Here is a 144,179-nt window from a genome sequence, read left to right as displayed (position 1 = left end):
GTTTAGTCTGCTGTTTTTGCCACTAAATGTGTATACATCAATGGAGCTGAATTCTGCTTTCTGCCCCAGATTTCAATGCAAAGAATGTTGTCTGAGCTGTCTGGTTTCTGAAATCACTTTAAACTGATTGTTTCCCCCCGAGTCATCTTACTTTGTATGCCACTGTCACACATGACTCTACTTCTCCCTAGGGCTCCAGATGAGATTTGTTTAAATAGAAATGACAAGAGGTCAAATAATTATCACAACTCTCTGACATTGAGATTGTACCTTTGAACAGAAATTAAAATGACGCCATTGTCTGCATTAAATATGAGTCAACCAAAGACAGGTAAACTGTCTGTGAAATAAAAAAGATTGATTAATCTAGACAGGCACTACACATATAATATCAATGTGAATGTTCATATTTAAAACATTCTCTGACCCATTAAACGGGAAGAGGGGAGAAGTTGAGTCAGTGTGGGCAGCTTTATTACAGTGGGTCCTGGGTTTGTGTCCTTCGTATCATGACCATGCTTTACCCTTGTGCTGTGCACCAAGCTTTTCTCTGCACTATTGTAAATATGTACAAATGTTTTGCAAATTTAACTTTGATTAATTAAAGGCACCCAGTGCAACTTTCGAGGCTTAAAAATAAACACTAAATTTCTAGTCTTTTTTACACGTAGTAAGTTTCAATAACTCCATACCATTACATATCGACATTCAAGGAGCAAAGATGCGACGTCGTTGTGTGGTGAGAATTGATAGAAAATCGTAAACAACAACAATCGCCGCCATTTCCCCCCCAAATCTAGGATTCCAGTCAATGGAAAAATGGCCTCTCCCCACCCGCGATTGTTGTTGTGTACGATTTTCTATCAGTTCTCACCACACAACGACGTCTCATCTTTGCTCCTTGAATGTCGATATGTAATGGTATGGAGTTATTGAAACTGACTACGTGTAAAAAAGACTAGAAATTGAATGTTTATTTCTCGATTTTTCGAGTCTCAAGCCTATAAAGTTGCACTGGGTGCCTTTAAATGTTGCTGGATTACTAAAGTATCTGATTAATAATGTAAAATGTAAAAGCATCCAAAGATGTGTTTTAAAAAACGAACTTGAAATATTGTTTCATGTGTTTGAATTTCTCGGACAAGTTTAGAGGTTTTATTTTTTGGAGTGCTCAAAATTGTTTTCCACTTGAAATGGTCAAAACAGGTGCTTCACTTTGTTAGGAATTAAAACAGGGAAGTCTATCCACCATCCTTACATGATGCTGTTCTTAAATATAAACTGGTTAACATAAATGTTGTACTTCACGGTTGTCCAAAATGATAATGAGAAAATATTTTCAAGCTATTTATGCATATTAAAATAGGCCTTGGCTATATTTTGCAAAAATGTTTGTAAATACACTAACATGTCACAAAGTATGAGGCGGGTGGTTATGGTGATTCACTGGGTGGCTGTTTAATCGGTCAATGTGTGTCTGTGTGTGTGCATGTGTGTGTGTGTGTGTGTGTGTGTGTGTGTGTGTGTGTGTGTGTGTGTGTGTGTGTGCCTGCCTAGGCTTTTGTTGCAAATACCTCTGAACTGGAACATCGGCAAAACATTGTTTCTATAAAACCAACCAATCACACACACACACACACACACACACACACACACACACACACACACACACACACACAATGGATACACAAATATGGTACGGCAATTAAAACAGAATATTTTCAATTTGTCAGGAACCAGCTATTGAATACAACCATGATTTACAATAAAGTGATGGTTAAAGTGTGACACTAATGGTGTAAACATGGTCTAATTTATCAAATTAACTGAATTAAGTTTTTCTCTTGACACAAATGCCTGAAAGGCCTGAATGGTTATGCCATTTATGAATGACCCTGATGACAGAAACAGCATGTACATGTATTTGCACTATTTGCACTATTTGTGTATTAAATTGATCAGATACATTTTCCAAATACTGAAGCAATTTTATGCATTTTACTTAAAATTCCAATTTTGCTCTCCAAAAAATGTTCTCCCTGATCATTAAGTATGTGCTTGCACTCTGTAACTCTAACTGGAAAAATGCAATTGTTACGATCAATTGCCCCCTGAAAAAAAAATTTTCAGAAGAGGGATGGCCTTCAAATCAAATAAAGAAAACTTTTCAGTTATGCCTTTTTGCCTATTTTTAACATGTATTGTTGAGAATGAGAGCTTACATTGTGCCAAAGGCTGTACTCCAAGGCAACTTCATTCAGGTAAAGTAGATTTATATGCGAGTCACAGTAGGTTAAAGAGAAGCCGGTGGGAGTAAGGGCACAAGAAAGAACTGATGACCAAAGAGTTTTTCAATAGGGCTGAGTGAAATTCAGAATAGTGACAAACTAGACTGGTTTATCTGAACCTCTTGCCTTGCATATGTGCTTACTGCCCTCTACTGGGGAAAAGTAAGTACTTTAAGTGCCACTTAAAGAACAGGTGAAGGTACGAACGGGAAGTTGGTGGGTTTGGTGCATGATAGGGTGGTCTAAACAGAGTAGAGGAGGTTGATAAGCAGGTAGAATATAACCGGGTTAGATGTGTTATTATTGACTGATAACTTTAACCGACCTCCAGCTGCAAAGAGAGACTACAATGATGTAAGCGCTAGAGCATCCGCTTCATAATTATTCACCACTTTGTGTAATTCCATAATATAATGTACCGACTTCAACATACTACCAAAACAAAGCTTAATTAATAGTGTAAGTCATGCCTCCATGTGATTTTATAGCTGTTGTCCCAACACTGTATGTCCTCAAGACATGCCACAAAGTGGACTGAATGCTATAAAACATCCATGAAATATATACAAAAGACTTGAAAAACCGGTAGATAACCAAATAAGCCAAACTAGAGGGTATATCCTTCAGATTAAATTGTACGTGGTGTGACTTAATAATAACACTTCTTTTGGGTAAGAGGGGTGCAACAACATTGTATAACCACATAGAGGCACTCTTGTATTCTTTTATCAAGACCACCACATTCAATCAAACCTTTCAATTCGCCATCATAGTTTTAACCCTCATATCTGCCAGAATCTTCATAAGCCGACAAAAGAAACACAGAATTCCCAAAACTGCTAGCCATTTGTTGCATCACAGTTAGCTGGAGCTCTTACGGGCCTTTATAAAAGCCTGCAATCCAACAAGGGTTCATCTACATGCTGATGCAGATAAGTACATCTGAAGCAATTCATTTGTGATGAACCTCCATAAACCTATGTACACATTTCTTTTTAAAGAAGCAGTAAAGAATCCTGGTCTAAAACTAGTGAGCTAACGAGTAGAAACCTTGCAAACACCAGCTATAGCATAACTGGCACTGATAAAATCTTGCTTGCATGGTAACTGTCTTTTGGTGATACAGTTGGTGATGTCGTTATGTGAACGCTTTTCTTCCATTTTAGCTTGAACACAGTACTACATTGTGCACAAACGTACACGCACACACACACACACACACACACACACACACACATAAATATATATATATATATATATATATATATATATATATATATACAGTATGTCTATAAAACATATCTCAAAAAGAAGAGACTTCTCACATTCACGTGAAAGTACCTCTTAATGATTCATGTATGATTCAGGCTTATATGTGGGGACATCTTAAAACAGTTTAGGATCAACCACTGTTGTGTGGGAACATAAATGCAATATAATTACATATGGTACTATGAGAACCTCAGCTCTTTGCCCAGGAAGTAAAACAGATGCAGTCAGCACGCTAGAACATCTGCAAGAGTAGCTCTTTTTGACGTCTTGACCCCAAAGCTCCTAGCCACACACTCTAATTTCAGTCAGACTGTCAGTTGTCTTAGGATAAACTGAACAAGGCAAAATCGAAAGTGAAGGGAAGACTACATTTTAAATTGAAACTGATTTCTATTATGGCTTTTAAGTTTCTTTTCCTCAGGTTCTCTTCTTCTGCTTTGGTTATGATTTCCTACTTCTTTTCCTCAGGTTCTCTTCTTCTGCTTTGGTTATGATTTCCTACTTCTTTTCCTCAGGTTCTCTTCTTCTGCTTTGGTTATGATTTCCTACTTCTTTTCCTCAGGTTCTTTTCTTCTGCTTTGGTTATGATGTCCTACCTCTTTTCCATGGACTTCCCCCCGGCGCTTTCAGAGGTCTGACATACAAACCTTTATTTAACGCTCAACATCATCCCAGCTGGCCTGAGCTGCCAAGAGGTTCCTCCCCTTCATGGACTCACTAGTCGTGCCAGACTAGCCACCCTATTTCAGTGGAACAGAGGGAGTAGACATGTGGTGAGAGTGAGGCATGCTAACTTTACTCCCATTGAAGAGTAAAAGCAGTTCATAGCAAACTAGCTCCACGTATACCATCTCTGGTCACAGTAACAGAATGTATAAAAATAATCAGTTCATAGCAAACTAGCTCCACGTATACCATCTCTGTTCACAGTAACAGAATGTATAAAAAGTAATTTGCACACATATGCATGTTCACTGCTTCCTTGCGTTCTTGTAAGGATTAACACATACCTTTTCATTGAAAATCCTCAGAGGTCTAATGTTCAATTCTAAATATATCAGAGGGACGTTTGACCAAATTCCCCAAACTCAGGTCAGGTCATAATGATTGTGGCTAGCTTAACATAACTTCCAACAAGAAGCCACAAAGCGCCTTGTTGCGATGGAAACTTTATGTTATTCATATCCATCAACCAAAGATTGGTGAAGATATAAGCTCACTTCCCGTTTGGCAACTTCCCATTTTAAAAAGCTTTAACTGATGCATGGTATTGAGAATTAGAAAGTCTGTCTGATAACCTTTGTTTGAAGATGATCTGTGCTAAATTTTGTCAAGATTTGACAAGGTTTGTGGCCACTGAAAACGTTTTAGGGTATTTCATTAAATCCAAAGTGTGGTGGTCCACATACATTTGGTTGACATGCTAGGGTTTCATGCCTCGTCCTTGGGAGCTCCCAAGACAACACATAACAACCACTTATCAAAAGACAAGAGAAAAGAGTTGAAGTTGAAGTAACACAAAACATCAAAGGTCATTAGTAAAAACTTCTTTCATATTGCACCTATTGCTTCCTTATTGCACTTCCTTATTATTCCTTTTTTATATACTCTTCGGAAGCGGCCCCAAACACTAAGTTTGGTGTCAAGTTTGGTGTCGCTGAATTTCATTGACGATGACGGATTCTAAAATCTTTCTGATTACTGATGACAAATCGGTGGACAAATTTGATGACAAATTTTGTGGCCTGTGAAATATTTTTTTCCTTTTTAATAAAATACAATATGCAATATGATGGTTTTGACCCATCAAAGTATTGCTATGACCCTTTGGCTGCACTGCCAGTTTAGATTGACTGTGATGGACGCTTTTGAAATTCAAAAATCCATCAAACCATCCAATTTTGGTGATGACTGGAAAAAAATGTGTGGCCTATGATTTTTTTTGTAAACTCAAATCTTGAAACCCAAAACTCAGCTTGATCCATGGAATCCAAGGGTACTTTATTTTTGAAAATTGCAAACTTCCAACTTCTCACACACTTCCAAGCTTGCCCCATTGGTAGCGCTAGTGCATTCAAGGCACAGCCATTAAACTGATAAAATGAGCAATGGTAAGAATGGGACAACATTTCATATTTTTTCTAAACGGTTCTAGGGGCCCAATACAGAGGAAAACTGAGGGACTGAGAGGAAGAATAAGACTAGAGATGCATTTCCGCAAGAAAATGCTATTTCGATTGCGCCACAGCAGCAGTCGACCATTGCATTCTGTTACTTATGCAATTATGTGGATGTTAATACTTCACTCTACAAAAGAAAGGTTTTACTCTCCTACTACCTGTTGGGTGAGCAATAAATATTATCTAGGTGGAGGCTAGCAATTGTCTAACACCAAAGACCAACTGATGGAACCAACAATAATGGACTCGAGAGCTTCAGTTAAGACCTACAATACTCTGCAACATTCGTGTTGCACATACACAACTAACCGAGTCAATGTACGCACAAAAAAGTCGTGTAGATAGCTTAATTCACATAAAATATTTCCCACTAAAAGGCTCCCGAGACGCCGCCATCTTGGAACGTTTTCGAATCTACCGGTTGATCATCTGTCCATAAAGCCCGCCCCGACAATTTGATTTCGGTCGGGAATAATTTCTCCCCAAAGGAGCAGTGCCAGACCGAACTTCCAGACCAAATAATGTTGAGGGCGGGGTTTGGTCTGGTATCCAGGCTAATCAACTGACCTACTCACTCTGCTATTCAAATATTGTTCAATGTTCAAAATGAGTCAATGTTCTCCCTTCATTGTGTGCAATGCACCTTATCCACATCTAGGAAGGATTTGGCAATATTTTGTTCCTCAGAAGAATGTCTTCGTCTTTGCCTTCTCTCTACAGCAAGACATACAGTAGTGGTACCTCAGTGGTGAAATTACCTACCTAGTACTATTCAATCAGGTGACAGCCACGATACATTAAAACTCATCTTCCATTATTTGTTCCCTGCCCTACAATTTTTATATCGTCATGGTTACAGCTATTGTTAATTTGACTATGATCTGATTTGCAATACTGTTATAGGCATTTTGTTGTATTGTGCATGTCTTTTTTCACCAATTTAAAATTAAGACATTTTTCCGTCTTAGTTCTTTGCTGCTAAATACAGTAAAAAAAAATCAACTAACCTTACGTAACTAAAACGTTTATTCTAAATTATACCCATTAGTATCACAGCTTAAAATCATGTTAATATTGTTCAGACATCCCTGTTTTGTATGATAAGCCAGCTGATCAGTAAACACCTATGCCTCTCTAACAAAACATACCACAAATTGGCCATCAACACATTTCAATTTGTTACAACATGCATTTGATTATAAAGTAAACCACTTACAATTTCTGCTGGTGGTAGTTTTAAATGCTCCAATATGTATGAAGATCTCTGAGTTATGAATGGTTTTCAACAGGTCAATATATCAGCTAACCTAAGCCTAAAATCACAGCTGATTCAGTATTGATGTACTTAGCATTAGCTAAATCTAATCACTCAACTGGAAATATTTTCACTAACCTGCAGTTTAAAGGATTCAAGGATTCAAGGATTCAAGGAGTTTAATTAAGCAATAAGCCCCAAGAGGCCGTGCTTTGCGCTGATTTTAGAACAGGTAAGGGAGTTGTTAGGCACGACGCGAAGCGGAGTGCCGTTAAACCCCCTTACCTGTTCTAAAATCAGCGCAAAGCACGGACTCGCGGGGCTTATTGCTTTTCTAAACCTGTTACTACACATATTTGATATGGTTTCATAAATAAAGACAATTCAATTTAAGAAACAAAAGTTTAATGATAAACCGTCATTCTTCCGCCACTAAAAATTATAGTTCCTAAATAAATCGTTGCCACGCAACCCTTGAAGCAACGCAACAGCCAGATGGAACACTGGGTATGAAATGCGCTATATGAATGCCTTGCCATTCGCTGCGCAGTAATATGGAATGTAATCAGGTCAAATTGTAAGGTAATGCTGGATTTTACAACGGCTTTTAGCCAATCACAATCAAGGATTTGAACAATCAGGTTTAGAATTGTCATTGTAGTACACAATGAAAAACAGTTTGGCGCTCTCCAGCTGCAGTTTGTTTAGATATATAAAATTTACATCAACACACAAAGACACAATAAGAGCATGACAAATATGACAATTCAAGGACAAAGACGAAATTACAGAAATTATTAAAATATATATATATATATATATATATATATATATATATAAATACTTAAAAATGGAAGGCAGTTGTGAAGTGCAAATATATCATTACACACACACATGCACAGAAACACATTCACTCACTCGCTCACTCACACGCCCACACACATCACCATGCACATTGGCCATTCCAAGGGTATAAATACCATGAGGTACTTCATCATTTAACAGTTAGCCATTTGTCGAGGGTGTGTTTACAGAAAATTGTCTACCCTTACATACTCGCAGATATGACATTTTGTGAAGCACCCGACGAGGCAAAATCCCGGACGATTTGGGAATCCCTGCCGGACGCATTTTTTAGTTCTCAAAAAGATTAGTTTAGTTAGGACATGTCCGAAAAAGAGCATGTCTGGTCACCCTACCATATGAACAGAAAAACAGTATTTCATGAAGCAGAAAACAAGGAATTACGAAGGTTTTGACAAGACCCCAGTCAAATCAATGGGGAACCTGCCTCTAAAAATATCCTTCGTGAAGTCAAACGGTGTAAAATAAACGTGTTATTATTGCATTTCTAGTGAGAAATCAATGTCAAAATTGAACAATAAACCAGAAAAACAGAGTTTCATGAAGCAGAAAATACGTAATCACAAACATTTTGGTACCATTGATTTAATAGGAAGCGCTCAATCCAATATGGCGGACAAAGACGGATTGAGCGCTTCAGAGTTCAGAGTTTTGTATATATATTCAGACTTCGTTTTGTATATATATTCAGACTTTGTTTTGTATATATATATTCAGACTTCGTTTTGTATATATATTCAGACTTTTGTATATATATTCAGAGTTTTGTATATATATTCAGACTTTTGTATATATATTCAGACTTTTGTATATATATATTCAGAGTTTTGTATATATATTCAGACTTTTGTATATATATTCAGACTTCTGTATATATATTCAGAGTTTTGTATATATATTCAGACTTTTGTATATATATATCCAGACTTTTGTATATATATTCAGAGTTTTGTATATATATTCAGACTTTTGTATATATATTCAGAGTTTTGTGTATATATTCAGACCTTTGTATATATATTCAGACTTTTGTATATATATATTCAAATGTTAATTTCCTGAATGGCATGCCATAATATATACAGTGGTGGCCAAAATTGTTAGAACACTAGACATATTTAAGAGTTTTCAGTTGTTTTCATTGAATTGGCCATTTAAATACCCTAAAAACTAATGAAATATCTACAAAGTCATCATTATGTTCTATAAACAATAGAATAGAGCCATCATAATGAGATTTAGGTCATTTTCCGTACAAAAACAAGCTAGGCCTATTTCACTGTCAATGTCACACAATCATGTTCCTGCACAGAAGAAGCCAAATGACTTGTGTCATCATTGTCAGGTGTTTTTGTGGTTAAATTGATGGTGATGCAAGAGTCTCAGGACACAGCTCGGTGATATTTTTGAATGTACAAGGCCTAAACTGCTCATTAAGTGATTGGTAACATCAGGGTTTTGTCACTGAGGCCACACCACCAAATGCTATAGATTCAAAGCCTCTAGAAGCAGTCTCGAAGCACATGTTGCTCTTTGAACATGGCTAAGGTGAAGAAGGAGCTAACGAGTGAGCAACGGGTTCGAATAAAGTTTTTTTTGATGCTTGCTGGAGTTACTGCCGCATAGCCAAGGACTTGAGATGCAGTCCCAGCACTGTAAAGTACACTTTAGACCGCCATGGCACCAGAACCGAAAGGGGAGAGGTTTCTTTTTTCATCTCTCAGACACACAAGTGAAGCATTTCAAAATTCTCAGTCTTCAGGACCGAAGAAAGAGTTACAAGAACTGTGTGACGAGATCAACATCACAATGACTAATGGTGCAACAGTGTCTTCAAGAACTGTTTGTCGGAAACTGGGAGAAGAAGGACTTTTTTTGGCAGAATAGCAGCAAAGAAACATTACTGAAAGAGAACAATTGAGTGTAAGGCCTGAAATTTGCAAAAGAACACAAGAAATGGACAAAGAAATATTGTTTTAAGTGTTGTGTACTGATGAATCCAGGTTTGAACAGTTTGGCAACAAGCAAAGCGTGTATGTTCCACGAAGTGAGGGGGAGAGATATAAAAATGTGTGTCTCTTGCCAACAGTTAAACAAGGAGGGGGTAATATTATAGTGTGGGGTGCAATTTAAGCCTCAGGAACAGGTGACTTTGGCTAAATTGACGGCATCATGGATACAAAAGTATACCACAACATTCTGGTGAGGCACAAAGTTCCTTCTTGGAGACGTCTTATTGGGCCTGGATTTATTTTCCAAGAGGACAATGACCCTAAACATTATTTTAACTATTGCCGAAACTACCGGCGACAAGGAATCTGCTAAAACATTGAAAATGATGGACCGGCCCTCTCAAAGTCCCGTCTTCAAACCCATCAAGCAAATTCGGGGCAAGTTGGAAAATAAACTTGACAGATCTATTGTACATTCCAAGGAAAGCCTTTGGCTTGACCTGCAGAAGGCATGGGATAACATAACTGTTGAAGTTCTCAAGAAATACATTGACTCTATGCCAGAGAGATGTGCTGCTGTAATTGCTGCAAAAGGTGGACGTACAACATATTAAAGTTAAAAGTGGATAAAAACAGTAGGACTCACTTCATCTGATATATGTTGTGCTCAGAACAACCATCTGCATGTTTCATGAACATTATGAATTTAAATCATGTTTTGGAGGCAAAAAAAGGTCATTATTCTCAGATCTGTCAGGTGTTCTAATAATTTTGGCCACCACTGTATATATATATATATATATATAAATACTTAAAAATGGAAGGCAGTTGTGAAGTGCAAATATATCATTACACACACACATGCACAGAAACACATTCACTCACTCGCTCACTCACACACCCACACACATCACCATGCACAATATTATTGTGCCCATCAAGTCTTTAGTGCTTTGTTAGGGGGTCAGGTAGGGGCGGGGGTTGAGGGGGTGATGGAGGCTAGAGCTCTTGGGAAAAAACTGTTCCTCAGTCTTTTGGTGAGGGCCCGCAGTGTGCGGTACCTTTTCCCTGATGGTAGGGAAACAAACAAGGTGTGTCCAGGGTGTGTTTTGTCCGTACTTATTGACCTTGCCTTCCTCTTCAGGCGGTCATTACACACAGATTCCAGGTCTGGGAGCTCAGCTCCTATGATCTTTTTTGCTGACCTAATCACCCTGGCCAGGTCCCTCCTGCTCTCCACTGTGCAGCCTGAATACCACACACTGCAGCCCTGGCAGAGGATGCTCTCAATTGTGCTCCTATAAAAGTTTATGAGCAGGTGTGTGGATAAGCCAGCCCGTTTCAGCTTCCGTAGAAAGAAGAGCCTCTTCTGGGCCCTCTTTACCAGATTGGAGACGTTAGTTGCCCATGTTAGGTCCTTGGTGATGTACGTCCCTAGGAATTTAACAGAGTCCACCCTCTCCACTTCTTCCCCGTTGATGGTAAGTGGGGTCTGCGTGGTCCTCTTGGGCCTCCTAAAGTCCACAATGAGCTCCTTTGTTTTTGCTGTGTTTTGGACCAGATTGTTGTCCACACACCACTCTGCCATGTGTTCGATCTCCTGCCTATAATGGCACTCGTTGTTGTTACTAATGAGCCCCACCACAGTGGTGTCATCGGCAAACTTGATTATGGTGTTGGATGAGTGTATAGGCACGCAGTCATGGGTGAAGAGCGTGTAGAGGGCTGGGCTGAGTACACACCCCTGGGGCGCACCTGTGTTCAAGGTTACAGTTGAGGATGTCATATGCCCTATTCTGACATTCTGTTGTCTGTTTGAGAGAAAGTCCAGGATCCATGAGCACAGTGAGGTAGGGAGACCAAGATTAATGAGTTTGAGGACCAGTTTATGGGGGATTATTGTATTAAACGCAAAGCTGAAGTCCACAAAGAGCATTCTTACATATGTGTTCGGGTGTTCCAGGTGGGACAGGGCTGTGTGGAGTGCGATGGAGACAGCGTCCTCGGTGGATCTGTTTGCCTTATAGGCAAATTGGTGGCTGTCCAGGTCCACAGGGATGTGGTGTCTGATGTGCGCCAGTATTATCCGCTCAAAACACTTCATGATTACTGGGATGAGGGCGACTGGGCGGTAGTCATTGAGGCAGGTAATGGCAGATTTTTTGGGGATAGGGACGATGGTAGTGGTCTTGAGGCAGGTGGGGACTACGGCTTGTTGCAGGGAGAGGTTAAAAATGTCTGTAAAAACTCCTGCTAACTGGTCGGCACATGATCTAAGTATACGTCCCGACACCCCATCAAGGCCAGTGGCCTTGCTGGTGTCAACTCTACTCAAGGTGGACCTCACTTGGTGGTGTTGAAGAGTGAGAGTCTGCTCCTCCTCTGACCCTGGCATCTGATGCTCCACTTTTACCCCACTGTGTTGCTTGTCAAAGCGGGCAAAGCAGTTTAGGGTGTCTGGGAGGTCCCTGTCCTTGCTTACCAGTGTATTCTTGTGTTTGTAGTCAGTTAGGGTTTTGATGCCTCTCCACATGCTCCTGGCGTCCTTGCTTTCAAAGTGACCCTCAATGCGCTGCCTGTACTTGCCTTTGGCCTCCTTAATGCCCTTTTTTAGATCTCGTCGGGCGGTGCTATAGGCCAGTGTGTCACCTGACTTGAAGGCAGCATCTCTCGTCCTGAGCAGCAACCTGACATTACCGTCAAACCACGGTTTCTGGTTAGGGAACACCTTGATGGTTTTGGTGCTCAGTACTGTCTCGGCGCAAAACTGAATGTAATTCAGGACGTTAGAGGTGTACTCCTCCAGTTTGGCTCCCTGCGAAAATACCTCCCATACTGTGCTTTCAAAACAGTCCTGTAATGATGTAGCAGCCTCCTCACTCCATACCTGCACTGTCTTCACAACTGGTTTGGATCTACAGACAACTGGTTTATAGGATGGAATCAGTGTCAAGGAGATATGATCTGATGATCCGAGGTGTGGGGATGGTGCAGCTTTATATGCCCTCTGTATATTTGTATATACTTGGTCCAGTGTGTTTTTATCTCTGGTTGGAAAGCATACATTTTTGTGGAGTTTTGGTAACACTTTCTTGAGTTCTGCATGGTTAAAATCCCCTGCCACTATCAAGGCACCCTCTGGATGTTGGTTTAGTTGGCCGTTAATAAAGCTGTACAGTTCCTCCAGAGCTAGTGTAGTGTTCACTTGTGGTGGGATGTAAACAGCTAGGATGAGAGTTGCAGAAATCTCCCTTGGTAAGTAAAACGGCCTGCATTTCAAAGCTATATATTCCAAATCTGGGGAGCAGTGTCTCCCAATGACATCTGCAGCCGTGCACCAGTGATTGTTTACATAGATACAGACTCCTCCCCCTCTGGTCTTACCAGAATCTGCAGTCCTGTCAGCTCGATGCACAGTAGGCCTATAGCTCGCCAGTCCGATGGCTTCGTCCGGAACGGAGTTATCCAGCCAAGTCTCTGTGATTACAGTCACGAAGTTGCCCATGTTGTTCGATGCAATCCTCAGCCTAATTTCGTCGATCTTATTGACAAGTGACCGGCAGTTTGCAAGAAAGAGACTGGGAAGCGGTGGTCGGTGCGGGTTTGCTCTTAGTCTAGCTTGCAGTCCACCTCTTTTGCCCCACTTCTGCCTTCTCTCGCGACGTTGCCTCCGACGCCTCCTAAGCCTGTAGTAGTAGGCTTCATTCTCGAGCCCTTCAGGTCGCAGTATCTCCGGAGGAATGGAGAATGGAATGGAGTCCGATCCCTCGTTATAATAATCCAGACACTGTTCTCCGATAGCAAGGAGTTCAGTGCGCTCGTACTGCAGTCTAGAAAGTTGTTTACACATCGCCATGGTAACCAACTACATGATTGCACTAAAACTAAGTTAAAACTACAACTAAACGCTTCCTAACAGTAAAATCTTATCGTCGGGAGAATCCCGGGTCGCTATTACATTGAACTAAACAAAAACTAAACAAAAACTACAACTTAACTATTACTAAAAATCAGTGGCGGCTCGCCCATAGGGTGCGCTGGGGCTCCGCCCTCCCGCTGACCTGACTGCCTGTTTTTCTTTTCTTTTCTTTTTTAAATAATCTCTCATTTTGAAAAAATAACCTGTGTTAATGAGATGATATTGATGATTTTGCTTTAGAATGGGTTTAGAACTCTCCAAAATGATATTTACATTCACTTTCAAGTTCCACGTTTAAAACGTGAACGTTTATCATTTTTGGTGTAGTAGCCAATAGGCTGTCTTGCCGGGGCTCCTGTTCGATCAGCCCGGTTGTGCTGTATTTAAGCCAATGGCTCTCCTGTTGCTAGGCAAAAAAGAATACACATCCGCCAATCATCGTCGAGGAATTTTATGGGTTACGGGCGCTGAAGGATAGAGCCCCTACCAAGATGCACCACTGCTTGTTAACAGGTATTTTCATTCCAGCATAGAAGTGTGTAGCATGGCGACGTCGGATGTAGTTGTGGGAGCTCAGCTAGCCCCAAATTCAGTCAAATCCTTACATCTGCATCCCTTTGGAAGAAGAACTTTTGCGGAAAGGCTAATTGTTAAACAACTCGGACCAGACAAGCCAGAAGTGAAAATAACCCAACAGACGCGAGAAAAGGGGAAAACATACACCAGAACCTTTTCCCGAGATTGGTTCGATCGAAAGGCATGGCTAACTAGGCTAGCTGTGGGTATGTCAATGCCATCTTTTGTTTTCTTTGCCTGCTGTTTAAAACAAGTGCGTGTGATAGACAGTTCGTGGACACAGACAGGAATGACAGAACTGAAGCATTGGTCAGAACTCGTTTAAAAACATGTGCGGTCAAGAGTGCAATTTGTTGTTTCTAAGTTGTGAGCTGTTACTGTTTCATACCAGTTAAAATAATCTTTCTTCTTATACTCATACAGCTGCAGTATACATGTCTTTAAAAAACTAAATTGTTGTAGTAGTTGTAGTAACAAAAAACTGTTGTTCCCTAGTATAATTTATCGTTAGGCCTATGTGTTTGCACTTTCTATCTGGACATGACCATAATAAACATGTAACTTGTTCATTATCATTACCTGTGAAACTGTTGATTTCTAGATGGCAGATATATTAATATTGTCTTTAGACCATTGGTATTGACTGGTTTGAGTTATTTTATTGGTATAGGCAAGGGGCTGTTTTAAAACTGAGCAGCACTTCTCTGCATCAACAGCTCACGTCTCGTTTTTAATTTATTGGCCTACATGAAATAGCGAACAACAAATGAGTTGATGTGTGAAACACAAATTTATCATTGTGAATGATTTGGGATCTCCGGCTGGCCACCCTAAAATGCACCAGAATGCAGGAAATCACATCTACGAAATTCAAAATTTTCTGGGGGAGAACCCCCAGACCCCCCGCTCAAATAGCCCCACCCAAAAAATTATTCACCAGCCGCCACTGCTAAAAATTAAACTTAAATTATATAGCCTGGAGAACACCGAGCCGCTGCGTGTGTACGCGCCGCCAATGGTAATGGTTTAGGTTAAAGTATCAAACCTAATGGTTTGATACTTTAATGGCACTCCGCTTCGCGTTGTGCCTAACAACTCCCCTTACCTGTTCTAAAATCAGCGCAAACCACGGCCTCTTGGGGCTTATTGCAAAAGTCAGAAACAATGGAACAAAGGTCATCAGGAACATCCTCTGCTTTGCAGGTGGGTCATTATGACATCACGCGCAGACAGGGGGGCCCTGGAGGAAATGGTGCACACACACACAATAGTGTGACCGTGTGACCCTCTGACCTTTAGTCATTCATTGACAAAGTGGATTGAAGGAGAGGATGCTTTGAGTGTCTGTTGTACAATTATGTCACTGGGTGGAAGGGGCCATGACCATAAGATGTGGGTTTATTGAAAACCACCCAAAAAAATAAAGTTAGAACCAGTCAGGAGGCATTGGGCTAACAATGTTTTTGTACATTTATTGAACACAGACGACATATACTCACACACACACACACAGCAAAAACACAGCAATACTGCAACTCATCACTAGCAGTGCCAGATCCCCCGCAATCAGAAGAAAAAGCGATCCCCAGCTAGCGGTAAACAGCAAGTCCCTGCAACCTCCATCAGACCTATGAGTTGACCAAGCTATCCCTATCCCTATCCAATTGTTTAACCTTCTCTCTTCGCTAGTTGGTCATGACTTGTGATAGCATAGCATCCTAAACAGTGGCAGCTTAAAGCAATTTAAATGCAGAGGACATCGAGGGAAGCGAATAGCAGTTCGTCACGTGATCTTAGGGCTCAAATACACATACGCGTTTTTTCAAAAACGGGACGCGAGCAAATGCATTGATTCATATGGTACGGCGCGTTTAGCGTGTGCGCCCCTTCTCCACCACGCGTTGCGTCTTTGAAGCGTTTTTTAGGTGCGCTTAAAAGTTGAGCTATTCTCAACTTTCCAGCGCAAGGCAGGGAAGCGCACCGCTTCTGTTTTGGCCGCCGCACTTTGCCAAGGCGTTACTGAAGCGTTTCTGCCTGAAAAAAGACGCGTATGTGTATTTGATCCCTTAGTGAGACCTCTGTAAATCAGTACGGAGGTGGAGGGTCCCATCCTTCTTGTGACCCCTCCTAAGTGAGTTTTTTCATGATCAGGTAACGGAACACAGAAGGGCAAAAGTCTTCCAAAACTTGGCAAAAATACCAAACTCGAAACAGGTAGAGCTTGGACCAGAGAGTCACAAAGCAGGCAAAAGTACAAATCAATAGGCAAAATCCAAGAATCCAATATCCAGACAGTGGTCAACAAACAGAGAGTCAAAAGTAAGGCAGAATCCAAAACAGCAGGCAGAGAAAGTCCAAAAAACAGGCAGAGTATAAACCATTACTGACCAATAATTTCACCTAAGGGCTGGTTAGACGGAGAGACTGTGACAAACTGACAAACAAAGCTTGACAAGGTATGGCATACACAGAGGGACAGGTGTGACACTGGTGGGTGGAGCAATAAGGAACAGGTGACAACAATGAGGAAGTGAAAAAAACAAAAGCACATGGCCAAGGAAGTAAATGAAAACAAATGACAGCCAGATATGACCAGGACCATAGCAGCAAAACAAATGTTCATGAGCCCTGACGGTTAAAGCCAGACATTAAAGGTAGGGGGTTTACCTCCTATCTAGTCCTCTGGCATTTAAAGCTAATGCTGCTTAGGTTTCTCCCAACATGGCATTGCTTTTGAGAGTCATTGTCATTCTTGATCACCATTTTAGTCATGTGAGGTCATGGTTACTTCCTCTGTGCCATGGTAACCTTCCTTTGTGCCATAGCAATTACACTTCGTCCAGCTGTACTGGTAGCCTTAAATTAAATGAATTAAGTCACTGGTTCTTAAGTATAGCCACAATGTTACATGCACTCACTACTGTGGTTCTACTCGTTCAGTTTTAATTCTTCCATAGTTCTGTATTGCTTCCTGTGCCCATAAAAGCAGCCTCCATTTATCTGAGTGGTAGATGCTCTCAAGTGGTATTGGAGCCTCAACTGAACCCCCATGTCTGTTAGACAAAAGCAGGAAGCACAAAAAGCAAACTTGTCCATGTTCATGAAATATGCATGGCAGGACACTTACCATGGAGTCTGCAATGACCATTACTGTGTATAGCAAGAGTGCACGAACCATTACTTTCACAAAGAGACACTTTTTGAGTTAACCAATACATTACGCTGCTGGAAGCTGGAACTGCATGTACAGTATATGACAACTTTATGTAGCAGTTATGTACATGTATATGTAAGTGTATGTATATGTAAGTTTATATTTTACATTAAACTGATTCCCTGGCTCATGCTCATATGCAGTGGGCACTGGCACAGTGTCAGTGAGATATATAATTTATTCTCAATTCATTATTTACAAATCATATACATTGAATCAACTATGTTCCCCCTTTGGATACTGCAAAATATGACCTTTATTACAACTAGGTTAGAATTGTTGTAATGGACTACCCACTATGATAATAATAATAATAATTCATTTTATTTGTTGAGCACTCTTAATTCCAGCAGAATCTCAGAGTGCTAAAAACAGCTCTCAGCAAAAGCACAGTTTAATACAATTAAAACTTTAAATAAAAACGATTTTTTAAAAAGTAGGAAATGCCTTTCTAAATAAAAAGGTTTTTAGGCCAGTCTTAAAACAGCCCAGTGTCTGTGTTGCCCTTAAGTGGTCCGGGAGGCTGTTCCACAGTCGCGGGGCTGCAGCGGAGAAGGCCCGTTCGCCCATGGTGCGTAGCCTGGTGTTTGGGACCTGCAGGAACAAACTGTTATTGGATCTGAGGGGGCGATTTGATGTTTGGGGAGTGATGAGTTCTTGCAGGTAAGGGGGGGCACGACCGTTTATGCATTGGTGGGTGAGAAGAAGGACTTTGTAGTCAATGCGGGATGAGACAGGGTGCCAGTGTAGTGAGAATAAAATGGGGGTTATGTGATTGTATTTCCTGACTCTCATCAGGATCCTGGCAGCGCTGTTCTGAATGTACTGCAGCTTTTGGATGTTCCTGCCAGTGATCCCAGTGTGACAGACCACCATCTGCTCAAGGCTCCGTCAACTTAACACTGCTTAGTTTGGACACGCTGCAAGGGCAAACCCTTGACAATTATAGATCCCCCATCCCACCAATCCCCTAAAAGTTATGTTTGGGCACTTAAGCGGACTACTCCTCCACTGAGGTCCAGGCCTTGTGCTGTTTTTGTTGGACTCTACCCAGATTCTTACTTCTTTCGTCACACTGACCAAGGCCTTCATTTTCTTTTTCTTTCCTCTGTGTTCTGGGCAGGAAGGCTTTTGCCTTCTCTGAATATGGCCTGGGCAAGAAAGAGAGAGGCTAAAAGAATAATTGTAAGAAAAACAGGCAAAGCTCATGTCTATGTTTGTGGTGTGTGTGTTTGAGAGAGAGAGAGAGAGAGAGAGAGAGAGAGAGAGAGAGAGATGCGTCTGAGTTTAACTATTACTGCTGAGTGTACACAGGATGATCCACAATCTTGTACATTGTTTAACTATTACTGCTGAGAGTATACAGGGTGATCCACCATCTTGTACATTGTGTTACTATTACTGCTGAGTCTACACAGGGTGACCCACCATCTTGTACATTGATGAAATATTAGTTTTCTATGTTGCCCCTATAGACGGTTAATTCAGTTACAAAGGAGATTATGATCTTAGAATCTAGACCATCTTTTAAGGTTAAACATATTGCATAGCAGTACAATTCACAAGCGAAGCTTTTGAGGACTTTATGTTTTTACAGTAACACTGTTGGTTGTGTTTTAATGTGGAGTAATGAGACAGTTAGCTTCAATACAATATCGTGGCCAGTGTAGGTCTGTACGTATAGCAGAAGTCATCCAAGACGTTAAACAATCTAGTAATCAGAGGTCAATCAGGATGATATCAAAAGAAGTTGATTTCAGCAACACTAGAACAAATCAAATCATCACAGAGCACATCTGGGTCAATTCCAGAAGCAAAAAAACTCTGGCATTCTGATCGTATCATCCTCCTTAGCGAAAAAGAAGCTCTTTCAGTAAATCAAGTGTGTAACCATAGGGATGACAGATGCATTACCATGCAGAAATGTGTGCATTGTAGCTTCAGATAGCCAACAGTGCCCACCCATATCCATCTGTCATAATGTTTATTATACAGTATGTACAGACTGTACCACGCAGGCTGTTTCATGGATGGAAAGCCTTTCCAGTGAACCACCATGTATGGCAAGACAACACTGTAAGGAATCTTGGTGAATTCTGCACTTGTTTATGAAAGCCCGATTCGCATGTGATTTTAAAAGAATTGAAAACGTAACTAATTAATATGAGATTTTTATCTTATTTCAATATATTAAGTTGTAATTTCAAGATATATAAATAATGAAATAACAGGGTGCTACCTTGAAATGACGACGATTATCCTGTTATTTTGAAATAATAACTCTATTTGTATATTTTAAGATTATATTTCAAGGTAAGAAGTCATAATGTCAAGATATTATCTCATTTCCCAAGTTTGCTTGTAAGTTTTACTGACAAATATTCCATCTCAAATGAAAGGCAAAGTCAATGCAGAAAGCATTTTAGGCTTACACGGAATACGATTGATTTATACTTTCCCTCGGCTGAAAGCTTTCCATTTGGAGTCACTGCCAGCTCCTCCGTCTGCAGCCAGGTTCTGGGATGAGGCAATTAAAGCACAGAGACCACAAGTGCACGGGGGCCCAGGGGAGTCTGCAGAGAGCCACTTTATGCAGGAGTAATGAAATGCATTCTGGGAGAGAGCGCTGCCCTTATACAGCTTAACAAATGTGGTGGATGACCCTTAGCAGTATTTATTAAAAAGCCCCTCAGGTCACTGAAACTGTTCAGCAATATTTTGTAAATAAACTGTAAATAAATAAATACTGTTAGACAAAATACTTGTGTGACTTCAGAAATGTAAATTGCAGAGAAGTTTAAATTATAGAACAAATAACCACAAGAGTATCTCGGGCAATTTGACAAACATCTCGGTTATAGATATAACCTCGGTTACCTTTGTTAGGGACCAGATGTGATTGACGGGAAACTGTTCATTGACCAATCGAAGTACTTTCTATTCACGCCGGAAGGCCGAATTGCGGCAAATCAGCACCCTGAGCCCGCCCCCTCAGGTGTCTATATATTGAAGGTGAATCTGCCGCCCTGCCTCTGAAGACTCTGAGCCTTTGAGCCTCCAGAATAACACACGCACTGTGCACGCAACCATATCCCATCTGGTCCCTAACTCAGGGAACCGAGGTTATATCTATAACCGAGATGTTCCCTATCGCAGTGGGACTGCAATGTGATTGAAGGGACCGTGTCTAATCCCGCGTGAAACAGTGTCGGCCAATATATGTATACACACGCCAACCCAGTCGCCTCGCCCTCATAGAGGTTCATGTGGCGGCGGCAGTGTGCTTATAGCGGGGAAGGATTCAATATAAGAGGAAACGGGACCACTGATCCCATGCTTATGAATACACACACCCATCTGTGCCATCCGCCTTTAATTCATAAAGGGAGATGGCCATGCAGATAATAAAACATTGCATGTTGCATATGATCGAAAATCATTCGCCTGCAACACGCTCTGCAGGAACCCAGGCTCCGCCACATCCAACATGTAGTAATGAATAAAGGTGTGGCGAGAGCTCCAGCTTGCAGCTTTGCAAATGTCATCTACTGACATACCCTTAAACAGGGCCCAGGATGACGAAACCCCACGAGTAGAATGCGCACGAAGCTTCACCGGGGGTTCCAATGACAAACTTGTATATGACAAAGTGATAGCCTCCACCAGCCACCGGGAGAGGCTCGACTTTGCCAGGGGTTTGCCTTTGGCGCTCGCACCAAAGCATACGAATAACTGATCCGATTGCCTGAATAAACCAGTGCGCTCTACATAAATGCGTAGAGCGTGCACTGGGCAGAGTTTGTGCAAGCGCTCCTCCTCCGCTGATGCGAAAGGAGGGGGCGAGAATACGGCCAACTCAATGACCTGGTTACGAAACGGAGTTGTCACTACTTTGGGTGTGTATGCTCCGTTAGGCCGCAATACTACCCTGTCCCCGGCAATCGAAAACTGAATGCACGACGGGCTGACAGACAGAGCTTGCATGTCACCGACGCGCTTCGCTGACACCAGTGCCAAGCGCAGCGCAGTCTTCCAAGAAGCAAACTTCAAGTCCACCGTGTCTAGAGGCTCGAACGGAGGACCCGTGAGCGCTCATAACACCACTAGCAAATCCCAAGAAGGCAATAAGTGCCTGACAGGCACTCTAAGGGGCCTTATTCCAGCCATAAAGCGCGAAGCCAATGGATGATTATCCAGAGATTTGCCGTTAATGCCGATATGGCAGGCGGAAATAGCTGCTAAATACACTTTGATAGTAGAAGCAGCTTTTCCTTCATCAAACAATTGTTGCAAGAATTCTAAGATGATGCCCAAGGCGCAATCAATAGGGTCATGTTGACGCGCAGCGCACCATCGCTCGAACATGCGCCACTTGAGCGTATACAGAGATCGGGTAGACGACGCCCAAGCGCTCTGTATAGTATTCACCACAGAACCGGACAGGCCTGACGCTAAGAGCCTGTTCCTCTCAGGAGCCAGGCCCTGATTTGCCACAGCTCCGGCCTGGGGTGCCAAACCATCTCGTGAGCCTGTGAGAGGAGATCCCTGCGCAGAGGGAGCTCCCACGGAGGCTGCACTGACAGTCTGATTAGATCCGCCAACCATGGCCGATTGAGCCAATGTGGCGCCACTAATATCAACTCCAAGCCCTCCTCTTCCACTCTGCGGATTACTTGATGTAGCAGAGGAATCGGAGGGAATGCGTAAAGACGCATGTTGGGCCATTGCTGGCTCAGCGCGTCTACGCCTAACGGAGGGTTGTCGCCCCCCAGCGAAAACCACAGAGGGCAGCAGGCGTTTTCTCTGTTCGCGAACAGATCCACCTGTGCCCTGTAAAACCGAAGCCCAATCTGGTCGACCACCTGACGGTGAAGGCACCAGTCTGCCGCTTGAGGGTTGCCCCTCGACAGAAGGTCGGCTCCGTAATTGAGACGGCCTGGTATATGCATTGCCCTGAGAGAGCGAATGCGCTTCGCTGCCCACAGGAGTAGTCGGCTCGCCCAATGATAAAGCGCAGGGGAGCGCTCCCCTCCTTGGCGATTTATGTAGGCCATGGTGGACATGTTGTCTGTTCTGACGAGAACATGACGCCCGCCCAGAATGTGAATGAAGTGTCTAAGCGCTTGGAACACCGTTCGCAGTTCCAACACATTTATATGTGACGCGGCTTGCGTTGATGACCAGAGCCCGTTCACAGAATATCCTTCGCATATCGCACCCCAGCCTGTAGTGGAGGCGTCTGTGGTGACGATAACGTGGCTCACCACTGCACCAAGCGGAGCCGCTTCCGACAGGAAATGCGGGGATCGCCATACGGCCAAGGCCTGTCAGCATCTGCGATCCACCGTGATCAAGCAAAACTTGTCTCTGGCGGAGTCGAGTTTCAATGACAGATACCATGCCTGAAATGGACGCGCCTGAAGCATCCCGAGGGGGCGTGCCACTGCTGCGGCTGCCATCAAACCCAAGAGCTTCTGACAGCGAATGGATGAAAGTTTGTTGTTTGTTTGTTTGCCACAAGATGGCACTTCCGCACCACCTCCGCTTCTGAGCGAGAAGCGAGAAGCCAATCGTCCAGGTAGTTGAATAAGCAAATGCCTATTTTTCTCAATGGAGCGATGGCAGACTCTACGCACTTCGTGAATACTCTCGGAGCTAGGGAGAGACCGAATGGAAGTGCGTGGAACTGGTATGCTACTCCGCCGAATGCGAATCTTAGATACCTGCGGTGTCTGGGATGAATCGGAACATGGAAGTAAGCATCTTTGAGATCTAACGTGATCAGCCAATCGTTTGGCTTTATGAAAAGCCGGCGTGGAGTTAACATTTTGAACTTCAGCGGCATGAGAGACTTGTTCAGTATACGTAGAACTAATATAGGGTGATAATTCCCGTCATTTTTGGGGACGAGGAAATATTTGCTGTAATGCCCCGAGTTTGCATTCTCTGGTGACACTACGCTTATAGCCCTTTTCACGAGTAACGCATCTATCTCCTGTTGAAGGAAATGTGCGCGATCTCGTGGCACCCGTGATTGAATTACACTTGTGAATCTGGGCGGAGGCCTGGCGAACTGAAGAGTGTAACCCTTTGAAATCGTTTTCAGCACCCAGGGCGAGACTGCGCATGCGCGCCAGCTCCAAATGCAGTCTGCCAGCCTGGGGCTTATATTGAATTTGTCGGCTACTAAGCCGCTCATCACCAATCTGTCTAAACCTTGATCCGACCCCACTCCTAGAGAGGAGGGTGAGATCTGGGGTTTCCCCCTCTTGGTTTGAATAAAAAATTGGTTTTGCGAATGCAACGGGTGCATCGTGGGAGAAGGAAAAGCAAGCTTGTATGTGTGTCTTGTGTCTGCGCCTAACGGGACAGTGTCGAGAACATGGGAATGTAGTGCTTGTGGGAACATTTTCGTCGTGCTGGACATGGGGTTTACATGAGCGCATCTGGCGACTTTCCCAGGTGGTGTTGGGCACACCACCTCCCCACCCTTTCGCTTCAGGGGGCGGCGAACATCAGGGCACCTGCGGTCTGCCTCGTCCCCTCGTACCACGCCGTGTGGGTTTGTGCGTGGCCCCGGAGCTTGTCTGTGCCGCTGGCTGCTGCTGCTGTTGCTGCTGTGGCTTAGCAGGCTGGGCCGGTGGCTGGAACGGGTTCTTGTTCCAGCCGCGGCGCGCGGCCACCTTAGCTGGAGGAGCTGGGGATGAAGAGGACATCGGCTCTGAGCTGCTGGACCGAGGCATCCACGACTGAAAAGCCTCGCGGCTCTTCTGCTCAGCCTCGAACTTCTCGTTCATGGCCCCCACCGCTTCTCCGAACACGCCCTTGACGCTGACTGGAGCGTCAAGGAGCGGTGCTTTCTCCCTGTCAGAAAGCTTGGCCAGGGAGAGCCACAGGTATCTCTGTGTCGCCACAGAAGCCCCCATGACTCGCCCCAGCCCTTGCGACGAGCACCTGGTGAGGCGGAGAGACAAATCCGTTGCTCTCCGAAACTCCTCCACCGTCTCGTCTTCCCCCAGACGAGCTGCAAGCTCCGTGAGGAGCTTGGCTTGATAGCGTTGGAGCAGCGCCGCCGTGTTCGTGGAACAGGCGGACTGCCATGCAGCCAAGTAAGCCTTCTTGGCCAGAACCGCCACATGTCGAGCGCTCTTGGTGGGTAGCACAGGTTTCTGGCGGAGCCTCATCGTGGGGGACGCAGGGGAGAGATACCCTGCCACGGTGTCCTCCACCGGCGGAAAGGAGAGGTAGCCCTTCTCTTTCGCGCGGTCAACGCGGAGGTACTCCGCGAACCCCAGGACCGGAGCGCGCCCTGAGTACGGCGCAGCCCATGAGGTCTCCAACTCCTCGTGTACCTCTTCGAAGAAGGGGATATCTGAGGAAGCTGGCCGGGGTGAGTCACCATAGTACTCTCCGTCCAACAATGCAGAACGCACGCTGGGCGGAGGGGGGAGGGGGAGACCAAGCCGGCTCGCCGCCCTCACCGCTACCTCGTGTAGCTGGTGACCCAGGTTCCGGGACAGTGCCGTGGGCTTTGTAGCCCTCGGCGCGTCACCCATCACCATGTCTGTTTCCTCGTCCGAGTCGACCTCGAACGAATCATCTAACAGACTCTATCCACCGGCGTCGACGTCCAACTCGTCGAGCTGGACGTCGAGCTCAGACAGCGGCTCGGCGGCCTCCGCAGTCACCGCGACTGGGGCCACTGAGCGCGCTGGTGAAGAGCAGGAGAACCCAGCGGCTACCCGAAGGAAACCACCAGGTCCCCTGCTGCTTCCAGGGCACCACCCCGGACGGCGCAGGCTTCGCCCCCGGATGCAGGTCCTCTCTCTCCCATAGAGAGAGGCGCTTTGTGACTCGTGCCGTCGCCATGGCGGCACAGAGCGCACATGCCAGAGGGATATCTCCGGACAAATCTCCCTGCCGAGGCACAGCGTACAGCGGCGTTGCCGGTCACCCTTCTCCTTGGCATGACCACAGTCAGAATAGACCTTGGACATCTTGAATCTGCAAAAGAGACACAATTAGCAAGAGCTAGTTAACGTAGCACGTTTTAAGCAACAGTGAACTAGCAAGTCGAAGACGAGCGAGGACACCAGCTGGACCGCAACTTGCTTAAGCGTAAAATATCCTTGCAGCACTCAGAGCTAGTAAGGAATAATCCAACTCACCAACTCGAAAGAGTAATAATAAGCACACAAAGATAGAAGGATACGCAAGCGTGAGAGAGTTCTTTGTCGATAGATCCGTAACCTCAAAGGCGAAGGGTCGAAAAGAGGCAGGGCGGCAGATTCACCTTCAATATATAGACACCTGAGGGGGCGGGCTCAGGGTGGTGATTTGCCGCAATTCGGCCTTCCGGCGTGAATAGAAAGTACTTCGATTGGTCAATGAACAGGTAATTTCCCGTCAATCACATCGCAGTCCCACTGCGATAGGGAACCAACATTTTCCATAGAGCCAAGACAAGGTTCTGATTACTGAATAACTATTTCTAACTCACTGACTCTCTTCCTCCTTCTCTATCTGTGAAATGGTAAAAAGGATTGGCTGTCTCCCTCTTAAATATAGACAAATGGTCTGATACAAAACGATAAAGTTACATGTATTGCAAACTACTACAAAACACTTAAATTCATCACCATTTAAACACAATCTATCTTGAAACTTTACCACTGGGAATGGTGCTAAAGAACAAAATTAAAATGCTAATTTCTTCAGAAAGGTTGTAGTTACACGATTCTATACATGTATTCTGCCCTTATTCATAGATTTGTGTGATATGAAGCCATATTGAACGCAATTCTGACTCATTCAAAATTATATTTTTTGTCATTGCATTTGATGTATATCACTAAGCATATCTGTATACTTCAGTCTTCAGGCCAAACTCTGAGACTTTAACTGAAGGTGAAAATCATGTTAGGAGATACAGCAGGATGCAAGATGTGTCATCTGAGTCCTGCAGTCGTGTTGAGGTGGAGCCCCTGAAGGATTCATCCCACGAGTCTGGAAGTTGTATTTAATGCTGTACTCACTACCAGCTGTGTTATTCTGTTGAGATGAGATGGTTGAGACTGAAACACAGCTCATTTTTCTTTGTCTCGATCAAAATCCTTAAATGGCAAAGCGAGTCTTTGGTTCAGCCAGCTCCTACAAATGTGCAATTACAAGAAAGCTGTGCCTTTAATTCACTCTCCCCCCTATTTTTGAAGCCCACACCCTATGAATCTGGGCTGGGGCAAATTGTTCAGCCACACTCTCTGTTTTGTGGTGAGTGGACATCAGTAGACACTGTCCTGACTAGAATGTATGAACGAAGATAGTGTTTGATGACATTGACTAGTAGTTTTGTGGCTCTGTCGCAACAGGAAACATGAGACAGCCAGCCAGCATGTACCTACTTTAAGAAAAAATATTCAAGTGTGGTGTACATACTGTATAAGCTTTAAATTAATTTAAACATGAAGATAATATAAGCATAAGCATAAATAAAAGGATTATAACCAACCAGTATGATTTCATATTTGCAAATTATGGCACATACATGTACACAGACATTAAGCAATTGAATAGATCAGTTTCTCAGAACAAATAGGCTATGTATTGAAAAATCTATGAATGCCTGTATTTCAGCCTCCAGTTTCAATTTCAGCATAGCAATTTAATTGATGGCCATTGGAGCAGGTGCATCTGAAAAACAGAATAAGTTCAACCCAGTAGGGCACTCTTGGATAATTCTATAAAGTAACTGTACTATCAAGACTGAAGAAGTGGTTCTGACCAGAGCCATAGAAAACAGAGTTGCGACATGCTTTGATGTCGCCGCTAGGGCTGTCACGTGGTTCATGTAAGCCTCAATAGTTTCAAAGAAACCGCAAGCTGTCATTGACTTGTATGGTACAGTGAGCTATTGCATGGTAAATATCATATCGTAAGCACACGTATGCTGTATGTAACGTATTTTAGTGTGTTATGCTTTTGAGCTGTGGGGTTAAACATGGGAAGTACTGCATTTATTACTTTTGAATAATAATAACAATAATAATACACTTTTGGAGGGAAAAGTTTGTGTTAACTTGGTAAGGTTACTTACGTGAGTGGTGCTAACCTTACAAGGTTGTTCTGCATTTGCACTTAGATAAACAAGTTACCATCTAACTTGTACTGTTATTGAACTCTAAGCACTCTCAGCAGTTTTGTTAAATATCAGCTTTTCCAAAGTACTTTTTATCTTTATTACCAAGTTTAGTTATTTTGAAAGGACACGTAGGAGACTAAAGGACATTAAATTACATAACATTTTAGTTATTTTTTTAGGACATGCATCAGAACCATGGAGATTTTAATATGGAGCCATGTAGCCACTAATTATGACTGAAAATGTCAATACAGTCAAAAGTACCAAATCTCACTCTACAAGCAACTATTCACACTTGCAATTTATGTCAGAGCTGATGAACTGGAATAATAATATGGACTGGAATAGACCAATACACAAGCAAACAAGATCTTTTATTAAAGTTCCATTCACACCCTTCTCATGCTTTTCATCTGTATTGATATAAGCCTGGCTCAGAGCAGGGAACAGAGAAGGGAAGGCCACACGCAGAGTAGCTATGTATGTATTAGATTTATTGAATGAATCAAACTGAACAGAAGTCAGTAAAGTCAGAATTGGAGTTGGAAAATAAAAGTGTAAGCAATCAGTATAATGCGGTGCAGTGAATAAGCAAACAAAATCCAAAATCAGTGCGGGAGAGAGACAGAGCAGCGGCGGACCCCCTCCAGTCTCGTCTGAAGCACTTTTAAAGGCCCAGACCAGACAGCAATTAGCGCGACTCCAAGCACCTGCGCCCAGCTCACCTGTAGGAATCAGATGCAGCACACAGACAGGAAGAGGAGCCCGGCAAAGCCGTAAAAAAGTTAACAGGGTCAGGGAAAATGGTTAGATAAGACAGCAGTTAGCGCTTAATCTATATTTGATATAACACATTGCCAGCATCATATCAATGGGTGATATAGGTGAGCTAGACTGATAGATAAACAGATAGACAAATGCCCAGTTCAGTTAGGTCCATAAGTCCATTATCGTAAACACACCTATTAACCCCCTTTAACATCAACATCGACATTTCATGCAAACCAAATGTAAAAAATAACGATGTCTAAGAATATACTACTGATAGCTAATGCTTAAAAATGTGAAAACCGTTTAAAATGCTGTTATTTCATCAACTTACCAGTAATTGTTCTTGACCAGTCGTTGAAATAAACGGGGCTCTGTCTCTTGTATGGAACTATTGCAAGGGCGTCAGTTTGTTTTTAGAAGTGGTGGGGACAATAACCATAAGCTTGAGTGTGGTTTGAAAAGTGCTGGGTACCCTTATGTAAGCTATTCATCCATTCAACGTTGCATTACAATATGCTCTACAGTGTATTGTCAGGTGTTGAAAATCCCATTCGAACAATAAAAGATCGTGTTTTGGCTTGTTTTGCAAAACGGTGTTGGGAACACCAGGGTATTGGCTCGGGATATGTAGGCTAATACTATTAATTCACATAGGACAAAGAACAGAATTGGCAACTTAACACTTCTCTTGACAGCAACAAAGTTTACCAGACACTCAATGTCAGACTGTAAAGGGTGTATGAAATGAAACGAGGTACTGAGCATCAACCAGCGGCGTAAAGGTGCTCACATGCTTGTCCGATCGTGCTCTCCGATCTCACGAGGCACGCCCTTAAACGCCCTCCTTGAAGTGGGACCACACCTTTGAGCACCACGGATGGCCTCTAGAGCACCGCTTAAATTTTCTCACTATCCGATCCGAGCTGTCCGACACCCCTGGCTAAAATGACGTTTCCTGTTTCGTCCCCTATGACAGCACCTCCGTTTTTAAAAAATCTCTGAGAGATCGCTGGGAACCTGGGGCTGGAGGTCCAGGAGTGCATTAGGAGTTGGAGGAAGATCAGGGACAAGTTTGTAAAAATGAAAAAAACTATGAAGGGCACCAGCGGTGATGCAGGAGGAAAACCGACATCTCCCTTCTTCCTTGCTCTATCGTGGCTCTCGCCGCATATAAAGCATAGGGAGACGTCGTCTAATTACAGCAATAATAAAAACATTTCTTGGTTTTCGAACAGCCTCTTTGTGTTTGAGTTAGCAGAGCATGCAGTGTAAATGATTAAATTGTAAAATAACCTGAATTGTAGACGTAAAAAAGCAGAACTGTTTGTGTGGTATAATAATAGAAAATATTCGGCAATAACCGCGAGCTTGGTCATTGTCGTTAGTAATTCATTTCACAACAACAGCCTCTGATCATTAACTGAAAATACACGGATAAAAACAAACGATTTCTTATTTTATAGTTTGTTGTTGATGATGTAATGGCCTTGTAACATCATAATAAACCGTTGGTAATCTCCACAGCCCCTCGTAGAACCATGCAGGTAGAGGTGAGTCGTACAATCATCAGATTAGAAAGGGCGTGTCTCTAGTGAAGTCGTACGAGGTGAATTGGATAACCATGCAAATGCCTTAACAATGACTTGACTTCCCCCTTACCTTCGTAAAGTCAGAAGCAATGATAATGCAATTCTGCGAGACGCAGGCGAATGTACTTATGATGTACAATACACATTAAGGGTTGCTACAATATGTTGTCATGAAAACACCAATGAACACAGTATTTCATCGACCAAACGGATTTTGGAGAAACAGTGTAAAATGAGCAGTAGACAGACAACACATGGGGAAACATTAATACAACTTCTTCAGGTGGTTATCAAACAGTATTGTGAATTACGAACATTTACATGGATTTATTGGAACAGCCGCTCGACAGCGCCTGCTGCAACAAAACAAACTTCCTCCAACAATATCTTATTCTTTTAACGACATTGAAGCGAAAAAATACATTTTTCAGTAGCATTAGGCGTATTATAAAACGTAACATGCACGTTTAGAATGGCATTCTACGGTAAGAAACAATAGCAAAGCCATGCACACATCGCCAAAGGCTGATGTAACCAAGTGGTTATCCACAATCTGAGCTTTTGCTATTTGTTGCACTCATGACTGCTGAGAGATCGCTGCTTGAAAAGCAGGACGTGAACTATAGGAGTTGACAGTATATTAGACAGTAAACGCTATGTGATTAGCCTACCCTGGTGGGTTTTTTCGGTCGCAATTGGTTTGCACATTTTTAAGAGTGGTGGGGACAAAATTCAAATCATGAATAGTGGTGGGGACATGTCCCCCCCGTCACTGACGCCTATGAACTATTGGCGTCTCCATAAAACGGAAGTGTCGTCCGGCAATTTTTACAACGGGAGTCAATGGAAGTGTCGCGCAACTCAGGTTCACCCCTACCAGACCAGAGAGCGCGCTGTAAAGGATCAGTGAAAATTTGGAGTGAAAATGTAATAGTTGCTTCTATCAGTCTTACAATCTGATTATTAACATTTTCGGTATAGTATTTTAATCGAAATGTATGACCAGACAATAAGCTTGCTTGCAATAAAACGTATTTAGATAACTAGCTAGATGGCTAGCTAACGTAACTAGCTAACCATACATGCTGCTCAGTACAGTAGGCTATAGAATAGAATAACCTTGTATATTTGGCTTATCAATCGCCAGATTGTGGGAAATATGCAAGAAACCTATTAATGTTCTGGTTTATATCTGTATGTTGCAGTGACGTGCCGTGAGGTTCGCAGCTGGTGCGGCACAGAAACCGGAAGTGATTACGTCATTCCGATTGCTAGTTGTTTAAAATAAAAAGAAATTTATAAATCATACATGTATATATGCTTATGGTTTAAAAATTGTCATCTCACCAGAACTGAAAAAACTTTATGTTTTATTGTCTAATACTATTAGTTTTAAACGATCGGTTTTTTTTTTATTATAAGTAGTTATGCGGCTCAATAGTCAACTGACTTTTACAAGGCCTACAGCTAAACGTACAATCGGTGTGGTAATTTAACTTTTACGCCGTGTCAAATAAGATATTAATAGTTACAAGGTAGCGTATGTAGCCCTCCCACCAATTATATGGCTCATTTCATTTTGTCTAGGGAAAATATAACTACGTTGGTGGGATGCTAATTTAAATTACCTTTTACACAACTCGGACACTTGAATTCGCAGTTTAGAAAAAAAACAATTACATATTTATTTACACAACGTATTAACAAGCAAACAGTTAAACACCGCAGACATAGCACACAATACCAAAATGTTCTACTGACCGGTATTATTTAAAGTTGGTGCACTTTAGTTGGAGCTCTTAACCCTCAATTTGAGGTGAAACCAAAGTAATCCACTCACGGCTCTCCGTATAGTTCAGTAGAAATCCGTTGTCCTTTTCATGAATATGTCCCGTTGGGAAACTTGAAACACTCCAATGTATATGTCATTACCTTCTGTCCCGTCGTTTGAAGCAAACATTTTAACTCCGCCATTGGTCTCCCATTATTAATCATTTCACGTTTGGACTGCAAGTCCAGTTTTGAGAACTGCTTCAGCTTAGCAATACAACCTTAGCAATACAACACCATTTTCGCCGTCAAGCAGAAGAAGACCTACTTTTAGAACCAAAATATACTCGACAATTGCGCTCTCGCTCGCCTCCCTTCTTGAAGCAGTGGTACTGCCTGCCTCACTAACAATATTTTTCAATGCGTTTTGAGCTCAACTCAAAGGTTCTACGCTTGTGCACGCATGCGTTAAACCCAGTTTGGAGTGATTGCGCAATCCTAGGGGAGGCACTGGCTCAGCTGCCCATAGACACCAATGCATCTGCCTCCCTTGACGGCACGTCCATGTTCATTGGCTGATCACTGTCACTCGGAACCGGAAATGCGCAAATTCAGCGATTTTGATAATAAAAATGCTCGAAATGATCGGAATCATGGAGAAATGACACTCGTAACACAGATAACTGAAATATGAATATTTATTTTATAATACATAAATACAGTCGTATGCAAAAGTTTAGGCACCCCTGATAATCTTTATTACTTTCATTTATGAATTGTTGGGCGTTTGGATCAGGAACTTCTTTGTCACATATATAATACTACATGGACACAGTGATATTTTAGAAGTGAAATAAGGTTAATTAGATAAACAGAGAATATTCCAAATGTATAATAACAGAATTAGACAGGTGCATAAATTTGGGCACCCCAACAGAAAAATCACAATAATATTTACGAGAGCCTCCTTTTGCCAAAATAACAGCCTCTAGACGCTTCTTTTAGCCTCTGATGAGTGTCTGGATTCTGGATGAAGGTATTTTGGACCATTCTTTCTTACAATACAGCTCCAGCTCTGTAAGGTTTGATGGGTGCCTAGCGTGGACAGCCTGCTTCAAGACATCCCATGTATATTCAATTATATTCAAGTCTGTGGACTGGGATGGCCATTCTAGAACATTGTAGTTGTCCCTCTGCATAAATGGCTTAGTGGATTTGGAGCAATATTTCATGTTATTGTCCTGCTGGAACACCCAACTCCGCCGTAACTTCAGCTTTGTTACAGATTCTTGAACATTATTGTCAAGAATTTGCTAGTACTAAGTTGAATCCATGCGACCATCAACTTTAAATAGATTTCCAGTTCTTGTTCTAGCCACACAGTCCCACAGCATGATGGACCCCCCACCTAATTTTACTGTGGGCAGCAAGTGTTTTTCTAGGAATGCTGTATTAATTTGCGTAACGCCTCTTGTTGTGACCAAATATCTCTATCTTTGTTCCAAAATGAGCCTGGCTTGTTCAAATGTAGTTTGGCAAACCTCAAGCGAGCTTGTTTGTGGCGTGTGTGCGGAAAAGGCTTCTTCTGCATCACTCTCCCATACAGCTGTTTTCTGTGCAATGTGCGCTGAATGGTTGAGCAATGCACAGTGACACCATCTGCAGCAAGATGACCTTGCAGATCTTTGGAGGTGATCTGAGGGTTGTTCTTGACCATTCTGACCATTATTCGCCTTTGCCTCTTTGTTATTTTTCTTGGCCTGCCACTTCTAGCCTTAGCAAGAACTGTGCCTGTTGCCTTCCACTTCATAATAAAATTCATCACAGTGGAAACTGATAGCTGAAACCTCCAGGATAACTTTTTGTAGCCTTCCCCTAAACAAAACTGCTGAACAATCTTTGTTTTCAGATCATTTGATAGCTGTTTTGATGCCCCAATGTTGCCACTGTTCAGAGGAGAATCAAAGAGAAGCACAACTTGCAATTGGCTACCTTAAATACCTTTTTTAATGGTTGGATGCACCTTTCTATGGAATTGAAGGCTTGACGAGCTAACCAGACTAATTCTGTGTTGCATTTTATCAGCATTGAGTAGGTACAGGTATTCAAATCAACACAATTATCAGGGTGCCCAAACTTTTGCACAGCCTATTTTTCACATTTGATTTAATTTCACACCAATAAATACTGCTACTCTAAATATCTTTGTCTGGAAAACACCCTAGCACTCAGTGATAACTACAAAATAAATATTTGACCACTGTGATTTTTTTTGGTGAAGACAGAGTAAATTATCATGCAGCATTAGAGGGGTGCCTAAACTTTTGCATACGACTGTATATATTATTATTATAATATTTTGTTTTAATTTTTTTTAAATATTTTTTTACTTTTCAAAATGACAGGTGAGGCTCTGCCTCCCCTGCCTCCTATGACTGCACGTCCCTGGTATGTTGTAAACTAACAAGAGCTTCAGGATGGCTTTGTGTAAGCAGCTGGCTGAAGTTGGGAAGGAGCAGGCATCCACCTCCAGGGAGGCAGCTGTTTGGGGAGCTACTGCTTCTCTGCCACCAGAGCCTCCTGGGAGGCCTGCACCATGTTACCCAGCAGTCATCTATGAGCTCTCTGATGATCCCTTTCTGAAAGCCACCAAGAGGAGGAGAAAATGTGCACAGTGTAAGTCCAGGACTGTATTCAAGTGTGAGGGTTGTGATGTGCCCCTGTGCATAGATCCGGGGCGGATGTGCTTCACAGAGTGGCATAAAGCCACATTTACATATTTGTAAAAAGTTCTTGTTTTTGGAGTTCATTTTTCCTTTGACTCCAAAAATCCAGCCCCTTGTAAATTAAAATGACATAATACAACTCTTTAACAAATTGCCGTTTGTTGGCCCAAGTTTCTTCTTCAATTCAAGCCATGCATGGTTATTATGCAATGTGTAGAACCATAGATATTCAGGTTTTAAATGAAACAGTGACAAATAGGCAGAAATCGTCAAGTCTGTTCAGCAACTAGTCAAGTAAACTTTGTTGATATGATCCCTCTTATGGAGCTAAAACAGAGACTTGTACGTCTTAAAATAGAACATTGACATTGATACACTGAAATAATTTTTGGGCACTGTTATTTTTAACATTTAACAATAATTTTTGCTGTCTGTTCTGTGTGTGCCCTCGAAAAATTGGCTCTGTAGACTAGAAACAAACAACAAGGCCCAGACTGAGTCATACAGTATTACAGCCAATCAATAGGTTATTTCAGGAATACAGAAGGCAGGAGTGTCATTTGATTGGCTTTTGAGACTGCACCTGTAGCTTTAACTGCTTTCATAATGAGGAAAACACCTTCTCATTTTTCATGGTCAAACATATGGATGTAACCCTAGATAGAACGTTTATGTCAACAGTCTACGTGTGGTGTTATGTTTGCTATTAATGTCCTTCTAATACAGTATGAGGTCATTCTCTAAATGCCCTGACATACTCTTGCTATGCACTGCTTCTCCCCACCCTTCCTTCCTGCCGCCTCCATCACCATCAGGATCACTTGGGAGGAGCAGACCTAATTGGTGAGTGTGCTGGTGTGGTCCTCTCCTTCAGCCACCTGTCACACCAAACCCACACCCTCACCCAGTGCTCATGATCGCTGAACAAACACCACCAGTGTCTGCCAAACCACTGCCAGTGTGGGGGGGGGGGGCAATGTCATGTTCCTCTGACTTCAACACACGTTTTATTCTACAGTACCTTTCCCCTTTTTCTTAAATGGGGCTTGCTATTTTGGCATTGTAGGACAGCTGATTCTGCATGGATTCAACCAATTCTCAATAGATATACAGTATGAATGGATTTCAACACAATACAAACACATTCTCTCACATACACACACAACCCCAAGAAAAGGGCCTGGTGCAGACCAAGAGAGCTCATTTCAAGGTAAATCCTGCTGTTATAGCATTGGTTTTGGTCTTGGCTTTTTGGTCCCTTAAACTGATCAGACATACAACATGTTATGGCTTCAATTGTCTATAACCTCACATCTGCTGTTAAACAGGAGAGCTTGTTTGTGGTGACATTACCTACAGGAAGGCCCTGCATGGTACATTAAACTCATGACATGAGTCATATGTGTCATCAATGGCAGTGTCATGAATAATCACTGGACAGTACCTTCAGAACAGTATTTTCCTTCCTAATCTCTAGGCTGCCAGGGTCCCTCATGCATCATGCCTGCAACTTCTCCTTCCTCTTTTCGCTGCCATTTCTCTGATGCATGGCTATTGTAATGTTTTGAATCTGTTTACCAACTTGTCTCTCTTCTCTCTCCCTAAAGTGCTTGCAATGCTGATGGCTATGGCCATTGCTCTCTACCATCATAAAGCAAGCAAGCAAGCAACTTAATGATAGTAGGACCATTACGTAAGGCTATTATTTGTAATGCTGGTTGTACTTTAATGCTCTCTGTCTTTCTATCCCCTGCAACTTTCTATCCCCTGCAATCAGCTCTGCATTAAGCGTTGTGACTGACGTCATGATATTGCTCAACTAGGGCAACATCAAAAGGAGTGGACAAGCAGAATTGCTTTTCACATGTATTGCACACACAGTCAAGTCAAATGTATTTACATAGCACATAAGACCTTGTCGGAAAGTCTATTCTGAGCCTCACAGGAAAACCATGCAGAGCAGCTAAAATGGGTGTGATGTGCTAAAACTATTGAGTGGAGAGTGATGCCTGGTTAATACCTGAGTAGAGTGCAATTATTATAATAGAAGCAATTATTCCAAGTTGATCACATGAGGCACTTACCACAGAATGTATTTGTCTATCCCATTTTAAACTGTAGTCAAAAAACTTTACAGCAGGCTTTTTGTATTGTGTAAGTGGACCAAGAACACTGCTAGCGCCACCACTAGCAGTTGGGAAACCAAAGATAATCACCTCTGTCTTGTTTTCATTACATTTGAGGAAGCTTGTCCCAGTATTTTATATTCTCAAGGCCTTCAAAGGAGGGGATGTAGATCATCATGACCGGGCAGATACATCTGAGTGTCATCTGCATAACAGTGATAAAAGATCCCATGCTTTCTAAATATTTGACCGAGGGGCAATAGATAGAGTGAGAACAGAAGGGGACCTAGAATGGAACATTGTCCAAAGGACAGCTACAGTAGAGTAGAGCCCTTAAGGGACAGACAGGTCAAATGTATAGCTCTGTCTCAAACCGTGCACTTTACGAAGTACACTGCAATACAGTGCAATGCCATACATTGCACTTACATCTGTACTGCGTTCTGTTGCTGATTAGTGTTGTCTCAGATGGAACAATGTGTGAACCTTTTACCCATAAATCTGTGCGCCAGCTTCCTCCGGCCATCTGGAAATTTAAAACAAAGATGGCGGGCCAAACTCTGCTAACGGCTGTGTTGTGTAAATGTACATCTTTTGGCATTTTCTCATTTATATTTTTCAAAAGTTACAGAGAAATAGACATTGTACTATCAGATAACACAGTTATCGTAAGCATAGTGGAAAGGTAAGTGGAGATGTTAGTAGTGATGTGTAGCATAATTCCTGTTTTTCTGTTTTCTTAGTGGAGAAAAAAATGCATGCTATATAATGACCAACGATCCCAGCAAAACTCCAACAGCAAAATTTGAGAAACGTGTTGATCCCACAATGACACGCAATAATTTGCTCCTTTTTAGGAAACAGCACAGAAATCCGTGAAACACACATACTCACATACTTAATACTATCAGAGTCTGCCTCAATTAATTCCCTCCAATTTCAAGAGGGTGTGTGACAGTAAAAGTGAAGAAAATGTACTGGCTCATCTCTCTATAATACTTATGTTGCATTTTCAATTTGAAATGATGTTTAAACAGCACATATAATCAGATAGATCTGACTGTGAGGCGAAATACAGTATAAACTGGGCATCTGCCTTGTCTGCCTAAAGGTTAAGCCGGCACTGGTCTGGCTGGAAAGCTCCAGATTTCAGTGTTGTACCTGTGTCTATACGATCAGTGACTGCTGAAGGTACATCTGAAGGCACATCCTCATACGTACATGTCAGGATTGAAGGGTCAAATCCCTGTGGATTGGAGACCGGTTTAAATGTTTTCATCACTGGGCATTCACCATTTTCTTAAGTGTTATAGATGACTGCCAGTTGAGACCTTCTGAGCTCAAAGAAAACCTGAAAACCTGAGTACATAGACACAAAAAGCATTTTATATGCCATATAATAAAAAACTCACTAACCTCAACCGTACATTTTACTTGGAAGTCAGAAAGTAATTGGTTGCTACGCAACACCTGAAGCACATAGTGTCATGAGAAGACTTGAGAGCTCAACAAAACTACGTTTTTTACCATTTCTTTTCATTTACAAAATGAAAGGAGAGAAAAATGCCATACAATAAACAACTTAATAACCTCGACATTCTGTGAAACAAGGTCATAATCAACATTCTCTAGTGCAATGTTTATGATTATAGATCATCTAGTTACCACAGCCAAAGCTGGATTAAGAATTTTTACAGGGAGCCACCCATCTCACTACATGGAAGAGACAACCCGTCCAGCTAGCATCTTTCTGGTAATACAGCAGGAGTTCTGGGCTTCACTCCTACCGTCCTGCCAACAGAGATACAAGTCTTGGGTGGTAACCTACCCCTCACAAGATGCTCAGTCATGGGCTGGAAGGTGGCTGTACTTTTCAGCCTTAGTGTGCCAACTATATCTGGGATGGACTTGCCTTTCCATTTCTCCAGATTGGACAAAAGTTGTAAAAACTGACTGCTGTCCTGACCTGTAACCTCCGGCTGACCCACAACAAGCCAGAAAAAAAAAAACATTTGACTTAACTGTCTGATAAGAGGCTTTAAGATCCAGATCCCCTGCCCCTGAACAATCAACACTGGGACTTCTTAATGGAATCCATACATCTCAATAGCCACAATCAACCAGCGGACTGCTAACCTCCTCAGCCATTCGGGACAATGTCATCACGGGCCGGACACTCACTTGACAACACAGCTGCCTCCCTCAGACGTGGCACGACATCTGCACTAAACGTGGTTGCCATCGAACCCAGTATCCAACATTCCCTTTAATTGAACCTTGCCCTGCACCAACTCTGAAGTGTTAATCAAACTGTCATTCTGAGCAGCTCTCATAGTGCTTTGCATGACTACCTTACTCGCCTTGACGACGTCTCACAGTCTCTGCTCCAGACTATAAAATCATTCCCACTGTTGGGTAAACTCAAATGCCTGCCACTACCCTCCTCCTCCGAAAGGCTCTCTAGTCTCCCTGACACAGCTTATCGGCTGTCCCGGCTGCAGCAGAAAGGCCAGCATGTCCCACGCTCTGTGGCCTACCCTCACACTGTGAACCTGTGTTCTCAGGACTAAAACACAAAAAGCACAATTTATGCAATCTACAGTGAGCATTGGTAGAATGGTCAGCACTCTGACAGACCTCACACATGTAAGTAGTACGCTTCACACTATAGGCTGGCTATTGTGAGTCTCTTCAGCATTGCACACCAATGCACTCTCCACCATGCCCAGTAACCTGTCCAGTGTGGTTCCCTCTGCAGCTAAGCTGCCTATCTTATCTACTATGCACAGGAAGTGCCATTATTATTTTTTTTAAATAAAAAAGTTAATTATTTGAACATGGTCTTTGGTCCCTTTCAGTTTGACTGTCAATCGGCAGCTGTGAGGATTGGTTTGGGTGATGACACAGAAGAAGCACTTTCATTTGAAACTTCAACGCAGCAGCACTTACAGGAGGTTAAATGCCATCAAAGTGATGTGCATAAAGTTGAGAAAGAGCAGAAAGACATATAGGCCTTTTCTATAAAAGGATGTTGTGGTACTCTTTCTGCTGCGCACTATACTTAATTTATTTTCTCTAAGTAGGTCTAAGTCTACCTATAGTCTGTCCCATTGCTAAATTTAATTTCTTGTAGTACAAATCCGTATTGTTTTACGTAAAGGGTAATCTTCCAAAAGATTGTATGTACAGTACTAAGTGTATCGCCCCTCCTGGTGAGGGAGGGTTGTGACGCCCTTACCCCTGTGTCGGAAATGGGAGTGAGTCATATGCAGAGAGCTGATAATCGTGAAAAGAACAAATGCGCATGTAACAATACTAGAAAGCGCACGAATCCATGACCAAGCATCTTGTTCGTTCGGATCGGGCAAATTAACGGATTAATTAATGATAATTAACAGGTAATGAATCCCGTTGCACACGTCGATTTAAACCTTCATCTTAAAAGGTGAGTTCTCGAAATGCCTTTTTTTTTTATCTGGTGTGAGACTCATTATAAAATACTGAGTAATGCTATTTTGGTGCATTGGTGCAATTCAAACTTTTAATTTAACAAAAGGAATATTATTATGAGATATGTTTATTCATAAGTTAACAGGTAAAGAGTATCCTAAAGAGTTTATATAATTTTTGTAACAGTTGGAAACAAAATCTATGATAGCCTACTAGCCAACATTTATTCTAAAAAGTTATTTGTCGTGAAAACAGTTGCTGTAGGCTTAAATAAACCATTTTGTTTATTTGCTTTCTCTGATATGCTCCCGCCTTTTAAAAAATCCAGTATGTTTATTATTATTGTTATTGTTGCTATAGTAGTTATTATTAAGATTATATTATGTGCTAAATGGCACAATCCTCGATTCTGGAAAAGGATATTTCAACTCAACAGCCAATCAAATACATCCCTTCCATCAGTGCTTCTGAAGCTGTGTTGTTGAATGACTGGGTAGGGTAGTGATAGCGTAGTTAGTGTAGTTATAGTGTGTTTCTCGGTCCGAGACACTTTCTTTCCCATTTACAGAACCAGGGATGTGATTACGAATTCGCTGAAATTGACACAAAAAGGTGTATTGTAATGAACGACTTTAATTTGCATGTTGTTTTGACTGAAAGTAGTTTCTCTTTTTTTCTTAAGGTGGAACATCTTTTGGCTTAGCATAAAGGAGATGACCACCACTGAGCACTTTCCAAACTGCAGCCATTTCCACCTCTCGTAGAAGACCAGCACTCTGCCGAAGGGTTTGTGCGCCACCATACTGCCCTCTGCCGACTCATTCCAGAAAGATGAACCATCAGATATATATACACTACAATTACACTGGTAAACTGGATAATCGCAAGGAAAAGTTAAATGAGACAACTGATCCAAAAATTATCACCTTCCTCATCATCTGTTGTGTGATTGTCTTAGAAAACGTCGTTGTTCTGGTGGCAATATGGAAAAACCATAAACTCCATAACAGAATGTATTTCTTCATCGGGAATCTAGCCTTGTGTGACCTTCTGGCGGGTGTAGCCTACATAGTGAATTTGTTAATGTCTGGAGAGAGGACGCTTCGACTATCGCCGGAATTGTGGTTCTTACGGGAGGGGAGCATGTTTGTGGCACTGGGCGCTTCCATTTTCAGCCTGCTAGCAATTGCAATTGAGAGACATTTAACTATGATCAAGATGAGACCATATGATGCCAAGAAAAAATACAGAGTTTTCCTTTTTATAGGCACCTGCTGGCTGATTGCCATTTTACTGGGAGTTTTACCCATCCTCGGTTGGAACTGTCGTGAAAACCTTCCCGACTGTTCCACTATCCTGCCTCTCTACTCAAAGAAATATGTGGCTTTCTGCATCACAATCTTTATGGCACTGTTGCTTGCAATATCAGTGCTGTACGCTCGCATCTACACGCTGGTAAAGTCTAGCAGTCGTAAAGTCACCATGCATAGCAACTCAGAGAGATCAATCGCGCTTCTGCGTACTGTTATCATTGTGGTCGGCGTTTTCATCGCCTGCTGGACTCCTATTTTCGTTCTATTGCTAGTAGACGTGGCGTGCGAGCATCGCCGCTGTTCCGTGTTGCTCAAGGCCGACTGGTTCATCGCCTTGGCTATGCTCAACTCGGCCATGAACCCAGTCATATACACCCTAGCGAGTAGGGAAATGCGCCGCGCGTTTTTCTGTCTAGTGTGTGGCTGTCTCAACAAAGGCAATTCTTCCAGTGCCAAACCAGTATCGGAGCCGAGTCGGAGCAAGTCCAGTACCAGCCACAGGCCAAACGACCAGGAAAATCCAAAGGTCATTGTGCAGCAGAGGCCGACATCTCAGGGGCAGCTTCCGTTGGAGAGGAACGTTTAGCGTCTACTGAGTGGAGATCTCATTTATCATACCTCATAATATATCTTAAGAGAATGTCACAAACATTGCACATGCATCTGAAGACTGCATTTAGTCTCAGACTTAGATCAGGTAAAGCCACACCTGAGTGTGTCTTGCACATGAAATTACTATTGTCTATATTTGGTTTTGCATTTGACAAGAGCCCTTGATCCTTGGATAAATGATGGATCTGTAAAGTTGGTGATGTATCTGTCAGTATACACATGTATAATTATGTCATTGTAGCCTACTGTAGCGTAGGCCTATGTCTTCCACTATTTTAGCATGCATAATATTTACCTGAACCCTATGCCTTGAATAGGACTGAAGCCTTCATTACAACCATTACAGGTCTCAGATAACTGATGACTAGTTATGTTGGCCTCAAAAAATGATGCACGCATAATGGCCCACGATGTGTTAAAATCACAATGTTCTAATTTGGGCTCTTAAACTTGTGGCACCGTCTGTTATTGTTATAGGTGTTGTTGTTGTCGATGATGTTGTTACTGGTGTCACCAGTGTAAAGACCACTGTGGCAGTGAGAAGGATGACAGCAAACCGAAGGTCACATTCACAGTTTTATTGCCAACAGTCATACAGAAAGATGATAACTCATACAACTGAAAATTAAACATGTAAACATTGCTTGGACTTAACTTTCTGTTTGTTTGTGTTTCTTTGTTTGTCTGTCTGTCCAAACGTCCTGTGATCCACTGGACTGTAGTCCATTCAGAGTGCAGGGACATTTCAATTGAAACAAAGGACAGTCTCCAGCAGCAATACTTCGTCAAACATGGCCACCTCAGTGAGAGCAAGAACATAGCACATGTCCCTGAAGTGGGTTTGGCTATTGCACTTTTAAGAGGAAATTCCATTGGTACAAATTAAAGGCACATTTTCCTAAATATAAATCTGGCAATGTCTGTTGGCCTTGAAAAAAATCATAAAGAATTCTGCCAATTTGGGACTAATACACAATAATTTGCCAGGGCAACTCCATAACTTGGTATGTAATTAAATTAATTTAAATGAACTAAAATCATTTTACAGTTTCTTGTCAGGTAACATAAAATAATGTGTTGTGGACTGGACCTTGACCTTATTCCCACCAGGAGTGGACACCTTTAGCCAGAACAATCCCCTCTTAATAAATACTAACATAAACATACAGAATAAACAGAAGGATATAGAACAGTTTTTGCTGTGTTAGCTTCCTCTGATGGGATCTTTTTAGCTGGCAAGTTTACCCAAGAGTTTTATCTGCCATCTACAGTCAAGTCCGCCTGTGACAAAATTTAAATACAGTGATAGCGTTACAAATTAAATTGGTTGTGTCATCCTTATGTTACATTTGGTAAATTTTCAATTCATTTTGACCATCATGAAGTAAACACTTAATTACGTCGCATTTCACTGTGTTTTGCCCGTTCTAAACACCCACAAAAACGGGTAAAAGTGTCCCTGAAGGAAAGCCCAGAATTCCTGATTTTGCTAATGTCATGACTGCTTTGTGAATGGAATTCTTACTACACTTCTCACTAACTACTCATTCAGATGATCCTTCCCGTTGAAGAACCACAATTTGTGCCCCCTGCCCTTCTATGAGGGACGCTTTTTTTTCACCCGTTTTTGTGGGTGTTTAAAATAGGCATAACACAGCGAAATGTGGCGTTATTAAGTGTTTACTTCATGATGGTCAATTGAAAAGCGACTACTATAGGTGTTTTCAGATTATTATTTCTGATGCAGTCACTGTGTTCAGAAGAAAAAAGTAAATTTTGGGGTGGCCTTAAACTTTTGTCCATGAATGTATAGGCCCAAGTTAGATTGAAATAAAGAAATGGTTTTACTCCAGTTGGTATGGTACAGTCTGTGTCTTACACGGACAGGCATTTTAGGAAAAAAAAAAATCAAGATGGATGAGACTGAACAACTGAAGATTCGAGGAGAGTTCATAGAGCTAAATATGACCCATCAGTTTAAAACGGCACAATTGATTCTTTTCCATTTTGAACTACAGTCAGCAGTGAAACCCAGGCTGTATTTAAGCAGCCACTGAAACCGAAACTACTCTTTATTATTCCTGAAAGTGCTTCCAACATTACAGAAATGAAGCCTGCTTTACACATGACCTTTCAGCAATGCCACCAGATAATACATCTCAGTGAAATTCCACCAACTGGAAAATGAAGAAATTGGTTGTATACAGACTCTGTAAGATACTTTTTAGTGTATTTACGCAGTTGGATCTGTGTGAGATTTTCATCGTCTGAATGCAATAAATAAACGATGTCTCTGTGCACTGTGTATCATGTCATTTCTGTCTCACATATTTGCTACAGTATTACAGTATAAAAGTACTGTATATCAGCAAGCTGCAATAGTCTCTATTGATCCCTAAATCCTTAACCCTTTCATGATAATCTTTGTATCATAAATATAGTAAGATAGTATTTGCAGACTGTAGTTAATAGGTATAATTGTTTAAGTAGATTGCCATCTTATTATAAGGGAATACACATTCAGTGGTCCCAAGGGACATTCTTGTATGACTGACAGGTGAACTAAAAATGCCAGACTGCTGAAGCAGATGATCAGTTATCTGGGTGATCAGAAGTGTGGCGTCAAGGTGCTGTGGTTTCATTTCCACACAATTGATTTTTGTTTGAAGTAAGGCTGCATGTTGTGAAAACCAAGACACTTTTAATTAAGCCCAATGACACTGTGATTGCGCAAGACCTCACTAGTGACTCACCTTTTCACTGTTTACACAGACAATATAAGTGTTGATTGTGCTATTGTTAATAATATTTGAATCTGAAATAAATAACAATAGAAATAGCAGTAATAATAATAGTAATAATAATCATAAGAATAATGTGTTTCTGGTTTTAAGCCCACAACCAAGCCATGAAAGCTATAACTGATATAAATATCCATGTTATAAATTAAGCCCTGAACTAATTGTACTACACATCTTTTACATTTTAAAGAAGGAACCAAATTCATAAATATTCTGAAAAGCATTAAATATTTGACATCGTGAGCATACACAAGCACCTCTCCAGGGGTTCAAGGTCTACCAACAATGACCACAAGAACAGTTAAAGTTTTCAAGTCATGCGAGTGCGGTGACGTGTGCACTTCAATAGAAAAATGTCAGTTCTCTTAAAGCTGTGTGTGTAAGTGGTGTGTGTGTGTGTGTGTGTGTGTGTGTGTGTGTGTGTGTGTGTGTGTATGTGTGTGTGTGTGTGTGTGTGTGTGTGTGTGTCTGAGTCTTCATCTGCTTATGTGCGTGCCTGTGCAGAGCAAGTGAGCATGTGCCTGACACTGTGTAACTACTGTAAAGCAAACACGTTCACATCTTTTCCATAAAAGCAGAATCAACAGTGATTTGATACGCTACCAAATGAGTTTGTCACATTAGCTGCAATTAAGGACAAATCCTAAAATAGTCAAATACAAACAGTAATATTTTTGTTTTTCATTTTTCTGCTCTAACTCATACCAACAATGGTGTAAATTTTGTTGTGCTTGATAGACAAAACTAAAACTTTTTTAGATTATTCTAAAATATTTTTTTTCAATCCCTCCTTGAGGTCAATTTGCTCTTCATCTAAAGTATTAACAGTTGTCCCTTTTTCGCTTTAAAACACCAAATCAACAGGTATGTCCAAATGCACCTATGTCTTCTCAAAAAATATATAATTTCAATCACAACAAAATAATAACAGTTCTATAAATCATGTCATTTTTTTATCAACAAGTCGTCTTTAAATCGTCCAGGGCTGCCAGCCAGATGTCCAATGACCATTTCACTGACCAAGTCACGTTCATCTAACAGTAGTTTATCTCTGACAGTAGTAGATTATCTGTTCTCATCTTCAAGTTTCAAGTTTGGGCAAAGTGTTTTTGTTTTTTTGGAGGGTGGGGCGTCACTATTTCCTGTTCACAGGCAGCTTCAGACACAGTTCACTTCCAGCGGAAACAATGGGCAGGTTGTTGTCACGGTGATGGCCAATCAGGTGGCTGATGCTCTCAAATATGTGATCTTTTGTTCGGACCTTTAAAGGAGAAATGGTGTGTTTAAATACTGTACAAAGAATACAACTTCAAACACACACACGCACACGCACACGCACACGCACACACACACACACACACAGTTCCTCACCGTGCCCTCTGGGTCCACCAGTAGCAGGTGTTTGGCAGCTCCATTGTGCATCCCTGTGAGAACATAGGAGCCTGGATTAGTGGTGCTCTTCCGCACCAGGAAATCTCCATCTTCCTTCAGCAGCTTCTCAGCATCCCTGCGACTCATCTCATGGTGGTACCATGGCTGGCCCTCCAGTTCCTCCTGGGCCCGGAAGGCCACTGCGCGCACTAACAAGGGGCTGGAGTTGTCCACTGAGGTTGCTTTGTGCAGCCCTGGTGCCTGGGACTGTGTAAGGATGGCATCCTCAAATGGCTCTACAGGATTACAAAAAGGTACAGGTAGCATTTGATTTCAAGTTAATTTTAATTTAAGTTTTATAAAATTAGTAAGAACTAAACATTTTAAGTTCTCAATAGTTCAGTGGAAATCACGTCAGGAATAAAAATGCTAAGACCAAAGACCAAACAAACCATAAGAGTTGCCAGGGTTGACACGTACTATGCAAGAAATATAAATGACAGCATCTTAACAGAGTGTTGCCATTTGACAATAATAAAAAGAAAAAGAAAAAGCATACAACATTTGTTTAAAGAACTGGAATAAGACATGTCTTATCATTGACATAAATAGGCACATATCTAATGGAATATAACCTGACCAACAAAAGAATGTAATTCTGGAAAAAAAGCTTTTGACCAGACCTATAATTAGCCTGTCTGTTGCTGCTGTAAGCGGTTCTGAACTCTTACTCATATCAAACACGTCCTTCCGGGGACTGTCTTTGTTGAGCGCTCCGAGTCCACCCTCAGGTGAAGGCTCCATTTCTGCCTGAAGAGCAGCCAGGACCTGGGCGTCTATGTGCTGCGTGTTGACATAGGTGGGGGGCTCCCCTGTTTTTGGTACTGAACTCTTCCCCTCCGGCATACTATATATGTCACAAGAGCCTGCTGCAAAGGAAAAAAGAGGGGATGTGAGCCAAAGTTGCACCAGAAAATCAGGTATACATTTGTTCATTTACGTTCTTAAAGTACTATGAGAGACGGAAACTTGATTAGACCTTGCTGGACGAGCATGGGTCTGCCCTGGTAGTACGTGTGGTCTACTGGACCCTGAAACAGAGTAAACAGCAAAAATGGGTATGTTCAATATATAAGGATTGCTAATAAGGATTAGTTGGGCTTTTTTTCAACACGTAACAGCCCATAACAATCGGATCTCTGATGCATGAGTCAAACTCACTGATCGAGATAATTACCATCACTCCAATTCTTCTCACTTTAAGTTGCTTTTAATAGAACCAGTGTCAATGCTTTAATAACAATTAATAAACTTCTTGAAAAAAGAAAGCTCAGTAAAATATCAGTAGATATCTAATTGCACTATTGGTGGATATGGACAGTTCATTAGTCAAGGGTAGAGACACTTCAAAGGTATGGCTTGTACCCATCATTGAACTTCTTAGCCCATAGAGGTTAACACACCTGTCCGCCCTCAGCCCCACCAGCTGATTGGCTAGTAAGTCTGGCATCAATGAAGCCGCCTGGGGGTGGCATCTTCCCTGGGATGTTGTTATAGTAAGGATGATCATGACAATCCTCATCCTCCTCAGTCCATGGAGACTCCTCCATACTCAACACCCTTTGAGGACCAGTGGCCAAGACAGGGAGAGGGTGAGTCAGAGAGACAACGGAAAGAAGTGAACAGCAAGGGAGTGTGTGTGTGTGTGTGTGTGTGTGTGTGTGTGTGTGTGTGTGTGTGTGTGTGTGTGTGTGTTTGTGTGTGTGTGTGCGCGCACGTGCATGAAAGTAGTCTCCTCTATGGTACACAATCAGGTGTGAAACTAGAGACTTCACCTATCGTGCAATGAGGACAGCTTGCTGGAGGGGCACTGCATGTACAACTGGAAGCGCAGGTCAAAGGCTTGCCCAATGGTGCTGATGACATCCTGGGCCAGGCCATCAGAACATTCCACAATGTGGCACGCTATCAAAACAAACGGATGTGCCATCAGTTCTTCTCTCTCACCACTGGAGGCCAAGTGTTGGTTTCATAACTGATGCTGATGTTTTTATGAATGTGAATATTATTATTAAACTGACTGATCAACCACAACTTACCCCTGCGGTTCACTGGGTCTTTTGCTACATATGCAACATAATCAGTTGTATCCTGCAATAAAAAATACATGTAGTAGATTAGTAAATATGCACTCATGTCATGTGAACTACTATGACAATAAAATGAATGTTTTTTTGGTGTCTTACTGGATCTCCACCAGATGCAAAGGAAATGGACTGCATATGATGATTAGCAATGATCTGTAATCACAACACAGATAGTCAAATGGACCTCTTCAGAATCCTCAAGAAACCAAATGAGTCCATTTGGTCTACTCAGGGCATTTTACAACTCACCTGTTTGGAATCTGGTGTCATCAGGTTCAGGCTGCTGGTAGAGATGTTTAAGTTGATACTCATCCCAGAGAACTGCAGGTTACTTTTGCCCAGGATACTGGACAAGGCTTTGGAAGGAGGCTGAAAAGGTAAGGTTACATCTCATTTGAAGGAACAAAACACTGCAAAGGGCAATGCATGATAACAACTGTAGCAACAACAACAACATTAAACATTAAAATAATAATAATATACCCCACAAAATATTCTAATATTGTAATATATAAAGTTTGACAATACAGTTCTAAATACACACTTCACAGACCTTACAGAATATTGCCAGAAAGGCAGTGTACTTCCTGTAAACACAACAGTGCCCTCTAGCAACAAAATATAGTAATGTTCATAATGTTGAAAATATGTGTATATAATATACTAGCATACACATTGACACACAGACACACACACAAATGTACATGCACAGCGCGCGCACACATACACACACACACACACACACACACACACACACACACACACACACACACACACACACACACACACACACACACACACACACACACACACACAGGAGCAGGGTTTGCAGCTCTGCCTCCTGATTAGCGGCGCTCTGCACTACATGAGTCACAAGGCACGCAGTGCACGCTGGGGGCTGTGTGCACGCCTACGCATGCTGTACCACGCCACCCACCCCCCACACACCTCCTCTCTGCTCTGCTCTGCACACACACAGCCTCTCGCTGCAGCCTCCTTCCCTCTCTCTCTTCCCACAGCCTTTTTCCTGGCTTATCTCACAATTTCTTTCTACAGTTTGATTCATCCTGTTGTTTCTTTAACATCGTTCCCATTTGTCCATCGTTCCCCGGCCCTCATTGGCTCATCCACTCTTCCTGTCTTATTTCCTCTCACCTGACTATTCCATTTAATTTGTCCATCTTAAGCATGACGTACCTTTCTCTTACGGAGTGCACTTTTGGCACCTGGGACAGCTTCACACACCAGGCTGATGGCCTCCCTGATGTGGAGAAGAGCGTGTGTTCATGCATTGGGGGGGGGAGAAAACGGAGTAAATCAGAGTGAGGTTCTGTAATAACATAACAAATACCAGCCTCCTCATACACAATGTATTATAAAAAGTTTGTCATATAACAGACAAAACAGAAAATAATAGTCAATTGTAAGATCTGGAAACAGGCCAGCCACTATGGATACAAAACAAATATGCAATTAACAGATGTGTAGTAAAGGCATTCTATTAATAGGGCGTGTTGACATCCCATCCCTCTGTTGTCAGGGGAGAGGAGCTCTGAATGGCTCTGTGCCACCGCTGTTGCTGCTGACTCCAGGAAGTCAAGTAGAAAAGTGGACGTGACACCCCACAGCCATCACATCTGACATTGCCCTCTGCCTCGGACCGTATCAGCGCACATAGCCGGCCCTTTGCACTCGATATCTAAACCAAACATCTCCTCTGCAGCGCAACACAAAACATCTGACGTCGGATCTTCTGCACAGGAGTCAGTCTCTCACCTTGTTATTTGTGATCTCGTGTTGAAATCCAAAGATCTCATGGACCGCAGGACTTCTATGCAACCTAAATACTACAAAAGGAAGAGAAAGGGGTCACTTTTGCAATAGCTAAGGGAATGTAAAAGCTTTGACATTTAATGTTAAACTGCAAACATCCTGCCTAATTGCAATATAAAAATGATTGATACTCTCCAGCCAAGAATGCTGTACTAGACATGAAGCCTACGTTTTTAGTTAGTCACATTAGCCTCTCTTGAATAAACCTGATGCCATCGCATTTGTATTTCAACTCTTACATAGTAGGTCATAATACGCATGCTAAGAGCACAAACTCTAGGAAATGATGCAATGTAGATATTTTAGGGTTTTAATTGAAGTATAATTATAGATTCTGCTAAGGATTCACACACAAGGATGAAATGTTCACAGAAATGTTTAGCCACGAAGACCATTTTCTCTTTTTTCCATTTTCTCTTTTTTCAAAAAGAGTTCAGAGAGTTCAACTTTAAAAATAATAATGAATTGCATTATTTCAGACAATAAGGGTTAGATAACATGACCAAAGGCAACAAACAAATGATCCTCTAAATGTAATAGAAAAATGACAGGATCTTAAAATGTTTTCTCCCATTCCATACGCCTTTGTCCAATACATGGCTACAAAGACACACAGCTAAACTCCAGAACAGAATGAGAGGCACACTGCTTTAGTGGCTACAGTTGTGTACCTGCTTCATCTGAGATGTACTCACAATATTCAACTCTCACCACACTTTATCTATTAATCTGGTTGCATCTTGATCCCATGTGGTGAAATATCCACCCACATGCAGCATCACCTCTGACTAATATCACTGGCAGAGAACATTTTGTTCTGGGAAAAATCAAGCTCAGGAATCTCACTCTCATACAGACCCTTTTCATGTACGATGTCATCGTAAACACGTGTGTGTAATTAAAGCAACAGATGAAGCATTTTTTATGTAATTAATGTGAACTTAAATTTTACGTTATGGTTGCACAGTAAAGAAATGTGCTATACATTTACTTGATGCTATATGACAAGGTTTTTTTCTAATCTTATCTATAGGTGTAAGTGCAGCCTACAATAAGGTCCTTCACAGTAAATTTGTCATAGTTGGTGGAGGGATATACACTAAGTGGCCTGATCTTTAGCAATACGGGATGCATACACACACATATCTACAGAACCCTGCAGGGGACATAGGCAACAAATATAATATTGTGTACATCATACTGTGTGAACGGGATATTGCACTGTTTCTTTAAAAAACTGATATGCCACTTATGCAATGCATATGCAACAATTTGCCACTATTTGAAGCATGTTTTAAAATTGGTATCATCTTCAAATGAATTTGCATAGTATATGGTGATGTGAAGAACAAATAAACACACCTGTCTTTCCAACTAGCCACCTAGGCTATGCACTATGCAGTTCTGTGGTCCGGCCACCCTGCGAAAATGCACGCCATCGCCACATATATTGCCAAACGACATGTTAGCAAGCCTTTTATCAGTGCCAAGTATGCTGATGTTGGTGTTTGTAAGTGTTTTGCATGCTTTTTCAGTAGTTAACCTGCTAGTTTTCGAACAAAAATCCTTACTGCTGCTTTAATATGTGGCCACAAAACACGGATCTGTGCCCACAATTTTTTTATAATTCCCAGCCCAGAACAGGATCACATGGAATTGAGGAAATCTTTTCAAATTTCATTCACTGAGTGTTATTCCCTATTCTCTGTCTCTATCTGTAGCTTTTCCCTCTGTGAAAATAAAAATCGAATAAGTGCATCCCTGTCTATTGTAATTGTGACACCATAGCCTTACTGCAGCCTTACTGCCGTGGCACAGGACACCATAGCCCTACTGCAGCCTTACTGCCGTGGCACAGGACACCATAGCCCTACTGCAGCCTTACTGCCGTGGCACAGGACACCATAGCCCTACTGCAGCCTTACTGCCGTGGCACAGGACACCATAGCCCTACTGCAGCCTTACTGCCGTGGCACAGGACACCATAGCCCTACTGCAGCCTTACTGCCGTTGCACAGGACACCATAGCCCTACTGCCGTGGCACAGGACACCATAGCCCTACTGCAGCCTTACTGCCGTTGCACAGGACACCATAGCCCTACTGCAGCCTTACTGCCGTGGCACAGGACACCATAGCCCTACTGCAGCCTTACTGCCGTTGCACAGGACACTGATACTGTTTTGCACCTATAAGCTGAACCAGCTAAGGGTACTTCTATTTGTAATATTTGTAATTGTGGTGAGACGACTCAAGCAAGATTATGCATCTCCATTTCAATAGCAATATACATCTTTGCCATAACATGAGCAGCTGGAAAATCTTACATTATCTTTTTTGGAGTCCATGAAAAATGTACAAAAGGGAACTCCTTTAAAAAAAAAAAAAATCAAAGACAAAAAACTTTTCACACACATTTCAGGCCTGGATTTTTTTAACAGTGTGATTACCATAAGATCAATTTGTATTCAATAGTTCAATTTACAATCACCTCTGAAACAACCCACATGCGCAAATGAGTTTAGATGCCATGGTGGTTACCCACAACAAATATCTCAAATTAAGCAAACCGAAGAAAGAGAGTTCTGTCTCAAGAGTGATGTTTTAATAATGAATAGTGTGTTACAAAGTTTACATTAAAAGAGGAAAATGTTTTGCATTTTTTCATATACATGAGTAACATGTCAAACCACTGTGGCACAAATGATCTCGGAAGGCTTTTGTCTCGTTTACACTGGCATGGCACATATCCGTTTCATGCCACTTTCGAGCAAAAAAGAGAGGAATGTCTTTCACCATGTAGTGTAAACATTACCAAAGTATCTTGCAAATTGACTTGCATCCATCACCATTATACACTTGCTCATACAATCAACTTCACAGCTTAAAACAATATTTGGGTGTAATGAGTTTAAACAGTCCTTGGCTTTCAGCTGAGATGAATAAAGAGAGCCTCTACCAACAACCATCTTCATTTTTCGCTTCCTTTCTAGCTTCCCTGCTTCCCATGCGAAGGCTGCAGGTTTGAGTCCAGTGCTTCTCAGAATGCAACTTACATAGAGTTTGCATTTTTGAAGGCTTGTATTTAATTTCATGAACAGTCTCTCACAAAGTGTTAATTCGGTTCAAAATTGAAGAATGTGCTATGTCCATGTCACAAGTTAGGCCCACTACCTCTCACCAGAGCCAATGTATCACTTGTCTCTTACTGCCGTTGTATGGGAGTGAGTAGAAAAATGTCACAATGTTATATTATCATTGCAAACTCAGGATTGGTTGATTGTCAGAAATAAAATTAAAACTTTTCTGTCCAAACCACACATCCATTCAGCTACTGAGAGCTGTATACTGGATACCACACCTGTCAATGGGCCCTGACATTTAGACAAGGGTGCACCACAGTGAACCCTAAAAGAACCGCTAGGCAACCACTTGCTTTAAAATGTCAACAAGGATTGGATTAACTAGTTCCTACATTAACTAAGTGACTATGATTTGGTGGTCAGTCAGATACCTGTTTGAGGTTGGCGCGCTTGGCCCATTTGTCATGGTGGGTCTCACCACTGTTAAGCTAAAGTTACACCAGAGATTTTAAATAGGCTCCGCCTATGTAAAGACTGCACTATTGACTTATTTTCCCCACTAGCACTAGATGGCATACTGCCACCTGTTTTACTGGAGGGGAGGGCAACAAGAACACATCACTAAGACTGAGACTGATTATTCCAGTTATGTATGCCAGTTATGAAAGGTTATAAATACGGGAGATTCAAAGGAAACTATTCAAATGGGAGGACCGTGGGAGAGAAGGCTAAAATACGAGAGAAACCCAGAGGAAACAGGCTGACAGGTCTGTTCTTAGCCCCCAGAGTTACTGGTAACAAATGGGTAACTTTGTAGGCAGTAGCACCAGAAGCTGGAAGTGAATCTTAACTATAATGTAACAATAATAATGTACAACTATAGCAATTATGTATCAAAAAGCATACCTAATTTCAGTAAATATCAAATTCCGCTGTGCTGCAGTAAATACTCAGAAAACCTTCGTACTGCATTCAAACAGGCACGATAGTATCACCTTACTGTCCAGATGTGATGTTCTATAGTCCAGCTCCCCTTTTTCTAAGATTTCTTAAAACATTTTAAGCAAGTTTCTGAATTCCTCTCAAAATAATCTCCTCAATGATAACGTATCTAGCTTCAACAATGGCTACCTCTTAACTGGAGTACCTCAGGGCTTAGTACTTGGAGCCCATTTCAATTTACACCACCTCCTTTATCACCTACCTATATTATCTGCTCCGATGCATTCTCTTACCATTGCTTTAGCGATGACATTCAACTGTACTTATCCATCCCTCCTGATAAGTCCACAATTTTGGCTTGAATCGGACTTGCCCAGGATTCCAAAATAACATTAGCATCCAACCTGCCTCTACTTAGCTTCTCTGAACATGTGGCTCTGTTATGAGATCGCTTTCTGTCATGAGGTCAATACTCAACTCCTTGTGCTGGATCATCTGGAGAGTATACTATTGCAATGCTCTTCTAGTTGGCCTCTGGCACATGTGGTGAGACCATCACCGATGATCCATCTAGTCTTTGATCAGCCAAAGAGGTCACTCCTCCGTTGATTTATGTGCACTGGCTCCCTGTCGCTGTTTGAATTAAATTGAAATTATTAGGGGCTACCAATGTTGATATATTTATTAAACTTTTGTTGTTAAAATTGTATTTAGTTTGTTGTTTAAATTCATAATGTATTCATACATTTGATTGTAATAAGAAATACATATTTGTATATAAAGTCCTTGATAAAGTAAAGATTTGTAAGTGACATTTTTCCTTATTCTTCCTTAAGTAGAAGATAGAATGAAAGTTATCTGACATAATTCATATGTCCTAAATATGACAATTCTGTGCAAAAGCTAAAAGCTAAGCTAGAGGTGTAGGGGCATTGCAGTGAAAATCATCAATCTTTGTCTTTTGTCATTTGAAGTGACAAAGATTCCTTGTGGAATACTCCAGTCATCAACAGGGTGTACTTCATGTAAACACTGTTATTTTGTTTTAACTTATTAAACAATTTATAAAAGGAAAAAATCATTGCTATTCCCTCTCAGCTGTTGTGATTATACATTGAAACTCTTCCCTAAGATTAGTCACACCTGTCTTGCTTGGACTACGGAGGGTGCTTCTTGCACCTAGCAGCTTTTGCAGGGTATGGACCCCAGAGGAATTTCAAAGCATTAGGCCCTTGCCAACATTCATGATATTTAAACAAACAAAGCTAGAGTGCAAAGGCAGAGAAGATTATTCTCTCTGGAAATGGTATTTGGTTCCAAAACCAAAACACACAAACACATGTAAATATGTGTAAACACAGAAACACATGTAAACAAACACACATATACAAAGTATGCTAAATCACTACAGACACTACTACCAAGTCACATAAATCATAAAGGTTAGGTTGGACAATATTCAAAATGTTCCCTTAGACCTGTGATATCACTTGAAACAGCAAATATCCATGAGACCTTAGACCACAGCTCCAAGAAGTTACTTTTGAGAACACAATTCAGAGTAGAGTTTAAAGGGTTTAACATCTGTAAATATGACTTCAGTAACAGTCACAATGAACTGTTCCACAATCAGACCATTGAATATACTGATATAACTGTATTGCTAATTAGATTAGACTTGGTTTTGTCCTATTATGCCAGTGTAATATGTAGTACACTTGTTGTTTTAGACTGTGCTAAGAAAGTTCAAAGTCGGCTGATAAATTAAGTGACAACGCAACTTCTATGACTATGGTTGTGAACACAAATTTAGTTGCCATTGCAGGCATAAATAGACACAGAAAATAAACCACCCAAGATATATTGAGGCAAATTATACAGCAAAGCCACTGGCGGACGGATAGACTGATTGCTGACTGGTTGGATGGAATATTTAATTTCAGGTGGTAGTTATCCCAAACTCATGAAAGTAAATGTGCCACCAAAATATAATAGGAAAGAAATATTGTAAGAACACATCTAAAACAATTAGCACTGGATGTATATTTGATTGCAAGCTTTTTCCACAGTGTCAATTGGGTTCTAAATAGAGCAGAGGCAAACTGTCTTTGGCTGTTTTTACACTTTGCTCGTGTGGCGGCTTTCCAGTGACAATGAAGATTGTGAAACAGTTTAGGTGAAAGGGTGGTGGCGTGAACTTAATGGCTAGGAAATGATGTGGGTTCAGGTAAAGTTGTAACTTTATGTGACCTTCTCTGAGTTTACGTTTCCCAAAATACTTGAACTTGTCATTTTCTGCCGTCATACAAGATAATGGCAGTAATTTGCTCCCGTTATCTTATAAATAACATGAACAAGTATGGTCAAAATACTGTGGCTCCACAAACTGCAGCTACACGAAAACATCTCACCACTCCATGATTGTTCCTTAATGTTATGTTGCATGTTATGGAGCCAGAGGTGATATATCTTTTTTATTTATTGACTAATTCGGTGTAGCCTATTCTACGAAATCAAAATGGCCACTCGTTTCTTGCCCAACACTAGGTCAACTATAACTAGGATAGATGTGATATTAGTCAGCCAATTACCTTCACTTTACCTCCAACCTCCTCTCAAGCTCACCTAACCTTTCTGAATCACCTGAGCTTGATGACTCATCCCCAGTTTCCTCAGAGAAGACAAGAGCTGTTTTCTGCGGCCTGCTGCGGCCCTGGCTCTTATTCCACCTTCAACATTTTTGAACCACACTTAAAATGGCCTCAGTTCTCCCTGTGCAGTCAGGGGTTTTACTGAAGAGCATCACAATGATTTCAGGACATTTAAGTCATTGTTACTTTTATTCACAATTTGACAAAATTTCTACAAAAAAGCTTTGGATGAGAATATGCTATTGTTAAACAGGTAGATGCTAATGGTAAGGTAGCATAATTATTTTTAGTGTCAGTGTATATCATCAGCTGCATTTGTATAGTTAAGCAGTTATGTTCTTTTTAAGGTCAGCCTACCTCTCAAAAGGAAAAGGCGTCAGTCCTGCAACCAACCTAGCTTTAGTGCAGCTCAGGTTTTGCTATAATCAACAACTGTTTGAGAGAGAAGAACTTGTTAGACTGTATTTTTGTACCCATCAATCTGCAAGCTGTGGTTTTGGTGATGACAGAGAACATGCTCTCATTTTAAATGAGACTATGAAAAAATGTCAGCCATGACAGGGTCAAATGTTGCAATTGGATTCAGACGTTATAGGTATGAAGTCATGGAAAACTGTGCAGAAAACCATATAGCTAGGCCTTTGCTGAGGTAATATATCCTGTGACTCATTTTGGTACTTGGTGTTTGTCTGATTTACTGTCTCTATGTTGCATTGCATTACACTGCTGTGAACTCAGTGCTCCTGGTGTAAGATACAAGCTGTTAAAGACATTTTCAATGTAGGTCACATTGCCAGTCATTAGCTTTGCTCTTAGCCCAGTTAGAGTCCTATGGAATAGTTCTGACCACAATGAACGGAGAGCCGCTGTGGGTTAGCACCATAATGAAAAAAGTAAGTAGCCTAAATTCAACAAACTTGAGCAGTATGACATCGGATTTATGGAAATGCTAAATTAAGGTGTTTTGAATTTCCTGCTGCCCCAGACAAGCTGATCAAACACATACGTTGTCATATTTCCAGCATGTTTCCACCCATTTTACCTTAAAGTCTAGCTTTAACGCATTGGAAAGTGCCACCAATAGATAGCTGGATGGGAGCCTTTACTTGCTGCTTTTATACAACCTAGTGCAGAGCACTCAAGGTACATATTCAAGTTTTGTGGAAATTGTCCTTTGCAAAGCTTTCTAATGTAATCACAGTGTTGAAAAACATCCGTTCTCCATGTTGTTTTAAAAACATAGGTTGAAGCACCCATAAACCTAACTGAGGCCAGATGACCACTTCTAACGCATATCTTTCCACAGGGATTTAGTCACTGCAGACAATGTGTGCTTATGTGTGTCAGAAGAAATGTGTGTCAGAGGAAACACTGTCAATGTCAGTCATTGTCCTTTTAGCCTAATGGTGCGTGCTCTGTATGGCCTAGCACATGAGGCTAATTAAAAGTGCTGTGAGCAACATTGCTTGTTAAGTTCACTGCTATGACAGTGGACACATGGGGTGGAATGGAAGGGTTAACAACACAAAAGTCGACTTAAAAATATGATGCTAAAATAGTATAATCAAATACATGGAATACGGTGAGAGATGTAATAGGGTGAAAGAGATGGTGTAGAGATGGAGGGTGGAAAGACATAAATGGAGCAAAATTAGATGAGCTGAGAGAAACAGGAATTGACCCCACAGCTATATCGACTGAGCATGTCAAACCTACTCTTTTACGGTCCCTGAACAGCAGTGGTGTGATGGTGGTGCCGACAGACTCCCTCACACAGTTTAGGACTATAATAAAGGTAAATGATGCCTAATTCATGTTTAATTAACACCAGGCTTTACCTTACCAGTAAATATCTTCCAGTGTCAAAGAGTGAGGTTTTGTGATGGCAATGACAATGAGATGGCAATGAGTTGTGTAACAATAGAAAAAACCACATCACCATCCTTCTGTTCTTCCTCAGACTACTGTATGTACTCACAAACCAAACCTTTCATGTAATGTTCCTCACATTAACAATTATACCTCAATCAATTATACAAGAAATCCATCAAAGTATTCCATAGAGATACCTGTCATGCACTCATCATGAATAAATATTGCACAATTGTGTAGGAAGTAATTTTTCCATGATCAGTGCTACCTAGCCATGTAAAAACAAACATGTTTACATAGATCTTTGCCTCACTTCATTTTAATTGATGTTAAAAACAGTTCCTGTGCTAACAAGGACACTGCTCTCCGGCAGACTTGGCAGAGACAGCTGAGCTCTGTGCACCGTTCATACATAACAACCATTTCCTTGCATTCATAATGCACACAGGTACCAGGCCGAGGGGCTTAAAAAAGAACTTAATGACTCCTATGTACCACAAACATCATAATATAAGGAGACTAATTCCTCATGCATAACAAAACATAAGTAGGGACGCAATTCATTGACAGGGCTGTTCTGTATATAGCAGCCAGAAGGGCTTTTGTTTCGCCTTCAAAGATGTTTTTCTCCGCTTGTGCTTTTGCTTCTGTCTCCATGATGACCTTCTTTATCGTCTGAATTATTAAATGGCTGTTTTCTGCTCTTGTCCCTCACATCATCTTTGCATGCTGCCTTTGCCAATACAAGGGTGAAATATTACTAATCCAGCACACATCTTCACCCTCTCATCGTTCTTTTTTTCCCCTCAGAAAAATGAACTAGAAAATAGGGGAGGGAGAGAGAGAGAATGAAGCAGAGAGGGAGATAATAGAAGAAAAAAAGACTTACCTTTACAATATACGTCACACCGGGTCCAGAGATCTTCTCACTGGAGTGAAGCCATCCTTTGGGGGGCTTGTTCAACAGACCCCCAGCACTAGGGTTCCAGTCCTCCCCACCCTGCTGCATGTCTTCCATCCTCCCCTTTTTGCCTGCACTCATAGTGGCTGTGTCCTGCTGAGAGCACGGGGCTCCAGTGGAGGCTGATGCACAGGAGCCTGCGCCTGTGGCGGTTGGTGGAGCTGAGGGGCCAGGGTTACCTGAGCCTCCTCCTCCTTGTAGCTTGGACACGGCCAGGTCTTTGACAGCAGAGGGCAAGCCCTTGATGCCTAGAAGGCCACCAGAGTTGGCAAATTTCAAGTTGGACACCTTATTGATAAGGGTGCAAAGGGTGGTACCACCATCTTCTGGGTCGGTGGGGAGCCCCTCAACTGGTGGGGTGTAGGGAGGCTCACCAGAGGAAGCCGGAGTGGCCGAGAGCTTGGCGTTCATGGAGAGGCCGTGGAGAAGCTCATCGACAGACGTCACAGACTCATTCCTGAAGCGGTTGTATTTGGTACGGTGAAGCATGCCCTTCTATCTGCCTGCCTACAGATGCACTGGCAGATGCAATGCCCAGCTAATTATTTCCTCCTTTAACATAGCAAATGCTGTTCAAAGATGACAAAACTACACGGATGTATATAATACCTTAATCCCCCCCACCCCCTGCTCATTTGTGTTGGTGGCTGTGGTGGCTTTGCTGTTGCTCAGGCTGTTGTTATTGAAATCCAGCTCTGCAGTTCAGTGGCAGAAAATAAAATGCAAAACACACAATCCATGGGAACAGAGGATTTAAGAGGAAGGAGATAAAAAAAACTGTTTCCACAGTATGGTAGAAAGCTCGAATTTGCCGTCGTGGTCCACAGGAGCAGAGACAAGTCCAACGGTGGAGATGGCCAGCCTCTCTCCAATGACTGCCGGCTCACAGCAAAAGCATGACTCACTGATCTGAGAAGATCCTTCTCAACAAAAGGCTCACTGAACACTGCAAATCACTTCCTGTTACAAAAAAAATCCTCCCACTTACAGCACACTAGAACCAATCAATTCTCAAATTTCGCAGACTGATGCTTCCTCTCGGCAGCAGGAATGTTTTTTTTTCTTTTAATTCATCCGTGTTGAACAAACGGAAGGGAAAATGTAACAGAAGATGGGAAATATATTTTTTAGAAAAATCAATCCATTTACTGGTTGCTCCATTGTCTGTCAAGCAGTTAACACCATAAAAACCATTTCCTATTCATTTTTACAGAAAAACATCATGTCTATAAGCTATAACAGTAAATATCCATAAGCAAGCAACTCAAAATGCGATGTTCAGATGAACTCTTAATATAATCTCGTAGGGATACATTTAAGACCATTCAAATAGTATTGCTCTCCGCAAGGTCTTTATCCTTACATTAACTGAAAATCTAGACCTAATTTGTTCAGGGTGATGACATTAAGCCCCTTAACCAGTACAGAAAAAACACCCTCAAAATCTATAATGGTACATACTGTATCATATTACCAGTGTAAATTCAATAGACATATGTATAACTATACCTAAAATACTGATTCTAACATTTAAGAAATATAGGTATATGTATTGCCCTCAACGTCAATAGTTAACCTGGAAATATTAGTTGGCTTATGTAATCTTGCAATACCCATAGTAAGAGAAAATTTACAATAAATTAGTAAATATATAAAATCAACATACATGAAAGATTTTCTTCCATTGTTCAGCTGTGAATTGTTTTCTTTCTTCATTACACAGGCTAAAATCAAAGCCCAAACATAGTCATCTCTTAGCCTACCAATACATTCCCGCTTTTACTAAAATAGCCAAGCTCTTGTGGTGAATTTTTTTCTGAATAATTCATCATCACATAACACAATGTAAAGATGTAATCACAGCAGACAGGCTGGAAAACCATGAAGCCCACAAGACTACAGCTATAACAAGCTCTCGTCAAAGATTAGCCAAGCCATCTCTAAAGCCATCAACATTTTAACAAAAAAAACCATTCATGTAAAGGATCCAGAGAATTGTGAATCTGGAGACCGCCAGTCATTCATAAGCTTCCTGCTCTCACCTCCTGCTGCAGCATTCGTACTGCAGTGCCTCCCAACATCTCCTTCCTGCCTGCTAAAAAGAAGAAAAAAAAAACGCACGTTTGCTCTCTCCTGCTTGGAAACAACAGCAAAACACAAAAGGAGGGATGAGGGCTCCCTCTTAATGCACATTGAAAGAGACAGCAGGAAAAAAAACACAAAAGGAAAGAGAAAAACAATGGCAAGGAGAGCTGATGTCGAATATTATTTTCTCTTCGTGTGAATGGGAAAGCAGCTCGCATACCAATGTTTCTGTGAATGGAGAGAGGGCTCTCTGCCTCTGCAAAGCAATCCCTGGGGATCGAATGGTTCTATCCAATCAGAGGAGGGCTGGATGACTCATTCAGGGATGGCTTGCAGAATAGTGGAAGAGACCATTACAAGCATACATGTAGGTGGTCACATGTTTCATTTCTTTGTAGGTAATTGAATGGTATTTTTAAGCTGCTTTGAAATTGAAATCGTGCTATTACAGGGTTTTTTTCTATCCATAATTACGGACGCATGTTTTCTAAAATGTAAATGCTGCTTAGTATGCATCATTTCTTCTGTCGCAGTATGATAAATGACAGATGATTCATCAGTTTTGTGTCTGCAGGTTTTGAAGACTATTATACGATTATATGTCTGCTAAATTCATACAAGCTACTTAAATGGCAAGGATTTACATATGATTCTTTACATATTATTCTATTCCTCTATTTTATACAGATAATCTGCACAAGACTGGTCATTGAATGCTGGTTTTGTCTATAGCCTGTTCACTCATTATTTCAGTTCTAAATACATTTTAAATTAGGATTTATGCTTTGTCATCCACATGTCTCAGTGACCAGAAAAAAAGAGGTTAGTAAGCACTTTCGTATTTGTCTTGATAACAGAAACCTCTTCCTTCCTTGAATCACCTTGCAAACCTCTGGAATTTATGATGAGATTTATGTTGACCTGCGGTACAAATACAAATTATAAGACATATATTTGTTGGAGCCCACATATAACCAATGAACATGGGATAATACCAAATTTTGGGGTCTGGGGGCATGCTCCCCCATAAGATTTTTTTGAAAATAACCTTTTAAATTGTGTCCTCTAGTGGGTTTTAGGGAGAGAAATTAACAAATTTAGATTTAAAATATGGCACAAATAAAAACATATTGAAGACATCTGATGAGATTTTGTTTTGGATTTGAGTGAAGCAGGAGCACCCTGACCTGGGAGAGAAAGCTTAGGAGCAGCTACTACCCTTTGCCTACTCATATTTATGTGAGGCATCCTTCTCTGCAATGATCTGGTCAAAACAAAGCAGAGACAGCAGTTTCCTCCCTTTTTTTAAATAACCTTTTAAATAGTGTCCTCTAGTGGGTTTCAGGGAGAGAAATTAACAAATGTAGATTTAAAATTTGGCACAAAAATAAACATATTGAAGACATCTGCTGAGATAGGTGCTCTGTTCAAAACTCTCCCTCACTATATGACTTTTTTGATCGAGCAATATTCCATGACACCTGATACGATGCCAACGTGACCGTTTCAGAGTACTTCGTAAATTTCCCAAAAAGCAGAGTCTGTTTCTCTGACTGACGTATCAAAGTATGTACCTTGTGCTTGCCCAGCTCTGTGCCTTTAGGAACTCCTGGGCTATGTTAGCATTGTGTGTTGAGAGACTGCACTCCAAGTTCAAGGCTTTAAAATGTGACAGTGACGTCTGCATATTAAAGGCACCCAGTGCAACATTAGGGCATCAAAATAGAAATATTCTGGATAAGACAATCTTTATTTGATTTGATCTTTTGCGTCATTATTTGATACTTTGGGCGTTAAAAAGAGCGCTAAAACTAGCCGCAAGAGCGTAGCCCTTTATTTATTGGTGCCACCAATAAATAAATATTTGAAAAAAAAATAGCCTCTCCCCACCGGCGGTGCTGGCAGCGCGATTTTCTATCAGTTCTCACCACACAACGACGTCTCATCTTTGCTCATTGAATGTCGATATGTAATGGTATGGAGTTATTTAAACTTACTACGTGTAAAAAAGACTAGAAATTGAATGTTTATTTTTCGAGTCTCAAGCCTCTAATGTTGCACTGGGTGCCTTTAAGCAGAGGGGTTTTCCATTTCGCTCAGCAAATAATTCCTCCCATTCAGGCAAGAACATCCGATGTTCACCTTCATATTTTCGTTTAGCTTTTCGCTTTGCTGGATCCATGGCATTCTTTCAGTAGCTACTGCTAGTCTGGCTAGGAACTCTCTAAAACTGGGTGCACACATTAGAGTGTTTCACGTTACTTGAAGACATCTCTCAAGATCGAGTGATGACAAAATATACATGAATAATCGGACAGTATTTCCAAATATGTTGCGTGCAAAATGTTTATTTTACAATATGAAAATTCTGTACAACAAGCAGTGGCGCCTGGTGAATTTTTTTTAAAGGGGGGGCGCAGTTTGGCGGCGCGGTTTAAATAGCACTCCACAATGAGAAGAAAACAGGTTTTGAGTAGAATATTCTGTAAAGGACTAGCCTGACGATGTCATACTCATGATTCTAGTCAGAATATGAGTCTGATACCGAACCTTTGGGCTGTGATTATGGGGCGTGTTTCAACGAACCAGGAAAGAAAATGCCTATTCGCTGAATTGGATACCTAGAACCAATCAGAGCAACGTAGTAGCCTATTACCATCTGATAGATTAAACTTTTACCTGATCCCGTAGGAAGGACGGCAAAAACATCTTTTCAATCGAAAAATGCCTTGATCGCGTTTCTCTGTTCCTCTTTCAAAATGAATGCGCTGTCAATGTCTGTTGAGATATGCCTGCTCACGTTAATTAATTAGCATTAAGGCTACAAGCTACAGCTGGTTTCAATGGGTTTTTTGTGCACGCGTTAGCAATGATCTAACAATAATGGTCTAGAGAGCTTTAGTTAAGACAAACAATACTCTGCAACATTCGTGTTGCACATGCACAACTAACCGAGTCAATGTAGACATTAAAAAAAAAATTGTATAGATAGTTTAATTCACATAAGATATTCCCCACTAAGCACCTGAGACGCGGCCATCTTGGTCGGAGTTCGAATCTACCGGTTAATTCAACTCAAGCGTTGGTATCTGTCCATCAACGTATAAAGCCCGCCCTGACAATTTGATTGGTCCGGTTTTATCCGACCGATGCAGGCGCGCTGGAACCTCTTTCATGCCGGGGGTGCTGTGACGTCCCCCCCCCCCCCCACACTATAAAGTTGTCGTCCCCCCCCCAACAATAATTGTAAACACAAATAAATAATTTTGAATAATATAGTAATATGAAATAAAAGCCCGCCAACACAAGCGGTGCTAATTATAAGCATAAAACAATGTGTTTTTTAAGTGTTGAAAAATCATGATCCCCTATTCCTCAAAGTGTTTTGGTTCACATGCTATTTCCAATGGCTACCAATTCTGGCCCGCCAGCGCTTTTTTGGGAAAAAGGAAGTTTCTTGATGATGTAGCAATCTGTGTTCGAAAGAAAAAGGGAGTTTCTTTTGTGGTTGATGCAGTAATCTGTCTTTATTCCAGTAAAGTGCGCAATCTTTTTTCCAGTAAAGTGAGCAATATTTATTCACGTAAAGTGCAGTAACGAAGCACGTTAAACATACCCCGGATTCAGCATGCAGCTTGCAGATCTGAATAGGTCCAGACGACAACTTTTTCACTACTCTTTACTTCATTACTCTTTGAAATGTTACCATACATTGTCCCCCCCCTACAAAAATGGGATCATCACTTACAAGTATTGCCTATCGCCAATGAGAATCTAAACATGTAAACAGATCCAAAAAAATAAATGATCAACAACAACAAAACATACAACACGATCGATTATGTGGCATGTTCCAGATCTCGGCATAAATTATAAACGTCATTAACATTCACAACTCCTGTGAATCCACAATAAAGAATTCGAAAGTTTGGTCTTATTTTTTGGCTTATTGCTAGTCATTGCGACAGTAATGCGTGGGTGGAAAGTAGAAGAAGGTGCTGCAGCATCTCCATCTTCTAACTAGTCGCATTTTTGCCAAAATACGTTTTTCTTCATCAGTTACAGTACCAACTTCAGCACACACACGTGAACCTCATATAGCAAGATCTCCATGTATGCCTGTGATAACTAAAAACTAGCAAACCCATTTGTTTAACATTTATTTTCTTCCCCAACGCAAAAATATGTATTAAACCGTTTAAATATATATTTAATACATAATAATGAGTAAGAGCTTATTTATTTTTCCGGGCCTGGAGCTATAGGGGGAGCTACAGCGCCCTCAGCACCCCCCTTCCCGCGCCACTGGACCGATGAAACTCTCTCCCAATTAGCCCAGAGCCAGACCAAATCTACCTGACCAAAAATGTTGTGGGCTGGGTTTGGGCTGGTATCAAGGCTAGTAAAGGACTGTATATGTCTGCTTTCACTACATGAGATGGTACATATGGGTGTGGTCTGCAATGGGAATAGAGACCAATCAGCACTGGATTACATCAACATGAATGATTGTTACACTATACATAACCAATATTATTAAGTATGAACAGTATGAACTCATCCTTATTATTACATATAAGTCAATAGAAGAGAACCTATAAGAGAACATGCTAATGGATACTATTATGCTATAATTATGCTAATCGCAAATCGCTGCTAATAGCAATGTAAAGCCCACTTCAAGTTCTTACAACACAAAATGGTTAGCCAGCAACGACTGATTCCTTTAATTTCTTCATTTTCAAAATGACGCCACCAATTCAAGCTGCCACTTCAATGTAAAACTGTGAAAGGACCTCCTCAAAGCCTGTGTTGTCCATTCTGGCCTGGGCTACTGTAGAAACATAATGGCCCAACCTGGCAGGCTCCATGGAAGAAGGCCCGCTCCCTATGATATGAAGGCCTCTCAGCTAACGAAAACACAACAATTGGTAGTTACAGATGATATACTGTACATTATTAAAAACCACAATTATTGTGGCAAACTAGCCCAGGGAAAGGGACGTCGACACAGAAATCTCAGGTTGAAAGTTAAGTCCCATGCCCCATTCACCACATGACTGCGAGTGTCAAAGAACAACACAGAAGGCAGATGGTGTCAAACACGGGGGTGACACAGAAGACCCCAAGGTGGGCCCTCAACTTGACACAGAAGACCCCCAGGTGGTTAGGGACACCGCATCCCCTCTGGCCAGCAGCAACTATGCAGGAGATTCCCGGGTCAGCAACGGCAACACTGCGGCCTCTCTGGCCAGCAGCAGTGATGCAGTAGGCCTGGGCTGTCGGTGGCAACGTGGACTGCATTCCATCATCAGTGATGTAGTGGAAGTCCTCTTCCTCTGGCAATGGCAATACTGCCCACAAAACAATGTTTGGGTGTTTTTTAAACAAACATCACAGGCTATAGTGTAGGCCAGAGCCATAGAAAACAGAGTTGCGACAATTCCATTGACTCCCATTGTAAAAAATGGCGGACGACACTTCCGGGTTATGGAGACGGCAAAAGTTCCCAAGTTCCAACGGAGCCCCGTTTATTTCAACGGCGCGTCAAGAACAATTACTGGTAAGTTGATGAAATAACAGCATTTTAAAACGGATTTCACACTATTAAGCATTAGCTATCAGTAGTATACTCTTAGACATCGATATTTTTTTACATTTGGTTTGCATGAAATGTCGATGTTGATGTTAAACATGTAATGGATGTATGGACCTAACTGAAAGCTTGGTAACGGAGGCTAATGTGAGGTAATTAACGTGATCATTTCGTGAGGTAATTAACGTGATAAGTCCGAGATGAGACTTTTTGTTGCCAGGTGACATTATTATGTAAAGTTGTTTTGATTGTTAGGTTTTAAAACATTACCAAAATAATACCACTGCTGCTAATACTATTAGTGCAGTAATATAGTGTTGCCAGGCTGGTCTGCACACACACACACATACAATAATACAAGTGCTGTAATAGTGTTGCCAAGCTGGTGTGCTTTCAATGTGTGTCTGAAGAGGGTATCCCAGTGTTAGACAGACACGTGCTCAGTGTTACATTGTGTGTGTGTGTGTGTGTGTGTGTGTAATGAGAGTGTATAGAGAGTGTGGCTCTTCTGAAGCAAGCCTGTGTTTTGATCAGTGGGTTTACTAGAGAGAGCCAAAGCTAAAAACCTGTTCTTCCTCCTCTTGTCTCCCTCTCTTCCTTCTCTTCATCTTCATTCTCTTCTTTCTCCCTCTCTGTCTCCTCCTCTCCGCTCTTCTACCCCTGCTCTCTCTCCATCACCTCTTCATCCTCTGTCTCTTCTTGTTCTTCGATCCTCCTCTCCCCCTCCTCCTCTCCTTACTCTTCTTCCTCTCCTCCTCCTCCTCAGTGCACACAGGCAGTCCACCAATAGCAGGTCTCCTCCTGGCGCTGGTCGACCCAAGCCCATGCCATTATCTAGAAGTCTATCTCACCTATATCACCCATTGATATGATGCTGGCAATGTGTTATATCAAGTAAAGATTAAGCTCTAACTGCTGTGTTATTTAACCATTTTCCCTGACCCTGTTTACTTTTTTTAGGCTTTGCCTGGCTCCTCCTCCTGTCTGTGTGCTGCATCTGATTCTTAGGTGAGCTGGGCGAAAGGGGCTTGGAGTTGCGCTAATCTGGGGTCTGGGCCTTTAAAAGCGCTTCAGACCAGACTGGAGGGGGTCCGCGCTGCTCTGTCTCTCCCTCACCAATTTTGGATTTTGTTTGCTTATTCACTGCACCGCATTATACTTATTGCTTACACTTTTATTTTCCAACTCCAATACTGACTTCTGTTCAGTTTGATTCATTTAATGAATCTTATACATACATACTCTGCGTGTGACCTTCCCTTCTCTGTTCCCAGCTCTGAGCAAGGCTTATTTAATTACAGATGAAAAGCATGAGAAGGGTGTGAATGGAACTTTAATAAAAGATCTTGTTTGCTTGTGTATTGGTCTATTCCAGTCCATATTATTATTCCAGCTCATCAGCTCTGACATAAATTGCAACTGTGAATAGTTGCTTGTAGAGTTAGATTTGGTTCTATTGACTGTATTGATATATTCAGTCTTATTATACGGCTCTTCAGAACGTTTCAAAAAGCCCCGTTGATTTGAATGGGCCATCCCCAACGTTCGCAGGTACTTATTTTCATATAATGACCTGCATATAATGACCGCTGTGCTGTCAATGGCAACGGATTTTGTGCTTCTGATATAGGTCTTTCGTATCATTCCGAAAGTATTGAGTCCGGTAACTTATCAATGGAGTTTCAGCGGACGGTTGAGCAGCTGTGTTCTAAAGAATGTTCAACGTCTTTGAAGTTCAACGTCTTTGGCGAACTATTTCTCTGCTTTTTAACACTACGTATAGTAACAAATACATTGTAAAAAGACACACTGTGTTAAGTTATTTTTTTGTTTTGGCAAGTTGCCGTATAATAAGCGGGATAATGTATAGAACGCAGGTCCTTATCGGAAAACAAGTCCCTTCAGGGCGAAGCAAGACACCTCCGCTGCGCGTCGGTGTCCGGTTCACCCTGTCGGGACTTATTTTCCGATAAGGACCTGCGTTCTATACATTATCCCTTACATAATGAGTGGCTGTTTGATAGATCTGATACATGGCTCCATATTAAAATTGCCATGGTTCTGATGCATGTCCTACAAAAATAACTAAAATGTAATGTAATTTAATGTCCTTTAGTCTCCTACATGTCCTTTCAAAATAACTTAACTTGGTAATAAAGATACAAAGTACTTTGGAAAAGCTGATATTTAACAAAAGTGCTGAGAGTCCAATAACAGTACAAGTTAGATGGTAACTTGTTTATCGAAGTGCAAATGCAGAACGTAAGGATAGCACCACTCACGTAAGTAACCTAGCCAAGCTAACACGAACTTTTCCCTCCAAACGTGTATTATTATTATTATTTAAAAGTAATACATGCAGTACTTCCCATGTTTAACCACAGCTCAAAAGCATAACACACACTCAAATACGTTACATAGAGCATACGTGTGCTTACGATATGATATTTACCATGCAATAGCTCACTGTACCATACAAGTCAATGACAGTTTGCGGTTTCTTAGGAACTATTGAGGCTTGCCTGAACCACGTGACAGCCGTAGCGGCGACATCAAAGCGTGTCGCAACTCTGTTTTCTATGGCTCTGGTGTAGGCCAAAGTGAACTACAATCAAATGAAGACTCAAGGCATACTGATGAATAGCTTACAGCTTAAAATTGCCTTAAATAATGAAAATAATTTTCACAGGTCAGGATCAAAGTGTTTGGGGTATATTCATGCTTCGGGCCTTGGAATTCTTTGCCTCAGTAACGTCCATATTTTTCTTATAACGGGACACCTTGGCCGTTATCCTTTATCTCGGTCTTCTTATGTCCCAGAGCCAGCCACATCTCCTTTCCTTTCAAGCTGCTTTGACTGACTGTCCCTTGATGTTGCCAAGGCAACTCCCCTTCAGGCAAAAGCGTGGCCTAGACTAGATCATGTGATTTTTTTCCACAACCAATGACATGCTTGTTGGTCAAATTTCACTGCACGTTTGAACAGAGTCGGTTGAAATAGGTCCGTGTCGTGGCTGTAGAGTTGAAAGCAGTGACTCGTGGGAGCTACGATAATTGTTTAAATCGTCTTTGATAGACTGAAACATTGTTGATAAATAACGCTTTCCTAAAAAAAAAGTATGTCACAGAAGCAAATATACTACTCGGATAAATACACCGACGAGCATTATGAATACAGGTAAACTTTAGTCAACTTTAGCAAGCTAGGATATCTAGCTAGCTATCGACATTTATAATTCACACGCCTAGTTAGCGAGTGTCCACTAGCAAGATAGAAAACTTTTGGCTAGAATGAAAGGTTTGGCTAACATGCCTAGAATGATGTGAAATCACAGAAAGCAGATATTAAATGTTACCCTTCAGTCGTTCAGTTTATTCTATTTGAAATAATTCAGTTAACTCGGTTAGTGTAACGTTATAAATAATGTGAATTAAAGCTAACTTAACGTTAGCTGGCTAGTGTGTGGCCATTCTGCAGTCAAGCAAAAGAAGAAGACAAGAAATCACATCACTTTGCTTAATAGCATAACTTGGTGTACTTGTCCATGACATGATTTAAACTTTAAACTGTTAGCAAAATTGGGAAACGTTAGATAATCTATGTAACAATTTAGTGGAATTTCTAAAATCGTATGAAGGATGGAAGACGGCGTTATCTTGTAGTCACTTTGAAACTTTAACGTTGCATCTTAGTACCCAGAGTTATATTGTCGTGGCTAGGTCTGGGTCATGTTTTTAAAGTAACTAGAAGCCAGTAAGCTCAACGTGAGCTACTTATTTTGTCTGTGAAGGACTTTAAAGAATTGCAATTGATTTCGAGCAGGCATGTTGTATTACCCCGAGAACTGGCGAAGCAGGTCCCCAAATCGCATTTGATGTCAGAGGATGAGTGGCGGAGACTTGGGGTGCAACAGTCACTGGGTTGGATACACTACATGATCCACGAACCAGGTGAGATCTTTTTGAAGGATGGTATTACAAACCTGTACTGTAAACTGTTTATGAACTTATATTTCATTGTCCATTTTTTTTCCGCCAGAACCCCACATTCTCTTATTTCGAAGACCTCTTCCAAAGCTCTGATGGCAGGCAGAAAAGTGCTGCTCCTGGAACAGCTGTGCGCTTAATACTGGTATTCAGTGAATACTTTCAACCCATCAGCTTAATACCTCCTGTGCACGCGCTGTGTTTTCTCAGCTAAAAATATCAGTCAGCTCTCAAGTTGTGGTGGTTGCATTGCTGTAGCATGGACTTTTAGATCCAGAGGACTTGCTACTGAATTACCAGTGTATCCATAATCTGTTGATCATGTCTCAAATAAATGTATGAATATAATCAGGGGTGTTAATCTTGATGCTACTGCTGGTAAATTTAAATACTTACCATCCATTGAAATATCAAGAACCTCTGGCATGTATAAAAATGAACCTGACACCTATATGATTTGGAAAAACTTTAGTTTAATATCCCAGGCATCCAAAGTGTATCCTCAGTTTAAAGAGGATGCACATGACCATGCCTTGTTTTCTTTAGAACTTCAAAGTATACCTCGTTTCAGAACCTTTGTGTCTACATAAGAACAACTGAGTTGAGCTTTTTTATCTTCAGTGCCTGATAAGTGTTGTCTGTCTGTCAGTAAAATCAGTATTGTCCATGTATATGTTCATAAAGTAAGGCTGCAGACTTTAAGTAAAGGGTGTGTGTATGCCTGTGATCTGTACTGTGAAACATACGTGGATTAGGTTGTCACAAAAATCTTTCCTGTTTTCTTTAATTTAGTCTCCTTAATTGTGCCTATTTACATACATGAAAAATCTTGGCCGATACTGTATCACAGCTTTTGAAATGGAATTACTTTTTTTGTGCATTATCTGGTGGTGGTCGATATTTTTTTTTCTCTCTTTTATGCCTCCATGCCTGACTTGAGTAGAAATGAGTCCATGAGATCATTCCACATTCCTTACAGAGCACTCTCGCAACATAGTGATGGGAAAATTGTCTTCTATCAGTGTTATGAATGTTATGACTTTGAAATAAACCCTAATTTTTATAAAAATGGGTAAGAGTAGTCTAATTTCTATTGTGACCACTAGATGGTGCTATTGGTTAACCATTTAATGGTCTGTTTTGACAAAGGAGAATGGCACTGCAGAAAGGCAGCTAATTAAATAAGTGTGGAGGAGATTTTGATATGTTAAAAAACCAAGATATAATTGTCTGTTAAAAAAAAGTAGTTGCATTACCATTCACTGCCTTAAAGTAGGCCTAGCATATTTAATAAGTGTATTTATTGTATTATGATCTATATATAATAGTTTAACATTAGATTGTGTAAACCTTGGTGTATATGCCTGAGCACTAATTCATACAACCTCCCAGTCTAATAATTCTGTTTACCATGTTTTTTTTACCAAATGTGAGAGCTGGACCATTGGCTGGGTTGTCTTGATTTTCCTTGTAGATCCCTGGTCAGTAAAACTATAAGGGAAAATCCCAAAATGCAATCTGGCCATAGACCTTTCACTATGGTACAGTAACATCACAACAGAGTAAACTTTCAATTCATTAAAACTTTTTGTGTCATACCCATGGTTAAGATTTGCACGAATAATCAGAATTAATTGTACAAATGGTAACCAGGCATGTAAGGTAAGTTTGAACAGCTGTGTGCAATTAGCTTACTAGTAATTCAGTGACAGTTGATATGCCAGTGCCTAAAATCAAATTCACTGTGTACTTATTAATTTCATACAGAGTTCTGCTGACCGTATCCGTGAGCCAGAGGCTGAAGGGGACACTTTTTCTATGGTATTAGTCCCTTTTCAAATCTTTTGCCTGCTGCCAAAATCACCCCTGGAAATCAAACTAAAAAAACAAGTATCACATCCTACTAAGTAGAGTCAGAATTAATGTAATGATTATAGACCCATGTTACATAACTTTGCACAAATGTGATACAAATATGCACTTTTTAAATGTTAAAACTGTTGCCTACCACTCATGTAATAACTAATTTCCCACAACCGTAATAATTATAACTTTTGCAGGACATTATTATTAGTTTGTGGCACGGTACATCAAATTAAATACATTACTATAGTACAATTCTACCTGTTATATCAGTTGTAAATCAACTCTAACAGAACTGTGTTTGAAAAAAAGTTGCATATCCAGGATAAATATACTATATGCACAGGGTCAACAGAGCAAACTGGATCTGAAATGTTACCGATAATATTTCAATAACATTTATTTGGGAAAACCATGAAAAAAAGTCAAGAGAATTACAGATACAGATTAATCTTTGTCCTATACACAATCATTTATACACCAAGACATTGTGATTAATTGCCATAATCAGTCAGAAGGCATACACTCCGTCAACACAGTAACCACAAAGATGTAGTTGCAGAAAATGCAAACTCTAAACCATGAGTTGATTGTCATGTGCTGATTTAAAGTTTTACTCCCCTTCACAACTCTATCACATACATGTATATTTAGACTTCCTCAGCTCCAAACCTGTCCTTCCCATGTACTTGAGGAAGGTCAACTGTAGTGTATGCTGTGAAGCTCAGCAGGTGAGTGCTGCAGGCAGCTCATGTAAGTCCCTGTGTCTTGTCCTTCACTCTGATGCACATCCACCAGAAGATGGTACCTGAAGGATCAACCATAGCCAGTAGACTTCTCTGAAATCTCAGATGATGCCTTGTCTACCACAGCTTTCCTGTGGAAGTGAAAGGAATCCAGTGTTGTACACGTGTTTCCCACTTACAAACAAGGCTTCTAGAGGCAGAAAGAAATGTGATTTGTAGATCAGGCTTTTAGACATCATTCATGGTCACAATAAAATGTCATTATTCCATTAGAGAACAGAAATTAAGTAATCTTATACTAGCATGTGCAACCTTGCACAGTTTCATGGTTTCAGTCCTTTTTGTGAACTGGAGATGATGGGCAGCGCAATTGAACTGATATTTGTTTAAAAATAAGTGCAAATTGTGCAGAAAACCACCTTAAACATGCAGGCCTGTTATCACCACTAACACTTGATGCCACTCCCCTTCAACGTGGCATACAGTAGCCTACAGAATATTGAGACAAATGTAAAAAATATTAAAAAATAAAACCATTTCATTTACTTGAGGTGTACCTACCCATGCTCTTTTCCATCTCTTCAGCAATTTTTCATGGTCTGTTAACGCACTTCTCCATTCACTCATGTCTCTGGAGATATCTGTGTCTTCATCTATTCATAAATAGCATATTTTAATGGGCCTTACAGACAGCTTTGATGCATTGTTTAGTGACATGAAGCTACATTTTCATGTGCCAGTCTCCTATCCCTATCAATAATGGAAACAGACCTGTTTTAAAGTTTGCAAGTGTGTGTTCAATCTTTTCCACACACATGCCATTTCCTCATGCAGTAACACCGAGCTGACTAAGTTGGTGATCAGAGATCTCCATCTGCTGCTAACCCACAGAGGATATACTCAGCACACTTTGCAGGCCTCAATTGAGTTATCATGCAAGGTGTCCATGCAGATTCAGAACCAGCGGAGTGCAGTTGCTACCTCTGCGACTAATGCGGATGTGCACCTCAGCGGTGTCGTTGCCAGTGTTGGCTGTGGCAGTACAACGGTAGTGGGAGTCCTTGGACAGGTGGGTCTCCTTCACCCAGCTGCTGAGCAAAACGGTCTCCTGGGTAACAATAAGCCTGTGCTCAGTGACTGACAACAAGTGTGGTGTCTGTCCATCGACCAGCCAGTTAATGTGCACATCACTGGGACCTGAGGACAAACAGCAGTTCAGGGGGACATGGCATTCTGACTGCATGACCTGACAAAAGAACCTCTTGTATGGTTAGTCATCGACAGATCATCCTGCTTACATCTCACAGGACTATTGTTACATCCAGGCTCTCAACTTCTCACATTTATATATATATATATATATCTCTGACATGCATTCACCTTAAACTTCAAACCTACAGGGCCTCTGTCAGTTAGCATCTGGCTAGCTTAGCTGTGCTTTAAAGTTGTAGGCCGGCTACTTAAACCGGAACATTTGGGGTTTATGCTTGCCGTTCCCATACTTGCGCCTGGCGGCACCATTTCTGCTGGAGCACCATGCCCCAGTGGAAATGGCGTAATTTCTGGCTTGCGGCGCTGTGCAAAAGGATGGGAACAGCGAGCAGAAATTCTCCTTAACAGGAATCTGTGTGAATGCTGTGTACAAACAAACTTGGACTCCGGCGATACGCTGCTAAACCATCTGGAAACCAGAACTACGATATCCAAACCGTACAATGATACAATAATGCCACTAAATGTTGTCGATAACAAAGTTAGACCCATGAAAATGTATTGTCAATACGCTATTAATTAAAGTTCTATAAATACAATCAGCATCACATCTGCCAACAAATGTAAGAATTTTGGGAACCAATATTAGAAACTATTCAAAATATCAGGGTTATAATGAATTTAGCTGGTGCTTGAATGTAACATGAAATCAGGGATGGATTACCGAATGGGCCTACTGGGCCCAGGCCCAGGGGCCCATGAGCTCAGGGGGGCCCTAAGCCAGAGCCTCTGCATGAAGTCGCTGTTATGTATCTCTGATTTGTGGGTGTATTTTGTTCATTTGCTGTTGGCTTTAATTGAGTTTAGCTGCGCTGTGTAAGAAAATGTGTATGTGCACTGTCAATCCTGTTGAGGAACAGGTGAATTTAGCTATTGTGCTGTTTTTTTTTTTTCCAACAGCACAATTGGTAATACAATTTTTTTCAACAGCACAAATTGTATTTCCAATTTGTGCTGTTGAAAAAAATATTTCATTACATTTAAGTAAGCCGTGCGCGAAGGGGGGGGCTTTTCCATGTCCAGGCCCAGGGGCCCATGGTTTCATAATCCGTCCATGCATGAAATAAATATTGCCCTTGGCCGGTAAATCACTTTTATCAATGGCGCTAAGTGTACAAATTGTGAAAGAAGAATCCTTTATTTGCGTGTCAGTTAACCGTCAGTTACGGTTGTCCACGTTGACTGAAGTAAAAGGCCTATATTACATTTCATTGTAATACACAGTCAAAGTAGTTCTAAATGATGACATGGGCCTACAAGGGAAGAAAAATACATAGCCTACAGACAGCAGCAATAATGGTGGGTGTCGGTCCACAGAGGTCAGCAGTTCTAAGGTTTAAAAAGTTGTCAGGTGTCCCCTTAAGCTCCACTGCTGGGTAATAAGCACCTATGGTTTCACCAAACAGGTAAGGAGCCTTGGGGTAGTCTTAGAATAAGCAACAGAGCAAAGCTCAGTTCTGTCCATGTTTCACTATTGTTTATTTTATTATTGATATTATATGATGTAATGGGACCTTGAATGCCATGAAAAATGCCATTAAATCTATTGTATTATTTGTAAACCATGTTAAACTCTAAAACCCAGCTAAACTATTAACAGAACAATGGCCCTGAAGTGTTTTGGGCAAGGACAGTAGTATTACTAATAATATTATTAAATTGTGAGAAAAATTATACATTACAAAGATAACCAGACATTAATTGTATCCGATTTCAATAACACATACCTGTCTTAAATATATGTAAACTCTAGATGCTTGGCATTACCTTAATTTCAGTCAATATTCTACTTTTCATTATGCATTGATCCATCAAAACACACACACAGACACACACACACACGTTGTGATTCCCCCATTCCAGACTGGCAAAATTACAAGGACAAGGGTTTTCCAACCATTTGAGGTCAACATTTATTTAGCCTCCCTGTCAACAGTAACCAAAAACTGCAAGACTGTATTTACATCAAATGTACAAAATATTTACACTATTCAGGAAAACCATGGATAGGTAGGCATGGATAAGCTAAATAATTGACACAGTGATATTACCCTTTGTTCCATAGAGGCTTGACATAAAAAATGTAAAAAATTTAAAACAAAAAAATTATGAATTTTTCCTAACACAGCTGCTCATCATCAGTAGAAGTAGTTTGTTTACATTTGCAGTGATGATTTGCCAGGCATTAGTGGGACAAAAATAATCTTGGAAAAATACTAAATTTTAATCTGAGAAACTTTATCCAGTTTAAAGAAAAACACACAATAAAACTGCAGGACAAAATAAATTACCTTGTAGCTTAAATAATTTCAAAATATGTCCAAGCTTATATTATATTCTACCTTTACCACTTTAGTGGCGTTAGGAATAATGAAAGTAACATAGGAAGTGGTCAGCTCCCAGAGCCAGGATGTTTCACACACGAGACAGGCCGAGAGGGATGCTATGAGACGTGGAGAGCATGCAACACATGACAGAGGGGAAGTGCAGGGGTGACAGGACAGAGGTCAAAGGTGCCACTCACCCACAGCTAGGCAGAAGAGCAGGAAAACCTGGTGAGTGTGGACCCCCCAGGCCTGATCCCGCAGCATAGGCGGGAGCAGCCTCACCACACCCTGCAGGGCAGCGGAGAAGGAGGAGGAGGGGCGGGGGGGTGAGGAAGAAGGAGAGATAGAGGGACTACTTCCAGAGGTGCACACGGACGAGGTGTCAACAGGAGGAAAAAAGACAGCAGGGGCTGTGAGGGTGACAGAAGAGTGCAAGACAGGCAGGAGGGAAAGAGAAAAGGAAAGGAAAAGAGTGAGTATGTGTGTGTCAAGGAGGTAATGGGTAGGAAGAGAAGATGAGTGCACTGAGGAAAACAGCTGGGAGGTATACCACAGATCATACACTGATGGAACAAATGTGATGTTATGCCTTTTGAAAAGGCTTCAAGAGAAAATAAAAATGTCAAACATAAATTTACCACAGAAACCTACAAGTCAAATAAAATTCAATAACATCACTATCTGTATAGAATTATTGTACATTAAAAGTTTGGTAAGAAGACTTTCTTTCTCACCTGCCATTGTCTAAGATGGCCCCTGACTAATTGTAGAAGCCTCATATTTGAGGAGACCATAGGGGGTATACACCTGCTTAACAAAACAGATCTGAATAAACTTTTTCTCTTCACGTTTCAAAAAGGGAGGTCCACAGCTGCAAATACTTCATGAAAAGAAAACATAAAATAAACTAAAAAACACAAATTACAAGAGTCCCTTGGTTTAGTGATTTTCTGTATGAGTGCAAAAACCATCAAGGAATTCAGCATATTTTTGGTCAAGTGTGGTACCAATCGTTTGTTGTATTTGTTAGTCTGTGGTAGTGAGATTGTACATCTTGCCCAAGCTCCACCTGGATTCACATATTCTCCGTTAAAAGACTGTTCGGATGAAATCATGGCATCTGAAAGGTGCAGCTCACAGAATGCCACTTTTGCAGCCTGTAGAAATATATTCTGAACCACTTCAGCTGTTTGGGTTTCAGCAGTCTCCCATCCATGTCTCTTTACGAGTCCAATCCGTCTCCCAGACAGGGCCCTCCCGCCCCCCCTCTTCTCTGAGCAGTGCGTTTGGCCTCACGATGCCCCCCCCCCATCCCCTAACTGCCCAAGCATTTAATGGTAAAGTTCCAGAACAAAGTCTGATCAAACATCCCTGAGGTTTACCACATGTGATGGACCACGGTCTGGAGGCAACTGATTCATATCGGTCACAATTTGATGTAGGCAATTCAGTGTTTCTGTATTGACACACAGAAACACTGAACCAGAATTCAAGATGTACAAACACAGAAGAAGTACTCCATACTCCAATTTGGAAAACATCAAGTTCACTTACCAATTTGGTAAACCATGTTTCCAATTTGGAATTCAATTGAGTTGTCTTGCAGAGAGATGCACAAGGTTTTACACAGGTTGTTCAGTTTAAAGCTAAATTCTATATTACAAAATTTAAAATACTTTTCATATTGCATCAAGCTCAAGAGGAAAGGGAGGGAGGGAATGTTTTGGGGGAAAGTGTAAATAATTTAGCAGAACATTTCTGTTCACTAAACTTGAGTCGTACTGTATGTGATAAGCTTGAAATGACGGACAACTAACTGCTCAACAACTGAACTCTTTGCCTGAATTACATGAGGAATGAAAAGTGGGGATTTGGGTTTCCCCCTCTCACATGTCTGTGCACTCCGTACAGCTAGTCAGCATCTGCATACTCAATAGGCTGCGACACGCAGTCCACATCAAAGGGCCTCTCTTTCGGAGGGCTCTCATCACCATAACCCTGCGAGGGAATTTGGCCGTTCCCACATTCAGGTTCCGTTTCATAGCCGGTGTCACGGAGGGCACGCAACTGAGCTCCGTTCTGGAACAGCTGCTCAGTCAGCTCGGGCTTCTCTGCCGTCGTCTCCATGAGTCCCGCCTCGCAGGCCACGTACTCGGGCTGAGCCTTCTTCTGCGTGCCCAGCAGGGCGGCACGTAGCCGCAGGCATGGCGCTGGCAGGTACCGCATGTAACAGTTGTATGCCAGCGCAGCCAGGAAGAGCAAGAAGAAGAGCAGGAAGAGGAAGAGGAGGGCGCTGCTGTTGTCGTGCTGCAGATACTCGGCCGAGGGGTCCAGCGTCTTGGTGCTCGGCTCGTTACTGGAGGGGGGCATGGGCTGCAGGGCACTAGCGGTGTGGCTGATACTTGAGCTGAGGGCTGGGGTTAATGGGGGGGTTTGCTGGGTGGAGCTAGTCAGGGCAGATGTTAGTGGAGGGGGGCCGGAGGTGATACCATTACCTTCAGCAGGTGCAGTGGGCACGTTGGCCGGCTTAGCGCCGGAGGAGACTGTGGCAGGAGTGCTCGCGGAGGACGACGAGCGGGGGAGGAGGCCAGGTGAGCGCGGCTTCACCGGCAAACGAAGTCTGTATCCTGCCTCCAGGCTGCTGAAGTCCTTGCCGGCGGCCCGTTCCACAGACCAGCACTCGTAGACACCCTGCTCTTCAGGGCCCACACTGTAGATCAGCAGCCCCGTGTCGGACAGCAAGTGGAACTTGGAGGCCTCGTCGGTCAGGACGCTACCATTAACTCTCCACAGTGCCACTGCTTTGTTGGACAGCAGGGGGCAGGGCAGCTCCGCTGAACTCCCTGGCTTCACTACCATGTCCTGGTACTCCTCGGGTGCAGATCTCCTGGCTGCAAAGTGGAAAAGTGTATTTAGAGTGTATACAGGTTTCTTGGTGCATCCCGCTTCCCATTCTACTATTTAACTGTCTGCATTGCAAAATGCAAGAACGATGTCCATTTTTAGCCAGGCTAATCATGAATTGCTTCAGCGAGGGCCTTCCAGGCTTAAGTTAGGACAGAAGGCATCCTAACTTAAGCCTGGAAGGCCCTCGCTGAAGCAATTAATAATTAGCTGCTGCGCTCCCTCTACTCACAAATCCATTCAGAGGCTCCATAACTCAAAGCACCCTGATCAACCCTGCTGATAGGCTAACACACAGGACATTGATGGCTGCACTCTCCAGGCTTTGTGGAGCAGATGCAACATCCTTATCATATTAGCAGCCTTTTCCTGCTCATTACTGGACATTATCAACCCCTGCACTCCATTCATTTACCTGGGGGACATCTGTCAGCGTCACCAGTCAGGCTCTGGATCAAACGACTGTAAAAACAGACCAGAAAATAAGCATTAGGAGTGTAGTCTAGTCAAATAACAATAATATGTTGAGGATTTATGTTACATTGTGAATCAGTATATATAGTCATTACAAAAAGCTATGTGGGTGTTGGACAGCAGATCCATGCATACCTGAGATCTGTGACATCCTGGTTGTTGAATATGTTGACACATGCTGAGGTCTGGGGGTCCCAGGCACAGTAGGGGTCCCGGGCCAGGATGCAGTCCCCACAGGTGGGGTACTTCTCACAGAAGGCAGTGGGCGACTGCACCACACCAGAATCCGAACCAGCATACAAAAACCTGGCCTGGTAACGCACACATATGGACAGAGATATTTAACATAACATGCCACTAAATAAGTCATTACACCCGTCATTCACGGGCAGCATAGCGAAACACATGAAGCGCAAGTCTCAGCAGCACTGGCCTAAAAGATCCATCAGGCAGCAGGGTATTCAGTTTCAACGTTGGGTTCTGTGGTTCTGAATATCAGTGTACAAGAACCACAAACAGGTATCTGATGTTTGTGAGGCACAAGGATGAACAATAGACACACTTGTGGGTATTGGCTGCAAAATGAAAGAATGACTTGTGGTTGTCTGATTGTGCAGACTCGCTGTCTCCATCATCGGAAAGTTTCTCGTTCCCAGTCAAGTAGAAATGCAGCTGATATTACATGGGACAGTTATCCTAAACCAGCGGTGTAAGCAAAACTGAATCTGATCTGGGGGGGATAAGGGAAGTATGGCTAAATTAATAACTATCTGAATAAAAAAATAAAGGGGGGAGCAAATGTAATAGCAGAGATGAGCTGTTCTCTTTGGGCGCTGGAGAAGAGGCAAGCGTAAATATGCAAAGCTCACCAGATGTGGCTGATCAATGCATGCACCATTTTCTTTCTATTGGCTCAGAAGCCATTGCCTTACCCCTTGTGTTGACAGAAGCAACGTCTTAATGGCCTCAGCGTTTTTGAGGAGCTGAATTTCCTCCACCGTATGGACTTCTCCCTCATAAACCACAGATTTGTGCAAGACTCCTTTATCTGGTTGAAAAAGCAAACGGCAGTGTTCATGTGAAATGGAACCAGAACAGTGATGTAATAACTCCTCAGAGTTGCCCAGCTGTGACAGACAGACAGCCTCACCTGTCCCGGTGAAGATGACGTCATACACATTATTATCAAGGGCAATGACCCTCTCCACAGCGATCTGCGTGTAGTTGACGTCTTTGGTGATGAGCCTGGGGCCGTTGCCAATAGGCAGCACTGGGTCCTCCAGCAGTGGGTGGTCCTTCACGAACTGTAGGGTTTTATCTGGGAGATGCAGCGAGTTGCTGATGTTCTGCAGACGGTTGTGGTTGTTGATGCACTGCAGGAAGAGAGCAGGTTTCTTTGATGATCAACTTACCTACTAGGAGGATGCAGTAGTGCACTCTGTGCACCCACATGGTCACCTCACACACACACCCACACACTCTCTGTGAGTGTGCACCCATACTCTCACCTCACACACACACTCTCTGTGCACCCATACTCTCACCTCACACACACACTCTCTGTGCACCCATACTCTCACCTCACACACACACTCTCTGTGCACCCATACTCTCACCTCACACACACACTCTCTGTGCACCCATACTCTCACCTCACACACACACTCTCTGTGCACCCATACTCTCACCTCACACACACACACTCTCTGTCTCTCTCTCTGTGTGTGTGTGTGTGTGTGTGTACCCATACGCTCACCTCACATTAGAGGTCTTGTGGGGACATGAGCAGAGAGAGAACAAGCCGACTGGCTGTGTTAGACATACTAAACACCAAGGTTATCACCCCTACTTTTTCTGATAAAGTAAAGTGAAAGTTATTTTTCACCACACACAGATTCCCCAAATACTGGAACAACACCTAACCTGACCAACACGGACACTGACCATAACCACTGTGAGTTAGTCGGGGGGCTCAAAGGGCTTAGTCGGAGTAAAGACAGCCTCATCTCTACCTCTACAGGATTCTATGAGGTGAGTAAGGCAGTGCTTAAAGAGAAACATGGCTGATACAGTATCTTCCCTGGTGACATGCTGGTATGCATGTCAGCCTGTCTGCAATTGCTTACCAGAAAACAATAACATAACCATGTTCCCTAGACAAACAAGGTCACCTTTGAAGTTGCTGTTGCATGACTTATCATGCCTTTCCGTTCCTGTGACACCATTTGCAGCTGATCAGTCTAGATGACAGCAGTTTCTACATTCTATTCAGCATTGTGCTGGTGATGAACAGTTGCTTGCCATGACACATATTGTGTCCTTTCATGGCTTGGTTTTATATCATTTATTTGAGTGTGGCTGGAGGCTTAGGGATAGGGACACAAAAGTGCTTATTCTTCTATTCAGTTTTATGAGCTTTTGTTTGAAATAATTCTATTTTTCATGTGTAGATATAAAGGTTTATTCTAGAAGTCATCCTGGCAAAGTGTTTTGGTGCCTAAGCTTACGGCCGTCCACTTCTCTCCATCTAAGGGGGCTGGCATGAGTGAAGTACGACTCACCGCTCCAGGACGAGGACTGGGGGTGATGCCGTTGTATCTAACCCACTTTGTGTGGGACTGTTCTACAGTGGCTTTCTGCATATATTTCCCCTTTGAGAAGACTTCCTCCACAGATGACATGTTGTAGGCACACACGGCTGACAAGCCAACATTCCCCCTGAAAGAGACAGAACAAAAAAAAGTCAGTTAAAATAGACTTTTAGCATAGACATTTAGCATAGACTTAACAGATGGTGAGAGCTAGCCTGGCCATTACCAGCCTGTGACTCCATTTCTTTCCGTCAGTCAGTCTGGCAAAACCCCATGCATTTTCGTTTCCGAGATGGGCGGGTGCTTAGCTTGAGGTTTAAAATCATTGGAGTTGCCTTAACCAATCAGCAACGTTTGGTAAGCATTCGGTCTCCCCAGTCTCTCCATTACTAACGGGGCCATCTGGTAGATTAAACTCTTCCCAAAGCCAGTTGGGAGAAGAGCTACGACGTCCTTTCAAATCATAAAACTTACAAGACAATCCTCTTGTTCTCCTTTTAATTTTCTGATGTTCTCGAGAGTTGAGACAACTTCTCCGATACCTTTTCGTGTCTCTTCCTCCGTCGCCATTTTTGCTATGCTGGTAAACTACAAACTCCGCTGGACTACATGCACCTTGGCAAGGCGAGTTTTGCGTCACAGCTCTGAACTGTTCGCTGATTGGTGCGGTTGTAGGGGTGAAGCCTGGAAACGATGTTAGGCGGGGCTGGGCCAGACTACGTATGAGCTTGAAATCAAATCAGGCGGAAATACGTAGGCTGGTGTCACCAGGTTAGGTGAGAGCAGCAGTTTAAGATAAATGTGATAAATAAGACAAAAGAGGAAATTAAGTGACTGGTGAAAATCACAAGACAACCCACTGGCATTCAGAAACCGCACCAGCACACCCACCATTGAGAAGTGAAAACTCCATAGATGACAGTTTCCCTCCAGTCTGGGGTCTTCAGGATGAACACATCATGAACCACGTTGAAGACAAAGTTCAGCTCAGGCATGGAGCACACCAACTTGGCCTTCAGGAAGGACGTCCACTTCTTCTGCAGCGTCCTCTGGCCACCCAAGTCACCCTGGGGAGAGGAAAAGGAAACGGTTGAGGGTGAGTGGAGTTGAGCCCTTTGATAGCGTCACAAAGTGTAAGTAAAGCTTAAACCTTAAATATAAATATTTTAAGGGAACCTTCAGACATCACTCAAATTAGATCAGAGAATCAGAAGTAAGATCTCCACCTGCTTGAATGACGAAGTGAAACCAGCTTAAACCCTCCATTGTCTGAGGTAGCCTAACCCCTGATTAACCCTTCCACTGTGTTTAGACAGATTGGCGTCCAAGAACGCACTCTGTGCCAGATGACGTGCTCACCTTGCAGACGCGTGCGATCCTGGGGATCAGCAGCTTGCCATAGAACTCATATTCCACAGACACCTCTGTGAAGAAGTAGTAGATCTTATCGTCTTCATCATCAGCGCTGGTTTTGCCCTCTCTGATGACATCAGCAAACACAAAGCTGGGCTCTGAACACAAGATGAATGGGTAAAGTAATGGATTTGAAATCTGTAATTAAGATTGTCACACAAAAATCATGTGGCAAAAATTGGATTTGAAATGACGATCGTAATTACCATTAAGCCAAGATGTGGAGTACTCTGTGCGCAACAGACTCTGGGACAGGGAGTATCTGGAAATGATGGGTTCGCTCCCCAGGAAGTTATAGGCCGTTCCTGAGTACAGGTCTCCATCTGGGGGATCACAGATCTGACCTTTAACACACACTTCCACAGCCAGGACAGGAGTAGCCACTCTAAAGTGTACACAGAGAAACAATAATGTCTCTTCCCATGGGCTCCAAGGCCACTGGGATACTGGGTCAACTCACCAACCATGACGGTGGTAAAACTCTGTGCAGGATCGAAGGAGCACTTCCCCCTCCCATCCTCCTGCTTCTCCTGAAGCTTGAAATCTTTTAAAGTCTGGAAAACAAGTCAAAAAAAGATCAATTGTGGTCACACAGTATTAAAAAAAAAAAAAGGTTAAATGGAAGCAAATCTGTAGAGAACCATGGTTGACATACCAGGTGGTCACACTGGGGCTGGAAGGCATGCGTCCCACAGACGTACAGACTGTCTTTGTTGAGGACTTGTAAAACCCGAATGTAGTTCAGACATTCTGTCTGTGAGACACACACAGACACGGAAACGCATGGTAACTCGTCTGACATGCTCAAATGCCCATGGAAGACTTCATAGATAGAAGAATACTGATAGTGGATTTAACTGACATTCCAAACATACCTCTTTTGACTTTCCTTTTGCAATGCATTTTTCCATGTGTGTCTCTGGAACCTTCCAGATGACCTGTGTGGAAATAAAAAGAAGTGTTTAAGTATCATTTGATTTAAGGGGATAGTGGGTAACTCAAGTATAAAACCCTGAGTGATCCCAGTGAAGCATTTGGCTTCCATATATGCGTTGTACCTTGTTTTTCCTCACAGACACATCCTTCATGCTGAGCTCGAAGATGGCCTCCCTCGCACCCACATACAGCACATGCCTCTCCTCACTCAGGAGCAGCATTGAGTAGTTAAAGACGCCAGGCTCAGAGAACTCCACCAAATTCACATCTGTACATAAAAGCAAACACATTTTCATCAGACCAATGAACCAACTTAGACAGACTTTATGACCATTTCCAGATCCTGGAAGTGGAGGTTAATCAGCCAATTCAGTTAGGGTTTCTAGCCCTAGGTCTGAATTGTTCAGTTTGAAAAAAATGAATCAAATCTCGTTAAGAATTTTCTTGTTTATGAAAGTGTAACAGTGAACTTCCTGATGTGAGAGAGAGAGAGAGAGAGAGAGAGAGAGAGAGAGAGAGAGAGAGAAGGCAGGAGGGCACAAGTGAGAGATGATTTACGCTGAACTTGGCAACACTTTGCGTTACGCTATGTCTGGCAGCATCCGTCTTACTCTGCAGAGGCGACTCAGGTTGCTTGTGCCTAACGCTCAGGCATAACATCAACACGCACACCAGCGCGCGCGCACACACACACACACACACACACACACGCTCAGGCATAACATCCAACTCGCACACACACGTTTGGAAACCCCCACCACCTGCCATGTGCACACGATGAAAGCAAACACTCCGTCTCAATGACTGCCTTCTATTTTGCAAGTCTCTGAGGTGACACCGACTTTGATAGCATATTTACATATTCCATGCAGCAGATCGTTTATAAATGACACAGAATTAGCCTTAAGACAAGGCCAACCTTACAAGGACAGTGAATGAGTAACATAAAACGCTTTCATGCGAATTCTTTTCTACCTTCATGTTTCCAAGATGTCCTGGGACCACTGGATGGGCCGTGTGTGGAGACCTCGAGGAGCAGTCCAAGAAACACTCCCAGAACACTGAAGGCCATATTAGTTTCCGGGATCTTTGGCAGAGTGAGGTTACCTCTGTTAGGGCAGACAAACAAATTAGAATCTAGTCTGTGAAGAGAGAGAACAAATGCGAGGATCTCAGAGTGAGACCGATAAAGACGTGCAACTGATGAAGCGTGCAAATGGCTAAACATCTTAAGCCACAAAGCCCACTTCCCTTCTTCTGTTGGTGAGCAGTGCGTGTCTCTCCGTGAAGCAGGCAAAGAGAGAAATGGCACAAAAATAAGAAGAATAGAGATGATGTTTTAAGATTCTTCACGGTTTCCCTCCTGGATTTAAAAAACGTTCCTTTTCTGAAGCACTTCATTTAAACCAAACTTAGGAAAAGTTCGCCAAAATGAGAACTGTATTTTTGAAAAAAATGTCACTGCCCTACTTACACTCTACGCAAAGCAGATCAAAATCATAGGTTTGTGTGACTAAACTATCAAGTTATGTAATCACAACATGCACCTACTTCCCTGTACCAGAGAGGCCCCATGCCTTCAGTCACCACAAACAAACAAAACTACTCTTCAAGGCTGAACAGTCATGACCATTTGACTTAATTAGATCTATTCTGTGGTTAAAACTTTTCCACTGTCTATGTGTGACCAAATGTAAACACAGTTTCACTCATGGTATTTCACTCAAGCAGCCTTATCAGAACAACCTGCACAGGTGTAGGGAGTGGGGGCGGAGAGAAAGAGAGAGAGCAACTTCAAGAGAAAAAAAAAACATGATGGCATTGGCATAAAAAGAGTTGCAAGAAGCTGATTGTAGCGTGAACACATTCCTGACACACGCTGCTCTTCTCTGCACACAAACCCTCAGGGATGACTGGGTGCAGGGTCAACACAAACACTCGTACTGTTTAGAGAAAGGCCTGTTCCTACCTTTTGCTTGTCTAATTTAGAGTTCTCCAGCCGGCACTCCCTAGCTATTCAGCCGTCCCTGACCTCCTGTTAGAGTTGATAAGTGAGGTTAACAGCCTCCCTTGACAGAGCCGGCTAGTGTAATAAAGAGCCATGGAAGCGAAAGATGACACCCAAGATAAAGTTCACTGTCCAGTGATTCTCTGGCTTTTGTTTGTCTTGACTAGTTACCCAGCAAATCATGACTACAGCCAATGACAACTAAGCCATGGCTCATTGTGAGATATAATACTGAAATGGTTCATACAACTGGAGCCCTCACACTGTGCCAGAACAAGCTGAAGTGTTCATGGCATTCTGTCTGACAAGGAGCTCGCCAACATTAATGGTTAGCACACTCATATGTGGCACATGTTAAACATCTTCAAAATCCACACGCAAACCTATCCAAAAGCCTGTCCAAATGTCCCATTGGATTTAATCTGCCCATAACCCCTGCCAAATTGGGTCAAAAAGCAGAAAGCTCAGGAGTAAATCAGTCCCTTGGCACACAACAAAATTGAATTTAAAGCATTTATAAAAAGTACAGTATAAGAAGATTATTTTTAACCTCTTTGTCAGCAACATAATACGTGGATATTAACATCAACTATAGTGTTACTTCCCTGAAATTGAACACCTTTCGTGACAAAAAGAATCCCACCTCTCATTGAAAGCAGGAAATACTAACCCATTAACCAAAGTATTTTGATTACTAGTAATGTTCTTGTTTCACATCAAATGAGGTGGAAAGCAGACTTAGAGGGGAGGCGCCTGATAACAATGCCCCAAGTCTTCTTTTAGCCTTCTCCCGTTTCGTCTCTTGTTGTCCAGAGGTTAACCTGAGATCACAGAAGATTGCTCGACCTTCTCATTAGCGGGCAGCTCTGCGCCGGCTGTAGTCCAGCGAGTCCTCTGTAGTCCTCAGACTCTGTGCCTGGCGGTGATGTGCTTTTGGCCAGAGTCCACCACTAGAGCTGGAGTTACAGTAGGTAAGCTGTCGCAGCCAGATGGCTACTACTGGTTTGATTTTTGTTGCTTTTTTGTGAGGCTTGTTGAATGCTAAGGGAAAGTGATTCTCCATCAGAACAGGTTAAGCTGGTTCTGTTCTTTGGAGTTCCGCCACAGCAGAAAATGAGCCTGTTTGACTCCATGAAAGATGGACGAGGGTCAGGGAAGGTTACATAAAGGTCTGCAATTATCAGATTCCCTTCACACTGCCATCTGATAACAGGTGTTCAATAACTGCACTCTGATAGCAGGTAGCCATTTGCACTGGTCATAGACAACAGTCTATGGTGTTATTGACCATCATTGCATGGAAATTCTGAAGAAAAAAAAAAAAAAAAAAACTTATACTGAGGAAGTGTACCCTTATTTAACTTCAATGAAAAAAGCATTCCAAGAACACAGCGCATTTCCAGGTATCTGATATTCAGGTGGGGGAAATGTATCTGGTGCTTTTAACTCCATTGAAGATGTCATGCTTCAATGATTGACAAAGCTCAGTAGTATTCGGTAAAGCCTCTCTGTGCCCTTGCGTCAAACCTAGGGTTAGTAGATATTTAACACCACAATTCCTTATTCCTTCACGATATCTAGTCTAGAGGAAAGGGGGTAGAATGAAAGGGCAGGTTGTACTGCCAAGTTGCAGCAGGCCTGCAAAAAAACTACAAACTACAAAAATGACAGGCCTATGAAGCATTTGCATTGACTTTATGAGGACACTGAGCCAGCATGTTGGCATCACGGATATTGGTCTTTTATTGACTGAATTCAACTGGATGCCCTAAAGCCTCAGCAACATCAAAAGGTCAATATCAGGCATACATGAGCTTTTCAGTTGTATCCGCTTTGGAGAAAATACACCTTGGCGGAAAGAGGCGACACAGATGCACCCAGAGCAAAGCTTTAGAACTGGCCAGGCAGAGCAGCTGCTGCATAACCAACAAGCGGTTCCAGAATTTGAACATGAAGTAATGGCAATACAGTTCTACAGTGAACTTATCCAGGACAAGGACATTTCAGCTCATCCACAGCAGTACACTACTATTAATTGTCAGTTTGTCATCTATGACAGTTTGATTGCTAGAACCACAAAGTCATAACTTAGATGACTACAACTGGTGGGGTATTCTCTTAGCAGCTATCTCCATAACTTTGTGTGTTTTTCCACTTCATTCAGCTCACTTCATCCCACAGTAGCATCTAAATCTGTGGTTGCAATATTTCACTGAAACCAAGTAGCATTTCACTTTATAGTGAAGTCTGTTAATGTGATTATATGAGAATATGTTTTATACCAGACTTCTTGTCACCCACATTATTACCATGGCAACTCATACTTTCAGAAAGGTTACAATTACAAATATGGAGAAATTCTGTATCCTGATATAAAAAAAATTAAAATTGGCATAGGAGATAAAAATATGGTAAATAGAATGGGATCTACCAATTGCTCTTCCTTTACAGCTTGATTAGTGAGCAATTACAGGAAATCGGTTGCTAGCAATGCCTTTAAACAAATAAGATATTGATTGGATATGACAAATAAAGTATTGCCTAGAGGAGGGCCACTGCCACCAGACACTTCCTGCCCACACTGACTCACTCATGCCATAGTGATGTGCCATCCCTTCCAGAGAAGTTACTTTTGGGAGCTGTGACCAGGCTAAACTCAGCTGCAAAAATTCCTCAGACAAAAGAGCCACTATTTTGCTGATGTGCGAGGGTGACCTCGGAAGCATTTGTGTGAGTAACAAGTGGGTCAGCTACTACAATTTGCACACACCAGGCGGCTAGACCGCAGCTCCAAAGACCAAAAGTAACACTGGCAAAATAACGTATTTATAACAAGACCCGCAAAAGGAGGTCAAACATACAAAGGGCTTTTTGTTTCCATAGGGACAAGAGTAATCTCTATTCTCTCTGTGCACTTTCTACAGTAAATAAACAATGGAGCTGAGACACAGCACAGAGGGCCATCCACTTCCTCCACTCGCCAAGCTGCCAATTCACATGCCAGGCTAGATTAGGCTAATGCCAAGCCAAAACATATCCAGTGATCCCAGGCCCCAAAGGACTGATTTATAGAGCATACAAGGCTCAGCCAACTAGACAGAATATTAAAAAATAAGCCAAATACAGACATACAGTCTCATATATCGTTCTTTACTTTTGCTGACTAATGTTACAGAGAAAAAATATTCTTAAATTCTAATTCATGTTTTCTTTTTTTTTTATTACATTTTTTACATGTGCCTCACTACACGCAAAGGTCATAGACCATCTAAAACACCATCCACAACTTTCTGCTCATCTCTAAACGCATCTGTGCCCTGGCCTCCACAACTCCAGCTCAACACCTGCCCAGACACAAAAGAGCGAAATGCTTGGCTCGACACTGCTCTAACTCTGTGGTCAGGCATCAGTATGGGGGAGCTCTCCCCCCTCCCTCAGTGCCATCCTGTCCATCCTGTCAGCCTTAGCCCCTGCTGCTATGCTCTGGCAGCTCCTTCAGTGTCCCCTCCTCCCAACCCACCCCCTCCAGTTGGGTCAATGTGAGCAGTGTCTTATTGCTGAAAAGGTTGAGTGTGCCCATCCTTTAGGTCCCATTCATGCACAAGTCCCAGCCAATCCAGAGCATATTGATAAGAGGAATTCACTAGTTTAAAAGCTCAGAGAAAGTTTGTTAGACATCTGAGGGTATAGAATATCTCACTGTGTGTTTGCACACTGCCATGTGATCAATAAACCTGATTGCAAATCGACTGCTGTTTATCAAGCCTCAGATGCCTCTGGGTGAATCTATAACCATTCTGACGAATGTCATCCTCATCCTATCTAAAAGAGTGTTTTTTCTCTCTCCTTGTAGAGTTCGGTATCTTTGTGTAAGCACTGAGAGCAGCACGGTCATGTGGTATCTCTTCGGCCATGTCAAGCTGCTCTCAAACACAATACTGCAGCCACAGATTTTGGCCTTGATGACAGATGTCTGAAGCACTATAAATAATGGGAGTATACTGGGTTTTTGGGTTTGGCAGTAGAATTTAAGTTCTCCACATGACATCATATTCTTAAGTCACAAAAACAAATAGGAATTCCTTTCATTCAAAAGAAAGTAAAGATTCAGAAATCATCCAAAATTGCCCATAAATAAGCGAAGAGTTTTCCTGACATCAAATGGTTATCCTCCAAATTGACTAAATAGCATGACTGAATGTTAGATGGAGAGTCCCTGTTCTGAGAAAGAACATGGTAAGTCCATGACAGCAATGATGAAATTTTACAGATGTAAATCAAACCTCTGACATAATGCATATATGAATAATTTTTTTCAACCAATACATCAGACAAAGAAATGAATCCCACAAACCGCTGCCATCTTTCCATTCGCAAATAAAAGACGAGAGATTGACAATAAAAGGAAATGACCGGGGTCATAATTCGTAGTTCGGTGCTTTGATATTCAGCCAAAGAACAATATATCTCTTGTCAAATTGCAGAAAAACACACCAAAAGTCTTCAACCTGGCTGGCTAGATTTAGGTAGCAATAAAACCCAAGGGAGTTGGAGAAAACTGGGCAAGGTCGTCACCATACAACCAACACAAAATGTATGCCCTCACATATAATTACTACTCTCCGGATGGATGCTGAGCTCGCAGCTCACCATAAAGTGACCACACTAAAGGGAAATGAGAGGTCAGCTCTTGTTAAAATGTATATTTAGCCTGTGATTGAGAGCCTTTCAAAACACACCCTTCGTGGATCACATGAGGAGAGCAAGCTTGAAAAAAAAAGACCATAAACAAACAGAGTTGTGGAGAGGTGCAGCCCCAAACAGGATTTCTTCTGGGGAGGCTGCCTTCTGCAGCAGCACAGTAAAAATGTAATGACCATGTGTGTGTGTGTGTGTGTGTGCGCGCCTTTCCTAACCTAAAATGTAAGGATGAGGTTTGGAGCACCATCACAATAACATCTGCTAGTGCAGGAAGCATAGTGGCCACTCTTAGGCAGAGGTCATAGGAAACAAACACACACCACACTTGACAGACAGCACACACAAGGAAGACCCTTCATTTAGCCCATCTTATTTATGGTGAGGCCATCCTTACCTTAGCACAAGTCAATGCCATTCGCTTATAGAAGCGCGCGCACACACACACACACACACACACACACACACACACACACACACACACACACACACACACACACACACACACACACACACACACACACACACACACACACACACACACACACACACACAGGTGACCATGACATGCCACCAACAGTCGACATTCAGAAACCTTCTCCAACCACTATCCTTCAGCTCCCGGCCTTGACATTCTCCACGCCCCATTTGTGCAGGGGGTGCTCAAGACTGTCAGCCCCACAAAGCGCACGCACGGAGAAGGATACCTATCTATTCCCAAAGGGGGAGAAGCCAGGGCACGGAGGCAGCTGAGCTCCTGGTAAAAACAATAGACATGAGGGATCAGTTTACAAGTCATAACAGTTGGGCCTGCCACTCATCTCACCAGGAGACCAAAGTAACTTCAGCCACAAAAATATGGCCTTTCTGCATCTGCACAGCGAGCGAAACAAGGACTTTAAGGGATCTGGGAGTCAGAAGGACCGAGGAGAGCAGCGACATTCCCAAGTTGGCGCCAAGGCAGGATTTTCTCCCTCTAATGCTTCTCTCGGAGATGACCGTGTTTGCACCAGTGCACCTGCACTTTGTCCAAATCTCATTACAACACAGAGGGATGTCTCCACAAAAAAGCCACAAGCAAATTACAGGCCAGAGGTGGCAGGAACAGGCACACTTCCTAGAGACCCCTGCTGCCAATAGCTATACCTTAAGGGAAAGAAATGAACTATTAGCAGATGCAAACTCTCTGTGGTGTGGAAACTGTGTAAATATAGGAGGGGGTGAAACATATTAGCAGAGTTGTTGTGCAATCCTGTTGCCTTGTCAAAGGCCTGAACAGCCCAAGAGCCAGGCCCTTTTCCGTTAACCAGAGTCTTGTTTCTTGAGGTAAATATGATCCTGGGCATTAAGCTCTGGTGAATACTACTTGCCTGGCTATTTTGGGTGCCATGACAGACCAATGGCCCTCTCTGGGCTGCTCCAGTGCCCTTCCTGCTGATGGGTGTGCGCAGGTGCCAGGGTGACCGAGGTGGGCGCAGACGACCCCTCAGGAGGGCGATCCGGTTTAACTCCGGTGGGGTGGGATCACTTACCGAGCGCTCACCACTCACTGTCCCACTTCCGTCTGCGCCACCATATCTGCCTCGCGGCAGCACTTTACTGAGTGAGTGTAACCTGTCGGCCTCCATTACAACGGTCTCCCCCCCCCTCCTCTCTCTCCAGCTTGTGGTGTATAAATAAAAGTTAAAAGTTACACCCAGGGAGAGATCCTGTTTAATGGGCTGTCTAGTTAATGGCCATTGAGAATCCCCTGCTAAATCCCTTGAGGGAGTTGGTTTTGAGCTGCCATAGGCACATCCACGCTTTAAACAATTTATATGATGAGGTTATACTATTCCATTCCTCAAAGGTGTTGGGCAGAAACACTAGAAGGAAACAGAGTTTACTGGGAAGGCCTTCCCAGTCAGTCTTCACTGGTATAGTGCATGCTGGTAAACTAATGAAAAGAACTGGGTGATATATTTACTGTGAAAGCCCTCCTACAAAACGGCAGCAGTTAAGACCTGCTTTGAGAGCCATCTAACACCCAGATGTCCACCATCCTTACATCATTCACCCTGTACTAACCAGCCTTTAATACGACTCCTAAAAACCCTCACTTTCTTAAACTATGGAAACCGGCACTTTACAGTGCTCCCCACTGTTGCCACTGACTATTTTCAGCATGGCACGGATTTCATGGTCTGATTTAGATGGGTGGAAACAAAGCTCTCTTTGGGGTTCCTCTGTGAGTTCATGGCCAGTCCAGACGTTTCCAGCCCGGCCCCCTGAACTTGAAACTTGGCACAGGAGAGACCAAAACCTTCAGTGAAAACAGGGGAATGCCTTAGAGCCAAAACATTCAGTGAGAACAGGAGAATGCCAAAGAGCCAAAACATTCCATCGATTCTCTCTGCCTATCAGGGATGAAACAGTCCAAGACAAGCACTGATGCTTCATCGCTGCATCTTGCACAGCTCATGAAAGGTGCCTTTTAAGACGGTAACACTCTGGCCTTGTCTGATTGCCTTACCATGCCAGTGGTTTTTCTGTACGCCAGTGTAGTAACTATAGGACTGCACAGTTCCCACACTATTTTAGTCTCACAGGGTCAGGCCAACTAACCCGCATAAGAAAATCATGTTTACTAAACATCCCAAAAAATAGAAGTTCATGTAGAACACGTTCCTAATCTTTAACATATACTACCTTATCAGATTTCAAGTCAAGCTGAATTTTGTGCTCTACTTAACACAGAATGGGTAGCAAAGAAGCAATATGGGTGCTTAAACCACTCAGACGTTTTCCATGGCAGACTTAGGCATGGAATCAGCTAACAATGGTAACACTTTCAAAATAAAGGCTTCATCAAACTATGAAATATACGTCAGAAAGGAACACAAAGAATGACATATGAATAGCTTAAAATAAAACATCAACGTAAGCATCTTATGTAACACAGAGCAAATAACTTGTTTGCAATTAATTTAAAGGAAAACTGATCTCAACAAGTCAGTTGATTGTAGTAAAATGTTGTGAAGACTTTTAAGGAAAAGTTCACGAATGGGAGGCAAGCCGTGATCAGGCAGAAGCATAAGTGGGGGCACTGCTGAAAAGAAAAAAAAAGAAGCCCCCTTCTGTCTCGCTGAAAGAGAGGCAGGGGTGCAAGGGGGGATGGGGGAGTTGCCCCCTGAGCAGCACAATCAGCAAGGGCATAAGCAGCCGAAAACTGCATCTTAATCAACTCAGGGAACATCAGGTCACAGGAAGACAATTAACACCGGAGAGAAAGAGCATTTATAGAAAGAGGGGTTCGCATTTTAAAGCCCAAATCAATTCCCAGGCCATGGGTGATTGTGCCTCAGAACAGTCACCATCAAGGCTTTTTACATGCAGAGGTGGTTTGGGGGAAGGGTGTTGGTGGGGTGACATTGGTTGGGGTGGGGGGAGGGGGGCAGGGGGTTGTTAGCAAAACACAAGCATGCAGTATTCGTGTTGCAGCATGCAGGCCTGCAAGCGTTCCAAAGGGGGTGGGAGTTTGTTTCTGACCTGTGGCTCCTCACCGGCGCTCGACTAGTGGAGAAGTCGCTTTCTTCCCGCTGAATTACAAAATCCTCAAGCTATGGGAGGGAGAGAAAAATGACAAATGACAAATGACATCACTCACTCACTCACGGGTGTCTGTTTGAACGCATCTTTGCATGTACACATGCATGCGTGTGCAGAAAACAGCTGTCTGTATACATCAGTGCATAGAGCTGGAGGTATAGGGCTCCACCTTTGAACTAGACATACCGCATAAAGTGAGAGACTGAGCAAGAATGAAGTCAAATAACAAGATATTTTCCGTTCCAAGAAAAGTGCGTAATATTGAATGATTACATTTCTGGTAGCAATAGACAAAATAGACGTATATCTTATGTTGAGTGAAGATGTAAGGGATTACGGTTTATCGATGTGGCACTGTGCCTGCGAGTAAAGTCCTGTGGTTTTGTGACCTGTCTAGTGAATATGAGTATGAGTGTGACGGATGATATATTCTTGTTGTAAACTTGAGCATTTTGTGAAAAGTACATGTTTACATAAGCAGCAATATGAGCTTCATTTTATAACTGCACTTAAACAGTTATTTACAAAGTTTGGAAAATAACTATGTATTTATAGTTTTATAGGCATTTAAAATGTATTATTATGATTATTAGTTTTAGTTGTTTGAAAACAATACTTAATGTTAAAGTATCGACATTCATAATAGGACAGGGGTATACACCATCATAATTAAGTTCCATTAAATATAGCTACAAGCAGTGATCGTCGGGATCCAAACAGAATGCGTGAACTGCCTTAAGAATCAAACAGTTGAATAATTTGAGCGCCTCAACAGGTGACAGAGGACCTTTTAGATTTTGTAAATGTTACACCCTGTGTGTCGCAGCGGCAGTCATAATACGCAGTCAACATTTTAAATACTAAATACAGAATCAGCACAAATCACAAACAATGCAACAACCCCTCATTGGCACACCTAGAAAATACCCACTGCTTCAAGTAGCACTGTTTAGCCAACTCCTACCACAACAGAGTATATTCCATCACACTGCATGCCAAGGCAAGGCTTTGTTGGCATTTCAACAACTGACAGATAACAAACTAAAAAGGGTGAACACAAACGTATCGAACATGAATATGAATACGAACATGAATATATACTGTATATTATTTAGCATGAATAGTCTATACATTCACTATGCTAATTATCAGCTGTAAACAAGCGTTTGTCTGGTGTACCTGATAGATATTGATCCATGAAGATCCCCTTCCAGCAGTAAGCTCTTTGATAATTCAGCAAGAGCGACTCCCTCTATTCAAACTTAATTCAGATCTTGTCTACCTAATAGGACAGCGGGTGCCTAAAGCGCAGAACCTGTGGAATATTCCAGATGATTCAATACTCTTCTGATCTGACTAAACTCCATATTGCAGAACTGGGAAGCAGACATCCTTAGCTTTGATTCTGTCTGCTTATTTCTATTTTCCATCCAGATTCACACTGTGGTAAACATGCTTCACCGCTGCCACAAGACATTTCTACAACAGCATCTGTAATATTCTCTTTTATATTCAGCCAGCCAAGCATCTTGTGTCTACATGCCCGGCTTCATACGCACGTAGAGTGAACTCTCAGCTCTCTAAGCTTCTATGCCAGATGGCAAGCTCTCCATTCAAATCACTTTCCCTGCTTATTCAGGCTTCCCCACGCAAAATTAAAAGACTTCAAAAGAATGAATACATTAAACAAGTCGAGGGAGCAGGGGACTCCACTCAACTCAACAACTAGTTATACTGGAGGGACAGAGCTTAACCAACAACTAGTTATACTGGAGGGACAGAGTTTAACCAACCATTGGTGAATATAACTATTCAATTAATACATTAAACTACTGACTAACAATGCTTCTGTTCATTAGTGTTCTTGTGAAAAGAGAATAACTGACAAGCTGTGTTTTCAACTCGATTAATTCCGCTGTCCTTTTGCCCCTAGCACTGCAACAGAGATCATTATTCTGCGATAGAGAGACAATATGCCATACAAATTAATCTAGGTCAGAAGGGCATCCAAGCATCACAAGTGAGTGCCTGTTTTTGGTACAGTACCCCTCAACAACATAATTATATTAAATTTAGCAGAAATTCCTGCACACACACACAAATACACTCTTCCCTACTACCTCTGGTTATAGGTAGCAAAAGCCAACCAACCATGTTTTTAGCTTTCTTGCACAAAATTCTATTAATTACAAATCTTTCCAAATGGCTTTCTCAATAATTCCTATGTATCAGGCATCTCTGCATATTTCTTTTTTCTGTAGCACATTATAAACCAGGTCACTGAATATTTAATACCCAGAACTACAGGAGGTAGCTGTGTGAAGCATTTTGAGACAACCATTTTATCTGGGTCCCTCAAATAAGACTCAAATAAGAATAATAAATAGGATGAAACCCTCAATACACAGCACTGACAGCTTAACCACAGACAAAACATCCTCATGGCAGGCGTCAATTGAAGCCATGCTCAATGGTCATCCTAAATCTGTGGAGCCAAACTCAACACCCCCAGCCCACCACGCCTCCCTCCGCCTCACCCAATGGCAGGTGTCTGGATCCCCCCACGTTCACACGCACATCAGCACTCAGGCAGGGGGTATCAGGGGTTTGGGAGAAGATGACAGGACGCTTTAACTGATGAGCTCCGTGTCAGGGTCGCCCTCTCCTTAACACAGGAACGGAAGCGTTCGGATCTCAGCCTCACTTGACTCCCACAAAACGTGACACCGGAGTCTGACATGTCTCAATTCAGCCCAGTGTGACAGGCCCCCATTGAGGAACACCCCTCTCTGACAGGGACCCAAGAGGGCAGCGGAAGTCTGCATGTCACGGGTGTCCCGCTGATAATGGATTGACCCTTTATTAACAAAGTTAACCACCTCTGGACCATGAACGTGAGTATCAGATTAAGGGATCCAGCGAATTCTTTTTTTAAATGCATCTCAAAAGATATCCCATTTTAAATAATATATTCCTCTGGCTGACATGTTGATTAAACACAACACAGTACATTAACATCATGGAAAGCAAGGCACTTACATGATCTGTTCTCTTCAAAACGACTCATCTAAACATCTGGTCCTGTGAGTGATTTAAGGGCTTTTAGAAACATAACGTGATTGGAGTGCCTCGCTCCAGGCAGACACACTGAAATCATCTTGTCTAAGCAGATTTGGCACTTGAACTTTGAACCAGGTTCACGTGTTCCCTCTGAGTCAGGAATAAGCAGAAGCAGGGCTGGGAAATGCCAATCATCTATAAAACATGTGATCTCTCTGGGCTGGGCTGGGCTGGGCTGGGCTGGACACACTCAGCATTCTGCACTCTCATCTGTGCTGTCACACTTGCCGCCATCCAAAAGCCACTGCTGTCAGCTCTAGACTGGTTTAAAGAGGGGATAGGGCAACATATAGACAGGGGACAGCAGAGGAAAGGGGAAAGGGGAGAGAGAGAGAGAGAGAGAGAGAGAGACAGACAGAGACAGAGAGAGAGAGAGACACAGAAGGGGAGAACCTGGGTGATAACTATTTTTGCAGTTACTTAGCACCTAGTCATAATGTATGCTGTACTGCTTCAAATAAAGAATGAATGACTTTCAAAGACTACTGCGGTCGTATTCAAATCTATACGCTGTGTGACAGCTACAGCTATTCCAATCAATAAACATGGGAGTGCAAGTTGGGTGTATCTGTGCTTCCTTTAGTTAGCCGAGGTCAATAAACCAGAGTTGTGTGCTTTCAGGGTGATTGTGCAAGCCTTTCGTCCTACTTTCCCCAATTCCACAGCACTGCCATAGAGCTAAAACGGGATGAAATTCATTGCCCAAAAAGTGCCTTATATGAGACTCAGAGGCTGCTTTGCAGAGCACAGTGAGCAGGATTATAGGGGCTTGTCCTGGGACTGAAAGAATCCCTATGTACAAGAATTTAAGTCCAAATCTGGCTTTAGAAACATCCCCAGCCCAAAGGACTTTCCTCACACAAGGCTGCTGGATGAATGATGTCTGAATGCCCCGAATGATATCTAAAAAGATATTTTTCAGACACTTTCCTCGACTGACTAAAATCCTGAGCAACAACTCTCTGAAAGTTAAGTAATGTGCATTTGGGAGGCATTTAAATCTGGAATCTTTATTACTTAAGCCTTAAACACAGTGCCATGAATACGGATTTAAGAGCATTACACTAAGAACTATTTGAAATGACCAATGTAGCTATGTTTCTGTCTCAATTCAACATAAGAGGAGGGGATCCCCATGTAATGAAATGAAAATATTAGCGTGCACAACACTGCCTTAAGCCTTTCTTTCATGGTTGCTCATCTGTCCACATCCAACCGAGTGACAAACTCGAGCTCACATTTTCAGACGCTTTTAGAGCTGAAGGACTCTCAGTATCACCAATAGTGGTCCTGGGAGAGGAACAACAAAGAAGAAATAGATTCATTATTTGAATTCCTGCTGAAAACCTCCGTGTGTAAACGTTTGCTCACGAGCGGTCCAGACAGGCCTGAGACGGGCGAGCAGGCGAGCTGGGGGCAGGGCAGTATGAATCTTAAGTAGTCACATGTTGTGAAGGGCTTTGTTCACGCCCAATGACAGTGTCCATCTCTCAGACTTTCCTCACTTCCTTTTGGCAGAACATTTATCATTCTCCCAAATGAACAATTGCACTACAACACTGACTAGCACAGGCAGAACAATGGACAACTAAATCAGGGGCCTTCAGCTTTCCCCTTGGAAAGGTTGCTAGGATACCTTTGATGCACTAGACAGCTTGTCAATAAGATCATGACTTCCTTAAACTCAAACAAGAGCAGAGCTCTTCATTTTGGGAAAAAAAAATCTTCAATTTCAGCAAGCCTATCACACTTACATAACGTGTTATTGCTTAAGCACGAGAGTGTATACATTCTCAGACTGCCTTTGACAACAGGGCAACACAAGTGTGGGTTGCTGAGCAAAGTGGATAGTCATGTGTTGTATGCAGGTTGTTTGTTTTCTTGCTTGTGTGTGTGTGTTTATACATATGTGTGTAGTGTAAACAAGGCCAAAGATGACACAAGATTAGGGGTTTCGTGAAAATTCAGCATTTTTAAGTAGCTTTATGAAACCCCTAATCTTGTGCCATAATTTAGGTGAAATTAAAGTTATGACCCCCCTTCAGTAAAAGGGCCTTTAATATGTAAGATATCTCCCTTATATATTCTTTTCAACAGGAACAAAAAAAATAGCCAAATAAATCATTTGAAGTGGAAACCCCTGTGTGACTTGGCATGGACTTGCTTATAGGGACCGATATGTCCTTTGTGTACAAGCTTCGGCTGCATTTGACACCATTTCCTGGGATTTGTGTCAGATACAGACCCTCAAGAAATGGCCAACTTATATTCGTTGTCTTACTTTATAACAGACTTGTATGGCTATCTGTACAGATACAATGCCAGATTGTTTAATTTGGCATAAACTGGTCTGTAAAGGTGGCTCCAGAATGAAAATGTCAAATTTAGCATATTTTCAAAAATCAAACGTGGGACACACAGTACAAAAATTCCTTATCAATTCATATAAAGAACATAAGCATATGAATACTGTAACATATACATTTCAAAACCAGGCTGAAACATATAATTTACGACAAGGTCAGAGTACATTGATACCCATTATAACCTTTAATCTTTTGTTTCTCCACAACAAGAAGTGACCACAGATGGGACCATTTAACATAAGAGCCAAGCCCCACAGTGAGCCTCTAGGATGGCCCCTATTAAAGCTGCTCATCAGCTGGATCTGCACATGTGGGCTGAAACTTTTGTTCAGAAGACCAATTCTCTTCTTCATGACAGCGGGGAAAGGCTGGTGGCAGCGGTTCAAAACAACCAAATGAAGGCCTCCAAGGCAGAAAACAAAAGACAAGGCAGCATCAGCAAACATAACACAACGACCATATGCAAATGAAGGCCTATGCAAATGCAATAAGTCTCACAGTGCAAAAACAGAAGGACCCTTCATACGGGAACGCGGTTAGGCATCCTCAGTGTTAGGACTGACGTAACTGTGGCACGCAACTGTGATGGCCTCATCTTATTTTAAAAAACACACAGGGAAAACAATGAGTGTTTATGGTTCTGTTTGTGCACTGTGGATGTCAGCAACGACCACTTACTTGTAAGTCATGGCGTCGACTGGCGAATACTGATTCATGAAAAGGCAATCTCCGGTACACAGTCTATGACAGCTGAGTTTCACTCCCAGGGAGATACGCCAATCTGAGAATTCAGAGAGAAACACAGACATATTACATTCTTCTAGCCAGGGAAATTATTTCACTACCAGAGCACTACCTGAAATGTCCCCCCAGACTCCCTCATCCCATTTGGTAAAACTATGTAAACATGTTTTTTTTGTGCTGTTTTTTGTTTTTAAGCCGGATTCCAAATATGAACACATTTCCGTTCCATTCTCTGAACCTAGCTTGAGGCATTTTCTTGTTCACTGAAAATGGCAGATTCATAGGAAGGACAGAAATGGTCTGTTTGCACACAAAAAAACATTTCACTAAATGGGAATAACTTGCAGCCATGCTTGAGTTGCTCACAATTAGCCAGGCAAGGAGCACGCTTTGCCAACTTTGTGGGGGATACCATTGCCATGGCAACCAAAGGGCCAACTAGAATAAATTATGAAAGCTGAGAAATCCAACTACCAGCTATTCAAGAGATTTTGTCCCTTAAACATCTAAATGGTGAAATCAAAAATATGCTTTTATTACATATTGAGAAATCATGTTACAATTTTATAGAATAGATTCAAACATGCTAAATATTTGAATATTATAAATATCAGCTGTACAAAATGTCATTATTTCCCAGGTAATCCAATGTCACAAAATGTACATCGGATTATATATTATTGCTCTGAACATCCCATTCCTGGTCACAGTCCTGTTCACATCATCATTTGAAATGCAGTGCTTGCATTATGGACTCAGACTGCCTTACGTGGCTCACTCTAATGCATCAGCAAAATCAGGCTTAAACTAGAAGCTTATATGTTCATAACAGATTACAACAGTAACATATCATTAGCCTAATAGGGTGTACTACATGTCAACATCGGAGACAAGCTCCCCACAGCACACAACACAGTCACAGGGGGAGAACAGACAGACAGACAGAGAATCTCATGCAATCAAGTTCACTTGCACTTTTCTTGAAAACAATTTCCTGTCTTAATGACATGGGGCCTGCAATGTCTCCACATTATTCAGCATTCAACCCCAAAAACCATGAGGTCAACTGGTTCTGATAGTGTACTTGTAAACCCAGAGGTCATCTGTTCCTGATAGTGTACTTCTAAACCCAGGGGCTTTATGGCCCAGATGGGTGTAGCTCCTACACTGCAGACATAGCAGACCCTCACATGTACCCAGAGGCTGAAACACAGCTGACTGTACCCCCAGGTGTGACAGACCCTCCCCCTAAAAAAAAGACAACTGAAGGCATTTTTACACTTCTACGATTCTCTCCGATTTGGTCGTAGAGGGACACTTTGGCACGCCTTGGCACGCCTTGGTAACACCTTCACCCAGGTGTTGCCGCCCATCCGACCCGTCGGAGAGCCGTCGGAGAGCTGGTCGGAGACAAACGCTTTTTTCTAACTTTTCTTAAAGAGACGGAGAGAGTCGGAGACCCCCTTGGCTGTGATTGGCCAGTTTACGACATCCAAACAACATCATTTCCGGAATCACACATGTCAGGACCTCACATTTCCTGTTTTCTGTCAAAATGTTTTAGTACGACTTTGGTAAACTACAAAGCTGCACAGCATGCAGCATTAGGCTACCGTATTTTATATAAACCCTCGAAAAGTACATTTCTCCCGACCACTGTTGGTCTCTTGGCTGGTGGCTCGGTGTTGAAAGTGCCTTCTCCAACCAGCTTCAACTGACATCTAACGTAATTTGCTACGGAGTAATGCTGGCAGCATAATTACTTTGCATCTATTAAATAGGAAATGTATTTCATGTATGTGTAGAACCTATTTAGAATGACTGACTTTACATAAAACGGCAGTGAAAGACATTTGAGTCAAACATTACTTTTGCCTCAATGAGGGTGGCGTGTGAGAGCATAATCGGCACGACAACGTTGTACTTATTAGCAGCACACTTTTGAGAGTTATTGTGAATACGCTAACGCTTGATTTAGCGGAAAATCTAGTAAACGTACGTACCACCTGTCTCCTGTTCTGTTGTTGTTGTAGTATATAATGTTTATATAATGTTGTAGAATAATGTTTATTGGCATGTGTATGCATTCTCTTGTTGTGTTTCTGATATAACTATAACACTGCATGTGGATTGGTATGAAGACTGCAGTGGGTTTAATTTTCTGTCCCTTACTTCATAGTTCTACGGGTATTTCTGTTCGAAGTGTGCATGCTTTGTTTTATAGTGACGTTTCACGCTAACACTTTTGACAAGGGCAACCGTCTCGTTGCAGATTAAACACATCGGTTTTGTCCTGCCCACAAGCAGCACAAATGCATAGCCTATTTGTCAGTCCACTCTGTCTTAAATTCGAGAGTTTTGGAATCAACTTTTCGTGTGTGAGAGCCTGGCAGATGATCATTAGTAAGTGTGCTAATGTATGTGTTTTTCAACATATTCATGGTTGAAATCCCAGTCCCACAACTGTATGTTGAGGTATGCATGTTCTTGCTGTGTGTCTGATATAACTATAACACTGCATGATGTATGATGAATACCGTGGGTTTATTTTTCTGGCCCTGTCCTCAGAGTTTGGGGGGTAATTTTGTTCGAAGTGTGCATGCTTTGTTTCATAGTGACACATTCACGTTACCACTTTTTGACAAGGGCAACCGTCTCGTGGCCAATGAGTGCATTGTCATAGCGTTGTAGTTATTCAAAGGTTACCCAGCGATCATTGCAGTATGAATGTGACAAAAATGCCAAAGAAAATAAGAACGTATTCATTTTATTGGATCGTTTTATAATAGTTTCTGTATTGTATGTAAGATAAGCATATCGTTTTGTTATAAATCGCAATGTTTTTCACAAAAAAATGACCACCACGATGGAGATACATTTGCCTACTCAAGTGAATATATAGCATTAGACATGCTATTGTTGATGGAGTTACATGTCTCCAAGGCCTATGTGACGACACCTGCCCGTCAGGTCCTGAAGCAGCATCCGTGTCATGTCAGTGACAGTTGGGAGGAAAAACAATCAATGACTTTCAATAAAGAGGTCATGTGGTTGCTCCGGGCTCGACAAACAGTCGTTACCCCACCCAGCGGTCCGGCGTTGAATAGGTTGAATAGGCTTTAGGACGCATAGCCGTCGGAGTAGTATAAAAGCCCGACCAGTACGTTCAATTTTTTCTGAATCAACCGCCTGCCCCCGCCCGCCCATTTTTTTTTCGAGGACGGAGAGGGATGCAGAAGTATAAATTAGGCTTGATGGTGGAAGAGTCTATGGATATGTGCTGCTCCTTTTACTACCCCTGCCCCCAATCGTCTCAGACACACACACACGCACACACACACACACACACACACACACACACACTATTTGCCCCCTCTCCCTTTTTGCCTCCCTCCCCCTGACCCCTAGTCTCGGGTGATTCCTCTAGGCTGGCATGCCGTCTGGGGATTCCTGTCTGACTCCAGCTCATTAGTCCTCTCGGGCATCTGCCTCCATACAGTCACAGGCAGATGAGAGCCGTATGGTGGGAGAGAGATATACCCTCATATGCATTTGGATATTAGCATCTGGGTTTAGGCTAACGCTCTTGTCACATCCCAATCCACTTTCCAAATATAGGAGTACTAGCCATTGCTGTTTGGAATCCCGTGGCATTTGAGATGACCCTAAAAATGAGCAGGACCTATACACATCACAACAAGCTGGTTTTCAATACACATCTGTGTTCCAGCAGTACAGCAGAATGGAATGTCCGGAATATGCAGAAATTCCATGGGTTTCCACAATATGGTCACGGAACCAATTGCCAGAGAGCTGCTAAAATCATGAGTGGAAAATCTGCAAATCCTCCAAAAAGGAATGGTTCTCGTCTGCTGTAAGTCAAAGTCAAAAACTGATAAGTGCAGAAACCATGCACTATACTGGAATTTGACCTTGATGCCAATTAGATCTACAAAAGTACATCAGAAGGAAGAAGTCTAACAGAAGATTCCAGCCATCACAGACACTTCAAAAGAGATGACTGATTGCTATAAAACCTCACAAACTGCAGAGAAAATGTAGCCTGACGATGTCATACTCATAATTCTAGTCAGAATATGAGTCTGATGCTGAGCCATTGGGCTGTGATTATGGGGCGTGTTTCAACGAACCAGGAAAAAAAATGCCTCTTCGCTCAATTGGATACCTACAACTAATCAGAGCAACATAGTATGACCATCTGATACATTAAAACTTTTACCGAATCCCGTAAGAAGGACGGCAAAAACATATTTTCGATCGACAAATGCCTTGATCGCGTTTCTCTGTTCCTATTTCAAAAGTAATGCGCTGTCAATATCTGTGAGATATGCCTGCTCACGTACGTATTAGCAGCAAGGCTAGCTGCTACTATGTGTTTCAATGGATTTTTTGTCTAAGCGTTAGCAATAACCTATCAATAATGGTCTAGAGCGCTTCAGTTAAGACCTACAATCCTCGGCAACATTCGTGTTACACATACACTACTAACCGAGTCAATGTAGACATAAAAAAGTCCTGTACATAGCTTAAATCATATAAAATATGTCCCACTAAGCTCCCGAGACGGCGCCATCTTTGTTCGATTTATAATCTATCTATCTAATCAACTCAAGCGTTGGTTGGTCATCTGTCCATCAACGTATAAAGCCCGCCCTTACAATTTGATTAGTCAGATTGCTTTTCCGAAAACTTGAATCTCTCCCAACTAGCTCAAAGCCAGACTGAACCTCCCAGACCAAAACTTTTGTGGGCGGAGTTCAGGCTGGTATCCAGGCTAGAGAAAATGCTGAGTATACACAAAATACACCAATCTAATAAAATAAACACAGGCCCACAAGATCCTCCACTGATATATTACCCCCACATTACTGTCACTTTATTATTCCCAAGAACTGGAGTGGGAACTGGTGAAAAGTAGGCTAAAACCTAAGGCTCTACTACAGTGGTTCTTAACCTGGGTTCGATCGAACCCCCGGGGTTCGTTGAGCCACTCTCAGGGGTTCGGCAGGGGTCAAGACTAAGGATGGGTATCGTCTGGGTTTTTTCCGATACCGGTGCTTAACCGATACTTTTAAAACGATACCGGTGCCTAAACGGTGCCTGAACCGATACTTAAAAAAAAAAGAAGCACAAAACGAGGATTGACGACATTATAGAAAGGCTTTTTTTATTGCTAAGGCTAATTTTCTTCAAATTGAACAATATATTTACTGTTTAAAGTATACTATGCATATAAATACATACAAAACACTTGGCTTCAAACTACAGCTTCAAACTTTTAAACTTCAAACTATGTATATTATATTACCTGTTAACAGGTAACAGTTTATTGTATGCTTAAATAAATAAATACAAAACACACACACACACACACACACACACACACTCTTTACAGACTACAGCTTCAGCCTTTGGAGTCAGACATGTCTTTTTTAGTTTGCATTTATTTCATGAAATTTCACAGTTTTCTGATTTGTTTATTCCTATCTTTTCTATCTAGTTTAGGTAATGTTGTTTCTTGAACACACCGAGCGCGTGAAAGTGTATTGCCCCTTTAAGAGACTATTGTACCGTTAGGTTTGCGGTCATCACCACCGCTTAGTTATTTCTTTTTAGTCTTTAGATCTGCCGTCGACTCTTGCCTTCTCTACCCTCTTTACACGCAATTGTTTTGTTGCATTTGCTGCTCGTCGCGGTGTTTGAATCTTTTTGTGCGAAATACAGCCACACTTTTGACCGTTTACCTTTCGCTATTTTCTCTGTTAACAGTTCTATACAACTGGTACCTATCCGGACCAAAATTTCACGCAGATTTCTGTGCTTCCTTTCGGTGCTTCCTTTCGGTGCCTTAGCTGATAGAAATGAATAACCGGAACAAATCATGCCGCAAAATGAACAAAACCTACGTAAAATGTTGTGTTTTAAACAGGAATTATTTCAGGCTGCAACATGAAACACGGAGGCTGGTTTCAAAACAGTAGAAAACTAGCGATAGCTAACTAGCAGCTTTCGCTAGTTTTCTACTGTTTTGAAACCAGCCTCTGTGATTTGTTGCTGTTATTCATTTCTATCGGCTCAGGCACCGAAAGGAAGCACCGAAATCTGCGTGACATTTCGGTCCGGGTAGGTACCGGTTGTATAGAACCGGTGCCATATTAGTACCGGTTCTCAGTACCCAACCCTAGTCAAGACACACACAGTATAGCCCGGTTCACACTAGCAATGTCGGGCCGTTTTTATACATACCTACGTTTTGAAGAAATCATATTTCGGCGAATGCACTGATGAAGCTTGCAGGGTTCAGTACCTCCAAAAAGGTTAAGAACCACTGCTCTACTAGGTGTTATACGATCATAACACCTATGCACGCACGCTTGCGTCATCCTACCTGGTGCAGGCTGAACTAACTAAAGGCGCTTTCAGGCGGGAGGAACTTTTTTCATAGTTCTTAGAACACCCCTTTGAGGGACTTTTTAAGTTCCTACTTCAGGGTTGGTAATCTCCCAGAACAAGGGGAACCATGGGGGACGTAGTGTTCGGTGATTTGTCCAGATGTAAGTGACGTCAGAATACCAATCACCGGCCTGCTTACGTCACTTCAGTATTCCAACTGGTGGTGCAAATGCACACAGATAAAAGGCCCTTAAAGGTATGCAGGTCTCGGGGGAGTAGGTAGTTCCTGTCAATGAGTCCCTAGAACTGTTTTGTCCAAAAGTCTCTTGGTTCAGGTCCCCCTCTCTAAGCATAAGAATGCATCTTTGGTGACAGCAGCCTCCTTGGTCATCACTCATGACTGTAAACACAAAGGGCAGAACACACACACAGGCACAAGCTACATGCCTTTGAAGTTGGCAGTCAGTACTTGAGGAGAGACGTTAATGGCCTTGATCTCCTGCAGCAAACACCACTGAAGCCCAAACCTAACTCAATGCACGCCAAGTTCACAAGCAAACGAAAGAGTACCTCTTGGACCAGTAATTGCACACACACAAACACACACACATAGGTTAAAAAAGACAGAAATTACACAACAAATAACAACATACACAACATCTGAGGATGGATGACTTCACTGATAGGAATTCCAGTAACTCTCCTCAGACATTTAATTCAATACTACACTATGTTACATGCCAGGAAAAAAGCAAGAGTAGTACGCTAAAAAATAGAATACCAAAGACATGCCTGTCCAAACTGAGCTTCATCAAGAGGAAACCTCTATTCATTGTGGCACTGAATGGTTTAGGAACAATTGATAAATTCCAAACATTTGCATTTGTAAAAAGAGACCCAGAGATGCAGGCAGCCATCAATAAGTTATCATACTAAAACCTTACTACCACTCAGCAGAATTTAGCTTCAACCTTGCAGTCAGCGATGCAGAAACAGCCTTATGCTGGGAGCATATTTTGATCCTTTGATCCTAGAAGCAAGAGGAATGATCAATACAGCCACAATTGCTGTTCAAAAGCCCTGCTGCCTTACATAGACTAAGAACTGTTGAGACAGTGCAGACTAACTAACCTTTCAATTCTCCTCTCCCACAGCTGAGGAGGAGAGGGAGACACCAGTCTCCTTTCAAATATCCCCACAGATCGATGTGCAGACGCTCTTGCAAATCATGCCAAAAATATTCAAAGCCAATTCATCAACACAGCAGCACTACAGGCATCACACTAGTCCTTTCCCTTTCTGGAACCCTTCCCCCGTTCATCTCACTCTCTGCAGGTCTTCTTCTCTCACACTCCCTTTCCCTCTCTACTGTACTAAATAACAATTAATTATTTAAGTCCGTCAGTTAAAAAAAAAAGCACCAGAAGATGAGACTGAGGTAGAGAGGCTCCTGTCCGTCTCCCCACCGCTCGTCTCCCCCCCTCCACTCACCCAGCGAAGGACAGAGGACTGGGGCCTGCGAGCTGTCGTCTCATCGCCCGCTCCACACAAAGGAGAAGGATCAGCGTTCTGCCGCTCAGCAGCACACAGCGCAGACAGCCCAGCTCTGCAGCCTCTCCTCTCAGAGACATCAATGCACTCGCTCCCTCACGGAGGAGGAGCAGGGTAAGAAGGGGGTTGGGGTATGGACGTGTTTGTGCCGAGTTCTGTCTATTGTTTATCATGTCATAGGCTGTGAGGTTGCTCTTTGGCCCTTTCTGACAGCAGGGCTGCATCCACTGCCTTTGGTCTGCCATAAATCAGGAGCTAACAGGAGCTTGTTCCTCTCCTGAAGCCGGATGGATATACGGGCCACAAGCACCTCCAGCCTTGGGGCTCAGCGGTGTGTCAGAAGGAAGGTAGGGTAGCCACAAAGGTTTTCGGGTTCAAACGCTTCTTGCAAATGCCATGCAAATCTCCAACTGCTCTAGATCAGAAAGCTAACAGATGTCAAGCCAATGGGCGATCTTGGCAGACGTCAGCATTCCCGCGCAGGTGAGAAGGCAATGGAGGCCACGAAAGGCCAGAGTGGATGCACGCTTCAGCTGTGAGGCACTGCCATGACAGAATGTACTCTATGTGCTCTCTCTGTTCAGGGACTGTCATGCAAGAGGACAGCACATGAAGTACAATGGGGCTGGAAGGGGCTCCAATCCAAAGAGACAAAGACAGATTACACTCATATCCACATCAATCATGCTGATGAAGCACATCGACATGAGATCAGTAATTAAAACGTTTCCACATTTTTTTTAATTTTCAATTGTAATAAACTTTGTGTTCTGACTTTGAGGGAAGTATATGATTTTTGAAGGTTGTTTGTAACCACTTGGATCCAGTTTAAATGAGTAAGCGCCATTTCCCCTGCAAGGCAATCATTCTGGACCAGTGAACCCAGACCATACACCATCCCTCAAAGCGCCAAAGAGTTCTAAAGCACTGCAATTACTTCTGGGTCACTGAGGAAGTTTGGTAGCAAAATGATGTTATGGTTATAAGTCACGCAAAGTGTACAACCACTCAAATTCAAATCATGTATATGGATCAACAGACCTGAAGTACTAAGTAAGATCCAAGTAGGTAATGCTACTGTTATGATTTGTTAAGTCATTCATTCTTTTTGAGACAGTAAAACATAGCCTTATATTGTAAAGACCAAGCTGGCTAAACTTTTACATTTGCCACATAACGTGCAAGTGGTAAACTACAGTTTCAATACTTTGTGAAATTGGGGAAATGTATGGAAATGGCAAAGAATTTTGCATTAGTCTGCATAAGTGTTTTGGACAAAGCAGAACCACTTCCAGAAGCAGCTCCATGGTAAATCCTATGAAGATGATCTGCTAATAGCTTAAACTTGACGGCTAAAGGAAGAATACCATTGTAATGTAAATGCAAACCACACACACATCAGTTGATTGTGTGTGTGTGTGTGTGTGTGTGTGTGTGTGTGTGTGTGTGTGTGTGTGTGTGTGTGTGTCTGTGTGTGTGTGTGTGGTACCATTTACGATGCTTTTTAACAGCAGGGGGCAAAAAGCAGGTCAAAACTTCCAGCCATTCTCCAACCCTTTGCCATTCGGTCATCCTAATGTCTAGAGCTTGGGGGGGCATCAAACAAATGTGAAGAGTCACAAGATGATATTCTGTCTGTATTAAACAAGTTTTTTTAAGTTTAAATTGAGAGTTTCCATACGGTTCCTCCGAGAGAAAGAAATGGACCAGATGCTCTGTCTACACAAACTCGAAATGTCCTGTTCTCATTTAATGAAATCCACAATTGCATTGACTTTGTCTCCTTGAAAGTTCCCATCAATATTTTGCCAAGGAGCACATTCTGGAGAAATACAACAGGGGATGATATCCATTTACCTGCTCAAGCGAGCACATATATGTGTGTGTGTTTGTGTATGTGTGTGTACTGAATAAATGGACTGATAAAACATTTGCATTGATCTGGTGAAGTTAGGTACAGGCATGAAAATGGGTCAGGGTGAAAAAGGTGAGGAGGATATTACCCCTCTAGAGGGGTCCGGGGGCAAGCTCCCCCGCAAGTAAAATGTAAACATCCCATATTTTAAAGCATCAATCTGATGCATTTTGAGATGCTATTTTTCCAACCTGGGGAGAGCTGGAGACACTTAAATTCAGCCATGAGTCTAAAATGATTATGGCCTCCTTACTTAGTATTATGCAAGCCATTTCATGCCAGCCTGTCACTGGGTCTAACATTTACAGTATATGAGGCACAATGTGGTGAGGGCACCACAAATGGCTTAATGCATAACCCCCACAAGAGGTGGTGGACATGCTGTAACTTAACTTGTCTACTCTTCCATCATGATTGACAGCCAATACAATGTTATGTAATTCAGATTTCAATACATTTTATTGGCAATATTTCCATGCACTCGTGCTCCCTTCTGGCACGCGCAACCTTTTTTCAGTTTGGCAGGGGCTTTGCACGCGGTCAATTCCCTAATCACACCATATCACCCAGTTATTCAACATAATAAATCAGTGGCGAAGAAAACAATACAATCATATTTACTTGACAAGAATTCCATAAACAAAGATATCTTTACATTTTGCATCATTAAGCTTCTAAAGAATATATACAGTGTATATATATTTATACTTTTTTTTTTTTTTTAAAAGCTCCTATTTAAGTATCCATCTATCTTCTTCCAGTGGCACTTGCTCTTGACTGCTTTGCCTCATAGCTTGGCGACTTGGCCTTTTTGAGCAGAGCATCACTGAAGCCTTCCATGTGACAAGTCCCTTTTGCAGCCATGCTCACCTTTCTTGTCACTAAAGTGCTTATCATGTCAGTGCTCAGGGTTGCTCTGTATTGGGTCTTGTTTATGGTAACAAGACTGAAAATCGTCATCTGACGTCATGATTTGTTTTATACCTGCAAGGCTTGTAGGTTGACTGGCTGCAATAGTAGGAATTATTTGCTACGTTAGCAGTCTGTAGTCAAACACCTTTGCAATGGTCACTTTGCCCCAACAGAGCGATTCAAAGTTAGAACAGGGAGTCTCCGTGGCGTTTGAGTTAACGTAACTGCAGCTAAATTAGCTTACCCCATCAGTTATTCACACCGTAGCCGTCTCGTAACCATGCTAATCACATCATATGCTTGCTACTACGGCTAACCTTTTTATACAAATGTATCTGAAGGTTATACCCCTTGAAATGAATCATCTCGTTAAGCTACCGAACACATGTTTTAACGTTTTATATATAACATTACGGTCAAATGTATGTGCTTGATTATTACTCCCCCACTTCCCACTGTACCTCAGCAAGGGTATTTTACGTTCCACTTTCTTGCGTGAGCTCTGACTGTAGACAGAACTGTCATTGGTGAACCGCTTTCCCAGTGTTGCCAGATATAATTAAATATCCTCCAAATACGATCATTTTGAGCCTTTGATATGATACGGCATTTACAATCTGGCAACACTGAGCACCCACACACAACACCCCCCCCCCCCACACACACACAAAAAAAAACCTCATCGAATCTGCACGATTCACGTAGGTCACCTATTTTGTTTTCAAAACGGCAAATTTTGCCGAAAGGTGAGTGATTCTCATGCCTGTATGTAGCTTATTGTCATTTGCTGGGCATGGGTTAGCAATCCCCTACTACTGCCATGGAATCACACTTCACACTGAAATCACACTGAAATGCATCTCTAGTTTCCCCATTAAAAATGAATGGGGGGGGGTTGTTATATATATCTGTAATGGTATGCGGATAATCTGCATTTTGTTCAGTGGTCTTTGAGTGCCACAGAAGATGTCCATCCTATCATAAACAAAATGTAGGCCTACAATGAAGTCACAAAGCAATAAGCTAACTCAGAAACTGTTAAACTAAGTTAGCAAGTTGATTATATTTAGACTTGCAGCACAAGGCAGTTACAAATTTCTGTAATTTTTGTTTATAACCGAACAGCCCATAAGTCACATTGCAACCAACTTGAAAAACACTTGAAGTGGACTTGCCTCAAGCTAACTGGAGGTGTTCCAATTAAATATCCACTACTACAGGCTTCAGTCTAAAAAAGGCAATTAATTACGATGACAGCAAATTGCGCAATTCATTATTTTGATTGACTGACAGCACTAATATAAATTGTAGGCAATGACATGAGTTCTAAAGAGGTGAGTCTTTAAACACTTTGTGATGCTTTATAAATGTACCATGGGCGTCACTTGATCAGATAGCTCTAGGTAGGACACAAGAGTCTTGATTGCCATCTCTTGCTATGGAGAGAAGGCAAAGATATAAGACCTTCTTCAAAAGAACAAAGTGCTCCAGTTTTCCTTACAATGAATGGAGACCACCAACTAGTTAAAATAAAGAAAATAAGCCCAAGAAAATAAGCCCATATAAAAGTAATAATAACTATTGAGACAATAGGCGCTGAACATGTATCTGTTTATTTACATTTATTTCAGTGAACTGACATCAACTTGGTTTTTGCTTAGAAACTGAGAACAATTCACCTGATAAAAGGTTTAAGAAATGCTGGTCTAGAGAAGGGCAAGTGACTATATATATATTTTTTTATATTTCAGGCAGAAAACTTTCAACCACTGTCTTGGCTTGATGTTCACTACAGTATAGGGCTTCCAGCGGGCAGGGTTCGGTGCTCCATTTAAACATGATGGCATTAGGACAACAATACAATTAGATATGGGCTCAGGGAAAATAAATAAAAAGATGTGTCCTTATTTAATTTATGATATTCTTCAGTAAACATTCACTAATTGGTGTTTCTATGCTGTTTACGTATTATTTGCTGGGTTTTGGTCAGGGCTGTTGAAGATCAAGTTTGAGGATTACTCTTTGAACTTCGTCCATATTTGAACACAACAGCATAACTGAACAAAAGCATTTTTGAAGGAGACTGAAAAGAAGTTTCAGTGCATGTTGTAAAGCTCTACAACCAAGACGTCATACTGAAGATCTCAAAGACAAAACTGTCCTCATCACTGGTAGACACAAACATCCTAGACTGATAACTCATGTCATGCAGCGGACTCACTGATTCAACCTAGAACTCCATTCTGAACAAAGAGCCTTTTCTGTTGAGATGTGCATCCACCACTCAAACTTATTTCTGAAACAAATCTCTGAACTTCTTATCATCAGAACTCAAGCTTGTTAGGAGTCTGGGTTCCTGGTTTAAACATATTATCTTTAACAAGCTTGCCCCCTCCATGTGATCCTGCCTCATGCGAATCTTGTGCTTCCAATAGAGGTATTTACAACATTTACTTTTGAAGGTGCAGTCCTCGATCCTAGTGAAAGATTGTTGATATTTGACAGCCAAACAATCCTTCTTTTAGTGCTCCAAAACCAATGCTGTTGATTAGCAATAGATAAACACTATATTTTGCTCATTCTGAGACGCTTTATTTGTTTCCAAATTACAGAGCTAGGACTATATGAACACCAGAATGTATTGGAGAGCGCAGATGGCTAGAGGACCATATTTGACAAAAAGTATATTGGATTATAACTGAAGACCACACCTTTAAATGTCAAATCATTTGGAGGAATTAGACTTGATCTGGTGCACTGAAAATCTCTGGCATTTGCACTGCAGGTTATAAACTCACCTTTAATATTTGCTAACCAACCAGTACCTTTGGCAGCCCTACCGAGATAGAAACTAACCTGCCTAACATGTTGCTGAGGCGTGTGCCACTGAAGAAACGTCTGGTGTAAATACATCACTCATCCAAACATTGACCAAACAGTGTTTGAGATTAGTCCCACTCAAATCCAACAAATGCACAGCTTTTGACCCCTCCACGCAGCCCCAAATACACAGGCTAACTTTTTGGCTATTCTCATTTTCTGTCATATAATGATTTGTCAGACTCTCCTTTGTAATCAATATTACAATTGTCCTACTTTGGAAACTCAGTGGCTGACATTACTGGAGTCAGTCTGCTTCACATTTTGAATGCTCATAGTGCTCCTTTAAATTGCCATTGTATGCTTGCAGATAGGATACTATTTAACAGTGACACTTTGCTCTTGACCATCAAAATCCTTCATTTCTCTCCTGCTGAGAAGTACAATCCCTTATCTATACCCAAGGGGATTGTAAGTTACAGGCAAGACAATCTCCTCCCACAACTTTGCAGGCAACCAGACGCTCAAAGCAATGCTGTATTCATGCTCAAAGACAGTAGATTGTGACACAGAGCTAGGCTTTAGTTTAACCTTCAGGTAAGTACAGTATGGGAATAATTCATGTAGCTTTGTTCAATTACATCCACCGCACTATCTGTGATGTATGGTAATACTACAATTGGGTAGACTAGAACTCAAAAAGTGAGCAAACCAAACTGTTATAGGTGGGGATTCTGCATGATGGGATGTTCACTTTTGAGCTTCACTAAACCGTCCTACACCTTTCACACACCCCTGGCATCCCTCTGGATGTCCTGATCAATGCGATTGTGTCTGGTTGACTAGTGATTGTTCATGGAAGACTGTTCACAGGGGGATTGTGTGGCCCACTGACATGGCAGGGTTTGGGTGACATGAATCTGCCAAGTTCCGCAGCGGGCTGAAGACCAGACTGGTCATTATATCGACTAGATCTGGTTGTCTGCTATATGCCCAGTACGACCCTCATTGACCAAAAATCTTTTTGATCTAGATCAGGAGTAAATAATTTAGTTATTATATCCTCAGGGTTTTTCCAGTGGTGACCAGACCACAATGCACCACGGGCAGTGGAATTTTAAATCCCACAGGCTTGGTTCACAACAAGGTATTGATATGTACAGTTATACTCATCTACTGGCAAAATAACTGACTATGTTTAGATTAATCTTCTATTGAAAGACACTTGAGTTTGAATGGTTAGGCTACTAACTTCGTTCGAACTTGTAAGACCTGCCTGTCAACTCGTCAGTGTTATGTGAAATGTGAATGTTAAATGATTTTAAAAAAACATGTGTAACACTGTTAACGATGCATGAAACAGATGAGCAGGATTGTGGCCGAATTTTGGGTCACATTGGAATGTCATTTTCGACAAATTCAACTTCAACTTCAGTGTCAACGATGAAACGCGATCGAGTTTAATTAAATTAAAATATCAAAATAATACCTTTCCAATTTCTACCTTCGATTCGTAGAGCCCTTTGTTGTTTAACTGAAGGAGCGACCATGATTTATGCGTGTCTCCGATAGTAAGCTACCCCTAGATGACCCTTGCATACCAGACAAACATTTGCATCAAATTACCGAAAAATATCGTTACCCATGACTTTGTCTTTAACAAAGATCATAGGTTGCGTTTTGTACCTGTAACGTAATCGACCACAGACTAGGCTGCTGTTGCTTATATTGTCTGTTCTGTTGATTCAAATGCTGATTCCAGTCAAACAATAGCGCTGGACTTTTTAAACCTACGCTGCGTTTAAAATCAAGTGTTTAAAGGGATTTAAAAAAAAAAAAATCATGGTCCAAAGCCGCCCGATAATCCACAATGATGTGCGCCTCACTAGCTGTGCAGGTGTGCTCTTTAAACTTATCCCAATATATGACCTGGACCCCGGTGTAACAAGTGCACACGACGGCTCAAAGTCTGTTCTCGTGAGAAAACCATGACTGCAAGCCAGAACTAGTCGGACTGTTGCTGCAAGAGCTTGTATGGCTAAAGTTTCAAGACTAGTGAACAGAGTGCGGCAAGGTATCACATCTCGCAATGAATGACAACTATCAGAAAGTTTTCTTACCTGGAAATGCAAGCACTTTCCTTTACGTCCTTACAAACACTGAAAGGGCACAGAGGAGCTGGTGCAAAAGCGTGACAAGTTTGTCTCTCCCAGCATGGCGGCTGCTGCACTGTTGCTCGGATTCAAAAATCCCTTCTCGCCTACGATATCGATGGAGATGGGGAGGAGGGGTGGGAGGAACGCTAATACGCAAGGTAGAGCTCGGGAGGTTTGACAAACCACTAACCAACAGATGTTTAATCTATAGCATTGTAGTTTTCTGTGTTAAATGTTCGCTGTATTGTGGTTGAAGACAGTAGCCTAGATTTCCTTCATTCTTGAATTATACTATTTTAACAATCACCCACGTAGCCTAAAATGTGATTTCTCTTGGGTTGTTTGTTTAGTAGACTATGTTGCAAAATTAAATATTCCAATTTTACGTATTTTGCGTAGCCTTTTAGCCCACGTTATTTCGATTTTGTTACAGCTATCGCCTAAATTGACCTCAAGTCTAAATTAAAGCATAAAATAGATAAGTCTACAAATAGGCCTAGATGTGAGGAGTGATACCACCCCATGAACGAAAAAAAAAAAATCGAAATTCAAATTTAAACAGATACAACTATTGCATGCTCTCAATGTCTCTGATAATTGTAAGATATTAAGCATATATTTCTTTCAGTTGCATAGCCTGCGTTCAACCACTTTGAAACTAAACTTTCCTAACGATATCATTAGATTTATTGGTCAGGTATTTTAACATAAGGACTGTGGTTCCGGACGTTGATGAATCTCACACAGACAATATACAGTACATGTTGACCTTCATAATTTTTGCAGACAATACACAATATATATGCATTACTCAGATTAGCCTATATATATATATATATTTTAACAATATACATGAAGTGTGGGTGGTACTACAAACTGCAATAATGTGCATCACATATGGGAATTAAATGTATGATGAGTATTTGTACGTATTTTTAAATGTGAAGCAGGGTGTAATAATTATCTGAATACACAAGAGCACCTATGACATGGCAGATAATACTGGTCAGCTGTTTCATAAGGGTGATGGCATGAGGAAACTGCTCCTGTGTCTGGTGGTTTTGGTATCCAAGGTTCTGTAGCGCCTGCTGGAGGGGAGGAGTTGAAAAAGTGTCTGGAATGAATCTGGAGTGATTAAGGAGCAAAACTGAAACTTCACGTGTATTCTATCTTTTCTACAAAACTGCACACAATGCTGAAAAGGCTCACATTTAGTAAGGTCAGAGGTTATGCAATATTTGACTATGTAGGCTAGGAGTGTATTAAACCCATGGTTACGGAGAACAAACTAGCCCTTGTCTTATCTTATATATGGTGGGTGGGGGAGGCCAACAGAACAGACTCCTTCAAGTGGTTGCTAAAAACAATCACAGCTTTGAGCAGTGGCAGCCACAGCTTGTGTAGAGTCCTGAATGCTTTGGATTGTAGAGTTCAAGATATTGCAAACACACCCAAATTTGATTACATGTTCATTACCCTGCCCTCTGTGTTGTAAAAATGTGTGTTTTGTATGCCTAGTCTGTAGCCTAAGATTTTACAGATTTTGTCTGTGCATTCCATTGATCTAAACTCTTCACACTAGTTTACAACTCTTATGTCCACACATACATTGAACCTGTTCCACATTTATTTCTAATGAATTTACAGTGGTCAGGGCTCTCAAAGTCCTGTGTTTAAAATGAGCATAAAATGCGGCAGCTTTAATCAGTCATGACATGTGTTGGTAAAAGAAAACAGGTGACTCTGAAATGCTCTTTAGAACCGTCACCATTGCTGGCATGCTCATGTGTAGCTGATTCAACACATGTGAATTGATCCTCTTCCTGGGTGATTCCAAGTCTGATCAGTTCATTTGTCAGTGTGATCTCTGTTATTCTCGCTCTCGCTCTATCTCTCTCTCTTTCTTGCTCTCTCCCCCTTTCTCTGTATCCATTTCTCCTGTCCCCCACCTCTCAAAGTTATTTTGTCAAGCTAAATTTAGTGGCACTGTCTGAGTATCCATGCAGAATGTAAATTCCTGGTTGCTGGTGTGCACACTACAGTAGGCAATGTCTGTAGACACATTTCACCGGTACACCCTTTCTGGGCCCTTTCACACTGAACTGCAACAGTTTGATAATATGAAACATCTTTGCAGTATGACCTTGCATGGTATAATAACTTTGAGCAGAAGAAGTGCAGTTGAGATAGATGGTTAGCCTGACTAAAAGAATGTTGCTCCATAATGCACATGACTTGAATACATACAAATAAATTGATGATTGATTGACACTTTCTGTTCACATTCTGATTTCATTCCATTGCAATGTCATTATCTGCAAAGCTTCAATGACTGTTTGACAGAGCTAGAGAGAACGTCAAACATTCTTCAAAATAGCAGTAGTGAGGAGTGAATGACCTTGCCATTGGAATGGAAATGCATTTCAATATTCGTGTAGCCTAAATAATATGATTTTGGTGAACTCTGTAGCTTTGGTGGCTGAATGTGAAAAACATACCATTCCTCTGATCAGGCAAACAGAATTCCTCAATATGCCTTTTAAGACTTGTTTCTCTGTTTAGTGCACTTGAAACAATGCAGAATAATCAACATGCATAGAATTCACAAGAATGTTGCTTACTATTTTCACTGTAGGTTTTTATATAACAAAAACTACAAAGTTCACACTTAACAGACCGTCCCGTTAGTGACTAATTTGCAGCAGAGACATTACAGGGATGTGATTTGCGGCTACCACAGACGACTTTGCAGCTACTAGGCCAGTAGCCGGTTTCTTTTCACACTCCAGCACATTAAGTGGCAGTAGTACTCAGTGAGGTTTTCCGATAGGACAATGAATGCCGAAGAAGTCACTGTGATATGAGTTCCATGGAGCCAATAAGGACGAAAGCGTCAAAATAAAAGTACGTTTCAAAATGTTGTCTGCAAATCCGGTTTGACAAATGTGTAAACGTTTCACACGTCTGTTGTGCTGCCAACTAGCCTACTTTAGATAAATACACTGCACATGGCATTTGCGAATTGTAATTTTAGCTGACGCATCTGGCAAATAACCATGGAATGAAATTCCTGTTAGGTACACAACATTTCGTTTTTTGATTGTTTATTGTCATTAATTTCTCGATAAAATGTATTATAGATCCAGAAGGTTGCATTTTACACTAAGAGCCTCATAGCCGATTAAAAAAACAAAACCGTTTATTTATGCTGCTTGTGAGTATACTTACTGAAGAAATTGAACATATAGACTGTTTAATATGAATAGGCAGAACCGAGTTGTGGGTTGAACTTTCCTAATCATGTGACCTATTTAAAGTATGTATTATGCAATTAATATTGTTAACACCCACACACACACAAACATACAGAAATAGATGTGTGTAATATTTATTTACAACAGTGGTGGCTGGTGAACAAATTATACAAAACAAAATTTCCTTTAAAAAACATTACGTATTTTAGGATACAACTGAGCTTGGGATACAAGTGGTATTAAACAGAAGCAAACACTCTTTGACTTGGGAACCTTTGCCTCTATGTTAGAAGACAAAGGGGAAGGCAATGAACATGCCATGTACCTACTGAAAAGTGATTCAGAATCTGAATCATTAATAGGATTATTGCCTAGTAGGTTTCCACATACAAGATTCGTGTCTTGATTGCGTGGTTGCATTTCTTCCCACAAAAGAAACAATATAAAATAGTATAATAAATAAAAGTCTGAATAGAAATGTATTAAGTTAAGTAAGTATCAATATGAATGTAAAAGGAGAATATTGGAAATGTGCAACAGTGCAAGGTTGTGTCGATATGATGCACTGACTAGCGGTCCGTGGGCTAAAACAGAAGTTTGTGGGCATTGTTGATGAGACTGCTGCTGGAAAGAAACCGTTAGGTTTTGGTCTTAATGGATAGCAGTCTCCTACCAGAGGGGATTTTTTCCAAGACCTTTATTGTGTCATTATTGTGTTCCCTATTTATAATACACATGTACTGTACATATAGAAAGCAGTGGTGTAGTCCAGGGTATACGCATGTATACGGAGTATACCCACTTATTTTTCTGTCAGAATTGAGTATACCCACTTCTCAAAACAGGGCGTTTATACTGTGCTGTATGGGCTGCTTCAAAAAATTAAGAGTAGCCTATACCCACTTCTCCAGGGACCACTACACCAATGATGAAAGCATATACAAAAAAAAATGAAAGCATACACAAACAATATTTATATACCCATGAGAGCTGGAACAAAGAGTAAGTTGTAACTTTTGCATATCTTATCAGTTAGCAAGACAGGGAAGGTTGCAGTAGCCTATCTATATGCTAGATTACATGTAATGTCATTCACAAAAAGACCAAACAAGCAATGCTGAAAGATACAGAAGGGAAAAAACTTTGTTGACCACCAAGGTGAATCAGGCATCAATACATACATATAAGTACTTGTTATACGGATTTCACCCCCGTATCAAGGATGCACAATTGTTTTCGCAGCAACACAGATGCAGTTCATCAGTAGGCGATCTTTTAAAACGAAATCAGTTTGGACTTTTATTTTGACTTTTATTTGGTCATATTGACATTTTCGTTATTGTCGCTGGCTACACGCTACTAGTGAGATGGCGCGGCCCTTGAAAATTATTTTGATGACTTTTAACGCTCCATATTCTGTTTTCATGTAAATGTCCTGATTAGAAGTTTGCTCAATAAGTCATTTAAGCAACCTACGCTAACTAATGTATGCGGATAGCTATTTGTTTATAACGCTAGTTAGCTGTCAGTGTATAACGGGCTAAAAATGTTAACGTTAGCTAGTCAGCTAGATAGGTCACTAGCTGTCTGAAGTTTACTGAGTTGAAAACCATGTTAGTTTGTCGAAGTTGTATCCTTACAATCTGTGTAAGCAATGTAGATTACTATTATAGATTGGTCTGTACAAAATAACAGTATACAATACTGATGTAATCTAATGTGTGTTTCAGGTGAACAGTGTCCAAACATGCCACTGTCTACTGAGTCTCAACCAGGGGATGAGCAGTATGTCCTTGTTGCGACTCTGGATAATGTCAGAAATCTTTCCAACATCCTAAAAGCCATTACTTTTAAAGACCACGCAATTTTTAACGCCACGCGGAATGGATTGAAAGTGACTGTAGAGGACTCCAAGTGTCTGCAAGCAAATGCCTTTATACAGGTTTGCTTGTTTCATTTTTATGTTTCACATCCAGTTTTAAAAGCGATTGTGTGTGTCACAACAGCATCACGGCTAGTCCCCATGGAATATTTTAGATATTGACCTTATTTAACACTTAACAGTCATGATGGAGTCTCAACTGAGCTTAATGTGTTGTGATTGCAATTCAGGCGGAAATCTTTCAGGAGTTTGTCATGAAAGAAGATTCTGTGGGATTTCAAATTAATCTTACAGTCCTCCTCGATTGCCTCACAATCTTTGGAGGAAGCACTGTACCAGGTAGATATTTCACCAGTATGTAGATTGTTCATGTTTTTGTGGTGAAGGTACATATTTCTTTATGTTGTTAATGTGGTTACGCACTAGATGCTTTGATATTTGGTGTGTGTGTGTGTGTGTGGTGTGTACTTAAATATGCCTGACTAGATAGGGCAGGGGAAGGGTTTGATAAATTGTATTATAGGACCCTTAAGGTGTGGTCTATAGATAATATGTACCTTACACTTTTTGTGGTGTTGGCTGCTGAGTTTAACTGTGAATAATCTTTCGCCAACATCAAGGACCACACCTTTAAATGGAACACTTTTTGAATAATGAAGTGGCTGTAATAGCTTGGGGAAGTATCTAAACAATTACCATTTTGCAACTCTTGTAAAGGTGCGGTCCATGACTCTAATCCAAAACACTTTTGGTCAAATTCAGCAAATTGCTCCTTAGTATCTCCTAGCTGTCCGTTCTGTATGTGTGCTTAAACTATTGTGTTCGTACACAGATTTGGCTCTGTAAACAATTCCAGCCAATCATCATGTTACTTCAGGACCAAGGGAGGAGTAATTTGATTGGCTGTTGAGCTCAAATATCATAATTTTGCCAGAATAGCAAACTCAACCTTGAACAATAACTTTAATGTATTTTTTGGAATCAGGCTGCACTTATTAACCCATAATGACAAACCAAATATGATTTCATATTCAATTATCTACAAAACAAAATTCTGCATGTATTTCAAATACTTTCTTAAGCCACTGTATACCCTTTGATGCAGGATGCAAAGAAATCTACAAACAATGATGATTTAGAGGGTTGTGATAGAAAAATCAAATATTATATAGTTACTGTATGTCAATGTCTTTCCTCTTAATAAAGGAGTCACAACAGCATTGCGCATGTGCTACAGTGGCTATGGATTTCCCCTCACACTCTTCCTTGAAGAAGGCGGAGTGGTGACCGTGTGCAAGATCAACACCCAGGAGCCAGAGGAACCAATAGACTTTGACTTCTGCAGCACAGATGTCACCAATAAGGTCATCCTTCAGTCAGATAGCCTGAGGGAGGCCTTCTCTGAACTGGACATGACCAGTGAGATCCTCCAAATCACTATGTCGCCTTGTCAGCCATTTTTCAGGTAATGCCAGTTGTTTGTCTGGTACCCTATTTTTTTTTTATTCACTTAGGGCCCTCAGTGTTCCGCTGCATATTGGTTGCGGTAGTTGTCACTAAGGAGCAGGGATTATATTTTAAGCATCTAACTGGAGTGATAAACTCATGACTGAGCTTGCAAGTAAACTGTCAGTATCTTGCCAAGTGGAACCAGCTAGTAAATACAAGTTTACCATCCTCAGTGGCTGAGATCTTCTCAAGTGAGGGTTTCCACTCTAATACCAGTATTGAAATACTGGTCTTGTCTTATGGCTCCAGGTGGTGGTAAGATGGACAGGCTTTGTTAGGGTAGATGGATGCTAGTTTGCGTTATATTACACTGCTCTCTTACCCACGTCAGGCATGACAAATATGTGACATTTCTAGTGGAGATGAACAGTGTTTGATCACATGTACCCATAGTTTCTCCTTGTCATCTGAAAGAGGAGCCTCTAGAGATACCTTTGGATTGAACATCTGTGCTTCGTCTCCATTCCTGTAGGTTGTCCACATTTGGAAACTCTGGAAATGCACATTATGATTACCCCAAGGACTCGGACATGATGGAGCTCTTCCAGTGCAGCACAACACAGACCAACAGGTTAGTTAGTCCTCCGAGTGATGTTATGGTGTTACATCTTTCTAGTTTGTCTTCAATAACAACAAGAATATCTTGTCTTTTTTGCAGATATAAGATGTCCTTACTAAAGCCATCAACAAAGGCACTGGCTCTGTCCTGCAAGGTGTCTGTGCGCACAGATTCCCGTGGATTTCTGTCACTGCAATACCTGGTGCGCAATGATGATGGGCAGATCTGCTTTGTGGAGTACTTCTGTTCACCAGATGAGGAAGTTGATGAGGAATAATAATAGTTAATTATTCTTTACATATTACACAGTCATATGCCCAGCTGCATAATATTTCTGAGTTTGACATTTTTGAACACTTTGTGTGTTCCAAGTCTGTTCGTTAATTTCATTATGTTGTCATTGCTTTGGTCTGTGAATAAGTATAGGGGGCTTTATAAGGTTTGTGTATAAGGTTTATGTTTGTATTAAGTCTATGTATTTGAATGATAATGATAATGATAATAAAATAAAATAAAAACAATACAATCATCTCCTGCGAGACTGCTTTTCATACGATGTACAGCAGAGAAGGTCAACTCCCGTGTGCATGGGGGCGCTGTTTTTCCTGAGTTACTTGCTTTCGTCCGTTAACTTCCACCATGACTTCCACCCTCTTGCCGTAGAACGAGGTTAAGCAAGATGTCGGCGTTCAAGAGGAAACGTGGGGGAAAAGGTCCCGGTGGTAAAAAAGCGAAAAAAGTAAAATTTGAGGAACATGAAAACTCAGAAAAGAATGTTAATACAGGCCAGACACAAACGAGTGAAATCAACATTCCAGCACCGGTTTCAATGGTAAGATATGATTGTCAGCTCGCCATGCCTTCTACATAAACACAATGCTAGGTAGTTAACGTTTAGTAACTATCCTTTTTGGTGACATGATAATTGGCCCGTCGTTATACTGTTCCTAAGTTTGCTGTCCTGTTACGTGTCTGGTTATTCATAGGCTGTCAGTACTTTCAAAAATATTTTGTTATCTGTATGCATTTTGAGAGTGATGGGTAGCATCAAATTAGCTACATCTTTAAAGTGAACTTATGTGTACCGTCACAGAAGGTGGAGAGTTGTAATGTTAGTTTGCGTCTAAGCATGTTGGCGACTATATCTGTAATCCAGATATAATTCCACATTGTCTAACATGTTTTTACCATTTGGCAGGGAAAATGGAAGAACAAAGAACGCGTTCTGATATTTTCTTCGAGGGGTATCAACTTCAGAACTCGACACTTAATGCAGGATCTGAGGACAATGATGCCTCATGCCAAAGCTGGTAGGTTAGCCACGTACAGTTGTGTGGGTTTAACGCTAAATTATATTACAAGTATTTGAACTAAATCCCTGTCTGCAATAATTTCAGACACAAAAATGGACCGAAAGGACAAGCTGTTCGTCGTCAATGAGGTTGGACACATTTTTACTTGGCTATTCCTCCCGTTTCTCGTTGTAGGTTGCAAGTTGACAGACCTTGATGTTTTTTTCTTTCTTTAAGGTGTGTGAAATTAAGAACTGTAACAAGTGTATATTCTTTGAGGCAAAGAAAAAGCAGGACCTCTACATGTGGTGAGTTTGCCACCATACAAATGATGTAGCTACATCTGTGTGGTATCATATATATCTATGGTCCATAATGCTGTACGTTTAAATGTTATATTTTCTTTCAGGATTTCTAATGTGCCCCATGGACCTTCTGCCAAATTTCTGGTTCAAAATGGTGGGTGTCTTTTAGCATGATGTATTCGCTTGGTTTACAGAAAGTATGATGTGTTTTGCCTCACCATAACTCTTTATTTATTTTTTATTATTTTTTCTAAAGTGCACACACTAGCGGAGCTCAAAATGACCGGTAACTGCCTTAAAGGGTCCAGACCACTGCTGTCATTCGACCCTGTAAGTGTACTACCAGACTGAATCCGAGGTTATAGAGCTGCTTTGTATTACTTCCTATATCTCACTCACATTGTCGTTTCATGATCTCCATAGCAATTTGACACGGAGCCGCATTACTCTCTGTTGAAGGAGCTGTTCATCCAGGTTTGTTTATTAGTGAGGTAAAACATTTTATTTTTGTAGTTTATTGCTGATTAGAGAGTGCTAACAAACATGCCCCTTTTGCAGACTTTTGCAACTCCTCAGTATCACCCAAAGAGCCAGCCCTTCGTGGATCACGTCTTCACATTTACAATTGCGGACAACAGGATATGGTTCAGGAATTACCAGGTCAGTAATGTCTGCATCTTTTCACAGATAATCGTACATGTTATAATTCGGTTTGTGTTATTATTCTGTAGTGAACCTTACAAAGTACAATGAACAGTTGTTTGACCGAAGACTGTTGTTTGACCCACTGGTAGATCATTGAAGAGGATGCATCACTGGTTGAAATTGGACCCCGCTTTGTGTTGAATCTCATTAAAATCTTTCAAGGAAGTTTTGGTGGGCCTACGCTACATGAAAACCCACATTTCACGTCACCAAACATGGTAGGTCTTTATTTTGTTACAGTGCACTCTCAAAAATAACTCCCTTTTTAAAGAAGCCCTTAAGGGGCAAATGTTTTAATTAGGAGCTCGAAATTTGGTTGCAAACTGAATTGATATTAGAAATTACATTGAATGCATTGAGACATGGGAGATGATTAAGTTGTAATGCTTAAAAGTGCATTATGAAAGATTTTATGTGATCAATCAGTAGAAATAGAATATAGTATTCTAATTATGTTTTCATTAGTGTATAACAGGGATTAGAAACGGTTCGAAGAACGAAAACGAAAACCGGTAAAGAACGAAATTTTGTGAGGAACGTAATCGAAAACGGGAACAAAAACAATTTCAGCTGTTCCGGAGTGAAAACAATATTTTCAATTTTAAATAACCGGTTAATAACGTTATTTTTCGTTCCAAATAACCTTTCTTGAAATATGGTGGAAATAAAATTACTGTTAAAATAAATCTTGAAATAAAGTTTTATTCCGGAAGTGATGGGCTTGGCTACCTGCCCGCTAAATGTTACCCAGACCGCCTGGCTGAAGTGAAACTACTGTTGACACTAGCGAGTAGCCTAACAGGTCCATCCAAACTTGCCATGAGTGTGCTGCCTGTGCCCGTTACCAAGGTCAGTGTAGAGCGTGCCTTTTCGTCTCTCAAATATGTCCTGTCTCCTTTGCGCAGCAATCTGAAGGAGAATGTTTTGGAGGACATACTTTTCCTTAAACTGAATAAGCAATTTGGTATGTAAGCTATCTGTTGTTCATTTCAAATAGGCTAGCTCTCGAGTTAATAGGCCTCTAGCTATGGACATGAGTTGTGTTTATTTTGTGCGTAATGGAGAAGGTTTTGTTGGAGATGCTCTCCGAATTTGAATGTAGGCCTAAATGTGACCGGCTGAGTTTGTTGTCATTTTGTTTTGAATAGCCATGGGTTTAAGCTGCTGCATTTTCTTGCTTTCCTTTTTTTGAACGGACTTCAGTTCGAAAGACATGGCCATGTTTGCGTTTAAATGGTCCTGCAGCCTGATTTCATGTTGCTGACTGTCGAAAAGGAGGAACCTTTTGTACGGAAACAAATAAAATTGAACTGCAAGGTGATATAATGTTGTTCCATTATTGACGTTGGAACGGGCGCATTGCATTTAACCTATAGGCTACACGCACGCACCCGAATAATGACAAACATTAAGCACGCACGCACCCCCCCCCCCCCCCCCCCGCATTATGACAAACAGTAAGCACACACCCCCCCCCCCCCCCCCCCATGACATTTTTGAAAAGAACGTTATTAACCGTTCTTTTATAAGGTTCTAACCGGTTATTAATATGAAGAGAAGCATAGGAACACTGGAACGGAACAGAAAAATAACGTTTCTGGTCAGAACGAAACGAAATGAAAAATATTTCGTTTTTAATCCCTGGTGTATAATCTATTTTCTTAGCTTAGAATGATCCTCTATCTTGTGCTGCCATGTGTCTACAGTGGCCCAGAGTGGACAAACCAAAAACACTGATATTAGAGACAGCTACTAGATGCCACAAAATCCTACCTTTTTAATTGTGGACCTTCAATTTGGTTAACACATAAAACCCTTCCTGAACACAACACTGAGCACACTGAACAGACATTTTTAATTAACAGTATCCATACTGGAAGTGCCATCATTGGAACAGTACAGTGCAGGTTTTAGCTACACAATCTGTGTAGTGCATGTGAGGTAAACATGCTTACTATTGTTTATCCTGTCCCCTTCTTTTGCATTCAGAACCGGCGGATGATCCGCTTGGCAGTGGCTGCTAAGCAACGGGAGCGCCAGCTCGTGCGGGAGGTTCAGAAGGCCAAGAGAAATGAGACAAAGGAGGTGCTGAAGAACGATGTGACGGATGATGTCTTTGACACCCCTGGGGTGGAGAAACCTGTGGAGATTGAGCATGAGGCGCCCCCGCCTAAGGTGCTGAAGAGAAGCAGACTCACAGAACTGAGAAGGAAGACCAGACTAAAGCGCAAGGGTCTACGATAAAGTGCTGTTAAAAATATAAAAAAGAGTGATATCCTGCATATTCAGGTGTTATAGATAATGGACGTGTTCAAGAACCTTTTGCAAGAGAGAATGATCTGAAATGTCATGTAGATTGTTCCGTGTACCATGTGTATCCCATGGAGAGTATCCCAACAAGTTTAAAAGTCTCCTTTTATTATATGGATTTATGCTGTTAAGACATTTTCATCAACATACTTGCAGTCTTATGTTTTTCAATAAATGAAACTTTTGACAAACAAATCGGTTTAGTTGGATGTAATATCTGAAGAAGGAAGGAGGATAGAACACGTCGTTCATGTACTGTGCCTTTAAGTAATCCCAATACTAGAATGACGTCATATCTGAGCGCCTCTCTGGGATCACTCAGTCACCGGCTATGCTCACCGGTGTTGGTGGGTCGCAGGTTTCCACATTGATATTAGTTAACTGCACTGCGTAGTATACTGCAGTTTTTGATAATAAATGGCACTAGTTAACTCGTAAAGAAAAAGCTAATGCTTATCTCAGAAGAACCTAGATAAGTAACTTAAAGAGCGAGTTTCCGTGCTGTCACACAGTAGCGGACTTGGCTAACTAACATTAACGAAAGATCTAGGTTCATGTTTAAGTCGTACGTCTCTGACTAATTATACGCTAAAATGAAGTGCCATTACGAAATGCTTGGCGTTAAAAGGGACGCGACGGACGATCAGTTGAAAAAGGTCTACAGGAAATTAGCCTTGCAGTGGCATCCAGGTAAGCATTCACTAGCATAGTAAACTACTAGAATTGGACATGGTCCTGAGAATTTAGCATATCCTTTATGGCAAAGACAGCCCCAGATTAAGTTTTTTGCTGTTCATAAGGTCAACATATGGACATGTAGGTAATGGTGACATGATTTGCCGTGCTATTTACGCTAGGACCGTGTATTCTCAATATTGTTTGGTGGTATAGCATTCTCTTAATACTGACCGTTTCGTGCAACTGGCAGATAAAAATTTGGACAACGCAGAGGAAGCAGCGGAGCAGTTCAAGCTGATCCAGGCGGCCTACGAGGTCCTCAGCGATCCACAGGAGAGGGCTTGGTATGTGTACTTTAGCCTGCTTAGGACCGGTGGCGGCTGGCTGCTACATTCTGAAGTTATTAGGCTAAACTAAGCATGTCAACTTAAATGCACATTATAGAATGCCAAGGTTGGTTCTGATGTTAATGAAAGTCCGTGGCGGCCTTAAAACTTATTTCCTAAATCAAGCTTCCCAGAGAAGGACATTGGCCAGAAGTGTAATTGGCTATGGTGTAATGCTGATTGGGCGCCTGCATGTCAATTATGTGGTCTTGAATTTGTGTCTTACAATGTGCTAAACATAACTGTCACCTGGCCATCTACCTAATCTTGAATAACAGGCAGTTAATCTTACAGCATTATGACGTTCCTGTTAGTTGGGTGTAATATGACCTGGTAGATATGTCAAAAGATAATGATATGGTAAGTAATCTTTAAAGGCACTCCTTCTGAATTGGTGTTAGCAGAATTTAGGAAACGGCTGCCTTAAATCGCCTTGCTGTCTTCTTATAGCCCTCACTTGCCTTTTGGGCATCAATTTTTTTTTAATTACCAGGCAGCTGCTTAAGGAGCCCATAGCTGCTGATTGTTGGGAGGGTTTAATGAGTCAGAGTATTCATAAAGCTTTGAAATTTGCATCACCTGGCCTTTCCTTATAATAATAATGAACAAGTCGTAGCCCTAACAAGCTATTTAAGGTCTGAGCCCTTGGTAAGTTATCTGAGAACTCTTTGGGGTGCCCAAACCTTTGCTTCCTTTTTTCACTTTGAAATTGTACAAAACTAAAATAATACACTTACTTAATATGTTAAGAAGAATCTTTAACTTACATTAGGAATTTCTTCTACTCGATGATGCATGCAGACACACTTAGAAGGATTCTGTGCAATCAAATAAAATCTCAAGGTTTCTCTGTGAAAGACATTTGCCGGACCGGTTATGGTTCTCATGAGCACTGCAGAAAACCACTAGAGACAGAGACCAGACAATGAATTCCAAGGGAGGAGGCTTAAGAAGTCTCTTTTATTCTACCTCTATGTACAGGTACGATAATCACCGGGACGCTCTTCTTAAAGGGGGAGTGGACGGAGACTACCAGGATGACAGTGTTGACCTCGTCCAGTACTTCACTGCCTCCTGTTACTCCGGTTTTGGTGATGATGAGAAGGTGGGTGAGATCTTATTTAATATAAACCTGTGCATAAATGTGCTAGTTGCCAGTGTTGCAGGTGACCTCCAGGACAGGGTACCCTGAACTTCTATGGAGATATTTAATTCGGGTCAAATCCATGATTTTTTTGAAGACTTCCATAAACAGCTTGAACCTCTTAAATATTCTGTCGAGACTTTAGAGCAATGCAATACAAATACAACCCCAACAGAAAACAGACAGAGAAAAATGTGAATTTCTTCAAATGTTAATGCACTGTTTTTATGTTATGAACTTAAACAGAAAAAAGGTGGAACTAATTATGGCATGTGCAAAAGCTGGAGTACCCTTCCATTACTAATGTCTGAGAACATAACATTAACTTGTTTAACTGGCAATATTTTACGCCAGCAACTGACAGCTTCTTTCAGATCCTCTATGTGTTGCCCACGAAACAACAGGTTTTAAAACAGAAATCGTAGAATTTTCAGGTACATTGCATTACCATTTAAAAAAACAGACTAACTGGCCGCGTTCAGACTTCAGCCCTTTCTTCTCAGATCTTATGTTCTTTTTCAGGAGTGTGTTCCCATTTGCATTAGAATGTGACTTAAATCTGACACCAGTGTGAACCGTGAACTGTCCTGAAATGACCCGCATGCGTAAAAGCACCTAAACAAGTGAAGAGCACCTCCGAAGATGGAAAACATAGCAATCACCTCGTTGCTGTGCAAATGATGTTTTCTGCAGGCTCAGCCTAATGTTCAAACTCTTTACGAGTGGCTAGAAACGCTGCCATAGCTGCTGCCATTCTCCGTAGTCAAGGACAAATAGATTGCAATCACATACGGGCCACCTACATATACAGTCGTGGCCAAAAGTTTTGAGAATGACACAAATATACATTTTCACAAAGTTTGCTGCTTCAGTTTCTTTAGATATTTTTGTAAGATGTTACTATGGAAGACTGAAGTATAATTCAAAACATTTAATAAGTGTACAACTGTACATTGTTCATCCCCAAACTGTTCCTGGATGGCTGGGAGAAGTTGCTCTCGAAGAAAGTGTTGGTACCATTCTTTATTAATGGCTGCATTCTTAGGCAAAATTGTGAGTGAGCCCACTCCCTTGGCTGAGAAGAAACCCCACACATGAATGGATGCTTTACTGTTGGCTTGACACAGGACTGATGGGAGTGCTCACCTTGTCTTCTCCAGACAAGCTTATTTGTGGATGCCTCAAACAATCGGAAAGGGGATTCATCAGAGAAAATTACTTTACCCCAGTCCTCAGTAGTCCAATCCCTGTACCTTTTACAGAATATCAGTCTGTCCCTGATGTTTTTCCTGGAGAGAAGTGGCTTCTTTGCTGCCCTTCTTGAGACCAGGCCATCCTCCAAAAGCCTTCGCCTCACTGGGCGCGCAGATGCACTCACACCTGCCTGCTGCCATTCCTGAGCAAGCTCTGTACTGGTGGTGCCCCTATCCCGCAGCTGAATCAACTTTAGGGGATGGTCCTGGCGCTTGCTGGACCAACACATCCTCCGAGAGCAACTTCTCCCAACCATCCAGGAACAGTTTGGTGATAAACAATGCCTTTTCCATCATGATGGAGCACCTTGCCATAAGGCAAAAGTGATAACTAAGTGTCTCGGGGAACAAAACATTGACATTTTGGGTCCATTGGCCAGGAAACTCCCCAGACCTTAATCCCATTGAGAACTTGTGGTCAATCCTCAAGGGGCGGCCGAAAAAAATAAATAAAAAATTCTGACAAACTCGAAGCATTGATTATGCAAGAATGGGCTGCCATCAGTCAGGATGTGGCCGAGAAGTTAATTAACAGCTTGCCAGGGCGGATTGCAGAGGTCTTGAAATAGAAGGGTCAACACTGCAAATATTGACTATTTGCAATATTTTCATGTAATTGTCAAAAAAAAGCCTTTGACACTTATTAAATGTTTTGAATTATACTTCTGACAAAAATATCTAAAGACACTGAAGCAGCAAACTTTGTGAAAATGAATATATTTGTGACATTCTCAAAACCTTTGGCCACGACTGTATATCAGCATGTAGGGGACAATTGTATTCCTTTCTGCAGTTTGAACACGGCTATTGTTGAATGTCTGTTTGCTGTAAGGGTTCTACAATTGTTTCACTTCAAAAATCAGCTAAATCTGTCCTCTCTTGTGAAACCTTTTGTATAGAACTTTACCCTTGCTATCAAACGGACCCTATTTTAATAGTTCAATCACTTTATAGTTAGGGGAATTAGGTGATGATAAAGTATCTGGACCACACATACGGCACCTGTTATGGCATAATATTTTTAGAGGCCACCAGAGGGCAGCAGATAACAATTGTCATGTCAGGGGTGTTTATGTTGATACAATGTTTGATTATTTAGATTTGATTCAAGTGTGATGCGTTATTGTTTGTGTTCTTTCTTCCTTCATTCATCAATCATTATTTGAGTGTTTATGTAATCCTTGAAATGCCAGTCTCTGTGCAAACAGCTGTGTACCAAATCGTCACATCATCTCACACACTCACTATTGATTTCCGCTCCCCAGGGCTTCTACACGGTTTACAGAACCCTGTTTGAATCCATCATGAAGGAGGAGATGGAGCACAGTAAAGAGGAGGACGAGGAGGAGGACGAGTTTCCATCATTCGGTGACTCCCTGAGTGATTTTGATACGGTAAGCTACTGAATCCAAAACCAGGCCCTGAGCAGCATTATGGAACCATGGCTTTGTACTGACATTGCCTCTTTGCTGCCTCCATTGATTCGTGGAGGAGGGAAATGGAAGTGGCTCCCTTTTCAATATCCCCAGCCTCAAGTGCCACTGCAAATGGGTTGAATGTAAAAAACAAAAAATGTGTCCTAAGAAATTGTGTTCCTTTGTTGGTGTGTGTGTGTGTGTGTGTGTGTGTGTGTCTGTCGCTCTTGCTCTTGCTCTGTCTCTCTTTGTGTATACATTTATTTATTTGCAATATTATGGTTTTAGTCTGTCCCTAAAGTGGCTGCAAAAGTCTCTGATTCTCATTCGCATTTATACGATACCAAAGAAATTGATTTAATTCAGCTTAGGGCTGGGTCATATATAGGGTACACCAATATATGTTTCAAACAACATTTAGGATGATACAATAACATTTATACTAATCTAGTTTGTGGTTGTGTTACATACCCCCTCTCTTCCGTAAAGCTGCCAGTTCTTGCACCTTTCATTATCTCTCTCACTCCTTGCAACCCCGCCCCTGCCCCCAATCTCACTAACTCCTCTACACACAATAGTGGCCTGCCAGCTATGGCTGGAATGTTTCCATGAATGTTAAGAGTTGCAAATAGTATTATCTACTCTTATTTATACACTTAAAGACTTCTTCAGACTCTCGTTGATAAAGCGAGCAGACACTAAATGTATGTATATAACTGTTTTGAGAAATATTACGTGTTTCCTCTGCAAGTCACCAATATGAAAAAGTGGAAGTTTGGTGTTAAGCTAGTCAGGTAACAATATAATGAGTTCAGCCACATTCACTTATAATTTGTATCTTTTGATACAGTTCTGCTGTATTTCGTGCTGCAAAACAGCTCAGAATGTAGGCGTCTCTCACTATGTCAACTATCACCATTGGAACCATTGCCACAGTTGTCCAGTCAAGAAGTGACTCCGACTCAATGCACTCAAAAGCTGTTGGAAATTTTATTTTCTGTTTAAGATGGCATGGACTTTGTGGTAAAATAGAGCTGAAAAGGTTGTCAGCTTTTTGACACCAGCAACAGGTCTAATTAGCTCATTGTTATAACAGAGCAAGTTACCATTCTAAATAACACCTCTCAAATACAGAAGACAGTTACCCTACCTGCTAAGATATCTGTATGGTTGTGAAATACATCTCTGGTTTTATCCAATGCACTTAGACTGGTGTTAACTATAGGCAATACGGTTAAGTGCTAACATTATATCTGCAGGCAATACGAAAGCGATCGGGTGCTTTGTCTGCTACAAATTCTGTTGGTGTTAAGTTGAATTGGTAAACTGTAAACACTGGGTTATAACAACATAGCTTTTCACTCGGTGGAACTGTCAACAGATTTCCTTTGCTGTCTTGTGAGTGTGTTTACAGCTTGGCCTTGCTTCTGACAGTAAACACTTTAAATAGGTCCATCATTTGAAAAATAAAATAATGGGAAATCAACACTATTCATGCAGTTTAATAATTACGCAGTGCAGTTGACCAGGTTCTTCTATGTCTCTTTCTCTCCCATTAGGTTGTGCATCTATTCTATGCCTATTGGCAGAGTTTCTGCACGCGCAAGAACTTCGCTTGGAAGGAGGAGTATGACACGCGGCAGGCCTCCAACCGCTGGGAGAAGAGAGCAATGGAGAAGGAGAACAAAAAGATGCGCGACAAATCCCGCAAAGAGCGCAACGAGTTGGTGAGGCAGCTGGTGGCCTTCGTGCGCAAGCGGGACAAACGGGTGCAGGCGCACAAGATACTGGTGGAGGAGCAGAACGCAGCCAAGGCCAAGAAGGCGGAGGAGCTCCGCAGGCAGCAGAAGCTCAGCCAGGCCAAGTACGTCTCAACGGGCGCTGCTTCTGAACATGATGAGATTCCAGACGCTATATTAGTGAGGCAGCAAAGCCAGGGGATCAGAGACCGGGGAGCACTTGACCTAATCAGTGTGTGTAGGCATGTGTGCACACATGGAATACATTGGTGCAAATGGGAGAGAGAAGAGGGAGCCTTTCGCTTGCTTTCTCAAGGAGGTGTATACGATTGAAATGGAAGGTGTCAAGTAATGGCATTCAGTCCAGGTCACCTCATAGTCTTTGCCATTCCACAGCTAGTGTGGTGAAGAGGATTGGCTATACACTAGATAGCTACTTAATACTAAATATATTTCGATACCAAGCTCAGTCAGGTCTTAGTAGCCTGATTATCTGAGAAGCACCAATTGAGTTTTCTTAATATTTTCTGAACGTTAGCTTTGCTTAGCGTTGGAACACACCAACTGGGTGAGCGGTCCCAGAAGTGGCAGGGACGGTTTTGTCAGGCACACTAGAAGAGACGTTGCTGCTGAGTAGCAAAAGGGACTCTTCACCCAGCAAATAAGAGCATTTTGTTTCAGCAGCTATGTTTTTTAGTCGAAAACAACCTTAATGTTAATCTGTATAGGGTATAGGTCAATTTGGACAAATCGTCACGAAACACATTCAAATAGGGGAGGTCGGCCCTATTTACAAAAAGCATTTATTTAAATGAGCGGTTTTGACTTTTTAAACATAAATGTGTTTGTATCTATGAGTTGGATGACCTAAAGGCCATTTCTGTGTATTTACTATGGATTATTACACTCGGCAAGCGGCAAAAAAAGGACTCGTGCCGAAACTATCGGTTGCTGCTTTGCTTGAGGGACGCAGTACTGTGCTTCCGTCCTTTCAGCGTCTAGAGAAATTGGACATCACACACACTCCTCAGGCGGACTTATGTTATGTGTATTTACTGAAGTACTAAGTACAGACAGTATTACTGTAATGTCTTTCTGCTGTACTTCACATGAACACACTGTATTTCAGTGCTGTCTCCTTTATTTGGCGCACTGGAAGACCAACCTTATCACCCACATCCAACTGCTATTTGGTAGGTTTTGTCATGGGTTTGTGCTGTGTGCAGGCTAGCAGAGGACTACAAGGAGCAGAGCTGGGCATCCATGTCTGAGCTGGAGAAGGAGCTCCAACGAATGGAGGCTCAATACGGACAGGAGTTTGGAGATACATCTGAGAGTGAGGAGGAGGAGGGGGACACGCCTGAGACGGCAAACAATGGATGTGGAGGTCAGAGGTCAATCTGCAGCACACGCATACATTTACACACACGCTCACACTGTGTGCGGTCGCTCTTATAAATCTGACACGTTCACACGCATACATTTACACTCACACTCACACTGTGTGAGGTCGCTCTTATAATTATGACACGTTCACACGCATACATTTACACACTTACACCCACACTGTGTGCGGTCGCTCTTATAAATACGACACGTTCACACGCATACATTTACACACTCACATCCACACTGTGTGAGGTCGCTCTTATAAATCTGACACGTTCACACGCATACATTTACACTCACACCCACACTGTGTGAGGTCGCTCTTATAATTATGACACGTTCACACGCATACATTTACACACTCACATCCACACTGTGTGAGGTCGCTCTTATAAATACGACACGTTCACACGCATACATGTTGATGGAGGAAAATGGAAAAAATAAAACAGATCTGATTTCAAACATGGTTTGGTAAGGGGACATAAGGGGTATTGTATGGAAATGACTTTCAGCTAAACCACAGTACAGTTTCCTACAAAAGAAATAATCCATGGAAGAGTTATGTGTCTGTCATGTCATGTGTGCTTACAGTTTGTTTCCTTTCTTCTGCAGATACTCTCCAGACAGAGGAAATGGACGATTTTGATGATGGCTTATATTGTCCAGCCTGCGATAAATCTTTCAAATCAGATAAAGCGTGAGTACCATATTCACTCACTCCTAAGGGGAAGAAAATTGCCACCATCTAGCCATGAGCAGGGTAATGAGAGAGGGTGTCCCATCACTCAAAGGCCTTTTTGTGGTTCCTGTTGTTGCCACGGTGTCTCCATGGTGTCTCCATGGATATGGCACTGGTGTTCTCAAACACTTAGTGGTGTGCTCTTTACAACCCCTCTTTAGTAACATTTGTCTGATTTTTTTTAATTTGCCATTTACAAAAGCATACCTGTAAAACATCATGCCTGTCTTCATGCATGTGATTTTTTATTTGTTGGGGACTGTCTGCTAAAATGACTACCTTGCACACCGGCAGCATGCAAAACCATGAAAAATCTAAGAAACACAGAGAGATGGTGGTGTTGCTACGGCAACAGCTTGAAGCGGAGGATGATTCACTGACCTCAAACTCTGGGGAGAAGGCAGGAAATGAGGATGAGGAGGACGAGGAAGGAGTGGAAGAGATGGAGGACACCCCCCGGCAGAAGTAAGGGAGCTGGTTGCAGGCTGACTGGTGCCATTCTCACCACACACTGATGCCTCTAAACCATTCTTTACCTAGCATGGGGGCTTTAACCATAATCTTTTTGCCAAATGACAGGCTGTCCAAGAAGCAGAAGAAGAAAAAGAGGGAGCAGAAAAGGGCCCAGGTGAGTTCTGGCCAAAAACGCGTGTGCGCATACTTCTTTAGTGTTAACATCTTATGACATGCCTTCAGTAAACAATTTGATTATCATGACAATAAACAGGGAACAGTCTTTGTTGTCTAGTACTAATCTAATAAAAAACAAACAAGTTCTCTCCTAATATGGTATGGGAGATACTCCAGTACTCTTTTCAGCTGCCGTACCCCAAAGCACTCTTAAGTTGTTTTCTCCTTTCAGAATAAACAGCTTTCTTAATACAACACACCGTAATGAATGGTGTTATTAATATAACCCACCCTAATGAATGGTGTTATTAATATAATACACCCTAATGAATGGTGTTATTCATAAAACACACCCTAATGAATGGTGTTATTAATAAAACACACCCTAATGAATGGTGTTATTAATATATTACACCCTAATGAATGGTGTTATTAATATAACCCACCCTAATGAATGGTGTTATTAATATAACACACCCTGATGAATGGTTGGTAAAGCTGAAATTGTGGTATGCATCTGTGCAGCGGAACAGTAGCTTTTCTGATTAAAGCAGCATTATGGAGCTGTACTACTTAAGTGACTAGGCATTTAAACACAGTCAGCATCCCACAGATAAAAGCTTGCAAACATGCTAACATGCTAACTGGCGATATTGTGTGAAGTAGCTTCTTACAAAAACATACCTCAAAAAGTGGCAAATTGTTACATAGTGTTGCTCTAAGGTCGAACTTAAAATACTAAAGCCTCACATATATATTCACTTGAAGTACTTGTTTATAACAGGTAATTTAACAATTATTACAATATTGAATCATTCCTATTACTATACACAGGTTGACAGGCCCAGTCAGCTCATTGTGTAGGAAGTAAGGAGGCCTTTGAAGTATGGCATTAGCCAGTAGCCATAGCAGCAAGGTTAACTCCCTCATAAGATTTTCTTTCTGCTCCTAAGTGAAAGTTGCTAAATGTTCAGATAAGGCACAGGTGTCGTTTGGTTGTCTTATTACCCATCTTCAAGTTTGCCATCCTCCATTCCAGAGTCTTCTGCCATTCGCCACTCTCCGCCTTCTTCTGATTGTGCCCCCTCTTCTGTCATTCTCCCACTCCATTAGAATCCTGCTGAAGATCCGGAAAAGTCAACTCCACCTCCAGACAGTACTTCTGAAGAGACGCCACCAGTAGAGTCTGGCAGTGTTGAAAACACTCCTGTACCCTGTGAAGACCAGGCAGAGGAAGCCAGCCCAGAGGAGCCCGAAACCACAAACAGTAAAAGGTCTGATGCCAGACTTATTTACATTGGTTTGGAGGCAGTTTCTAAGCTGTACTTAAAAACTTGTCTTGTCAGACAGTAATGCGAGTAAAAAAAGACCGTTATATTCCTGTGTATTCTCTATATGGCATTTGTGCAGTTTTTTAAACAAACAACTGAAGCCAAGCGTTAAAATCTATAGATTTTGCAGGAGTATAATATTATATTACAGATTTATAAGAAACTCTACTGCACTGATCTAGATGCATTAAGGGTCTCTGTTTGTAAAAAAAAAAAAAAAAGCCTGTTAAAAGAGGTCATATACTGAGGAGGAGGTTTGTATTTTAGTTAGGAGCTGCTCTGAACATTACCATCTTAACTTGAACTGTCAATATTTGTTTATGCATGTACTACAAAGGACCATGAAAATGAACATAGTGCGCAGGGAAGGAAAAAAAAAGGAATCTCATCCTGTAACTACCCTCTCACTCGCTTTCCTGTTTCTGTTTTCATTCTGCTAGCTCGCTGAAAACCAAGGCAAAGAAAGGAAAGGACTCCAAGAAAGGCAGCAAGCCCCTTGAAGTTCAAGAGACAGACCCTGAGGTATGTACCACCCATGGATGCTCCAATGAATGATTTTGGTCCTTGTTTATTAGACTAAAGTTAGTTTTTTGGTAGACTGTCATTATATATGAAGCTTTGAATGTGTTATGGGCGTTTTTCTTTGTTGTTTTATTATGTTTTTTTTAAATGGTCCTTGTTAGGGCTGCAAGAACTAATCGACTTAATCGTCAAAAAGCGGCTATAAAAATACATGCCTTTCAGGTTAATATAAATTAAATGTGTATGCACCCCCCCCCCCCCCCCCCCCCTCACCTCCCACATACACATTACCAAAAAGAGAACACAATAATGCAACACAAGATAAAATATTGTTTAATTTGTCTGCCCAATAGAGATAAGAGGTTGATCAGTGATGAGGGCGCTGAACTGCTGAATATTGAAACATCGTTGACTTGTATACTGCTACACAGACGTAGTGAGCCACTCACAGCAGTCTCTTGCTCAGACAGTTTATCTTTGGACTAATTATTATTCTGTGCTATGTGAAAAAACATGAGATTTCAAGATTAAGTTTCACATAGCGTCATTAAGCACATCGTTGCAAACATGAACTAGCTCATTAGACATTAGTTTCCATCCAACTTATTCACATATTTTAAGTGCATTCCTGAAAAATCCCCAAGTGTGGCTGTGTACGCGTCCATGAGGCCACGGCACTGGACCCAAACTCAGCTTAACACTGACTGATCTCAGATCAGATGACATGCACAAGGGCAGTCAGCAGCAGTACACTGCACATGGGGAAACACTGGTTTAAAACTACCTGTAACAAATACATAATTTAATGTGGTAATAATTGAATATAATGTTTTATGAGTTGTTTGTTGATAACCTCTTTTTAATGAAAAAAGCATGGTTGGTGCACAAACTTTAGATCTTGACATGTTTAAATTATTTTAGTTTAGTTTATTTTCAAAGTAGTAAGTGATTTAATACAAAAAAAATCATAACTTGCAGCCCTACTCCTCGTCAAACTAAAGATCTAAGGTTACGTTATGTGTTGGTAGCATTTATCCTGTACAAATACATTTCGAGAATATCAATGTTGTCGCTTTTGACCCTAAAAAGGTCTGCCTTAGCCCATGTGCATGTGTGAACTCTGATTCTGTTCATTTGAAGTGAGAAAGTGGTTCTCGACCCCTTGTGATTTTGATGATAAGGTAGAGCACATGCAGTGCTGTACTGATGTAGAATAACAAGCTGAACATTTCAAACGGTTTTGGAGCGTAGTGTAAGGAGGGTGTAAGGCCTCAGTATAAGCCTAGATAGTATCACTGATGATGAATATCAAAAACACAAGTTACAAATGGTTTCTAATCAGGCCATTACCAGTAGAGTATGTATTATCAGGTGCCCTGTAAATGACTGTTTCGGAGTAGCCTTTGGCTTCCACCTTATATTGTACTTGAAATAATGTGATGGTGTATTCACCCATTCTAATAAATTACTTTTCCACACATGTACTCTCAAATAGAGCTATTGTAATGTCTTTATGTATTCATAATTTCATATATTTACACACAGGTAACACTGGCCATGTGCATAATTCACTCACACATCTAAATCATGTTTTATGTATGTAGATTGTAAATTGACATTCAAACGTGTGAAGTCAGTGATCCTGCTGTGGCATTGGCGTTGAAGTCATGCTCTGATTGGTTCGTTCCAAAGCAGTTCACTTAGATGTTTGTGTGTCTTACATTTTTGTGCCTCCTGTTCTGTGACCACCTGTGTTTACAGAAGGAGCTGAGTCTGCGTTGTGTGTCCTGTCAGTTCGAGTTCCCCACCAGGAACAAACTGTTTGACCACCTGAAGACCACAGGACACGCCACTGCACTCTCTTCAGACACCAGCACAACAGCCAAAGGCAAGAAGGAGAAGAGGAAAAACCGATAACTATGGCAACGTGGGCCGGGACTAAACACTTGCCCAGCTATGAACACTATTTTTTTCTTTCCCCTTTTGTGGGAGTGGCTCTGTGAGTCATGAGGCTGATGGCTATCCATGGGGTTTCCAATCTTGTTTTAAATTAAAAATGACTTGATTTGTTTTTAAAATAAAAAATTACTTAATTTGTGAGCGTTTTATTTCAGTATGATTATTCCCAATAAACCCAGAGAAGATGTACTGTATGTTCGCATGGTATAGGATGTATAGTACACTGTGAAGGAGTTCTACTCCATCAGTCTTCCACACATGTAGCGGATTAAAACACTGAAACCAAGATGACCACAGTCATTGTAGCACATCTTTTAAGAAACCCTAACATTTAAGAATTCAGGCAAATACAGTTATTTGTGTTGATCAGAGACAACTACAGACTATCAGCACTATCTAACTATTTATGGAGGTTGCTGCTTCAATATGCATTCAGGCTCAAAGACTTGTGGGTAAACAATATGTTGACTTGGCACTGAAAGCATGACGCTGACGTATATTTATATAAATATTACTGGGTGCAGAGCATAGACAGAGAAGGAAGGGGGAGAGAACCTGTCAGAGGATTGTGTGGTTTTTAGAGGTTTGTCTTATATACATATTAACCATTCAGGCATTCTTGATGATTCTTTCCCCATAGTCTAATGAATGTTTATGTCTCTGTAAAAACCATTGTGCCAGGGCAGTTTATTAAATAGGAAGTGCATTAAGATCTTTAAAAAGTTATAATTTTATATGGATTAAAATTAATTTATTCACAGTTTTACAATAAGGAATTGTTTCCCACCTACCCACAGATTGAGGACATATTAAGGCAACAAAGTGCTGGTGCTCATGATGGGGAGATATATGCTGTCGGGGAATTAAAATCAGTAGAGGCAGGCTAAGCAATTTCAAGGAGTTTCTAACAGAAAGAACAGTTATATGCAGCCTATTTCTGCAAAGGCTACAGCCACTATTGAAACTAACAGAAAATAATTACAGCAATTTGGCTGTAATTGTGCCCTTTGAACT

General features: G+C 41.7%; 7 protein-coding genes across 10 annotated transcripts; 5 read left to right on the top strand and 2 right to left on the bottom strand.

Annotated features, from left to right (window-relative positions):
- Nucleotides 1-40,921: 40,921 nt before the first annotated feature.
- s1pr3b (sphingosine-1-phosphate receptor 3b) lies at nt 40,922-41,989 on the top strand (the record flags this gene model as incomplete). The annotated part of the gene is made up of 1 exon (XM_080847069.1): nt 40,922-41,989. One exon carries the CDS (start codon nt 40,922-40,924, stop codon nt 41,987-41,989), a length of 1,068 nt encoding a protein of 355 aa, XP_080703195.1.
- Nucleotides 41,990-45,951: 3,962 nt separating this feature from the next.
- Nucleotides 45,952-60,164, bottom strand: shc3 (SHC (Src homology 2 domain containing) transforming protein 3; the record flags this gene model as incomplete). Its single annotated transcript, XM_080847220.1, has 12 exons — nt 45,952-46,077; nt 46,188-46,483; nt 46,919-47,116; nt 47,227-47,278; nt 47,651-47,807; nt 48,023-48,152; nt 48,287-48,338; nt 48,434-48,487; nt 48,584-48,703; nt 49,532-49,595; nt 50,111-50,181; nt 59,604-60,164. 12 exons carry the CDS (start codon nt 60,162-60,164, stop codon nt 45,952-45,954), a joined length of 1,881 nt encoding a protein of 626 aa, XP_080703346.1.
- A 10,248-nt stretch (nt 60,165-70,412) lies between these two features.
- On the top strand, nt 70,413-71,468 carry LOC308372903 (cyclin-dependent kinases regulatory subunit 2). Its single transcript, XM_080848256.1, has 3 exons — nt 70,413-70,534; nt 71,180-71,307; nt 71,396-71,468. Exons 1-3 carry the CDS (start codon nt 70,476-70,478, stop codon nt 71,437-71,439), a joined length of 231 nt encoding a protein of 76 aa, XP_080704382.1. The 5' UTR covers nt 70,413-70,475; the 3' UTR covers nt 71,440-71,468.
- Nucleotides 71,469-73,669: 2,201 nt separating this feature from the next.
- On the bottom strand, nt 73,670-118,233 carry sema4d (sema domain, immunoglobulin domain (Ig), transmembrane domain (TM) and short cytoplasmic domain, (semaphorin) 4D; the record flags this gene model as incomplete). Of its 3 annotated transcripts, none has more annotated exons than XM_080847933.1 (21): nt 118,126-118,233; nt 102,328-102,430; nt 96,104-96,174; nt 86,845-86,978; nt 85,992-86,137; nt 85,809-85,871; nt 85,589-85,687; nt 85,394-85,487; nt 85,140-85,256; nt 84,880-85,031; nt 84,412-84,587; nt 83,491-83,647; nt 82,080-82,302; nt 81,862-81,977; nt 81,065-81,240; nt 80,871-80,917; nt 80,047-80,442; nt 77,749-77,961; nt 74,934-75,149; nt 74,514-74,605; nt 73,670-74,142 (listed from the first exon to the last, which is right to left on the bottom strand). In XM_080847933.1, the coding sequence occupies exons 4-21, from the start codon at nt 86,939-86,941 to the stop codon at nt 74,128-74,130; spliced, it is 2,595 nt and encodes an 864-aa protein (XP_080704059.1). In that variant the 5' UTR covers nt 86,942-86,978; nt 96,104-96,174; nt 102,328-102,430; nt 118,126-118,233. The 3 variants fall into 3 exon arrangements, with proteins under 3 accessions (XP_080704059.1, XP_080704058.1, XP_080704057.1); XM_080847932.1 differs by having other exon boundaries at nt 73,670-74,083; XM_080847931.1 differs by lacking the exons at nt 73,670-74,142; nt 74,514-74,605; nt 74,934-75,149; nt 77,749-77,961 and having other exon boundaries at nt 79,463-80,442.
- A 4,550-nt stretch (nt 118,234-122,783) lies between these two features.
- Nucleotides 122,784-125,788, top strand: rad1 (RAD1 homolog (S. pombe)). 2 transcript variants are annotated; one of them, XM_080848110.1, is made up of 6 exons: nt 122,784-122,841; nt 123,146-123,357; nt 123,528-123,636; nt 124,504-124,762; nt 125,279-125,377; nt 125,465-125,788. In XM_080848110.1, exons 2-6 carry the CDS (start codon nt 123,163-123,165, stop codon nt 125,640-125,642), a joined length of 840 nt encoding a protein of 279 aa, XP_080704236.1. In that variant the 5' UTR covers nt 122,784-122,841; nt 123,146-123,162; the 3' UTR covers nt 125,643-125,788. The 2 variants fall into 2 exon arrangements, with proteins under 2 accessions (XP_080704236.1, XP_080704235.1); XM_080848109.1 differs by lacking the exon at nt 122,784-122,841 and having other exon boundaries at nt 122,847-123,357.
- A 256-nt stretch (nt 125,789-126,044) lies between these two features.
- On the top strand, nt 126,045-130,159 carry bxdc2 (brix domain containing 2; the record flags this gene model as incomplete). Its single annotated transcript, XM_080848096.1, has 10 exons — nt 126,045-126,197; nt 126,564-126,675; nt 126,763-126,806; nt 126,895-126,965; nt 127,067-127,116; nt 127,219-127,292; nt 127,386-127,436; nt 127,521-127,622; nt 127,757-127,885; nt 129,657-130,159. 10 exons carry the CDS (start codon nt 126,045-126,047, stop codon nt 129,909-129,911), a joined length of 1,041 nt encoding a protein of 346 aa, XP_080704222.1. The 3' UTR covers nt 129,912-130,159.
- A 160-nt stretch (nt 130,160-130,319) lies between these two features.
- dnajc21 (DnaJ heat shock protein family (Hsp40) member C21) lies at nt 130,320-143,295 on the top strand. The gene is made up of 12 exons (XM_080848251.1): nt 130,320-130,667; nt 130,906-130,999; nt 132,023-132,146; nt 134,704-134,832; nt 136,413-136,717; nt 137,819-137,979; nt 138,597-138,681; nt 139,018-139,188; nt 139,303-139,351; nt 140,467-140,627; nt 141,125-141,206; nt 142,968-143,295. Exons 1-12 carry the CDS (start codon nt 130,571-130,573, stop codon nt 143,121-143,123), a joined length of 1,614 nt encoding a protein of 537 aa, XP_080704377.1. The 5' UTR covers nt 130,320-130,570; the 3' UTR covers nt 143,124-143,295.
- The last annotated feature ends 884 nt before the right edge of the window (nt 143,296-144,179 follow it).

This window comes from Sprattus sprattus, assembly GCF_963457725.1.
Source record: "Sprattus sprattus genome assembly, chromosome: 11".
In the NCBI taxonomy this organism is placed as follows: Eukaryota; Metazoa; Chordata; class Actinopteri; order Clupeiformes; family Clupeidae; genus Sprattus; species Sprattus sprattus.
Note: the sequence above shows the minus strand (reverse complement) of the source record. Positions and strands in the feature narration are given on the sequence as shown.

Excerpts from the sequence above, each read along its gene's own strand:
- LOC308372903 (XM_080848256.1), top strand. The coding sequence starts at position 70,476 with ATGTCACAGAAGCAAATATACTACTCGGATAAATACACCGACGAGCAT. Across the intron at positions 70,535-71,179 it reads GACGAGCATTATGAATACAG|GCATGTTGTATTACCCCGAG; the intron begins GTAAACTTTAGT and ends GATTTCGAGCAG. Across the intron at positions 71,308-71,395 it reads CTACATGATCCACGAACCAG|AACCCCACATTCTCTTATTT; the intron begins GTGAGATCTTTT and ends TTTTTCCGCCAG.
- rad1 (XM_080848109.1), top strand. The coding sequence starts at position 123,133 with ATGTGTGTTTCAGGTGAACAGTGTCCAAACATGCCACTGTCTACTGAG. Across the intron at positions 123,358-123,527 it reads AAGCAAATGCCTTTATACAG|GCGGAAATCTTTCAGGAGTT; the intron begins GTTTGCTTGTTT and ends ATTGCAATTCAG. Across the intron at positions 124,763-125,278 it reads CCTTGTCAGCCATTTTTCAG|GTTGTCCACATTTGGAAACT; the intron begins GTAATGCCAGTT and ends CCATTCCTGTAG.
- dnajc21 (XM_080848251.1), top strand. The coding sequence starts at position 130,571 with ATGAAGTGCCATTACGAAATGCTTGGCGTTAAAAGGGACGCGACGGAC. Across the intron at positions 132,147-134,703 it reads GTTTTGGTGATGATGAGAAG|GGCTTCTACACGGTTTACAG; the intron begins GTGGGTGAGATC and ends TCCGCTCCCCAG. Across the intron at positions 140,628-141,124 it reads GAAACCACAAACAGTAAAAG|CTCGCTGAAAACCAAGGCAA; the intron begins GTCTGATGCCAG and ends TCATTCTGCTAG.